A 144179-nucleotide genomic window follows, 5' to 3' on the forward strand; every position below is an offset into this window, starting at 1 on the left:
TAAATTGTGGTGCAACTTTCAGAGCCATGTAAACCACAATATTATTCAGACACTCTATAAAAAAATTATACCGAATGACTCAGCTTGCCTTGTAGCCTGCTACTGGGGCATTGGAATATTATCCAGTCCTTTGCATGGGTTTCACAGAAAACCCACAGTTTGACCTCAAAATAATAAATCTTCATGCTTGTATGATGCCTAAATTTTCAGCATTGTCACTGCAGCTTTAACATACCAATGGTTACTTTTGGAAGTTGCATGGTGCTGCTGATTATTACAATGGACAAGTATATGTAAAGTGGGAATTCTGAATATTGCAGCAGAATATTTATAATTTAAGTTTTTCAAGGCAATATTCCGTATTACTATTGGTTTCCGAATGGTGGCACAGTCTGTCTCAGGGCTGTGGGGAGGAAGTGAAAAACAGAAAAGTGAGGTTTAAGAGGGCAAAAATTTCCATGAAGGAAGCTTAAGAAAAAGGGTAAAAAGACGGTAAGAAAGAAAAAGCAGCAGAAGGCTATAGGTGGAGGTGCTTTCCTTTCTTGATGCTTCAGAGGTGGGAACAGAGGCAGCAACTTCATGTGGGTGGGAGCAGTGCATGCCGTCCAGTAGTAACTGCCGTACGCTCCTGTGGAGGCTGGAGCTGGGGAGTGTACCAGGTGGAATATTCTGTCTCAGGGCAGCTGCCTGAGGCGCTCTGACCCCTCTGACCCCACCTTGAGCAATTAGCAGATGCCATGCCTGGCATCCCGTCCCCCACGGGCAGCCGGAGCCCCACGGCCTTTGCAGGGCCTTCGCCTTTCCGGCGGCCGCGCCGGCGGCCAGGCGGGGCAGAGGGCGCCCCGCACGGGGCACGGTGCCCGCGGCAGCGGCCCCTTGGGAGCTTTCCAACCACACCTTCCCTGCAAAACTCACACCTTGTGCCCCCCACGCTTGCTGTGCACGCCAGCCTGGGAGGCTGGGCGGCGTGGCAGGGCTGAGTCCGGCCGGAGCCTGTGCCCAGCTGCGCGCCCAGGCCGAGCCCTGTTGCCCCGGTGCCCGGCAGCGCTCATTTTCCGCTGCACCCAGCACAGCCGTGTACATGCACGGGAACACACACACACACACACACACACACACACACACACACACACACACACACACACACACACACACACACACACACACACACACACACACACACACACACACACACACACACACACACACACACACACACACGAGTGCCCCACTGAGAAGGTTACAGTAACCAGCGGTTATAGTTTTACTTAATCCTTTATGACGTTTTTAATTAAAAAGGCCTTAGTGCTTTTCTAGCGTGACATTTGATTGCACTCTAGATAATGCACCCTTGCCGATTCTGGCAGCCGTAAAGCTTTCAGAAAATATATGAAATATTTTTGCAAGGAATTCTGTCTGATCTGTCTTCAATGGGAAACACAGTGATTTCAAACCATGTGTATTCTTTTCAATAAAATAACAATATATGCCAGAACAAGATAACTGAAGAAAATCACCCTGTCCAAATTCCTATCTATTCTAAACTGTTTTCCTTCTTGCTGCTTAGATTCACTTTTTTTTCATAGAAGAATTAACTGAAATTTGTTGCACCATTTTTGAAGTACTGACTGAAATGAAACCTACTGCAAGCTGTTTCTAGCCTGCCTGAAAAAAACCTGGGTCTGATTCTCTTGTCATCCATACCATTTTAATTTACTTGACTTAATCCTTATTTTCATCTAAAGCAGAATCATAGATCCTCATTCCTCAGAAACTGTCAGAATTATGCTGTATTTTTACTTTTATCACTATTACATATACCCCTTTGATTTATTTGCATGTATTCCTTTATCCACTTTGGTCAGCAATAATCACACTTCGCTTAAACATGGTACCTTGTTAATCTCTGACACTGAGCTGTAATGCTATGCTCTTTCTTGGATTTATGCAAATCTGAAAGCAGAAATGCTGCTACTAAGGTCTTCACATACTTAGATGACAGGGATGCATTTACAAGATCAAAGAACAAAATTCTAGTCCTGCTGTAGTCATCTGAAGCAATTGACAAAAAGAGCTCCTAGATTTTTCTCAAAATAACAGATCTCTGAGAGAATTATTTGGCTGGTTGTTTTGGTGGGGTTTTTTTTTTTTCCAATTAAAAACGGCTTTTGACATTTCAAATTGTTTCTACTCAAATAGAAGGAAAAATATTTTTTATTAATTCTGAGGGGGAAAAATGCTGTATAGAGCAAAGTTGCCTTTTTTAAAAAATAAAAACCTTTTTTTTTTCTTTTTATAGTTAGTTGCAAAAAATGTGTATGTTTTGTGCTGAAAATAAAAATTCAGTGGAATGTTCCTGAAGAAAGCTTCAGTCATGGGAGACCAATTAGTCATTTCATGATAAATTTGTCTGTAGGCCCATCACAGCAGTATATAAATGCTTTCCAAATGGATTTGTCCTCATAACATCCTTATGACATTAATAGCTCTTCCCTTTTTCTGCTACAGATGATGCAAAATGCACATCAAAACCTCCTCCTCATTTGTGAAATCCCGATCTTAAATGCCAACCCCCAGATTTTTCAAACTGTGTTGTTAAAATGTGCTTTATTTATGGTAGAGTGTTTCATTTACCCTGAGTATAATTCCCACTGATTCGGGCTCTCCCTGAAAGCTCAGCCTTGCTGCCAGCCAGGCACCAGATAGACACTGCAACAAGGAACACACACACACTTAGTCATCACCTGTGTAAAAAAAGTGACCTGTGCCACTTGTTCAGGGGCACGGGGTGACCTGACCCTGCAAGAACACTGGTGCTCGAGTGGACCTGCCCCAGCCTTGGCCCATCTGCCTGTACAAAGAGAAGGATGGAGGTGACTGGCAGGGGACAAGGTGTGTGTTTTGCAGGAAGGAGGTGGCTCCTCATAGGACAGCTCTGGGATTGTGTGTTATCTAGGCAGATTGCTTTGAATTTGATATGTACTTGAAAAAATCAGTCCCATGCTGGTTTTGCTGTTACACTGTTTTCTTAGAGGGGCTGATGAGGAAATTGTCATGCCCCCACCAAGGATGGCAAAGGGCTTCCCAGTCAGAGGACACACTACTTCAGTGATCCATCCGACCTTCCTACAGCTGCAAGACCTTCACTGCTTTCCATTTTTAAGGCGAGATGAAAGTCCTTTTTAACAAGGCATTGCTAAAACCCTATCTTGAGCCATTTCCTGAGTCTCATCCACCTCCTGTAGTGTGTGAAGTGGAGATAGAGAAGAAAACATTTCATCATACTGAATCTGGTGAATCCTTTCTCATTCACCAGCACATGAGCCTCAAACAGTGTGATCTGCCCTTTGACTACATATAGAGAGTGGTCCTCTGTTGTGCACATTCAAGTGCTCTTTGCTTTTGGGTCATCTCAAAACTTTTTGATCCTTAGGCTGATATAAAGGAGCTCTTCTTCCCAGTGAGCTGGGAGAGCTGGTGGAAGCAGCCCTGTGCCATGGTGCCTGATGCCCAGTGCTGGATGTGGGTGGTGAGGCTGCAGGGAGAGCTCTGCTCAGCTCTGCCAGACTGTGGTCACCAACAGGAACATCTGGTTTCTTTAACAGCCCTGATGTCACTGCAGTGCAGAGACTTACGACTTGCCCAGAGCTGCTGGTAGCTTTGGTTGGGGTTTTTTTTGTGAGTGCTGCCCCCATATTTCTGACACCTAGTCAAAAGTCACTCATAACCCAGGTTTCTGGTGCAGTGCAAACCACAGAGATGAGAGTCCTTCAATCAAAAGGCCAAAACTTTCTAACATGGGTGAAGCAGCTTGTCTTTTCCCACATGCCATTCTAGGAAGTCAGTGTAATGGTTTACAATGTTTCTCGTGAATGTTTTGATAACACTTTTCCAAAAAGCATTAACTTTGAGGCAAGCACGATGCAGGCAATATTTCAACTCAGAAAAACTGGCCAAGTTATGAGAAACTAAAAAGGGTGTCTTAAAAGAACACATTTCAAACAACATTCACCATAAATACCTATTTATATCATTTAGAAAAGGCACAGACTTACACAGTACCTGTAATTTTTGAGGCACTGAAACTAATTTTTCAACAGTAAATCTTTCCCTTGCTTTGAAATCAAAATTCAATACAGCCTTACCTATGGAGCTTACATTTTATGTCTACAATGAAATAGAACTGGCTGGATGTCCAGGCTCAGAGAGTGGTGGTGCATAGTTACATCCAGGTGGTAGCCAGTCACTCACTAGTGGTGTTTCCCAGGGCTCAATTTTGGGGACAGTCCTGTTTAATATCTTTGTCAGTGACCTGACATGGCAATCGAGGGCACACTCAGCCAGTTAACAGATGACACCAAGTTGTGCAGGTGTGTTGATCTGCTGGAGAGTAGGAAAGCTGCACAGCAGTGATGGGCCAAGGCCAGTGGTAAGAAATTCAACAGGGCCAAGTGCTGGGTCCTCTCCTTGGATCACAAGAACTGCAGGCTTGGGGCAGAGCAGCTGGATAGCTGGCTGGTGGCAAAGGATCTGGGGGGACTGAGAACTGGCTTGAACACAAACCGGCCAGATGGCCAAGAAGGTCAATCCTGGATTGTATCAGAAACAGTGTGGCCAGCAGGACCAGGGCAGTGATTGTCCTGCTGCACTCAGCACTGATGAGACTGCGCCTCAAGTCCTGTGTTCAGCTCTGGGGCCCTCACTACAAGAAAGATGTTGAGAGGCTGGAGAAATTCCAGAGAAGGGCAACAGAGCTGGTGAAGGGCCTGGAGGGAGAGTAAGTCATATGAGGCACAGCTAAGGAAGCAGGGTGTGTTCAGCCTGGACTAAAAGGAAGTTCTGGGGTGACCTCATTGCTCTCTTCGACTACCTGAAAGGAGGTTGTAGCCAGGTGGGGGTTGGCCTTTTCTGACAGTTAACAAGTGATAGACAAGAGGAAAAGGCTTCAAGTTGTGCCAGAAAAGGTTTAGACTGGATATTAGGAAAAATTTCTTCACAGAAAGGGATTTTTCCAGCATTGGAACATGACATGGAATTTGAGTCACCACCCCTGGAGATATTTAAAAGATGTGTAGATGTGACACTTGGGGACATGGTCTAGTGGTGGACTTGTATGTTTTAGATTAAAGGTTGGGCTCAATGGTCTTGGAGGTCTTTTCCAACCTAAGTGATGCTATGATATTTAACATGAGTAATGCATATTACTCCTACCATTATGAGTGGCCTTAGAGATATCAGGGGAAGGATGGCGATGAATTCATATTTCAGAACCAATTTTCTATGGAGTGCAGTTCCTTTTTCCTTAATAGCCTGATTTGGTTCAAAGAATGCTTCAGGGCATGCTTTAAAATTCTCAACTACATATGTCAGGTTTCAGCCAATTAGAAAATTTTATAACTTGTTGAAAAATAAGATCTGCAATGGGAAAATTTGACACACCCTTAATTATTGCATCCTGAATGAACCCAGTACAATAAAGGAAACTGATAAAACTCGGGAGACACAAAAGTTACATCTGTAACAGCAAGACAGACCGATGCTGTGTGTGCTACGCAGCAGAGTTCTGGAGATCTTGATTTTTTAATCAGAATGCCTGGCTTGTAGCCTCAGCAGCATGCCTTCTGCATGGCTGCATGGAAAACCAGCCCAGAATGTCCTTGAACAAAAAATAACATTGTTAAAAGTACCAGTTATCTTATGCTAGTTGTAACAATCAAAGCTCATGAGCCCCCAGTCCCTAAAACATAATCTTACACTCTTTAGTGCACTCTTTAGAGCATGGTCTGTTTCTGTGAGGGAAAGAAGCTGCAGTTCAGACACATAGAGCAAACGGGGCATAGGGAAATAGAACTACAATATTATTTAGGTACTTGAGTTCTGCTGTTTTTCAGACTGTTAAGTTTTCTTATTATCAATGAGGACCTGGGTTTGAGTGATTTGCACACAGTCACACAAGGGAGAAGCAACAGAAAAGCAAACCTTGCTTTAGCAGTGCTGTTGTAAAGATACAGTATTGTGTTTAAATTCCATGCAACTGAGGGTCATTTTAATCACTTTATTTGATATTCTACTTTCTCTTAGAGGAATGGTATAAAATACTTGTAGTAGCTACATCTTTATGCCATTTGGCAGCTTATACAGTTTAGCCAGTGTTGATTATATAAGAAAATAAAGAACTAGGAAAAACAAACAAACAAACAAACAAAAAAGCCAAACAGTGTTGACTATAAAAAGAAATCAAGAATCAGAAAAACAAGCAAACCAACAAACAAACAAAAACCAAAACGACCAAAAAATCAACACCTACCACATGCATCAAAATGGGCTTTAAAATTTCTTTGGGGTTTCTACATCTAAATGCAACCACATACCTTCTGAGCCACCCCTCCTCTCCTTTTGGCTCTTTCTGATTTCTGTGTTTCTAGCACTCTCAAGCTCAAGTCCCGAACAGCCTTATTCAGTACTCTCGCTCCCTCTGGTGGCTCCGTGTTCTCCACACACCGACTCTAAAAGATGGCTCCCGCACAAACACTGAGGAGGAGACTGCATTAATCCGATGTGCTGCAGATTTCCCTTTATGCACAGGCGTACTTGATAACACTGGATTAAAGAAGGAGTTAAAGAAAAGAAACTGAAAGAAAGGGGACGGGCATCCCAACTGGTTTAGGCACACAAATGGAGTGGGTTGCAGCCCACCATCTGATCCGCATTTCCCCTTTTGATGGAATTCGTGGCACGGTGCATTTGGAAATCAAACTGCTCACATAGCTCGTGCCAGATCTGCTCCCTGTGTGGGGAAACCTGGGCAAGCATCAGGAAAGTCTGCAAGGTTCCCTCCACGAGCCTTCCAGCAGATTGTTTTGTCAGATGTTGGCCACCCTGCAGATAAAGCCTCAGGCTCTGTAGATCTCTGAGGGCGCCTGCCAAAACCCGGTCACCTCCTGCACGTCGCCGGGGCTCTGCCCTCCCTCTCCACCTCCTCACAGACTCTGTGGAGCAGAATCCAGTTCCCTGCATCTCCCTTTGGGCCCACATGGTCCTGCAAGGAGAGGATTTCATAGTACAGAGCCTGCCTCATGCAAAATTCACTCTAAAATATCTATTCCCAGAGGTCAAAACAAGGGATCCTAACGTCAAGAGGCACTGTTCCTTTCTGTGCAAGTCTCTGCACAGATCACCATGGACATCAATAGGTTAGGCATGCAGGCAGAGAGCCAGTGATGGAAAAAGCATGCAATCTGAGATCTCTGCTTCTAGGGCAGACTGCCCTTACAAAGGACAATGTTTGACAAAAAAAAAATAAGCTATTTGTCTAAACAAAATGCTGTTCCTTCCATGCCCTTTTATGCTATAGAACAGATAGTTTATGAGGAGGGGAAGTCCTCTGAAATTCTTTTAAGTATTTCCCGAATGGCTATGTTGCTTTATGTATTTGATTCTTCTTATTGAAGTGTTTGAAAATGAATCTATCTTAAGGCTCTACACCTCTTCCACTGTCTGAAGCAGAGTGGGACACTTTCTCACCGCTGACCAGCATACAGGACCTGCTAGCCCAGGTCTCAGCATGTGCACAGCTCCTGTTAAAGATCGGGGCTTAGTGTCCAGGCCTCTCTACATCTGAATATTAGATTCCAAATCCACCATGTGGATCCTGTTAACTCCACACTGAGAAAGAATACCAGAGCTCAGAGTGATAATCTGTAATGAGCCTAACCCAAATTCCCCAGCCAAAGCAGCTGTGACCTCTGAAGGAGCCCAGACCCAGATCCAGACTTCTGTGACTTACCCCTGCTCCACAGGCTGTGCATGGAACATTAACACAACTCCAGTCCCAGGGGACAAAAGCAAACCATAGACTTGCTGATGCCCCAGCTGTGCTTGATTTACTGAAACTGGATTACAGGCTTTCCCTATCACAACTGCCTGTACCACTGGCATGGCTGGAAGCAAAGGACATGATTGTTTTCTCCTGCAGTGTGCTAGTATGTTCCTGCTTATTTTTGATACTGCAAACAAAAGTGAAACAAGGTTTGATATTTACGCAAAAGCTGTTTCTCTGCAGAGTGGCAATGGGAACAAAGAGCTTGATTACAGAAATCTTTCAACTCCTCCTTCACAGAATCACTGCGTGACTAGGTTGGAAGAGACCTTCAAGACCACAGAGTCCAACCCATGCCCTAACACCTCAATTAAACCATGGCACCAAGTGTCACATCCAATCTTTCCTTAAATACATCCAGGGATGGTGACTCCACCACCTCCTCAGGCAGACTATTCTATTACTTTTATCACTCTCTCCATAGAAAACTTTTTTCTAATATCCAACCTATATTTCCCTTGGTGCAGCTTGAGACTGTGTCCTCTCATTCTGTCAGTTGCCACCTGGAGAAATAGACCAACCCCCACCTGACTACAACCACCTTTCAGGAAGTTATAGAGAGTGATAAGGTCATCTCTGAGTCTCCTTTTCTCCAGGCTAAACAACCCCAGCTCCCTCAGCTGTTACTCATTTGGCTTGTTTTCCAAGCCCTTCACCAGCTTTGTTGCCCTCCTCTGGACACACTTAAGAGTCTCAATGTCCTTCCTGAACTGAAGGGCCCAGAACCGGACACAGCACTCAAGGTGTGGCCTCACCAGTGCCCAGTACAGGGGAAGAATGACCTCCCTGCTCCTGCTGGCCACACTATTCCTGATCCAGGACAGGATGCCATTGACTCTCTTGACCACTGGGGCACACTGCTGGCTCTAGTTCAGCTGCTGTCACCAGTACCCCCAGGTCCCTTTCCTCCTGGGCATTGTCCAGCCACACCATCCCCAGCCTGCAAGGTTGCAGGGGAGTTTTGTGGTCAAAGTGCAGGACTCGGCACTTGGACTTGTTAAACTTCATCCAATTGGACTCTGCCCATCCATCCAACCATTCCATGTGTCTCTGCAGAGCTCTCCTACCTTCCAACAGATCGACACACGCTCCCATCTTAGTGTTGTCTGCAAATTTACTAATGAAAGACTCAATACGCTCATCCATGTCATCAATGAAAATATTGAACAGAACTGGCCCCAGCAAAGATCCCCGAGGGGCACCACTGGTGACTGGCTGCCAGCTGGATGCGGCATCATTCACCACCACTCTGGGCCCAGCCATCCAGCCAGTTCCTAACCCATTAAAGAGTGCTCCTGTCCAAGCCATGGGCTGCCAGATTTTCCAGCTTCCCACTGGTCATCTCCTCACCCCTTCTTATGTCAATACCTCCAATTCTGCGGCTATTTTCTGCTCCTTAACCTGACAATGAGAAATGCTAAAATCACTTATGTCTTCAATTTTTCCTGCAGGATATGAATCAACACTATCTACAATATATTCATGTCTCTCTCAGTAAGTACAGCTGTGAGGAAGAGAACAAAACAAAAACAAACCCTCAAACAGAGAGGTGAAACAATGGTGAGAACAAGCCTCCTGCAAAGCTTTCAAGCCTGCTGTGTTTTTATTGTTTTTTTTGATACATACCCCTCTTATATCCCTGAGCAGGATATCTTACTGCTTCAACATTTATAGTCTTGGGTTAAGGTGAGGAGAGACATGAGAGAAGTTTAACTCCAGAAGCGTCTTGATCAGTTTCTTGGACTACAGTTTTGGTTTAATTTTGTCCAGAATACATCTCCCATGACTATTGCTGATGTTCTCTAAAATCTAATAAATCTAATCAACACTTTTTTTTGTTTGTTTTTTCTTCTTTTTTTTTTTTGGGTTTTTTTTTTTTTTGTGTTTTTTTTTGTTTTTGTTTTTGGTTTTGGTTTTGGTTTTGTCTTCCAAAGATGAAGTCAGAAACTGGAATAGGCATCTGCATTTTACATGCAGAGTGTAGACTTTGATCAAGGAAGTCGTTACAGGAGTTATGCGCAGCTTAAAGATCTCCAAAAATATCACAGTGGAAAGACTGAGAGGAAGACCCATATTAGATCCTCCTTGCCATCAGATGCACCACTCACATCTGCCCAGGAGCACAACCTTACTTTGGTAAGGTTCACTCTTCCAGTGAAAAGCCTGTCCAGGGCTCACCCGCCTATCTTGAAGGAACTGGGACAGAAATGCTTTCCCTATATACAACAGATTTACACAATACACTCCAAGAAGACATAAACCACAGGTTATGTGCCTTCAAAGGTTCAATCCCTCGTCTCTTTTCTCTGGTAAGAGTCAGGCTGAAATTGCTTTGGGAATAAGAGAGTTTTTGCTCTTGTAACCCTGTGGGGAAAAGATTAGGAAATCACAAGCCTCGTCTTTCATAAGTGAAAGAACTCATGCCTTACTAACTGATCACAGTGCTTTCTGAGGAACATTTGCAGTGGTCTTAGAAGTGTGCTTGATGGCATTGAGGGCTAGAGAGCCAAATCTATGTATGCAGATCATTGCACCGACTGCAGCATCCCTTGCACGGATCAGGTTATGCATGGGTCATCTCTCCCCACTGGTGAGCTATGCAGGGAGAGGCAGCCCAGGGAAACTTCTGGGATCCACTGACCTACAGTTGTCATTTCTTTGGGTTGTAAATTGAACTTCCAGGCAGGAGACACTTGAAACAAAATACCCATCATATAACAAAGCCATGTATTAGAGACAGATGTAATTCCCTATGCCTTCCCACAGCACATGTATGTGCACACATACCTACACACAGGTACACGTGCACAGTTCAGGATGGTGTGCATTCAGTTCAGCCTTGCATCTTTGCATCCTTTCAATTTTGCATCAGTGTGATTCTATCCTAAATGATGACTTTTTGAAACAAAAATGCCTCTACTTTTGCAATCTCTAATTTTTTTTTTCCCATTACTGATTTTATATGGGATATTTAATGTGTTTTGTTTGTCATGGCCTTTCAGGAGGGATATGTATGTTCCTTTGAGCCTGCCTTTTGTTAGAATACTACTTATTTTTCCTGTCCCATTCTTTGTCCTCTTTCATTCTTTACAATGGCATGGGCTGAGCGCAGTGCTTGCTGGTTCCCTTGTAACTCAGATCTCCCCTCTGCCTAGTGGGCTGCAAACTTGGAGCAGGTCCCAGGTTGTGTTGTTTCTGTTGGGAGACTTTTCCTGTTTGCCTTTGTCATCCTCAAGGGGCTTTCTGCAGCCTCCTGCAATCTTGTTTGATTTGGTTTCTAAGGCAGTGCCTCAGGGTTCTGTGGGCAAGCTGGTGAATTTATGTGTATAACTGGATGCAGACCATTCTGCTCCATTCTCTGGGACAGCTACGTTCTACAGTTGCTCTTTTGTTTTGCCCTGAAAAAATGAGGGTAACAACATCTGTCTCTTCTGATAATTGTGAAATTGCCCTGAAAATCCACCCTGTAGATCCAGTGTTTCTGGAGACTTACATGAACAGCATATTTTCTCCCCACAGAATTAGATTTATAGGAAAACCTTTGTAAAAGCCAAGAAATTTCCTCCTAAGGTCAAACACATTGAGAAAGTGAATCTATTTTGGGGGATTGCTGGCAAAGCTACAGATAGGTGATTCCTTTGTATTGCAGCTGCAGATAACTGAGTCCTAATTTCCTACAAAGAGCCCACATTCAGATAATTTCTGAGCTGTCTGCTCAGTGAAACTCCCACACAGAAAAAGTAGAGGCTTTTCATGGTACCTTGAGAGCAGTTGTTGCACAGATGATGCATCCTCCAAGGAGGCAGCTGTAATTGTAAAATAGATGAACTCTAGAGCTGAACTCTTTGCTGTGTTATCAGAGTCATATGGGAATGATGCTTGGAGCTGAGCAGTGCTGCCACGGAAAAGCAGAGTCACACCCACTTCAAGGCTTCTGTTCTTAAATATCACAGTTAAACCTAACAGCAGTTCAGAAGTTGTGAACTGCTAAATAAAAGCTAACTGTAAGTACTCTCCCTTTACTAAAATAACCTATGTTCCATTTACCAAATAAATCTCATGTGGAAATTGGAAAAGCAGAGCAAAACCTGTATTGTTTGGGCAATACACATATGTAGTGCACAAACATGATACACAAACTACATTACCAAGGAATGTCTATATGGCTCATTTGACACTTAGATAATCAACTCTAGTAAAATATTGTTGTAGAGTGGATTAATTTTTCAAATTAAAATATGAGCGCAGATATTTTTGTCAACCTGATGCAGAAGCATTGCATCCCATTTTGGAAGAAAACAATAAATAGTCTTAAGATGTTTGAGGATTTCTGTTTTGGAGGGACAAGATTGGTATCAGACATGTCTGAAGCTTGGCACCACTTTGGAATACAGGAGAGAAAGGCAAGTTTCTGAGGCTGCAGTCATGAACTGGAGTATTCACCCCAGAAGTGTGCTGGCTGGGAACAAGGAATACATGGAGCTGGATAAAGACCAAACTTCAGAGACAGCAGGAGCACGATATTGTCTGTGCATCAATATTATGAAATCTGCTTCCATCAGCTGATGAGACTCCTTAGCCTGGTGCATTGTTACCACTCCAAACTTTTCCAAGTCTGACCAACACCAGAGTCAAGGAAGACTTACTTAGAAATGGTTGAAGTATGACAAAATCATAGGATTGTTTAGGTTGGAAAAGACCTCTAAGATCATCAAGTTCAACTGTTAACCCAGTACTGCCAAGCCCACCACCAAATGCCACATCACATTATACTGCTATTTCCCGCCGGGAAGACTGCACATAATCAATATGATTGATAAGCAAGCTTCACTTTATTGATCAAAAGGCCCACATGATATTGAGGCTACTTATTATTATGCATACTTGTTAATATTTGATTGGTTACAGTAAAAGAAAACTATATACTTGTTAATATTTGATTTGTAACAGTAAAAGAAAACTATATACTTGTTGATATGTGATTGGTTACAGTAAAAGAAAATTATATTTGGATCTGTTCCTGTTTTCACCAAGCTTCTCCCTCAGACTTCTCAACCTCAATGCTTTGTTATGGTAACACAGCTGCATTCAAGGTCATGCTGACCTCCGCCTGGTTCCTGTGTGAATGCAAGCGATCTTCAGCAAAGCTCTCTCCTGTCTACATGGCCTTGGTCACGTAGCCATTCCTCAACATCACATTTTTTAAATACCCCCAGGGCTGTTCACCACTTCCCTGAGCAGCCTGTTACAATTCTGGATGAACTTTTCCATTACTAATTTTTTTCTAACATCAAATCTAAACCTTTCCTGGCACAACTTGAGACCATTTTCTCTTGTCTTTTTTCTTTATTATCTGGAAGAAAAGACCAACCCCCACCTCACTACAACCTCCTCTCAGGCAGTTGTAGAGAGTGATAAGATCTCCACCAAGCCTCCTTTTCTTCAGGCTAAACACCCCTAGCTCCCTCAGCCACTCCTCGTAGGATTTGTGGTCTAGACTTTTCACCAGATTTGTTGCTCTTCTTTGGACACATTCTGGCACCTCTATGCCTTTCTTGTAGCGAGGGTCTCTCGAGCCACAGTACCCGAGGTGTGGCATTTGTATCACCAGCAAAAGCCTCAGCACCAGCTCAGGAGACTTACAGACATGGGATGTGGTCTGAAATATCTGCAAAATTAGTGTCTTCTGTCTTCTCAAGAAGAGCTGTGCCTACTTGGTTACAACATCTTTCCTGAAATAAAACCAAAAGCCCAAGCAATTCTGAAGCCTGCACTAAGCTTTCACCAGTGTAGCTGGCTTCAGGGAGGAGAGAGCAGCAGAAAAATAAATTACCCTACTGGAATTCATTCAGTACTTGCCACATGCTTAAAGTGCAGCTTTTCTGTCTGGGTATTTTCATAAGCAATAAGGTTGCAGACATAGCATTTTTCATCCTATTTCCCCTGCTTTGGATTACATGACATGTACTGTCTTTATGGCTGAATAAAAGGTCATGACTGGCCAGCTGGTAACACAAAGTGCATTTTTACACTAATGGCAAGGTATTCTAGCTTTTATTTCATATTGCACTGACTATATATTTACATAAACCTTACATCTGTTTGGTTACGTTAAGCCAGAGGGTGATGATCTTTGTCTTTACAAAAGAGCTTATTTAATTCTATTGAACAATGCTTTCTATTTAAAAGATCAAAGTCAGTGCAGCCCCCTGCAGAAACAACTTAAAAGTTTCTTCAACTGTTCAAATTAATAAAATATGATAACTGGGACTAAATAAGCAGGAAAAAGAAAAAAGAAAAAAGAAAAATAAAAACTCCTTGGGGGCTTTGTTGATCCTGAACTTTGAAACATTTTTTCCTGTCATCAAAGTTGCATTGAGTGTCCTGACTCTCCTGCCTCTGAAAAGGCAGGAATTGATAGCAGATGCAGTATGCACAGTTTTCAACAAATTTCTAGAAGCTGTTAATGCTGTGGGGAAAAGATACAATGCAGTGAAGAAAACCTAATGAAGAACTGGCCTCTCTAGATTCCATGTGCTAGTTCCAGGTACTAGTGAACTCATACTTGATAAAAATATCAGTTTGTATGTGATGGTGTGGTGCTTCTCTTGGGACTTCCGCCTGCGCTTCCTGGCCAGCTCTGGCACCAGCGTCACAATAAGGTATGGTCCTGTGTTCTGGAATACAGTTCCGACCTTGTAGGTGCTTTCCTCAGCAGAAGCATGAACAATGCGAGAAATAAAGCGATGGAACTCCGGTGGGGAACTTCAACTGGGCTTTATTAAATCCATGTAACTTCTTTTCACCCAGCTGTCAGCCCACCAAAGCCCACTGAACTCACGGGTTTTCACCTTAAATATGGGGGTGGGGGAGTGGGGAGGATACAACTTGGAACCAATCCAGAATGGGGAGTGACTCCAAACATAAATCACAACTTATAGGACAAATTAAGGGACAAAGGGGGAATGGGGACTTGGACCCCACCAACCACTCAACGTCCTCACCAGAACTTTCTAGAGTTCAGGGTGAGGCTTTGAAGTGACAGACAGGACCCAGGTGTCACATAAATGATGGTTGATTAATAACAATAACTGGGGTAAACCATAATAGGGTAAAATATGGGGTACATGTACCATTATAAAACAAAGAACAAAAGCATGCAGAAACTTGGTAAAACCCACAATGCACCACAACATTTGTATATTAGATTTCTTGGTAACTCTACAGAAAATATTGGTAAAAAATCATGAGTTGGAAACTGTTGCTGTAGTGGAGATAGACATTTCATGTCTTCTGAGAGAGCCTGCATGCCACCTCCTAGCATCTGATTTTGGGGAAATTGTCTTGCAAATCCATTTTTGGGAGGCGAATGGCTAAACACCTGCCTTACATGTCAGTGCTGAAGTTTGGTATTTGCTTGCAAGTATCTTCCTCACCTCCCAGACTGACAGCAGCACTCACTACTGCCTACACTGGGTGAGCCCCATGGCTACAGCTCATGCTATGGCAGAATGGGGTCAAACACACACCAAAATTCACCCTTTGCACCTGTCCAGGGGTTATATCTGTCAGGCAGCCCAGGAACATGGACCAAAAGGAGCTGTAGCATGTTCCCACTTCACCCTCAATTAAGACACTGATGAAACTGGCCCCAAAGTCTGTTTTGACTCCAAGGAAACATTTCCAAGAGATCTATATTGCTTCTACATCTCTTCAACACAATACATCCACATTAGCGCTGCAACTTGGATCAGGAGAGTGCTGTGGCAGCTTTCCTCCTGATCACCCATCCTTGCCATGCTTTGCTTCATGTGCTGAAACATTTGTGGCATCTATCAACTGGATTCCATCCAGACAAAGCTAAACAAAAAAAAGATCTGGTGTACTTACTTACTTAAGGAGTGCACTTACTGCACTACAGCTGCTAACTTGAAGCCAGTCAATGTGACCAGATTAGAGCTGCTCTAAAATAAATCTCTGAAATACATGGAGAGCACACACTGGGTCCCCTGTGCCAGCTCCTCTGTGCTACAGATCATCCCTACTTGTTCCAGGCCACCTGCTAATGTAGACACAACCCAAAGAGGCTGCACTGCTGCTCTGTAAGCCTCTCACTGTTTAAATGGGTGAATAGTGCCATTTTAGGCACCATATGGTATCCCTGCAGGCCTCCAGCTGCCACTCTGCAGATCAACAGCTCAACCAAATGTCTCGTGTCATATCTGGCAGCCCCATGCAGACATCTCAGATACCTCAGGGAGACTAACTGCTGTGGATGTCTATGTTTAGACAACTGAATACCATTTTATTTAGCATCTATTCCCCTCTAGACCAGAAAAAAATGCAGCAAATGAGATTAAAAATGAGAAAGGAGGTGCTTGAAATACTATGGTGTGTTCTGTGAAATAAAATACACAATAAAGAATAAATAAAATAATAAAAATAGAATTTCTTGAAAACTTCATGTAAAACTCTTTTTTGAAATAAACTAAAAGGTATACAAAGCTTAATCTGACAACAACAGAAGTATTGTTTTGTCCTTCAAGAAACAGCTGAATTTTACAAATTACATTTACTATTCAGTAAGGGTTTTAACAGAATAATTGCAAAGCTTTAGATTCAGTTTCTGTTTGTGTAATTTATTGGTCTAATGCCCCACATGCTCTGAGGACTGCGTCATCAGAGTGTTTGCAGGACCATATCCTAAAGCTAGTAAATCAATAAATTATCAAATTACTAATTTTGCTGGGATAGTAATAAATGAATCAGGCTTTGGCATGTTTTCTGTCCTGGGGGTGACTGACAGAGAGCAGCCCCTCTCTGTTACTAGCAGACTCCTGGTGTCCAGCATGGGCTGGCTGTAGGTGAGCATGGATGCTCTCTGGGCTGGCCACACTCAGGACTGCTTGGCAGAGGCTGATGGCCTCCCTCACACAGGAGGTCTTAACACTGTGAGCATCCTCCAAAGCTGTAGAAAAAAACCCCATTTTTTCAGCCAAAGAACAGCCTAAGTTTCTGAATCTGCATGGAAATTCTTGGAGATTACAGGCCTTCCAAACACTTAAAAATCCTGACCTCTTGTGGCCAGCAAACCGTCCAGCCAAATTTCTGTCAGTTTGTAACCCAGATGGTGCTCTCGCTGGGTGCAGTATGGCCATTTGTGTATTCTTGCTGCCCCTCTCCCAGACCTGCCTGTGTACCAGGAGTCATTGACAAACTCCACATCTGTACATCTCTGAGGGTCCAGAGGAGGCCACAAATGTGACATAAGGCTGGAGCACCTCTCCTATAAAGGCAGGCTGACAGAACTGGTGCTGTTCAGCCTGGAGAAGAGAATGCTTTGGGGAGACCTTAAAACAGCCTTCCAATACCTAAAAGGGTCTTTTAAACAAGAGGGAGAGTGACTTTTCACATGGGCAGATAGTGACAGGACAAGGTGAGATAGTTTTGAACTAAAATAAGAAAGATTTAGATTTAGATCAGATTAGATTAGATTAGTGGAAGAAATTCTTTACTATGAGGCTGTTGAGGCATTGAAACAGGTTGCTCAGAGAAGCTGAGAATGCCTCATCCCTGGTTGTGTTCAAGTCCACATTTAATGGGCCTCTGAGAAACCTGATTTAGTGGGTGGTATCCCAGCTCACAGCAGGGGGCTTGGAACTAGATGATCCTAAAAGTCCCTTCTAACCTAACGATTTTCTCAATTCTGTGATTTGTCCTAAATGTGAGTGCAGTCTTCTTAGGCACTGTGGACAAAAATCTGGCAGAAATGCCACAGAAATGGGAAGTATGGGAGTGGTTCTGCACATTAACATCCTTCATGTGGCATACATCTTCTTGCAGACCTTTAATTCTAACAAAGATATGAGAAAGGGAGTATTTGTTTTGTCTACCTTGCTTTGCTGTTCTCCTAGTCTGCATCAGTAGCTTTGGGTTATAGAAAAATTTAGACCATGAATATATTCTGTATGTGTGTAATTAATAATGTCTGACATCAATTTTTGCAGATATATATTATCAGCAGCATTTCAAATACAAACCTACACTTCTAAGAACCCAGCATCAAAACTCAGAAAGTCTGGCTTCATGGGCAAGTTTGAGTAAGGAGAAAGGGCACGTGGAGTTTCTCAGGCCAAGTGATCTTTTACCTGGACAAACTAAGGCTACACAATATTTAGGACAAGCACATATTTGCACCCTGATCATTCATATGAAGTAATGTCTTTTATACAAGAATTTCCTCTATCCAGGACTGAATACCTGAATGCTTTATAACTTCTAAAATAATTGATGGATGTACAAGTATGCCTTTTCAGTCTGCATGTATGACAAATCCAAAGGCTGCTGAAACACAAATACTATACCAAACAAAACAGCATCTATTTCTTGAATTTATAAATTTATAGAATGTATAAATGATGTAATATATTAATAACATACTCAAAACCATTAAACAGTGCATGAATAAAATTTATTTTTAGAAGTTTTTCTTTCTATTACCTTGTAGATACAGACTGGATATATGAACTACAGTATATTTTTATTTAGAGGACAGATTCATTGATAATTGCACTTGCTTAAAACAGAAAAGTGTTTTGAATCAAATTTACATTTCAAGTTTGTTTTTTTTTTTTTTCTGGAACTGCGGCGCTATTTCTGACCTCACAAAGGCTTATCCATATGTTTAGTTTTACACTTAGGAGTAACAATAGTTAAACTGATGTACATAAAAATAAGCCTTTGCAGACCTGAAGTCTTGATGTAGCTTGCTTTTACATTCAACCTGTTCAAACACCCACACAAGAAAGAAAAGATGAACTGAAAAGGTGCAATCATTCCCATTGCTCAGAATCTCTGCAGTTTTTCATTTTGCATTCTCTCAAAAGAATACTAGTTCTCATTAACAAATATTAATAGGATAGAGAAAAAGTTTTGTAAAAAATATTTTAGTGATCATTTATAAGTTTTTTTTTAATTTCGGGTTCTCCTCAGGTCTCTGTTTCTCATTTGCTGGCATTCTCTGGTTTCCCTCCGGAAATAATTGGTATTTCAGTTGCATATATAAACAGGCTTGGATTTTATTACTTAGAGCCCTTGGTTTTTACTGGCACTCACAAAATCTTTTTTTCCAGGATGCCCATCACAGCAACAGCTGCTCTTCCTCTATTGAAAATAAAAACAACACTGGGCACTGGATTTTCTGTTCCTAAATGTTGTGATAATTTTATTGTTTTAGTGCTCATGATATTTCAGCCTCTCCTTGGGCATCTAATGCTCCTGATGCAGTGCAGCAAATTTTGGTACACAATGGATTGGGGAACAGGTTCTCCTGGTGATGAAGACGCAACATGATAGCATCTCAAAATGTCCTGGTGTCAGAGAGCACTCTGAGGTACTTCATGTATGACTGTAGTGTGTTTACTTCTTTACTAGAATGCTGAATGATGTGAGTAGCATTTTGCCTTATGCAGAAAAATCAAGTAGCAAGCACAAAACAGATAACCTGTACAGATTACTGTTGACAGAATAAAAACATATTCAGTATTTCTGTGAGACAAAACACATCACTGTGCATTTTCAGGGCAATAAAAATTAATAAAAAGTATTGGGGCAATAAAAAGTATCTTTTAAGTGCAACTTAAAAAACTTTTGTGTAGTAGCACAAAAGTTGCTTTCAAAAACCACAGTGTTTCTTAATTAGTTGTAGAACAGTCTTGAGAACCTCTTCCTTGGAGGGGCTGGCATCAACCTCTTGGCATGCAGGATTCACCATCCTTCTGTATGACTCTTCAACTCTAAAAACAAAACAAGAGAAATTAAACTTCAAAATGCAGGGATATGAAATGAAATTAGTCATCAGTCTCAGAAGACAGTGCTTGCACTGCAGAGGCAGAGGATGGAAAATCTAATATGAAGCTAAGAATGAAATCTTCTGCAAAGAGTAATACACGATTAGTAACTATTACAATGTAAATCTCAAAGCACATAGTTTCCTTGACATTGATTCCCAGAGCTCCAGCCATATTAACACGGCATGGCATAAAGTATTTCTTTCTTTATGACTTATCACCGGATACAGCCTGGTATAGCAGTAGAGTGGGCAGTCTGCCTCTAGCACCTGAATTAATTTTTTTTCAGTTTCTGCTAAGGTATCTCTGAACTATATGGCATTGCATTGCGTAGTTGTGCTCATTGACTGACTTCAGCCTTGATTCACTGGATTACAGAGTTGACATATCATTCAATGCCTTCCTCTGATCAACTAACAAGATGAATAACAGGATAAAATACAGGATGAAAACCTCTTCACTTAGACTATAAGCATAATGCAGAACTCTCCCACATTTAGTCTTTGAGGGTGTGAATGAGGATGTGAATATTATTTTCTATGTTCTCATAATGCCACTCAGGATGAAAGTCACAAGACAAATCAAGGAAGATTCTGGATGTTCTCATATTCAAATTGACATAATTAACAGGTGGAAATAACTAAAGGCTTTCTGACACAAATATGAAGTAACAGAATTAAAATGTGAAAGATTCTTAAATGGCAGTATGTTCCCTAGCTAACTCTTCCCTCTGCAGGTCCCACTACACAAATTGTGTGTCCACACAATTTCTGTAAAAATTAAGCAACCAGAGAATCACAGAATCATAGGATGTTAAGGGTCTGGAATGAACTTTAAAGATCATCTAGTTCCAATCCCGCTACCATGGGCTGGGACACCTCCCACCAGACCAGGTTGCATAAGGCCTTATCCAGCCTGACATTGAACACTGCAAGAGCTGGGGCATCCACAGCATCTCTGGGCAGCCAGTGTTTCAGTATCTCACCACCCTCACTGTTAAAAATTTCTTCCTAATAGCTAAGCAGAATTTCCCCTCTTTCTATCTGTAGCCATATATCCTTGTTCTACCTCTACAATTCCTGCTGAAGAGTCCCTCTCTGACTTCCTTGAAGGCTCCTTCAAATACTGGAAGGCTGCTATGAGGTGTCCACTCAACGTTTTCTTTTCCAGGCTGAACAGCCCCCATTTCTCGGTCTGTCTTCGTAGAGGACGTGCTCCAGTTCTCTTATCAACTCCAACAGTTCCATGTCCTTCATATGTTAGGGACACCAAAACTGGACTCAGATCTCCAGGTGGGGTGTCACCAGAGCAATGTATAGGAGGAGAATCCCCTCCTTCAACCTGCTGGCCATGGTGCTTTTGATGCAGCCCAGGGCACAGTTGGCATTCTGGGCTGTGACTGCACATTGCCAACTCATGATGACTTTTTCATCAACCATAAAGTTTCTCTTCAGGGCACTCTCAATCACATCTCCATCCAACCTGTAGATGTGCTTGGGATTGCCAAGATCCAGGTATAGGACACTGTACTTCCCTTTGTTGAATTCCATGAGGTTTGCCCAGGCCCACCTCTCAAGCCTGTCCAGGTTCCTCTGAATGGTGTCCCTTCCCTCCAGTATGGCCACTGTACCACACAGCTTGGTCTCGTCAGCAAATCTGCTGAGGTTGCACTCGCTTCCACTGTCCATGTCACCAAAAAGATGCCGAAGAGTATCAGCCCCAGCAGCGATCCCAGGAGACACCAAACTTGTCACTGGTTCCCATGTGGACAATAAGCTGCTGAGCACAACCCTTTGTGTCCTGCCATTTAGCCAATTCTTCATTCACTGAATGGTCCATCGATCAAATCCATGTCTCTCCAGTCTGAAGATGAGGATGTCATGTGGGCCATTGTCAAACACTTTGCAGAAGCCCAGCCAGATATCATCAGTTGCTCTGCCCCATCCACCAATGTTGAATTTGTCTGGCAAAATCTCCCCATTGTAAAGCCACTTTGGCTGTTGCCAGTGACTATTTATAAGATATCACCAGAAATTTAAAAGCCCAAAGATAGATTTCAGCTTTCCTTGTAGGTATGGAAACCAATATTCAGGTGTCTCTGCTGAGGTATCTACACAAACACTAGGTATTTGAGTTTCCACCTTAGACAAAGATGAGCTAATCAATACATTTGTCAGAGCCTACACAACAATTCAGCCCACGCTGAAGCAAGATACCTAGGGAGCCATTCAGTTGCTTAAGTTAATGTAGCTAGTACTGCTTGAGATGCTCTGGCTATCTCATTTAGCTTCCAGTTCCTAGCCCAGAAAGTGTCCGCAGGTTCTGAAAAACCTATCGAAAGGCTTTAGATACTTAAGTTTACATCACTGAGCTCCAAAGCAGTGGTGAGATAAATCACTTTAAAGTCTCCATTGAATGTATTGACTATACTGGTACCTGAGACACTTTGCACAACTAAAGACATCTACAAGAGGATGTTTAAATTTTATTCTCTTAATCTGGAGCTCAAGTCCAGAATTTCCTGGGGAAATCCTGTGTGTTTCAACTTCTTGACTCCCAGTCCTGTAACTCTTAAGTCTATCTCCTTCACGACCTCACTACGAAAGATGCTAAAATAAAATCAGCAAAGCAAAATAGGAGTATTTTAACTCAAACCTCTTTTACAAGACAATTAAATTATACATCTGCATCTTTCCAACACTTTCAGTTAGAAGTGACAGAATTTACCCTCCCTGACAGTCATGCATTCTTTCCAAAAACAAACAAACAAACAAACCCAAAAAAAAAAAAAAAAAAAAAAAAAAAAAAAAAAAAAGCTTATACAAAGGAAATTCTTGTCCCAGTAATGTGAGAGGCAAATTTGTTACTGATCCCACAGGAGCCAAGATTGCCTCCAGCCTCTTATTCCCCATTAAAGGGTACCTTTGGCGAAACAAGCTGTTAGCTTCCAACTCAGCTTCCTCCTTTGTTTTCTCCAGCCCCCGATGCTGAAGTCTCCGGACTCGTTCTTCAGGGTCAACAGTCAGGAGAAGAACAAGATCAGGTTTAAGCAGGTCTTCAGGCCACTGGTACACCTCATCTTGAGCTGGTGGAAGATCCTGGACTTTCCCACTTGTTTCAGTGGCAATTGTGTAGGCAGCTGTGCTGTGCCAGTATCTGTCAGGAAAATTCAAAATGGAGGGACAGAAAATTTAAAGAGAACATTAAATCTTCAGTAATATAGGAGACAGCTGGCATTATAACAACAGGTCAGTAATGATGAGATAGGTGACACCATGGCTTTGAAGGGAAATCCAAATAACAGTTCTGTGCTATCCATTATTTCTTAATGATAATAGTGCACTATTCAGAGTTGATGTGAACTATTAATTAAAACATTATGTAAAGACTTTCAGATACTCCTATCAAAAGAAAGTCTCTTCATATATTGAGACAGGTCAATGAAGAGTTACAATATATCTCAAAATCCTTTGAGCCCCCTTTTTCGCAGTTCCCATTCTACTTAATGCAATAGATTTAGTAGAGAACATGGAGTTTTCATAAACATGTGAATGAACACAGGCATTACTGATGTTAGTAATTTCACTTGTATTTAACATTCTCCCCACTACAAGGCACTGTGTTTGATAGATCTCAGTGGATTTGAGGCTGGTTGAAAATAACACTCACAAGCACACAACATATGTGTGTGTGTGTGTGTGTTGTAGCAGGAGGTTACAGTACAATACTGAAATAAGCCAGAGGGTTCAAAGTACATCTAGACGTTTTTATTAACAGTAATAGTGTAAGCTGCCTACACAGTTAGTGAAAACCACAAATAACACAAAAAAAAAAAAAAAAAAAGGGAAGCATATCTCTGGCTTTAAATTCACAAGGAGTAAGTCTACCTAAAACTCCATCATTCAAATCCACCCATATCTCAGGCACATCTTAGAGACAGCCATGACCAGCAGCCCACAGTCTCTTCTGGTTTGTCATAAAACACTGATTTAGCTCAGGATGCACAATCTGTGCCTCTACTTTCCTGACTGAAAATGTAATAATTTTCATGTCTTCTAAGCTCCCTATTTTACTCTTATCATGTGTTACTCTTTAGAAGATATAATATTTATCTGACTCCCTGCAGAGTGCTTCCAAAAAACCCCTAAACAAACTACAAAAAAACCCCAAAACCCCTTAAGAAACCCAGAGACAATCACTGACTGCTTATAACACTGAGCAACTGTATGATGGCACTGATATAAGAGGGCTTCTTAAATACACAAACCTGTCTATGATCACAGGTGCCTGAGTGGATGCTTTTGCTATCTCTGAAGCCAGAATGTAGTTGCCCGCAGCATAAAATGCTCTTTTAATGGGTGTTGGCTCATCATCAAATACAGTCCTCCACTGGCTGATGCAAGCTGGTGGGGACCGCAGCAGAACGCCATTCAGGGTGTCCTTAACAGCCTGGGTCACTGTGGTTTTGCCTACATTTCATTTACAGAAGGAAACATTCATTATATTATTTACCAGATACACCTGAGTTTTAAAAACTGAAAAATGCTCCTGTCTTGTTCATGTGGAGCACAGGTTCTGACATCTGAATATGTAACCCAAGCATCTTGTCATAAGGCTTCCAGCAGAAAATGATTCTGAGTCTGGTTACAGGAATTTTTACTCCACTTCCTGCTCTCTGGGCCTTCCAGCACTTCCTTTAATCACCTTTCAATTCTTCACTCCCTTAAATGTATTAGGTGCATGCCAATTTCCCTATATATTCATTTATAATATTTTTTCTAGGTTGTAATTTATGTGAATGTTGCCATGCGGGTCATCCAGTTCCTTCTTTTTATGGCGATTTTCAGTTCTCTTTAACTGACAAGTCAGAAAACAAAGCTAGTCAGAGGCAAGTAAGATTTCTCTCTTAGACAAACTGCTGGCAGTTTCCCAGACTACCACTATTTTGGTTCATTTATTTGAAAACTCTCCAGTAAAAGTATGTTTCATCATCTGCACAAGAAATTTCATTTTCAGTACTCCACTCTGTATTCTTTCATTTGCATTGGTAAGGAATTAAACCACTGAATGTAAATTAGCATACACTAATCTTTTACAAGAGAAGACAGATTGGCATTTGTAATTAATAATTCCTTATCTGTCACATGTTTCCAAGATTTTTATTTATTTATTTTATTTTATTTTATTTTAAAGCCTTTTATTTTATTTTAAAGCCTAATAAAAAACATAGCAGTTGCTCCTTTCAACAATTTCTCATCTGTGGTTCTTCAACCACACGTTGCTCTTACCCGTGGCGTCCAGCCCCTCAAAAACTATGACGGGATAACCTCCTTTTTTTTGATGCTCTGGACATTTCTCCAGCAGGTCGAGTACTGCTTCAGCCTCTGGGATCCGTTCTGCACACTGCAAGGAGAGATCATAGAATCACGGAGTGCGTTGGGTCGGAAAGGACTTTTAAAGACCGTCTAGTCCAACCCCCATGCAGTGCACTGGACCATCCTAAACTAGATCAGGTCTCTTAGAGCCCTGTCCAACCTGACCTGGAATGCTTCAAGAGATGGGACATCCATCACCTCAGGGCAACCTGTGCCAGCGTTTCACCACCCTCATCGTAAAAAACTTCTTCCTTACATCTGGTCAGAATCTGCCCTCCTTTCGTTTAAAACGATTACCCCGCGTCCCCTTGGCACCCGCCCGCCCCACGGCGCCGAAGAGCCGCACGCCGGCTCCGCGCCCGCGGTGCTGACCTGGCGCAGGCGCTGGCGGAGGACGCCGGCCGAGGGCGGCAGGGCGCGGACGGCGGCCCGGTGGCGCGGGGACCCCGGGGCGCAGCGCCTCAGCATCGCCGGGCCCGGAGCCGGGAGCAGAGAGCAGGGAGAGCCGGGAGAGCCTGGAGCGGAGAGCCGGGAGAGCCTGGAGCAGAGAGCCGCGAGCACAGAGCCGAGCCAGCAGCAGAGCGGAGGGGGGCGGGCGGAGGAGGAGCCAGCGGGAAACGAAACTTGCCCGGCCGGCCGGGAAAGCGCCAGCGGAACTAGCCCGAAGCGATGGGCAGCTCCTCCGAGCTTCTGCCTTCCCCGCCCCGCGTCGGTGGCAGCGGGGTGAACGGGTTCGGTCTCTCGGGGAATGGCTCTGTGCGCGGATGGGCGCCAGCAATCACGGGATGTAAAGTCCCAACCTCGGGATCCGGTCTGCCCGCCCGCCAGCGACAAAGGGTCACATTCCCACGGGCTCTCGTGGCTGAATACTGATGGCCTTCTAAAAAGAAAAAAGAAAGAAAAAAAAAGAAAAATAGAAGTGCAAATATGCTCCGCTGCTTAGGAATGGCCCAAAATGACAAGTCCTAACCCAAACTACTTTGAACTACTTTGTTGAGCTGCAGTGCCCAAGCAGGACTGGGCTGTCAGGCATATCAGTAATTTGACCCCATTATTTGGTTATTCAGTGCCTTGGTAACAAGACCAACAGACACAAGTAATTTGGGGAGTAAAGTGGACTTTTACAAGCCTGTTTTCATAATTTTACAATGGCCTGGCCAATTTCAGCTTTCATCAGCTCAGAAGTAGGAACTAGAAGCACTGCAAATAGCAATAGCACTGACTTAGTCTCATGACAGCTGCTATGACTAATTTTGCCCAAAATGTAATTTTTGAGTTTTCAGAAGATGTAACCTGAAAACATTAGAGAACCTGCATGTCTATAGAAAACTTATTCTCTTTTTCAATAGTTGGAGAATTGCCACTTAGAGATATCAAAAGTTAAACTTCTGATATGTTTTCTGAACTAATATACTCTGTGAGAAATTCTTTAGAAACTTGTCTTCCTCTGGTCATCTCAAACACCTGCACAAATACCTTTTACTTAGTGTAACTGCAGGGAGAGGGAAGCAACTGGTAGGCAGTACCAGCTGCAAATCATCTGTACTAGTTGGAAACTGCCCATCCTGAAGAAGCTGACAGAAGGCTAGGCCAGAGCCAAAACTGGAAACATAGCCTTGGAAGCTCTTCAACACAGCCCCAGCATTAAGAATAAAAAGATTTTTTTTTTTTAAAGGCTGTTTCATACCTGAAAACACCAGCATCATTCCACATATTCCACATCACTCAAACACATGGCTATGGCATCTGGGTATGGATGTCAGAAGACACAGGGTAAAACAGGGTTCATTATGCAGGAAGCCAATAGATAGTTTTAAGACCATAACAATATGCACTGATTAAGAGTAGGGGCTCTTCTCAGCCAATATTTTGTCTGGCAGAAAGACATGCTGTACATATGCCTGGCTTATCCATGGTCCATTCTCCCAGTCCTTGTGCTCTTCCATCTTCCACAGTCACTGAATTAGGAATGTTAAAACAGTACGTCCTCATCTTTCTTTTTCAGCACATATTGTGGACCCGTGCTCATGGAGTTGCCTAAATCTCTTTTTGACTGTGATACAATCTACCTCCACAAACCCCTGTGGTCTCAAATTTCAGCAATGCTACTGTTGCATAAAAATTTTATAAATTTTAAACTCACATCCTACTTATTTCAACAAGTGCCCCTTCTAATAGTGTTCCTGATTTTGGTGAATAACAGTTCAACATTCAGTTTAATTATTGCCTAGAGGTCACTCAGGTTTCCCCTTCAGCTTTTTCATGTCAGATATGACAGCCTCCATCCCTTGGTGGAGGTAGCCCTTAATCATCTAGAAACAAGGATAACTTCTTTAACTGTAAGGTCCTGCCAAGATGTGGAGACTTGAACTGGACCACTAGCCAGGGCTCGGTTACACTTATCAAAGTTTCATGGACCAGTCGAGTAATGCAATCTACCTTGTTTTTGGGTGATACTGTTTTAAGCTGACATTTTTCTCTGCTGCCTCCCATAGAGCCATTGATTTCAGAGGAGAAGCAACAGTGACTAAGATCTCCTCTTTCCTGAGCACAAGTGCTGCTGCTGAGCTCAGCATCAGGTACACAATGTTTCAATGACTTTTGGATCTGCACTGCGTCACTTTTATCTAGACTGAAACTTACTTGCCACTTTACTGTTCACTTGTTTGCTTGAAGTCCAACTGACATGCAGCCAAGTTTCATTTCAGAAGCACTTGTAAAGCTGGCCATTTCCCTCACTGACGTCTCGGCTTCTTTCTCTTCTGAGTGTTGTTGTTGTTGTGTTTTTTTGATTTTTTTCACAATGCTACTCCTGCCTTTCCCCTCTCTGCTGAACAAATGGAAAGCAGTTACTTTCATTTTCCCTTTCCCCATCTCGCTGCCTTGATATATAACCTTGTTACAACCATTCCTGAGCCAAGCCAGTGGTGATTCTTTTCATTTATAATAAGCTTATGAGATCATTCATAACAGGCATGTGATGCCTGTTCTCCTGCCGAATTACCTAAAAGTACCCTCTTGCAGGATTCAAGTAAAAGTATTGATTGTCTTTTTTGCCCAAGTTGTCTTTTATGTCCAAGATGTTTTGTTGTATTTAAAATCAATGGAGATAGTATGACTCAGTTTTGAAATTAACCTATGTTAAGTCTTTTTCAGCCTCTTTACAAGTCTCTTTATAATTTTGTCCACGGTATAATATGAAGTAATGTTGAAGAACAAATGTGCTAATTATGTACAAAACATTCTTCAGGAGCATTTTCACATCTTTGAGTGTCCACTGTGCTTACACAGAGCTGTAGGGGTGAGATACAGAGACAACAAGAATGAATATTCAAAAAATTTTGACCCACACAAAGTGGGAAAAAACCCCAAAAAACCTAAACAAACAAACAAACAAAAAAGCAAAACAAAAACAAAAACAAACAAAAAAAACCCCCCACCATCTTGGAAATTTATTAGCCTGTAACTTGAAAATATATCTAAGTGTACAGTCCTGTAAACAGCTGTCAAATATGCAGGCAGGAAAAAATAAGTCGAAGGCCCATAAAATGTATTGGTACATAGAATACATGCAAATAAAACTGCTCTTTTAATGTAGAATAAACTTCAAAGAATATCAGTAAAGGGACCTCCAGTAAAGAAAAAGATTTGTGGATAAGGCCATAAGAACACAGAAGTCAGTATAGTTTCAGGCCAAGAGAGATTCCTCTTCTGCCCATAATGGTGGCCACTCCCAGATATTTGGGGAAGGCTACAGAAAAGATTCAAAAGGATTCTTCTCTTAACGTATTTTTGTCAAGAAAGGATCTGATGATCCTTGAGATGCCTCCCAACCTGGTATTCTAGCATTCTTCGATTCTATTATCTTTTTCTAGATCACAGAAACCATCTTTTAAATACTTCCTGAATGGGAAATCACATATACACTACAAAAGGCCCATGGTGGACTTCTTTCAAATGTGCCTAATCTGTATCTATATTTATATTGCATGTTTCATATGTCTTTCATAACTTAATTGCATGTGGGTGTAAGCTTTCTGTTTGGTAATTTCCCCGCGGATTTTTGCATCCGAAGGAGAGCTGAATCACTCAAAGTACAAGGTCCTTGACAGATTTGCATTTATAGTGGCACAGATGCAATGAGAAAGAGAGAATTTCCAGGTGAGACTACAGCAAGAAGTAATACATTTATCAAATGCTAAAATTGCATCTGCCATTGCATGATTTGCATGATTTACCTGGTTTTCCTTGGACCATTTCTGGTCCTCCCAGGTGATGTGATAAGACCCCTCCTTTAACTTTTTTTTATGTTACTGCTTTGTATCAGTTGTTTGGTTTGCCTAGCAAGATACTGTTTGACCGGAACTGCCAAATAGCTGCTCTGGAGAAAGCAATATATTTAGTTAAAATATAAAATTACATTAATTATATAAATACAATGTAGATGTTTTAAAAATTTTGCTTTCCTAGCATCTAGGCACAAGAGGATGATCTATGTTTATCTATTTGAATTCTTCCATGATAGTTGTGTACTTATTTATTATTTAGTGCACCATTAATAACATTATTCAACAATTTTTGAAAAATTATGATAACCTTTAAACGTTTTTTAGATACGGATTTGGAGAACAGAAATTTTTGTATTATTGGGATTTCATCGTGCCACTGTAAGATGGCTTCTGTAGGAAGATAGAGGAAGGAGTCCTACTTCCTACTATTTTCAAAGAACATTTATGCTTGCTTGTCTGAGATTCTTCCAGAAAGCATCAGGACAGAAAATTTCATTACAGTTTTTGCTTGCAATATTTCTTATAGATTCAACACTTGTATATGAAAATGCACAATTGTGTTTTCTTGAAGGTCTCACAATAGAGACTGTGAGCTAAGACTGTTTGGGATGTAAAATGTGAATGTCTTCGTTGATGCTGCTGGGACTTGTACATATGTAGGGGGCACATCCTGGTCTGGGTTTACTTTGTGAGGCTTTACAGTCATGCAGAGAGTGTCATCTGAGAACATACTTAGTTGAGGCAAAAAGTAAAAAGAACTATAATTGCCATTTTTCTAAGAAAGCACTGATAGAATTACAAAGAACAGGAAGCCTTGGGTGCAAAGTTCTCTGCATGTTTTGTTCCTCAAAATAGAGATCTGTGTTTTCAAAGAAAAACAGCCCAAAAAATGCTAATGTTTTCATTTTCTGATTCATTGAGCAGTATTCTTCTGACATGTTTTTGGAGTGTTTGGGTATCAGATGTAAGTCTTATGTGGAGAGAAATTTATAATCATCAAGGATTCTTTATCAACTTTGGAAATTAAGTATTTGGAACCTAATATTTCTAGGCAGCTGAGGTACTAGGCAACAAGCTCAGGGCTAGTAATGAGCTTCATTCTCGAAGAGAGAAAGGCTGAAGCCCTACACCTACACTGGCTTGACTTGACATGAACAAGGGATATGAATGAGGACAGAAAGGAATTTGAATTGGGGCCAGAGAAGATAAGAAATGCAATAGGGTTCCTACCATACAACAGAAGGGATCTATGGAGTGAGGAGATAACAGGGCATATCAGAATTCTCAAATTAATTGAAACATTAAAGCTACCACTTAGCAATCCCAATGTCAGATTTCAGTTTAAATTTGCATTGTCATGTCCACCTCCCTTTCCAATTGTATTTCCAAGTCTGTGATCAACAAATTCGTTTTTTATTAGAATATCCAGCTTTTATCCTTAAGTTTGTATCTTACATAAACCTCAAGGAACTGGAAGAACACATGGTTAACTCCTGCTGGAATAATCTCTGCTGACAGCCTCTGAGACCATTTTGGAAAGCCTCAGAAGTGAGACGTTTCCCATCATGCCGCAGCAATACCTTTGTGAGGGGGCATTACTGGAGGCAGACACAAGAAGTCTCCCATCCTGCCCTTCTAGCATGAACCTGCTCCAGCAGGAAACAGCTGATAGAAACAACAGTAAAAACTGTTCAAACAATAAAAACTGTTCAAACTGTTTTTGCTGATCCAGACATTATTCAGCCAGCAGATCACCTCCAGGAAAGCGAAGGAAGGATGACAGGAATTTGACGATAGCCAATTAACACCTCTTATTCACAAGCAGGTTTTGTTTCCCATGAAAATTGCACAGGATGAAGATAGTTCTACCCCATTTTTTGAAAGAAAAAAAAAAGGGGAAATAAAAAGAAGGGAACATGAGGGCAAGACTGCTTGGCTACATCAGCAGTTCTGACTGGTCATGGAAGTGCGGGAAGCTCCATTTTAGGCCATTGACAACATGCGGTTGGAAGATGTTAAGATTTGAGTATGACCCTATAGCTTGGCAATAATGGCAACATTAAACGGCCCATGCAAGAATGAGGACAGGTGGACTGAAGGCACAGTGAGACTGAAAATTCATGACAAACCTGCTGGTGTGTCTGGACACACTGGAAGACTGAAGATAGCAACCGGTTATAATGGAGGGCTTCCTTCTCCAGCAGTACCTATTGTACCGCCAAGCAATCGAGGAATATGGAAACTGGCAGCTTGGTCCTGGTCTCTCCTGCTGTTACCATGAATGGCCAGTGACCAGTCTCTCACCTCAGGCTGCCAACTGTTCCTGCTGTTAAGGCTAACCATGTGCTCAGCTTGGTGCAGTAGCTTTGCTACTGCTGATCAAGAATTGGTCTCCATTATTGGAGACCAAGAATTAAAGAGCCTGCAATTATTTTCTTTTCATGTATCTGAAGTCATCAGGCTCCCTAACCTGGGTTGCTCTTCCATGCAAAACTGCTTAAGCTTACAGGAGTTCTTGAATGCCTGACAAAGGTGCAGTGCAGTTACACAAGCTCAGTTTCCCCCCTGCTTCACGAGTTTAACGACAAGAGCCAAAGTCAGTGAGATCTCACATACCAAAAGGAGTCCTTGGCTCTAGACCCGCTCAAACCCAGAGGTGCTCAAAGCAGCTACCAGCCCCGGGCAGCCGGCGGGTTCTGCGGTGGCCGTGGCCGAGAAGCGGCTCCGGGGCGTGGGGACACTGTGGAGGGCAGGGCGAGACACCCGTGGGGACATGGGTGGGACAGGGTGAGAGAAGGAAAACACCGCGTCCGCGTCTCCGTGCCAAGTTTCGCTTCTGGAAAGAAGGGAAAACGAAACCGAGCGGTTCCCCGCGGTCAGGCGCGGCGGGGTGGGACGGGCGGGGAGGGGAGGCGGTCACCCCGTATTTAAGTGTGGAGCGCCGGACACCTCTCTGCAGCCTGCGAGCCGAGCCGAGCCGAGTCAGTTCGTATTGAACTGAATCGAGACCAGCCGAACCGACCCCAGTCGAACCAAGTCCAGGCAAACCGCGCCCAGTCGGGTCCAAAACCGCAGCGCATCCCGCCAGGTCCCAGCCGAGCCGACCCGAGCCGAGCCGAGCCGAGCCGAGCCGAGCCGAGCCGAGCCGAGCCATGCAACTGGCCCTGCTAGCCCGGCTGCTGTCCGTCGGGCGGGCGGTGCTGGCGGCGCTGCGAGGGCGCCTGGGTGCGCTGTGCTGGAGCCTGGCTCCCCTGCCCCTGCCCGGCTGGCGGGACTCGCCCCCCCGGCCACAGCGGGAGCAGGAATGGGACGACACGCCTCCGACACCCACCAGCGTCAATTACCACTTCACCCGCCAGTGCAACTACAAGTGCGGCTTCTGCTTCCACACGGCCAAAACCTCCTTCGTGCTGCCCCTGGAGGAGGCCAAGCGGGGTCTGGCGATGCTCAAGGAAGCAGGTTAGTCCAGGGAAGGTGGGGCCAGGGAGGGAACCGGGGAGGGGGCACCCCGCAGGACCAAGTGTCGTGGAAAGTTATCCCGGTGATATCCCTTGTCCCGCTGCCGTGGGGCATTGATAGCATTGAGCAGGAGGAGCAGGCGATGGGGAGCAGAGATTCATCAAGCATCTTTCTTTGGTCCTTCTCTAGGAATGGAGAAAATAAATTTCTCGGGAGGAGAACCGTTTATTCAGGACAGAGGCGAATTTGTAGGCGAACTGGTCCAGTTTTGCAAGCAGGAGCTGGAGCTCCCGAGCGTCAGCATCGTTAGCAATGGCAGCCTGATCAGAAAGCAGTGGTTCCAGAAGTACGGTAAGGAGGGGCCACTGGGCACAGCTGCACTGGCAGGGCTGGGGAGCCCCCGTGGGGCGGCCTCGCCCATAGATGAGCTTGGGGGCAACTGGGAGAGGGTTTCATAGTGTTTCACTTATAGTAACTGCAAATGGAAATACCAGGGAAACAGTGTTATCACCTGTTGTAAACATAGGCATTATACCACAAAAATATTTTGGTATAATGGTGTAATAAAACAATAGTTTTGCCTGTCTCCATAATGCTGGGGACACACACACACACACACTACGTATTTTGATGCTGTGGTTCATGTGGCTTTTGTGGTTGATGGGATGACTTCACAGAACTACATTTACATGGCATTTTGTGACGGATGACAAGGAAGTGAAAGTGAGCAGAGTTCTGACAGCTTTTAGCTGATGGACTGGATATTAATCAAATTTTAAAACTTGTTTTCAGGTGAATATTTAGATATTCTGGCAATTTCATGTGATAGTTTTGATGAGGATGTCAACGTTTTAATTGGCCGTCGTCAAGGAAAGAAGAACCATGTGGAAAATCTGCATAAACTGAGACAGTGGTGCCGAGAGTATGCTGTTGCATTTAAAATAAATTCAGTAATCAACAGATTTAATGTTGAGGAAGATATGAATGAGCAGATTAAGGCACTCAACCCTGTGCGCTGGAAGGTAAGAAAGTAGTATATACCACGTGTTTCCTGTTCAAAGAAAAGCAAAAAAAAAATGAAGTTCTGGAGTTGTCTGAACCTCTATTGACCTGAGTCTTACCTCCATATCCAGCTTGGACTGGTGTTAGGAGCCTTCTTGTCAATGTTGCATGGTGTTGGGATAGGTTCTAACCCATTCTGCACTTAAATGGAGCCCAGTAGGTCAAGAATCTTTGTCTGGTTGTGCTACTTACAGAAAATACTATTTCAGATCTAGGTTGTTTTAGCATACTAAAATTAACACAGAAAGCCTGTAACATTTGAAAATATGGTGTAGAGAAAATTAGGAAAAATTACTGAAGAATGATACATTGAATTCAATATATTGTTAGCAAGATATAAGTGTATATTAATTTTCTCTCATAGAGCATTAGAATTAGTATACCCATATTATGATTTTCTTTACTAGAAATAAGTTTGAAAATGGGTAGAGATAATGTGACATAAATATGGGAGAACCTGTGGAGTAATTTCTCATTATTTGCCTCATGGATATTGTTATACACGTGGAATTACTCAGAAAGAAAAACCAAACCCCCAAAAATACTGTAAGTGAAATCTCAGATGATAAGGAAAATCATCATTTATAACATTTAGAACACTGTAATGTTAATTTACAAATTATAAATCTGCAGCATGGCTTTTGTGGAGTATTCAGTTATCACAAGTTGTGTCATTTTGGCTTCACTGACTGAAAAATTAAAGACATTGCTACTGAGACTGAACTCTCTTATCCTCAAGGCAAGTGAAAACATAAAGTCTTAATCAGGTGCTTTCTTTGTTCAGGTATTCCAGTGCCTGCTTATTGAAGGGGAGAACAGTGGTGAGGATGCTCTAAGAGAGGCAGAAAAATTTGTTATCAGTGATGAAGACTTTGATCGATTCCTGGATCGCCACAGAGATGTCTCCTGTTTGGTGCCTGAATCTAATCAGAAGGTAAAAATTGAACTGTCCCTTTGTAACTTTATTTTTAAATAATGCTAGAATATTTAAAAGGAACAAGAAACTTTCATGGCAATTAATACTTTCCCTATTAATAGTGGCATAGAAGAGGTGCAGTACAACTTTATCAGCAACTGGTTTTGTTATGGTGGAATCCAAGATTTTTAATTTTCTTTAAGCCTTTTCATTGACAACAAAGTTATTAGCAGAAGAGTAAAAACTCATTGTTCCCTATCTTGTGGACACCAGTGGGACTACTCTTCCTGTGTTGGGCACAAGATGCTGAAAAGGTTCAGAGTTAATGTAAACACATTTTATAAATAGAGATTGACTGTGATGTCACATTATACCAGTGTCATCAACCTACATGAATAAGACAATATCCCAACCAGCATTGTATTGGGTACTGAAGAACAGTACATTTTCTCTCTGAGCTCTTTTGGATTTTGGATTGGTACTCAGGCTCTTTGTTCAGGAGAAGACTCCTTGTGCTCCTGCAGAGCCTGCCAGTTAACTTGATTAGCTGCCATCAGCTTACATTAACCACACTAAAGGACTTTAGTGCCCAAGGGTGGAGCTCAGGCCATTTTGTAAATGCATACAAAACCCTAAAAAAGGGATGGAGAGAGTTAGAAGATTCACTGTTAGGAAAGTTTATTAACTAAATGAAGAAATAGCAAGTTGAACCAAGTTCAAGAATGCCTTAAATCTCTCATCTTGTGTGCATTTTCCACTCCACAGATTAAGACTCCATTTACAGTTCACTTCTTAATTATGTAGAAGTGAAGTGAGCAGACTGGGTTTCCTTTGCTATGTAAGACATAAAAGTGGGGCTGTGCAGTTAGCATTAAAGGCATTTGGTGGGAGGGAGCACTCATCAGAGAAAGGGTTAAGATGAGAACCCAGAACTGTTTCTTTTTTTTTTTTTCTTTTATTTTCTTTTTTTTTTTTTTTTCTTTTTTTTTTTTTTTTTTCCCCCATATACAAGTCCTACAAAAAAGACTCCCATGGTAGGTTTGGTTCCAGATGACTATTTCTGACTTCTGGTAAACCTGTTTAAAGGCAGACACCAATTTATCAGATTTCCTGTTCTACATGGCAGCAAGCTCCACATAGCCAGAGAATTTTAAGGAGGGTTTAGGACATGACCATCTAGCTAAGCAAACCTGTCTTATTTCAGCTGTTGACATATTTCTTTGTGTAGACCTGAGAGCTTTTTTACCTAGGAGCGAGAACACATTTTTTTGGTGGGGCAATAATTGAACACCCCAGTTTAAATGGTCATGTCATTTGTTTGGAAATGGCATGATCATTCCAGCATGCAAAACTCTTAAGTTCTTCTGGTGTAGAAGTTAATAGAAAGCATGGATATTATTTGAAACACCTTTATCCAGTTGAAGACCCACATTTCATTTAGACACTGGAAAGGTCATATTCCAGGAATTCCTAGCTTATTCATACATAAAGTTATTCTAGTAATTCTGTCATTTGTTTCTATAAATTTCATCCAAGATCCCTGGAACAGTGTTGATACAGCAACTGTTTCAAAGATTTGTATCAGACTTTGTATGAATAATTGCTTGTTTTGTCCCTTATTTTTCCATAGAATGGATATTTGATTTGAATATGAATTCTTTTTTTTTTTTATCTATTACAGATGAGGGACTCATACCTCATTCTGGATGAATATGTAAGTCTTTTTTTGATACGTGGTATTTGTATGCTAATTTATGTCTGTATATAACAGCGATAACCAGTTAAATTTACTCTGCATCTTATAAAACAATTTTACCATGTAGTACAAGGAACAGATATGATTTATTCCCATGAGACATATTGTGAACTAAAATCTAGTTTGACCTAAGGAGAAGTTGCCATCAGCCTGCATGCATAATCTTTGCATCACAAATCTTAAAGTGTAGATGTATATTTTTGCAGGACGTCTTCGCTTCTTTTTCTTTAATATAAAAATACAGAACTTGCCCTGAAAGTTAGTTTTCAAAGTGCCCACGTAGTTTACATGTAACTGAAGAGCCAATGTTTAATCTTCAAGAATTATGATATTGCTTTGTTCCTGCTAAGATATATCACAAGTCTAACCATGAGTTTCTGAGCCATCTAAGGACTAGAGTGAACCTCTTCATGCATTTACATAGGCTTTTGTGGAATTGCAGTGCAACTTGCTTAGGTCTGTAGAAAAATTAAGCTTTTGCAAACTGACTTTCTAACATCTTATTGTCTTATCTATCTTGCATTCCAGATGCGTTTTCTAAACTGTAGAAATGGACGGAAAGAACCTTCCAAGTCTATCCTGGATGTTGGTGTAGAAGCAGCTATAAAATTTAGTGGATTTGATGAGAAGATGTTCCTAAAAAGAGGAGGAAAGTATGTGTGGAGTAAAGCTGATATGAAACTGGACTGGTGACTCAATATACTGAGTTAGAGCAGTGCATTCTGTAAAAACAGGTGTATATTTATAGATGAGCATATACTTGTATCTAATGCTTTTAACCACACTTGGTTTTTTACACAGACTGCTATTCAGTATAACTATATGTGAACATTTTACATGTTTTTAAAATGCAGATTACATTGTCTATTCTTTTTCTAGAGCATGACCAAATACTTTCAGAGCTTTAACATGAACAGGTCTCTGAAATAAACTTTCTAGCCCATTGCACCAAGGACTTAAAGGAAAAATGTTTTTATGAAATACTACATGAGTGTGCCAGATAACAAAGTGAAAAACCACACCAATCTCTAATTCATTCTAAACAGCTGTAATGACGGAGAAGTCAAAATTCTTATCAGGGAATGCATTCTGCCTGTTACTCAGGGAAAGAGAGATTGCAGTTCCTGAGTAGATCACTGGAGGGCCAGCTGGCAGGCCTCTGGAAGCACCCTCTGCTTTTTTCGGGGGTAATAGAGGGTCAAAATCTAGGTATCATTAAGTAATAATGTATTTAAAAGGAAATCAAGGTGAAAAAATTGGCAATTTTTATTCTTTCAGACTTAATCGTAACAGCATGTTCTCTCTCTCCTTTGTATACACACATGATATTTGCAAAAATGTTGGGGGCTGTAATTTTCTGTGAAAACATATTTTTAGTCATGAAAATATATTGTATTCATCCACCCTAAAACCTAGAGATACGTTTTACCTAATGATAAACAACATCATATTCACATTGGCAATGTCCTTAGTTCTAACAAATATCTACAGTGAAACATTGTTGACATTGAAATGTTTCAATGTAACATGACCTATTACATTGAATTTTTTTAATACCTCAATTTTCCTTTAATCTGCAAATATTGATTTATTATTTTAAACTATTTTTTTAACTTTGGGCTTACAGTTCTGATGAGGGTTCCTTCTCAAATCAACTAATACCATGTAGAACAACCTAACATATGTCTTCTGTTGCATACTACCTTTTTTTTATTTTGCTAAGCCATGGAACTACAGAGAACAAAGTTCATATATCAAGCAACCTTGTTTTAAACCTTGTTTTAAAATGCAGATATTAAATGAAACTAGTTTGCTTTTGTGCGAGCTGCCTTTAAGAGCAGGTAGCATCAATATAAAATACAAAAAAAAAAATCCTCAAAACCTGAAAAATAATCTAATATACTGCCCTTGTTCTTGATTTTCTGCCAATTGTTATGGCTTTATAATTGCATGTTTTCAAATTTAACTAACCGTATGCTCCCTCTGTCTGAAGGGCACAGGGATAGGCATTGCACACAGCAGAAGTGAGACAGCACTACTCATTCATCCTGTCCACTGAACTCAATGTCTGCACTGTCTCACACATTTAAATATATGCAGCAGTTGGGAGCCAGCATGCATTAAATGTACCACACAGAGGAAACAACACTTTCTTTCATTTTTTTTGGAAATGCTAGTTGATTTTTTAAGAAGTTTTTGAAAGAAATGTTTCGCATTCACCTAATGCATCTTCAAAGTTGAAGGGAGAAAATGGTTAAGTAGGAGCTGTTACTTCTGTGTAAAGGAAAGTGCTCCTCTGAATACACTGTGAAAATATTTCTATTTATAATTCCTTCAGTTTCTATTTTTACTGTCCTAACTGTAAATATACTCACTGGTGCTCTTTTGTCCCTTTGTATTTTGCATTTTGCAATCACAACACTTCCTAGACACAGACATTTCAGTTTGTTTTTTTTCTTGTATTAACGCTAAGTGACATTTAAAATGTGGCCCACACACAGTAACCCCACAGTCCTTTGGCAGCTATTTCACTGGCCTTGGCTGGAGTTCTCCCTGGCTCTATGGGCAGTTCAAATTTGTGTAACTGGGGTTTGACTTCCCCTGCTCAAATATTAAATCTAGTCTCTTCCTCAGTACCTACACCACAAAGATAGAAAAGAAGCATTTTCCTTTGCTGCTGGCTCAGTCCTAGAATGGGAAAAGTTTAGTGCATCAGCGTACCAAAAAATTTACCACCCTGCAGCTTCTGCAGAAGATGCCAGCTGTAGCACAGCACACAGATATGACGTACACAAACTCCTGTTCAGATCCAGAAATCCTGCCATTATTGCTTTGCATTTTACCCTGTAAATGGCTATTCTTTTGCTTCCTCTGTGCCTACAGAGGAAGCTGCAGGAGAAACAAGGAGCTGAAAATGTCAAAATCCAGTAAATAATGCACAGACATTTAAGATTGCTTTTGTTAAAAAGCTCTGTGTTCTTACCTTCTTAAAATGTTGGGGATTTCACATCCCCTCTTGTTACCATACATAATTAGTAAAAAGTTTCTGCTCTGGTTAATACCCTTTTTCAAAGGAAATATGAGTTGTGTACATTGGAAATGAAGAATCTCACATTACAGTTTGACAGTCATTTAAGTTAATGAACAGCTTTTGGCATTTTTATATGCAAAATTTATTTTTGTGTAAAACAACAAAAAATTGGCTACAGTTGAATAATCTAGTTTATTTTAAAAAAAATTATAAATATAGTTCATATTGGACCAAAAGTGGACTTTAGGCTTTCATTATATAGTAGGGGCTACCTTTCAGTATGGGACTAGAAAAACAAAATTGAATTCAACAGGGTTGCTCCCAGGCTTAGTGATTACAGGTATGTGTGATCCTGAGAAGTCAGGATTAAATTAAAGTCTTATAAGCACAGATATGCTTAATTGTATGTTTGTGTATAGCATCATATTACTGCAGCTATGCACTTGCTAAAAATGCTGTATTGAGAAGGAACTGACACTGCATTTTAGTAACATTATACAATTCTTTCTATATGTAAAATATTTAGAGAATGAGTGTTTGGGAGGATGACTTCTGATAAAGTTGTGGCTATACCTTGGGTAATGAGCAAAATGTCACTTAAGATGCACTTTAGGATGCCCTCTTTTTCAGTCTGAAGGATGCTGAGGTATTTGAATGTTACAAATTATTAATTTTGGAGTAATAGTTTCAAATAATCAGTGCTAAGTATTTCATGAGTGTGTTGCACCTTTCAATAAATGTTTCTATTTTCCTAAGTTTGTCTGTAATTCTTTTTTTTTTTCTGTAATACAAGCCATATTAGCAGAATGTGTGTCTGCATTCACAAAAGATCTGTAATTCTGGATGCACTTTGTCTGTATTTAGCGGGGGGGGGGGGGGGGGGGGGTTGGGTGGGTTGGGAAGGGGGGTCCTTGCACGGTGCCAGGGGCAGCATCTAGGCCGAAATGGAGAACAATGCTGGTGATTCTCCTCCTCATGAAAGGCACTTGTTACAAGCCTGAGTGGACTGGTCTGTGCTGGGAGAAGACAGTTCAAATACCGTGTGCTGTTCAGATGGCAGCTGACACGAAAGGCGCAGCTATCCATAAATATCCGAGGACAAAAATAAGATTATCTTCTGTTATGGTAAATAAGAGAGAAAAGCCAGTCTATTTAAAAGACTGAAGACAAGCAGCTTCTCAAGCTCATTTTCCATCTTCAGGCTCGGTGTAAACTCTTGTACTAGACAACCTCAAATTGAGCTTTTCACAGTATTTGACTGTGTGTGAGAGGATGCTTAGCTTTTTTACCCCCCTTTGCCTTCCCTCCCGCACATTGCGGTGGTGTGAGGGTGCCTAGCAGCAGTGCCGCAGTGAGATGCTGTGTGTGCCCCGTGCCCGGGGCTGCTGTGCTCTGTGTGTGTGGGGGTGTGTGTGTGTGTGTGTGTGTGTGTGTGCGTGTGTGTGTGTCACCCCGGGCTCGCTGCTGTGCTCTGTGTGTGGGTGTCTGTCACCCCGGGCTGGCTGCTGGGCCGTGTCACGCCCGCAGCGGCGCGGGTGAGGGCTGAGCTGCGCCGAATGGATCCGCCAGGCAGCTCCCATCGCCTCCCCGCTCGCTGCGGTTCCTGCCGTGCCTCCTGCCCGCCGCAGGAGGACCGGCCGTGCTCCGCACAGACGCCAACAGCAGGGAAGCTCGAAGAGCTCCCGCAGAACAGCCGCGCCCGTCATGGTTGTCGTGCCTTTCCCTCCTTCCCTCCCTGGCAGGCGGGACAAAGCCCCCTCCTCCTCTGCACAACCAGCCCTGTTGTTCTCTCTGCCGCTGACGGACCTGCTAGGCCCGGCCCATCACGCTCAGGCAACCTGAGGTGCTATTGCTTCAAGCAGATGAAAAGCCCCACGGTAAAACCGGCGGCTCCGCTCGGCACGCCCGGGCCGGTGGCGCTGCCAAGCGGGAAATCCCGGGATCCCCGCGCCCGGGGCCGGGCGGCGCCTCCCGCCGCCACCAGGGGGCGCCGCTGCGCTTGGCGCGGCGCGGCCGCTTTAAAGTGGGCGGCGGCGCGAGCGCGGCCGTTAATGGCGCCCGCCCGCCGCGGGCGCGCCCGCCCCCGCCCGCCCTCACCCCACCCTCACCCCACCCTCCTCCTCCTCCCCCTCCCCCGCCCGAGAAAAGACCGGGAGCGGCGCCCGCCGCGCACACTCCGGCTCCGCGGGGGGTGGAGACCATGGCTGGGGCGGCGGCGTCCTGCCGCGGCTCCGCGGGATAGCGTGGGACAGCGCCGCGCACCGCCCGCGGGCCGCCCGCGCCGGCAGGGGCTGCAGCGGCACGGTAAGGCGGCGGGAGCCGGCGAACCTCCGCGGCGGTGGGAAGGCGTCGCTCCCCGCGGTGGGGCAGCGGGAGGGGGCGCGGGGGCATCCACGACCCCTTTACGTGTAGGGCTGTGCCGGGCGTTCCCCGCCGCGGTGGTGTCCCTGTCGCTGCTGCCCGCCGGGAGCCCCTGGCCGGCAGGGCGCTGTGTCGGGAGGGGTGCCCGGCTGCCGGTGGGCACGGCGGGGCGCAGGCTTCCGGCGGGAAGCGCTGCCGCCGGCGAAGCGCCGCGCTGGGGGCGTAATGACAGCGGCTCCCCAGCCCCCGTGTGCTCTGTCCTGGGGTTTCCATAAACGAGCGAAAACGTCTCGAAGAGCCCTGTGCCCTGGAGTGCAGTAGCCATTCTTCTGAGAGGGCGGAATAATGAGTATAGGGGTCTGTGGAGTGCCACCCCCAGCCAGTGTTCTCAGTACAAGCGGAGCTTGCAGCCTGGGGAGAAACCAGATCGTTTGGGTTGCAGGGGTGGAAGTAAGACTCGCGTTTTCCTTCCCTGAGCTGAAGTGATGTTACCGTTGACTTTTTTTGAGCTCTTGGAAGAACCCATGGGTATGATAATGAGGTTGTCTCCCTACCCGCTGAATCAAGGTTATCTTGTTCCTAAACAGATCAGGCCCTGCATCATGTGTTTATTGCTTCTATAGAACTGGAACAGAGTGTGTCAGCGGGCAGACTGATGGAAGAAGATACCAGCTGTTTGAATTTTTGCTATATTCTTGGAAATACTGTCACTTCTGCCCTGGAACATAACATTCCTGTTCTACAACAAGCATAAATGATGATTTATAAATAGATCCATTTGTTTATATTGCTCCGTGCGTAGCCAAACAGCTGTTTACTTTGGGAAATTGATTGCTTAATTTTACATTAGCTTATCAGTGCTGGCCCAGCAGTGGCTAAACTGAAGTTACATGTTCTTGGGCAGAGTGCTACTGGAGAGATTATATCAGTAGTTTAAACTTCTGGTGGCTGACCTGTCTGCTTGTGTGTGCTTCTCTCACAGGCTTCGGAGGCTAGCGAACGGGTGACTGGGGGGTAAAAGTGTGTGTAGGGTTTTTAGTATGGTAAGGGGAAGATTCATGCCTTTAATGAAAATGCTTAGTTTATACTTTAATGGGACTTTACAGTGTGGGGAAATCTTAGATTATTTTTTTCCTGGCAGTGAGGTATGTGAGTGAAAAAATATGATTATTTTTTCCTGGCTGTGAGCGTGTCAAGGTGTCCTGACATGAAGTTTGTTAAATACCCAAGAGAGGCAAGATCAAGTGAGAAGGGTGGTGGTAGGAGGGGAAAAATAGTTCCTTTTGTTTCAGAGTGTCTTAAAAAAGACAGGATTTCCCCCACCACCATCCTTGCCCCTTGGGATGAAGTGTTATTTCTTTACTGCCCACCTTCCCTGGCCATCATGTCTCATTGTCATTATCCTCTTGTGCAATCTGTGTGTTATGAGGGGGAGAAACCATCTGTGATTGAAATAATACTACAATGATGGGTGTTTTAGTTTGATATAACTAGTTGCAATAAGCCATCCTTTATGTAAAATAGAGGCTTGATTTCATCTTATATCTAAATCACCATGATTCATATCCTAGGAGCTGCTAGATCAAATGTTTGTTGTCTGTAGTTATTGTAGATATTTTTCCCTTGAAACACAGTAGTAAAAGTTACACTTTTACACTATTAAAAGTAACACTTACAGACTGTTGGGATTTTTCCCCATATTTAGTCTTTTAAAGTGATAATTTGTAGGGGGGAAAAGACTATATGGTTGCTTAACTTTTTTGGTTTTAAGCGTGGGGTTTTTTTTTTTCCACCCAGCCCTACATTTCAAGTATTTGTCAGATTTCATGTGGGTTTTTTTATAACTTCTGACAACTTTTCTTTCAGTTAAGCCAAAGGACAAAGCTGCTGTCTTAAACATGAGTTTTGGCTGCAATGTCATACAGTGGGTATGAATGGCTTCAGTGTATCTGCTGTATTTTCAAGAATGCTCTCATAGGCTGGCAGAAAACTCTTATTTGCCCTCCCAGTGCTGAATCAGGGAAAAATAATGGCTCTGATCATCCTGCAGCCTGGTCGGCAAGCACAGACCTTTTCTCTCCTAGAGACCTGGTGCAGCAGGGGAACTGGAACCTGTTATACTTGCCACCATATATTCTGTGGATTAGTATCAGTAGTTATGCAGTTGAGTTGTTGTCTGTGGTTTGATTAGAAGACTTGCTTTTTATTGTGTTCCTTTTTACATCTTTAGTTACAAAAAGGAAATGGGACACGATTACAAACTAACCCACCACTCATTTTGAATGTTATAGTGATTCTGCTGTGTCTAACTTAGGCTGTGATCAGCTGTTCTTTTTATAAGGCAATATCCTTTTCTGTATTGCTTTGCAGAAACAAACTCATAAAATTCATCTCTCCCTGACCTTTTGAAGGAGTTCAGACAAAAAGATCATAATGATAATGTCTGTTTTTCAGTTCTGGTGGCTGGAAGGAATTGTTGAAAATATACTTGCTCTTTTGGCTGCTTGCTGCAAAGTGATAGGAATGTTTTTTGTATTTCCTAATCAGCTGGGATCAGAAATGCTTGCAGTTTCTTTGCATATGCAGTCAGCAAATTCTGGAGCTGGCAGTGATAGCATAATATGGATTTTCAAATAGCTTGGATGTTTGCTGATGGTTCCATTTATAGTGGTAACACCATTAAGTGTCTTTTCTCAAAAAGGCTGCAGAAAATGAGGAACAGAGAAAGTGAATCAGTATGTCTGGTAACTTTTTATTTCCTGTGAGGACAGAACAACTTGTCAGATGGTTCCAGACTTGGCATGACTGTGTTATTTCTTTATTACAGCAGCATTTTCACCTTTTTACTTGAAGAATATCAAGTGAGTCGTAGCTTTTTGCCTTGAAACACCTTGCTGTTATCCTCCAGGTACCAGTATGACAGTTTAATACTACTTCATCCTGTTTATATTGAATGGAAATGATTTGTGATTGAAAAAATGCACTAAAACTTATTAAATACAAACTTTTTCTTCTTCATGATGTCCAATAAATCATCTGAAACACTTCACTTCAGAATGTGCATGGGTCTTGCAGGTTGTCTGGAAAATAAAGTTCTATCTTACCAGGTTCAGGCAAAATTTTTTTCATTATATAAAAATGTTCGGCTTTGCTTGCACTGATCACTGCTTTGCTTGTGACCAGCCAGGCTCCATAGTTTTGGAGTCTTTATTTTTGAATTTCACTTGGAAATTTTACTGGCTTTTCTGTTTCCAGAGTATTTGGGTTATTTCCGATAGCCATAAAACTCCAGTATGAACTGCAAGCTATGAAAGCTATCACTATGGTCCTTGGAGATAGTTTCAGCCGACCAGCCTTTGTCTCAACTCCACTCTCTTATAAATAGATCATATCTAGGATAAGAATTGTATACTGTTCTACACATCCAGTCCTTGCAGAGGACTCATATTTAACCAGGAATATGAAACACGAGGAATATGAAAATGAATTAGGAAAATATATTGAGGCCAAAATCCATTATTAGCCCTTGATAATCTGGTACATGATCATCTTCTTCCTATGCTTATAATTTCTGTCATTGCTGTTCAGCAGTTGATTTGTTTCATGTCTGATTGCTGATGAGGATCTGTGTGTGGATTTTATAATTCCACAGATATTCTTTTCCTTCTATATATACATTTTTGTGTATGTACACAAAACATATGCTATATACAACATTTTGTGCAGTATATGTATATAAATATTTTTTACTTTTCATTACTCTAAATGGCATCTGATGGGGCCAGGTCTGACAGAAGCATCAGAAGTTGTTGCATTCTGTCCTCCTATACAATGCTTTCAGTCAGGGCTGCCTCCCTGCAGTGAGCACACAGGATGGTTGTGGTGATATGGGTGAGCGGAGTCTGTTCCTTGCCCAAATGCCCCGTCCCTGGGGTGGCAAGAGGGGTGTTGCTGCATTCTGTAAAGCAACTGTATTTTTCTGGGCCTGATGCTTCAAACAGTGTTTGTCCTCTTAGGAGGAAAATGAATGGCTTTTTAAGTCTGGGTTTCCTTCTATTACTACTTAAGGGAAACCATTTTCCCTTCATCTCTCTGTTCCCGTATTAAGAAATACATCCATCCAGACAGAATGAGAGCAATGCTCTGTGACTTGTGTGGTCAGGCTCATGTCTCCAGTGCAGTCTTGTAGCAGAAATTGCAAGTTCAAGACAAAGCTATGTGCAGTCAATGTATATATATATTTTAGCCTGGTTTTCTGACAAAATAGAGATTGCATGCAACTCTGTGAATGTCTGACTTTCATTCTTGCTTTTTATTTCTAAACCTTTTGAGCCATTCCAATTGCATTTGTGTGACAGTGGTATCTTATCTCCAATAAACCTACACCTTTTCTGGCAGTAGGCAGCCTTGGCAGATGGGAAGATGCCTGCTGAAGGGCATATTGAAGTCTGAACTTTTCCAGAAACTTTGATACGCATTTCTAAGAAACTGGGTTTTACTGGCTCAGTTGGTTACAAATCTACTTACATTGTGCTTCTATTTTTGATACTGTTTCAAATGGCACTTTTCCTTAATTTTTGAATATTTTTACAACAGTTTTGAATATGAAGAAGAGCAAGTGTTTAATTTTTAGCCCCAAGCAGCTTTATAATGTGGTAAAGCATGCATGATGAGAAAAAGATTAATTGTTTTTATAAAAGATTTTTTTTTTATTATTGCTCTTCATGCGTCCTGCTTATGTGAATTCCTGTTTGTTTAAATAATTATTTTAACTCTTGTCTTTTAATAATTTTGCTTTATAACAGCAATTCTTTTGACACCCAGGAACTTTTTTTTGTAGTTGTATAAAGATTGTCCCCCAACTGGAACAAGACTAAATGAGCTGCAAACTGAAGCACTTCAGTCTTATTTCTGTATTTCTCCTCAGTATTTGTTTTCTGTAAATAGACTGTGTGAACCTTTCAGTTAGCTGATCACTTTTGCACACTGCTATCTGTTGAATACATCTTGTGGTCTTTGTTTGTCTTGTCATGCTGGCTTGATTAATGTTGTACCATCATCTTCCTTCATGAATAATGTATTTCCTGTCATGCAGTTGGAGCCTAGAGGAGAAAACACCTACACACACCTACTTTCTTAGATTAATTATGCATTACTTTTACCTTTGATGTGTACTGTCTGTTCTTACTTTTGTGGAAAAAATGCTGACCAAAAGATACATGTTGAGGGTGTATAAGGTGTGTTAGATTTGTGGAAAGGCAGACCATATTTTAAAAAAAAACCAAAAAACCCCAACAAAACAGCCAAACCAAGCTCCAATTTTTATTAGAGTTTTCAGGTTTGGGTTTGTTATTTTGTTTGGTTTTGTTTGTTTGTTTGTTTTGTACTTCTGATATTTGACCTCTTGTATTTTGAAAGGCTTGCTGGTAATTTCTCTCTACTTTAAATCACCTGGTTTTACTGTTGTCAATTACTGTTTCTTAGGTGTATGTGTGTGTTTCTAACTTTCTAGCAAAGTTGCAACAGTATTCATTAGGTCTCAGTGTTGCTGGAAAGCTGTGAGAGGTCAGACAACCACATCCACAGCTGTAGGATGCATTTGCCAGCTCAAGTGGGCTGTCGATGGTTGTTCCATGTTGTTTGGTCTCATTGATCCTCAGGACCACTTGGAGCCTGCTGGCTTCTGCCTTGCTCCAAGGACTGAGCTGAGGGCGTAAGCTTTGTGCCTCAGGCAGAACAGAGCAGTTGTCTCTTCCTGTTGATCACTGAGAAGTGAAACGGATGCAGGTTAAGTACAACATGGTGGTGAACTTTGTAGGTGCTACAGGAGCTGAAGCCAGCTGCTTCCTAAGGGTGCAGTATGTATTATCTGTAGTTCTGATGGTAAGCACTTAAAAACCTTGGAAGCTTTTGGATGCTCATCCATTCATACCCATCTGCAGGGTGTAAGTTTATCTCAAGGGTACAAGCTTGTTTGTTTCTCTTTACAATGTGATTGTGACAGTCCCTGGCCTTGGGGAAGGTTGTGCTGGAAGAATTGGTGCTGTGTGAAGCTTGCTCAAAGCAGTGCTGCTGACCCTGGCACTTCTCCATGCTGTTGTTGGCTCTGCTCTGTGTATTTAGTTGTGCCCTGTACTTTGGATCCTTGTGGCTCTGAGGGAGCCATTCTCTGCCATGTGAGTTCATCCTTCTCTGCACTGTAGTTTTTCTCCTCTGCTGCTTGTTGAAGCAAACAGCTTGGCTCCCTCAAACTGCTGTCACTGGGCATCAGCTGTGGTGGTGTTCAGAATATGCAACCTCATGTCACCCATCTCCTTTCTTGCATGATGTGATGTCCCACTGGAGCAGCAGTACTGGCTGTTTGCATGGATTTATGTCCGAAAGATCCTTTCTTAAAGGTTTTACCCGGCTTTTATTGAGGGTGGAACATAATAGTTAGTGGTTTTACTGTCTTAACCCCTTTGCATCTGTAGAGTCACTAGGAGTGTGATAAGCCACTTGTCTGTCTTCTCTTTTGTTCTAGCTTGTCATAGTCTCAAAAATAAAATCTCACTTCAGAGGGAGCAACAGGGTAGTTCTAACTTCAGTTCATGTTACATATTTAGTCAAAAATCAAGGTATGTCAAATTCATAGACAACTCATGAATCCAAAGAATGTGATAGTCTTTTTAGCAAACTGTCAGTTAGTGCTAAATATTTGCATCAGTCACTTCACATTTCCATTAGCTCCTTAGAAAGCTGAAATTCACAGATTTGAATGAAATATAACGTTTGACAGTGTTCCCTGCTTTTCAATTTAGACTACTGCTGTGAAGCGTTCTTATAGTTACAGATAAATGTGTTTTCAGGGGCTGCTCTTTTTTGGAAAGTTTGCTGTTTTGCTCTGTCTTCTCTGAAAGGTCTGCATGGGTTTTTTGGGGGGTTTCTTTGGTTTGATTTTGTTTCCTGTCCTCCATGATTCTACTGTATTGGACTTCAGACCAACACAGGCATGTCCTTGCAACTTTTATTAATAGGAATAGTTGCTTTTGGATGGGATGATTCACCACAGCTGCCAATATAAGGAAAAGTCAAACCATCGTGCCCCTTCATTGTGCTAATAATAGTGATGTACCATTTTATTGGCTGGCAACAGTGCTGTTAGTGGCAGCTTCAGGAGGGATTGCAGCAAGGGCAGTGAGGAGCTCTGCTTTTTGCCTTTTGCCTTAGTATCTTTTCTCATGCAGCTTCATTTCTCACCCCATGAGACTGAATCCATCCTTTTCATTGAAATAGCAGTGTATTTTCACTGTGCTATCATTCAGTTCTGATCTTGAGCTGTGGAAGGGCAAAGATAGTGCTATTTTTGGAGGGAAAAAAGACCCATTAAAAAAACCTGCAAAAAAAGAGAGAAAACAACAGTTTTTGTGTTGCGCTGGACAGGATGTTACTAAAACTATAACCTGGAGAGTTCCAGGGTAAAACAATATGTGCACGTAAAGATGTCCTATCAAAATCACCTCAACTAATGTGAAAATGCACTTGCTTTCTCAATAACAAGGGAGTTTCTATGTGATTGCCTTAATGTGGGACTTATCCAGCCCTGCTGGTTATGAAGAATTCACAGTATCTGGAGCTTTACAGGAAAGAGAGGAAATCATTCTCTTAAAAAAATTCTTTACAGTCAAAGAAACTTAAAACAAGCAGGCTTAAATGAAAGACAGTATGTGTCTGAGCTCTTGGAAATTACTGAAAGGCTGCAAAAAGTTAATATCTGGCCATAAGCAAGTAGGTGTTCCTAGGAATGGTGTGGAAAATGCTCTTTGTGGGGGATGTAGACCTGAGCTTAGGTATTTCATATTAGCTGAAGTCTTTGTGTTTGCTGTCAAACTGTTTCAGTGCTTGAGTGGGAGAAAATTGGAGGTTACTCAAGGAGATTGTTCCCAGACATTCATCGGACTTTGTTTTTTTTTAATTCAGTGAAAATATGTACAACTCCACTACCTGAAAACAGTAAATACTGTAACGAGAAAATAAAGAATAGTTTTGAAGGCTTGTGTTCCTATTTTATATGGGCACTTAATTTTTGAGTATGTGCATCAGATAAAGCACATCATGTTTTAATGCATTTATTGAATGCTCAAAAGAGCTTTGTAACAAAATCTTCTGTGATTGCATCATTATGTTCTTAGGGAGTCTAAGTGCCAAATTGACTTTGTTTAATTGAGGTGGCTCCTGACATTTAAGACTATTACATACCAACAGTGATGGAAAGTCTGCAGGGATCAGAAAAGATTCCTTCGTTTAGCAGAGAACTTTTTTCCCTGAACATACTGTTTTCATATTTCTTTAAAACAAGTTACTTTTTCATAATAATAATAATACAGAAAGCCTCCTCCAGTCCCTTCTCCTCCATATTCTTCCTACTTGGCATCCATTCAGTACATGGAAATAAGGAAATGAGGATATTTTGAAATAGAGATAGTTTGCATAAATTATTTCCAAAAATATTTGCTGGATTTGAATGTTGATGTTTTCTGTGAATGTTAACAGTTAATGAGTATAATGAAACTGTCAAAGAAAAAAAGATATGAACTCCTTAGAAAACAATAATGTAAATACAGTTTTCCTCTCAATGCAGTATACTTCTGTAGATGTCATCTATTCCAGGGAAGTACCACATATGCAAAGTGTGCAGATGCAGAGAGTGGCTTTGGGGCAGTCTGTCCCAAAATAAACAAATGTTGGGCATCTGATGGTAGGTCTTAAACTGTATGAACTCTTATTGTGTGAAGGCTTGTTGTGCCCACTAATGGATGAGCAGTGCTATGTGATGGGAAAGATAGGAACCACTTGAGAACCCTCTCAGAGGATTGGCTGGTGTTAGCCATGAAGGCAGCCAGGTTGAAAGGGCCTTTGGCTACTGTGGTGCTATGAATTGCAGTATTGCATGCCTTGTCACAAATGAGCACACAGGGAAAGGGCTGTGTGCTCTGTACCTGGAGCTGTATTTTCCTTCATGACAATTCCTATTTGGATCTTTTCCCTCTTTTCACGGGCTGACCCTGTGTTCTCCTGTGTGTGTTAGGAGGGGTGTGTTGGTTAGTTGACTTAGTTTTGGGACCCTGTGGGAAACTTGAGGCAGAAAACTGAAGATAATTTGAATGTAATTCCCTTTTCCATCTAAGAACCATAGTCTGCTCTTAACTGATAGTGTCCTTGGGAAATGTCTGATACGGCACAAGATGTAGAAGAGTACTAGCTGTCACCTTGAGACAGCTCTCATCCAACAGGCATAGGGGGACTCTCCCCAAAAGTTCCAGGGCTACAGGGAGCATATGCTTTGGTATAATGCCATTATATCAATTTCTTTTTGCCTTCTATTTTGTCTTTATTTTGGCTGTGCAGCTCACTGCCAGTGGCGGTGATGGAGCCATTGCCAAGTCAGTCCATCTGGCTTAGCCTATGCAAAATTCAGTTGTACCTCAGTGCACATCTGTGCCTCTTGGTGCGTTGTGTGTCCACTTTGTAGCCTGAAAGGGGTTGCCCAGTGTGTTTCTCTTCATCCAGTCCATCTCCTGTGTGATCAAGTTTCAAGAGGGAAAGAATGTGAAACTAGGGTCTTCAACATGGAAGAGAATGTTTCCTTTTATTTCTTTCAGTCAAATACTTTGTGTGTTTCAATGTATCTGAGGTTAAAGACAACTAGTTTGGTCCATTTCTGATTGACTGACAAAAGGAGGTCAGGTTAAGTCTGTGTTGATTTCTAGGTCAGATTGAACCTTAGACCCTTTTTTAGTTTAATTTCTCCCTAGAGCTTGTAAGTGAACAATAACTTCAAACATTTGCAGATGAAATTAAAAATGGATTTATGTTCTTATACAATTATGAGAAAGTTGCAAAATCTAGACTGTTTTTACACCACACTCAGAACCCAATTATGGTCAAATTATTTTAATATTTTTCCCTTGGAAATTAGACTAGCCATGTGGGAAAAGCATTTTTTTTTCCCTACACAATTATATTATTTTTTTAAATGGTGTGATATGCCTACCTCTACATTTCTACAGGAAAACATACGATATTTAGTTGACTTTACTGCATTTGGGGATCTTCTGGAAGGCTTAGAAAAGCTCATCCGGTGAAATGAATGTGAAATCATGTTTTCATTCTTTTAACTTAAGGTTTTGTTTGTTTATTATTCATTGCAGGAGAAAACTAAATACAGGGAAGACATTTTCTGTTCTGGGTTTTTAATAAGCAGGTGTGTATGAGGTAGGGAATTGTCCTCTCACAAAGGTTTAATTCTGTGTGCTTTTCTATTGTATATATTATAATAAACCTGATACTTAAATCCAACCATCTCCTCTTAGAAATCTAAAATGACAAAACTTCTTTAGAAGTGCATCCAAGAGTCAGTAGAGTACTAGTAGCTGTCAGGTTCAAAGCAAAGCTAGCAATTAAATCTTCTGGCCTATCATGCTAGAAACGTATTATATTTCCCTGTTTTCAGCACACAGTATCTCCTGTATTAGTATGAATGGATCTATTAAAATGCCTTTTATCACTGTGCTTTGAGCTTTTCTGTCTTTATGAAATCATGTAGCTGCTTTCTCTAAAAAGCCTTTAAAGAGCTTCCCACATCTGATCTGATGAAAAGCACCTCAGCTGGGAACCAGCCAGTCAAATAGCTGTTCAGCCATGGTAACCTGAATAGCACTTGTCAAGAGAAAATGGTGTGGGATATGGAAACCAGAGGGAAGGAGGGGAAGGACTGTGGCAAGTCAGCGGCTTCCTACTCTGTTTCAGGGAATCCATGGGAATTTCATCTCCTGGCTTGAGCAACAGCATACTTAAGTTGGCACTGTGCAGCAAGGAGCTTTACCCAGAGTACCTAAGTGCTTCTCTCTGCTCTAAGCTGTACACTTATATTTTGTTTCCAGGATGTAATTCTGTGTCTCCTTGGCAGAGGGCATCAATATGTTTGTGGCCTGTTAGTACCTGGCACAGCAGAATTTCCCTCTGACCAATGTGTTGTGCCCCTGGCTGCTGCGGGAGCTGGCACTGCTGAGGGATCTCATCTTTCACCCCGTGTTCCTTGCCCCTGTGAGTAGGGCTGACAGTGTAGGACTGTGTGAAATGCTGTCTCCTGACAAAGCTAAGGAGGCTGGTTTTGGACATGTTTTGCATAATCACAAGTTGTCACCACTATAAGTAAAGTGAGAATCCAAAGCTGAAATTCCTTCTTGTGCATATAACCTGTCAAATCTCATCCTCTTTCCTATGTGCCCTTTAGCGTTTGTCCTTGGACCCTGTGGCTGCTGGGCTGTGAGCTGCATCATAAGCTCTGACAGGATGAAGTGCAGAGAGATGAGTTCACGGCCATTTGTGCCTCCTGGCTACTCTGGGCTGACACAAAAAATGGATGATAGGCTGTCACACAAATATAGAGTAGATCCCACAGCATTTCTTTCCACATCTGCCACTGGTCCTGTGCTGAGACTGACACAGGTTTCTTAATTCTTCTGCTTGTCAGCTTGTGGCTCTGTACAATACAGCTTTCTGGTTGGGAAAACCATTACAGCACATCAGCAAAAGCCTGCTAGGTGAATGGAGCAGCAGCCAACTGTAAAATATAAACAAGTAAATAGGTATCTGTGGGAAATAAACTGAGAATCAAGATATTCCAGGACTAAGCCTAGGCAAGACATGTTTGACATTTTCATTTCTAAGACAGAAGCATAAAAACAAAACCTCATCCAATTATGCTGTTTACCAGATTGTAATAATAACTAAGTAGCCACAAAGAATGATTTATTTCTTTTTGATGAGTAAAACCAAAGGTATGTATACAGGATGTAGCTGTTCGGGATTCTTGGTGAAAAGTTTTCCAGACATGAAGCATGAGGGACTGCATCCTGGAAAACAGCAACTCTGCAAAAGTGTAGGGATCAAGCTGGATACAGAACTCTTAAGGTATCAGTGCACTGTTACTGGAAGAGAAGAGAGGGCTAATTTAATCCTTGGTTGATGGGATTTATAAAATAAGCACTTTTCTCCTGGCATGTTAGAGGTATTATTAATGACAATAACACTCAAATTCTGTATCTGATCCTAGTTTTTACGTCTTTAAAAGGTCTTTTGAAAACCTTTGTGTTGTATAGAAAGAGTCGCAATAATGGTTAGTGGTGAAAAAATTCCTGGAAGTGATGTAATGTGGAAAGGGTGGAGTGTGAGCAGCTGCTTTTTTTTTACCTGCATTTTTATTAGTAGTTACTAGATTCCTGTCCAGATAATTTTAATACAGACTTGAAGATGTCCAAAGATAAATGTCTAAAATATGCTGAATGGATTGATTAGTCAGATCATCTTTGTGCGATAAATTTCTTTGTTCCTGATGGATGATAAAACTAGTAAAAAATGATCAAGAGAAAAGGATGAGAAGACTGAGAAGGTTATTAAAATTATGGGAAAAGCATTTGGGAGGGGTTACATGAATTAAATAGCAATAAATAATTGAAATAGCCCAGTGGCATGTGCAGGAAATGACCATTGTTTATGTCCTTTCAGAAATTCTTGAAGTTGGGTTCACTTGGTTGAAGTCTGAGAAAAGGAGGAAGATCTTTCAGGATAAAAGGATACCATTTTATAAACCAGGATAACCATTTTAGTTGTTTAAGAGACCAGAGAAAAAGACTGAATTTTATGTACATTATGCATGTTCTTTCTACAGGATTTAGACATACAACTTCCTGTTGAATACAATAATCAGTGTGCAGGCTGTGGGACTGGCAGAATGCTGGCTGTTCAATAAGATCCTCTTGGGAAAGTTTGTATGGGAAGGGAGATGGGCGGTTTGTCCATCTGTATAGAGCTTAACCTAATAGCTGGATAACTCCAAGGAAACATCAGAGAGAAGGATTGAAATTTCCAGTCTGAATAAGGGGAGAGAGAAAGAGAGACTTGGAGTAGGTGGTAAATCTGTGAGGTCCTTCTGTAGAGAGGATAAACGGAATTTTTGTGGTTGAAAGAGATTGCCCAGGAGCAAACAGGAGGAGTGACAAACCCTGCTGATAAAGAGCTATTTGTTTCCTCAGGATCCTTCTCACCTTTCCAAGATAGAAGTGGGAGAGAGCCCCAGGAAGGCAGCCCTGGTGGGGTGGTTAGTGAAGTGCTGAGCAAGGTGCTGGCAAGGTTTTAAGAGGAAGAAAGAGATTAGGAGATGCGTGTCAGATGAAGCTGACGTAATTACTTAGAGTGCTGGCCCAGACAAATTGTGTGCTAAAAAGAAGGAGAGCTGGCAGAAGAGATGAAAAACCTCTAGATCTTTAGGCAATGAGTATGAAAGCAGCTTAAACACTACCCATACCCTAACTGTACAAGAGACTGAACATCTTAGCTGCCTTGACAAGAAAGTGTGTTGTATTCAATTCTTTTACTTTCCTTTTTAAATTTATTTTCCTCCTCCCATTTAGAGAGTGATAAGCATAATTAGAAACACTGTCTGAAGACTTAAATCAAAATGTGAACAGCTCTTCAAACCAGTAAATTGCCCTTCCTGCCATTAAAGAAAGTGATGAATCTCTCGAGGTTTCCAGCCCAAGGCACATTGTATGCCCAGGCAGTACTTGTTGTCCATGTAAAAGCTACTTATCTTGCTGTCAGGGTGCTTGGAAAATGTGTAATAATTTGTGGTGTTCAGGTTAACAATCTGATACATCCCATGGACCTTCTGACCCCAAGGTACAGGAAACAGCTTTCTTATTTTACAAGCAGATAAACCATAATGAAAACAGATTTTGATTTTCCTCCTGAAAGGTCAAGGTAATTTAGGAAGAGTGCAATAACAATTTTTGTCAGTTTTCCTAATTTTCAGGCAAGGTTGAAGTGAGGAGGATGTGGAAGAAGTGAGGGGGGGAACCTTGTTTTGGTGACACAGCTGTTGGCTGAATAACTGATCAGTAACCTAGAATTTTGGAGCACATATATCTGAGCTTTTTTTGAGCATTGGTTGCCTGAGTAACAGTAATTACTGGGTTTTTTTCTAGGAGTATGGTAGATATTTTTCCCATATCACATCTCCCTCTAAATGGGAATCAGTGGAGGATAAGAATGTTGCAGGAATTAAATGCTTACTTCTAGGAATTTTTAATGTTAAGGAATACTTCAATAATTATAAATACTTTTAAATAGCATGTTGTTTAAAACTTAAGATGAATAAGGAAAATGAGAATGTTGTGTGCTTGGCTACCAACTTATTCCTAGCTGCATTTTTCTATATATATTTGGTAACAAAAGTCAGGTTTTATGTTTAAAATCTACTACCCAGTTTGAGTAAAGATGTTTTATGAGTATTTGTTGGAAAGGAACTCAGCTGATGGTTTATTTCTGAGAAAAAAACAGTATTGGATAAATCTGGAAAATGGGAAATAGCTTGCAGTGAAAGTAGGACTCTGCCAATTGCTGTTTTCTGAATTCATAGAATGATAAAGTTGTTTAGTTGAAAAAGACCTCTAAGATCATCAAGTCCAACTGTTAACGCTGCACTGCCAAGTCCACCATGAAATTTTGTCTGCTAAGACTATGCTATCACACAGTTTTAAAAGCTGCTTGGCAAAATGGAACTCTTAGTTCTGGTTTTATATGGTCAGTTGAAATAAAGTGTGACCTTTATCTTTTGTCTTTCAGACTTGTCTAACACTACCAAAATCATAGACTGGTTGGTGCTTTCTCATGGGATCCTTGTGACTGACACAGGAGAGATTGTTGTGGTAGGTGTTTGCCTTGATAACACTTGGCTGGGGCACAGACAGATGCAATTCTCAGTGCAGCCCCGCTTTTGTAAGACTGATGCCAACAGAAGCCGTGGGAGGGGAAAAATACGCCTGAGAGATGGGTTTTACAATCTTTGGAATTGCTCTTGTGGTTCCCCATAAAAGTGGAAGCCACATAGCCTGGGGTAGTATAAGAGGAGGGAATTTGTCAAAGTTTGCTTTTAATTATGGAGTTCTAACATGAAAAGGGTTGGTTCATTTACCAAAGAAATGTAGGAAAACAACCAAATCTGTGTTCTAATTAGCTTCCTAGAAAAATCCAAGTCACAGAGACTTGTTTGATAGCAATCCTCAAAGCACAGTTTAATGGTAACACCTAAAATGGGCTCATTAGGCTTTCATTTTTAAATCTCTACATAACATATATATGTGTGTGTATATATACACATGTATAAAACACATATATATCTTCATCCCTGTAACAGAGCCTGTTGTGCTTTCATATATGGTTTTTGATTTAATAGTTCTATTTCTGTGTACTCCATATATTCCCACTCCAAATAAGGGAGTGAGATAATAAAGTGATTTCCTTTTTGAGATAGCTACAGTTCTGTATGTAGTCCATAGCAAATTATTGATCTAATTGGTAAATGTATCTCCAGTCAAATAAAAAACATAGAACATATTTATCTTCAGATCTTTTAGAAGGCAGCAGAACTTGTGTTTAAATAGTGAAAACCTGTCTATTTCTCTGTGGTTTGGAAAAGGTCATCCTGTGAATATCACTAGAGCTGCAAGTTCTGCATTATGCTTGCTCTGATATATGGCTACATGCAGATATAATGACATTTTTAGATTTTTTATTTGCCTGAACTTGTGACTTGCTGTTGGTAGCTTTTCAGTTTTCCAAGTAATTCCGCTTTTGCACGCATTCATTTTCTGAAAATTGTACTAAGAAGTCATATACTTATTCACTAGACTACAATTTTTTTTCCCTCCTTTTCTTTGAAGGTCGTGTTCTTGGCTTAGTTATTGAAATGTAGTGGTGTTCTTACTTGACTGGTTTTGATTACAGGAAAAATCTCTCATGAAAACATAGCCATACCCTCATTGGCTTATATTTAAGTATTGGAGATTTAATGTAACAATATGTATGCGCTGCTGGAGTAACATATCTTGATATAAAGAAGTACTTCTTAATTGTATAGCTAGTTGAATTATTTTTCATCTTTTTTTTTTCTGCTCCATTTTTTAGTACTAAGTGGAAAAGTCTATATTTTCACATATTTTTTACAAGCAGAAAATCTAAATGGGAGGGGGGAAGAAGAGAGAACATTTATTTTAAAGCCAAAATGTCTGATACTGTCTTTCATATCCCTTACATTAAAAAAAAAAGTTGTAGTTAAAAGAAATAAATCTACAGTTTTGTTTTCTTTTTTAATTTAACTGGTTGATTTAAAATTTAAATACAAAGAAGCAGAAAGTTTTTTAGGGTTTTTTTCTTTTCTCTCTCACAGTGCTATGGTTAATTCCTTTTATAAACTTTCAGCCTAAAATCAGCATTTTTCCTACTTTTAGAAAGCTATGCTAGAAACAAATCATTCATTTCTGATACTTAGAAACTTGAAGAAAATCCTTATAAGAAGTGGGAAATTTCAAGTTTATACATGTCTGTCCATGGGGATCAATGATTTCTTGAAATAGTTCCTTTCCCATTTAGTGATGTACTTCACCCTGCATCATGGGTATTCAAGGAGTGACCATATCTCTTCATTTCCCTGCGGGAAACTAAATGAGCCAAGGTCCCTCAGCCTCTCTCTCCCTTCTTTCAGCTTTCCTGGAGTCCCATGCCTTCAGACATAGTCCTCTTGGTCTGTTCTCACCTTCCTGTTTTAGTTTTCTGCTGAGGTGCCTCTAAAGATCCTCAAACTTCTCCAGGCACCGTATATACCGTTTTCTGAAATATGCGGGGGAAAATGTGTGTAATGTACTCTCAGGAGCTGTGTCCATTGTTTTGGAAAAGCATGCATAACTGGTCAGTCTTTTTTTTTTTTTCCACTTTTTCTGACAAGTGGAAACCCAAGCTGAGTGTGATATGTTCTGGCAAAAGTCAAACAACTGTGAATTTCTATGCTCTTTCCTGGCCATTGATCAGTGTGAGGGCAGCTCTGATGTCTTGTGAACTTAACATAGTTAAAATGTGCCTTGAAGTCTTGAGTCTTTCTGCTGCCTTCCAACCCTGTTTCACTGAAATGGCTCTAAGGGATTGCTGAAATGGAGCATGTCCTGGCAGAGATCTGTATTGAAAAATATTTGTGGCATACAGATGATCATGAGGTATTTGTGTAAAGAACAAGAACATACCATACATAGCTCAGATGATTAATACAAAGTGGAGAAGCATTGCCCTCTTATTTTCCTTGTCTGGCAGGCAAGACCCTGCCACTCCTGTCTGTGTGGTAGTGAACATAGGGGGCAGCTCATTGATCTTTCCTAAGCATCTAGAGAGGCTTGTGCTCTTGTCATCTTTAGACATGCTTTCATAGCTTGCTCCTGCTCATTAGTAGGGAGGGAAGGGAGCAGATGGGGAAAGTCAGAGTTTGCCAGTAAAATGCAAAATTCTTCTCTAATGGTCTAGTGTTGGCTTGAAATTGTCAGATTTTTTTTATTAGAGTTGATAATTTCTGTCTCATTGTTTATTACCTAAAAATAGTTTTAATACTTCATTTCACTGTGGAAGGAAACAATCACAATATTTTGGCTTTACTTCAGATAAAGATATTTTCTAAGGAGCTGTCTGCAACCTTAATGGCAGTTGAGACCTGTATAAACTGAATCATACCATAATTTAGTGACAAGTGGGTGATCAAGATCTAGTGATACAGTAATAATTTGAATTATTATCATAATCATCATTATCATGTTATGTCTTATAGCAGTAACCAAAGGCACAACTTGGCTCAGTCCAACATAGGAAACTGGTGACTGAAATAAAACTTAATAGAGATGTAAATATCTGTCCACAAAAGTTGAAGTAACAAACTCATTCTGTGATGTCAGCCACAAAGTAAAAAATATTTTAATTATAGTTCATGAAACAAGATGAAAAACTGAATGTGTTTATTTGCTTTAGTCACAAAAAATCTTCCCCACCAATAAAGAAGGGTTTGAAGATGGGAAATATTTATCAGTACACAAAATTTTTGAGAGTAAATTATCTCTGCTCATTCTAGAACCATCTGCATTTCTTTATTTACCTGGTTGTTTATCTGTTTGGGTCTGGGGCTGGCTCAGATCAACATGGAAGGAGCTCTGACCAGGCACAGCCTTCTCAGCCTTCATGGTTTTTAATTCTTAGTTTTCAGTGCTCTCTGGTGCTGCAGAAGAACTTAGCATCCTATTGAAATGAAGCTGTAGATTGCATTTCTGAGGCTTTGTTTCAAATATTGAAGGTTTTTTGGTTATTCTTTTTGTTGTTTTGCTGTCACAGGCTGTTTTTTTTTTTTTTTTTTTTTTTAATCCAGTATTAGCTTCTAACATAGGAACGTTTTGGGGTTGCATCATGTACCAAAACCTGATTAGGAGTTATTCCTCAGCTCTTTTGAAGTTTGTAGAACTAAGTCTGGCTCTGAATGTTTACCTTCTATATGGATGCAATATATATGTAGCATTGGCTTTTTATAGTCTGTTCCAAGTTCTGTAAAATCAGTCACCTTTCTGTTAAGAGAGGATTGCAAGAGTTAGTGGAGTTGGGGATGGTTCATTTTCTCCTGCTCAGTGTGTGAGAAAGGAAATAGAGGACACTGACTACAGTGAATTTACAAAGTATTAAATGTACTGGAATGTACTGGCAATATATGAAGCAGGGAAAGAGGCACAAGTCAACACTTGCCTGCTCTTGTGTATTTTGACCTTTATAAAGTTAAGCAACCACTGCACACCATGCAGCATTTTTTTTGTCTTGTCCAAAAGAGTCTCATTCCTGCATAAGTCAGTTTATAAGCTTTCACAAGCTTTCTTCCACTTTTTCTATTTTTTGTAATGCAATGTACAGAACTCCATTACAGCAGTACTTGAGAAATTTTCTTGTCCCTAGATTCAGATGTTAAAAGACAGATTTTCTCTGATCAGTTTTCCATTCTCTTTTTCATTATTGATCCTAACAAGGATTGATAGCTCTTTCTGTGTTTCCTGTCATGTCAGTATTACTAAATCTTCCTCCTATCCCCAGCAGTTACAAATTCAGCTCTTCCTGCTTTCTTCTGGCTTGCATTTTGCATGTCTCAATCTGGTTTCACTTTTCTATAAAATTTGCAGTTTGGCTTGAAGTGATGCTGCAGAATTAGAACTGCCAATGGGAATGAAGCTGCTAGAGAGATCTGGATCCTAGAGAGAGAAACTGCCCACTTCATCTCTTTCCTTTACAGCTTGCCATATTATTCAGCAGTCCTTTTAATGTCTCTGTTATAAATGGAGGTGCTGGTTCCCATTTGTGTCAAGCCTTGAGTTCGGGACTGGGAAGGAAGCTAGTTGGTGGCTGGTCTGTCAGGCATAAGCTGAGCTGCACAAGCAAGCTGGGTTTCTCAGGGCCTGTGGAAGGAACTTCTCCAAGCACTTGGGAGTCCTCTCAAACCTCAGTGCTTGCTGTTCCAAGCCCAACAGCTACTTTGCAACACTGCTTTCTTTAACCAAACAGCAAAACCAGTCTCCACAGAAGAAAGTGTTCCATTTTAAGTGTTAGTTGGGAAGGCAGGAGAGAGCACAAACTGTCTGTGTCACAGGATAATTATATTGTCTTATGCACTACATACCACTTTGCCTGCTTTTTCCATCTGCTAACTCTGACCACTGCTGTCTTTGCAAGAACCCAGACCTGCTGGTTATTTCAGGTCACTTGCAGGTATTGTGCATCCTCTTCAAGCCAGCTCAGGTGATTCAGATCTTTGGTTAGAAGTTAAGCTCAGTTTGTTGCTCAGTATTAAAGAGTTGTACCCAAGTGTGAGAACCTGTATTGCTGTTCAGCAGCTGTGTGAAGAGGTATATGCTCAGCACTCTGAATTCTTAGTCTAGTGCTATTTTTCTGTGTCCATAATTTGTTCATTTTATAGTGCTTCAATTATTTTTAATACTTTTAAAATCTTTATTAGCTATTTTCACAAATGGTTGGTTACTTCTATTAATTTCTAACAACCACATGGTTAGAAGCCCCATGTGGTCAGCTTTTGCTTTATATGTTTTTAAATATAATATTTGGATGATTCCTGGTCTACATATCCTTCTCATTTTTGCTGTTTCCCATGGGCCATCTTTAGTGGGATTTGGGGTTTTTTTGTTCTTTTCAAGTACAGACAGATTATGAACATACTGGTAGTTACTGGCCTAGTTTTTTTGTCAGTCATATTCCCAAACTCCTCATTAACTCAACTGCATGACTTCAGCTATTAGACTTCACAGGTTTAGAGTTTATATAGCACTGCCTTGGTTTTCAGCTGGTCCACTGTCTGATGCTAAATCCTCCCTATTCTCCATCTAGAACAGAGTTTGGTGTGGCTGAAAAACCCCTGAATTTATTGTGTTGCTTTGTGGGGTCTTCCTACACTGCTTTGCTCTAGCCTTTCCCAGCTAAGTGAGTTCTGAAGCCCACCAAGCACCTTGGTTCAAGTTGTGATGCTCTTGCTCCCATCTGTGCTCACCAGTGTAAAGGAGATGCACTGCTTTGTGTCTCCACTTTTTAAAGGAATGGCTTGTTCCAACTCTTTTGGAGAAGCAGCCAGCTCCTGTGCTCCTCCCTCTTGTTTGTTTTTTTAAAGTAGCGTTGCTTTGCTCTTGAATCTATTTAATTGGTTTCCTGCTGGAAAGAAACTCAAGGGCTGCCTTTGCCAATTAACTAGGACAAAATACTCTGTTAGTAGACAATGTAGATTACCCAAGGATTTCAGAAAGGAAATGTGGAATGCCTTTGGGTTAAATGGCTGTTCTTTGGTGGTGGGTTCTTGTCATTAAATATGCAATAGGAATTTAAAGATGTTCCAGGTTTAGTTCCTTCCCGAAAGCTTTTTTTCTGCCTAGTTTTAATATTGAGAAACTATTTAATCCCAGTAACATGTCAAACTTCTAAGCCCTAGTCAAGCATTTACTGTCCTTTGATTAAAAAAAAACCGATAACAAAACCTGGAGAAAGACTTAAGGCCTGTGACTCAGCTCAGTCATATAGTAGACTATATTTAAGAACATTAATAGCTATATTTAAAATGAAATTTCTATTATTTGCCTTCTTGATTACTAGGTGCAATAACTTCAGCCAAGAAAGAGCAATCAGATTGAGTTTTTTACTAGGAATATCTAAAAACTGACCACAAAACCCAATTTTAAACAGTGGGATGTAATCCATGCTGTTTGGTTTAGAACCCCTGCAGCAATTCCTTTTCAAATGTGTATTTTAAGATGGTATTTTAGGCCTCTGGCTTTTTTTTTTTTTTTTTTTTCCACAATGTCCCAAACATAAAACACTATGATGACCATTAAAGCAAATAGGAAAAAGTAACAACTACAGAACTTAGAAAAAAATTGTACAGTGAATTTCCTTTAAATAAAGAGGTATGTTTGAAGAGGGGGGTGGTGGTGTGTGTACCATGGTACTTGGTTGGGACCATAATGAGCAACCTCATCTATGATCTTCCCAGGAGCTGGAAAGAGGGCAGGCTTCTGTGGTTTGTGTCTTGTTTGGTTTGGGAAAGCATGAGTTGAACTTGGAAAGTTTCCTACTATCTGAAATGTACACTTGACCTCTGGGAAGTGTAGAGTATCTTTGCCTACCATTTTTTTGATTCAGCCTTTTAGTCATAGCTTTTTCAAGAAGAAAGGCTTTTTCTTTTCTTTATTACTAATTTCAGTGTTGACTTGTCTGCTTTTTTTGGGCTGCGTGCAAAGGAATCAGAACTGCTCAGACAAATACTGTATCAGGATACTTCCTGACACCCAGACAGCTCTGCAGAAAATGGTTGCTCACTAAATTCAGCTACTCATGTTTTCTGAAGCAGAGAATTTAGCACCAAGGCTATTGATATTAGTTAATTGTCTTACAGCTTGTTTGTATTGATGCAAACTTCTGTAACCTCTGGCCCACTGCAGTGTGCACCATGCAAACATAAAAGAATCTTTTTCCCACAGAGGAATTTGCAGTTGATTTCTGTTAATAAACTGTTTGGGACTATTTTGAGTACCCATATGAGTATGTCAAGCTCTAGAAAAGGTTTTTTTCAGATGTAACTGATGTCCAAGGTAAAAGGCTTGACACAGATATTTTACGTAGGGAGAAGTATGTTTTCGAAGAACTATTAGCCTTTTCCTGGATCTTGTTTTTGTGGGACAAGCTTTAGTTACACTTTGTTACCTTTTAGGTAATGGGCATAGGCTGATCATTTGTACCTGTGGAAGGAGCTCATTTTATGAGGTGGCTTAGAGAATATATTATATATGTAAATCCTTTAAATATAAGTATCATTGCTTTATTTTATTTCCTTCTTTAAGAAATAAAATTACTTAATTCTGATATTTTTCTCTTCTTCTAAAAGCCATCAGGACTCACTGAAAAAGCTCTTTGTTTGATTTTTTGTTTTTAAAGCTTTTCTTTATAAACCCCTAGAGTAATAGCCACAAGCTTAAGCTGCCCTAAAAATGCTTTTCTCCTTGCCAGAATAAGTCTATGCAAATTTCAGTCGCTTTATGCAGCAAACCAGATCTCTCTGCTGGGAAATTGAAGAGTAAGTAGGTGTTTTCTATCCTTGTGCCCAGCGTGCTTTCTGCTGGTAAGCAGGTCAGCACTATGAACCACAAGATGTGCAGTGAAGGCTGTGTTTCAGCATCCTTCCTGCCCATGTGCACGAGCACGTGAAACTTACAGATTGAGCAGGATGCAGGTGGTTTGTGCAGGTACAAAACCCGGAAGTGCTCCAATGGATGTTCAGCATGGGGTGTATCCTGAACATCAGGACCAGTTGCAACATCTGCGTTAATTTGGGGAAGGGGTTAATATAGTCTAGGAGTGCTAGGAGATGGTGCAAAATGGTAGCAGGCAATTCCTCTCGTGAGTGGGCTGTCATATTCACTGCATGCCAAATCTACAACGCTTATTTTTAAAGCATTTATATACACAATGTGTTTCCTAAACCATTTCATAAAATGAGCTCCTTCCACAGGTACAAATGACCAGCCTATGTCCATTACCTAAAAAGTTAACCAAAGCTTGTCCCACAAAAATAAGATTGAGGAAAAAGCTAATAGTTCTTTGAAAGCATGCTCTCCCTATGTAAAATATCCATGTCAAGCCTTTTACCTTGGACATCAGTTATGTCTGAAAAAAGCAGCTACTGAATTTCTTCAGTGAGGGAGATTCCACAACCTCTCTGGGAAACCTATTTCTGTGCAGTTACCTCCACAGTAAAGAAGTTCTTCCTCGTATTCAGGTGGAACCTTCTGTGCATCGGTTCCTGTCTTCTGGCTCTTGTCCTTACTAAATTAATTAATTGGTAGGGAAATTGATTTGCCACTGTAGAGCTTCCAGTAGCTTGTTCTTAACATTTTGTTGTAAGTGAGGAAGGAAACTATAGGTCAAGTGCCAAAATTTATTTTTTAATCCTAATTTACTACAATTATTCATGAGTAAAAGGAGAAAACTAAATGTAAACTAGAAGTAATAAACAAGAGACCAACACCTACTGATTTTTGAGCTGTCCTCAAGTGTACAAGGTGGTACAGAGGAAATCCCAATAGCATTTCTCTGCATGTGTTCCCAAAATGAAGAGGTCTGTAACTTACTGTATTTGTTACCTAGCCAAGGGGAGCCCTGAAAGGGGCTTTTCCATCACTGTGGTGATTCTGTGCTATTTGTTCCTTCCCTGGTATGCTTTCAGTTATCTCTACATGCCCTCAGTATTTCAGTTTTGGTATCTCTGCCTGTGTGATTGTGTTAGGCACAGTCTCTGTCATGTGCTGCTGCTTTCTGCAGTAAACAAGGGTTACATATGTGTGTTGTACTGCAAATCTTGTTTTAAGATTGGGGGGAGGGGAAGCAACAAAGCTGGAAGCATTACTGTGCAACATTAATATTACTGGGAAGGATGTAAGAGCTGGGGCTGGTGTTGAGGCTAATATATTATACCTTGGAGAATACTGTTACATGCTGATTCTCTGCAGAGGGAGAAGTGCAGGAAAAAATGTACTCAGGCAGCTAATACACTACTCATCCCTCCCTCCTCTCCTCAGCCATGTGGTGTGGTAGGTACCAGCTGATGTCTGTCTGACTAAGCTGTGTGAGCTGTTCAGTTATGCAGTAAGTTTGGGACAGAAGAGGTTATCAGTTGTTCCTTATAACTCAGGTGATGTTCTAATTATCTTTTTTTTTTGTGCATGCAATCTTAGTTCACACTAGCATAAGAACTTTCCCTTGATTGTGTTCATTGAAGGTCTTGCAAGCCCTGTGCTGAATGACTTGACCAGACCATCATGTAGAAGAGGGAGAGAAAATAAGCATATTTCCCTAATCCAAGCACTGCTGGATTACTATTAAACATCTGTTCCTTGGCCCATGTGAGTGACCTACCCATGCACATGCATGTGCTGTCTGTCACATAAAGACATGGAGATACATGATGGGAACATGGAATTTTGGATTTGTGAGATGAAACTTGGAAACAACCACCTTTATTCATCAAGCTAGCATGGCTGAGATATTATCATAGACCAAAATATAATTAAGTTTTGTACTGCTGTGGTTAGAGGCAAAATGCCCCTTTTCCAGAGAGGAAAGGAGCAGACAGGTGCCTAGTAGGACAGTGAGAGCAAAGAACTGGATTATGCTATAGATGATATGATGGGAAGAGGGCAGGCTGCTTCAAGCAGGAGGAAATTAGAACAACAGGAGATAAAAAGACAAAACTTCTAGGGGTATGATGGGGAATAATCAATTGGATTTGAAACGTGCAGAAAGAGATTTGAATCCAGAGTCATCAACTTTGTCAGGCCAGAGATTTGTTGTAAAATGTCCTAGCTGATAGTTGTAATTTTTGTCATGTAAAGCTTCAGATGATATGAATAATGATAAAAATATTTTGCTCTCTTATCTATTTTTAAATTTAGGACTACTAGTAAGAAAAACAGTGAGTAGCAGCTCGTGTTGATCAGACTAGATCCTATCTGCAGGATGTACTGAGCAGGCTGTATCAGTTTTTTCAGTGTTTGAGATGAGGGGAAATGTACTGATATATAATTCAGCCCACTGCATAGCTCAAGCCATTTGGTTTATTATTAGGGGACAGAATTCTTACAGCGTGTGTGGTGGCTTTGGGTTTTTTTCCTGTTTGGGTGGGTTTTTTCCCTTTGACTGAGGTGCCTGGTATTAGAAGCACTGTCTTCCTCTGAAGGTCTTCAGAATCACTTTCCTTCCTCTCTCTGAATAAGCAGTATAGGCAGTTTTATGAAAATTTTCTTCTTTAGGCACCAGCAGTAGCCTAACTATCTTGGGCAATCTAAATCCCGTCCTAAGTTTTTCCTTATGTTTAGTCCTGTGTGTCACACCAGCATGGTGAATGAGTGTGTATACCATGTCATTTAATTCACAGGGTGAAATGGTATAACAGAAGCTGGTGGTTTGGGAGAGAAGTTGTCTGACTTTTTGCTAGAGTTGCTTGTTTTAGGCATCGTTTTGGAAAAAGTAAAAGTAACTTTCCATGAGATTGTAATGAGTATGCAAAACATATCTAATAAAGGTTTACTCCATGAAGAATCTTTCTCTTTTCCTGTGTTTTGGCAGTACGTTCTTTCTACTCCTATTGATAAAATGTGCTCTCTTGGTTCTTCTTGCTCTTAGTACTGTTTGTGGAAGATAACTCTTCAGAACAAGGGAAACTTTCACTCTAATCTCTGAGGGGTAAATCTGGGACATGAGACCTGGAATTTGGCCACACTGAGAGATGTGAAAGATGCTGGCTCTTACCAATATCTACCTGGAATTTTGTGATTGTTACTGAGTCAAAGGAACAAAGAGCTACAGGGAAGTTAACTGGACTTCACCCCACTCTGAATGCTGCTTTCAGCCAGCAGCATATTTGCTTTGCATTTCAGATCTAGCGTAGGAATGGATGGTGCTGTTGTCTTACAACTAACCTGGGAGCTGTTGTTCAAACCTGAGCTCCACTGTTAGTATGCAAGTGACACCTTGAGAGGCTTTGTGGTGGGTTTTTCAATCCCGTGTACTCTGTTCCTTCATCTGAGACTTGAAAAGCACAACGGAAACACAGCATACCCTGAGCATGCACTTTGTCATAGTTGCAAGTAAATGAACAGGTTTGATTTCCTTTTGAGATGCGGTCCAGGTGTCTCAGAACTAAGGCTCCATTCCCCTTGCTCATATTTTCAGTTTCACAATAACTTTGCATAGCTTTAAATAAGGTTTCTAGCTTTAAGTTTCTAAGACTTTTCTCTTCCCCTCAGAAAGAAAGGTCTTACAGAGCTCAGACTTGGTGTTATTTAGACTTAGTGTAAACATAGCTCTTACTTTTCTGAGAGAGTCACCTGTGGAGAAGGAAAAAGTTTGTGGTATGTCAAAGCTTCAAAATGCTCCTTACTGATTTATTGCTAGTATGGAGACAGTGCAGAGTGCATTAATTTATCAATTCTTGTAAGCAGAGAGGAGGGAAAGAATAGGAGGAAACAAGAAAGGGGTGGAGAGGAAAAGAGATGGAGAAGAGAAAATAAAAATATGGAGCAATATAAGGGATGGGAGGAAGGACTATTTTTTTCCAGAAATTCCTAGACCACCCACTCAAAAGCAACTGCTTTATTGTCTAGGAATTTCTGGAAAAAATATAAGTGTTTCCCTGGAGAGCAATGGAATTGTCTGTGACCTTATTACTGTGGTCTTTACAATCTAGGACACTTTAGTTTTGAGTCACTTCTGACTGCCAGATAGTGTTGAGGCATTTTTGCACTTGTACTTAGGTTACAACTGACTTTAAGATCAGTCTCTTTTAGGTTGGCTTCATCTTGCCTCACTTTAGGACCTCTTCTATGTGCATCTGATATTCCCTTCTCTAAAATATTCAACACTTAAACATTTTGACTGTTAGCAATTCAACCTGTGGCCTCCCACACTTTTGTATAAGTTTAGTTGTTGCTGCAGTAATTTGCAGATGGTGCCTTGGTGTTGGCCCCCGTATTCAAAGGCAGTGGTTGATTGCAGGTAAAATTTATGAAAGTTTCTAGTAAGGATCTAATAGGTTCATGACTCTTAAAGCAAGAAAATGAGACAGGCAGGCTCATTCTCTCCAGACCAAAATGTGTTGCACTCCTGCCAGTTTCAGGTCCAGTTGATAAACCAGATCTACAGTGTCCTGGCTTTTCTCCCATATTATGTGAGATGGAGTTTTCCCATCCAGCAGAGATGAGGATGCTTTTAAAATGCATATCATCTTGACCTTGCTGTTTCAAATTATCTTAAGCCTTGTGCCTCTGGCTGCTGAGAGTGCTCTGAGGTGTGCAGAGGATCTGAGACTCCAGTACTAGGAAATGGCATGGTGCAAGGACTTCCCAGCTTTTGCCTGAGGTCATCTGCTGCTCTAATGCTTTTATAATCTCTTGGATCGCAAACACTGATTAGACACATGAATTCTGAGCAATGTTCTTTAATAGTTATGCACCTGTTATTTTGTTCATGTTGTCTTTTGGGATTATTGAATGTTTGGGTCATACTGCAATGGGATTCCGCTTCAATTGTTATTTTACTCTGTATAACAAAGTACACTACTTCTGGGAAGAGCCAGGAAGTTGATCTATTTCAGCTATTTTCCCCAAATTTCTCCTATCTTTCCTATGGTTTTTATTGTCTTACTTATTACACCATTTCTCTTTTTATTAAATTTCTTTTTTCCTACCTTTGACTCTTCCAGTTCTTTCCCTTCTGCCTGTTTACCTTTCCCATCTGCAGTTTCTTTCAGATGAAATTAAGTGATTTTCTTTCTTTCTTTGAAATGTTTTCACCCTTGCCTACAGGATCTGAATAACAGCCTCACCCAGTTTATTTCAGGTTGCTGCTGTTTGGCAGTGCTACAAGAAGCCACAGTGGCACCAGTGCTGGTGACAAACATAGGAAAATGCAAGGTCAGGAAAGTCTTTGGCTCCGTCACATTCAGTGGCTGTATTTTTTGGACTATGTGCAAGGATCTAGCTCTCTGGGGCACTTCTGCATGGACAGTTTATGGCATGTCTATTTGTAGTATTCTTTTGAAGGAGGAGTTTTAACAACCTCTTGTTCTGTGTTTCTTGCCATCATATCTTTACCTCTCTACCCACCCATGTATTTGATAGGCAGTATTCTCATATCCATAGATCTAGAAACTGTCAATTCCTTTTCTGTCTTCAAAATCTTTCATGGTCTGTGCAGTAATCAAACTTCATTGTCTAAGGTTTTGGCAGGGGTGGTTGCTGTATATAATAATACACTGATTTCTCTAGAAAAGAAACAAGAATAAAATTACCCAGGTGTTTAGCAAAGAAATTGGTGTGGGTTGGTTTTTTTGTTTGGTTTTTTTTTTCTTCTTTTAATATGCCCCAATGGAGATATGTCCCTGGAGCAATCCACTTGATTTATTTCGTTTTGCATTCAATGTTACTGTTTAGATACCTTTTTTCAGTGAAAAGACACATTCTTTTTTTTTTTTCCTTGGCATTTGAATGTTTCAATGTAATCTTTATACATGCATATATTTATACAGTTTTATCTATACACATATATACATATACATGTGTGTATGTTTTATATATATATTTAAAATATAGGATTTTATCAGTCAGGGAGGTAAAGCAAAGAAACATAGTGGCTATTCATGAGTGGACTGAAGTCCCTGGAATAATTGTTTCAACTCAAAGATCTTGTTTCCCATGTGCCAGGAGACTGAAGTTGCTTGTCGTGGTCTTTTTTCTCTTCTGGGCTTGTGCCCTGGAATAGCTTGAAGATAAGAACCTGGAGAGGTTGAAGTTGGTGATTAGTGTGTGAAGGGACTTAAAGGCTAGGTCTGAAGAGTTCATAATAGGTAATGTGTTGACATGACTTTCTTCACTGCTCTAAGTGTAAGTTGAAGTTTCCTACATGTTGAAAAGAGTTATGCCTATAAACAGCAGCCTGTTATACTGCTGGAATAAAGAATGTGGCTTTAGTGGCTGGGATTGTCTGGAATTCAAAGGATGATACCTATCTGCTAGACTTGTGCAGTTGATTGTGGATCAGATTTATGAGAGCCTGGAGACTTGGTAGGCGTTTGACAGGTTGACAGGATTTAAGAACCTGAGAAAGGCAGGCATCAAAACTCTGAATTTAGTCATCTCTAAACATCCATGTAAATCAGTCTTGTGTTAGTGTGACTGACACCTATCAGAGGGAGAGATGCTGCTTTACCAGGCAGTTAGTTCTGTGAAGATGAAGACTTGGAGACACAGTTCCTGCACTGATAGATGCCAGTAACAAACTGTGCCTGATAAGTGAGAGATACTAAGTCTGCCTGCCAGCTTGTGTTATTGTAAAATCTACCTGGTGGGTGGATGTAGTAATTAATTTGTTCTATAAAGTGACTTTAAAATGACTTTATCTGTGATATAGTTGCATAATAAAAACTGGTGCCACAAACAAAGAACAGTTGCAAAGTGGTCAATTATGTCATGTAGGCTTCTTTCATATGATCCTTCAGAGGATCTTTGGAAAAGCCTAGGAACAATGGAAAATGTTCCAGCTCTGACAGAGGGGTGGCAAACAATGCAAGCTCCAGGACTGTTGCTGAATGCCCTTAGCCCCCAGCCTGGATCATGGAGGGTAGTCCCTGCTGCCATGAGGGTACGGTCCATAGCTGTGGGATCACATGCCATGAGCCACAGCTGCAGCTGCAGAGGAAGGCTCAAAGTCAAAAATATTGACTTAAAAGATGTAGTAGGCAGTGCTAGTTTCAGGGTGCAGTGTGTAGTAGCCTTTCTACAGATGTCTGCACTTAAGACATCTGTGGGCTTCTTCCATGTAAGTAAAAATCTGTAGGTTTTTGTAGAGATTTATATTTTTATAACTATTAATTGTAAAAATATCTAGTATAGAAACATACTTCATATATTAAATAAATACAAACAATTGTACAGACAGATGTTTGACTTTATACAGGTGGAAATGTAGTCTGTATTATATACTTTTTTTAACCTATAAATACATATACACAATACTAAAACTGTACTATAGCAGATGTCTGATTTCATCTACTAGCCTGTATTACTTTAATTAGAGTTATTTTGATAAAGAAGGACAAGAAGACTGAGAGAATTTTAAATCCCACTTAAGTCCCTTCCTTTGATTTCTAAAAGAGCTGCTTTTCATCAGGTCAATAAATTCTGATTAAGTGAACTCATTAAGCCAGATGACTTAAGTGTACCTGATTAACTATCTCTCTGGTACGAGAGGGGACTGAATCCCTTAATTTATAAATTAAACTCATCGCTGACCTAAAGCTGAAATTGGGATTCTGCTGAAAGCTCTATTTTGGGTCTTCCTTGGTGGAGAAGAGTCACCAGCTGGTGTGCTGCATATGACTTCTATTCAACCCTATTTTCTAGTCACTCTTCTCACATAGGCAGTCATGTATCCTAAGTGTTGGTGATGCAATTGCTGTTTAAATGTACAATGCTGTGAAATAGTTGACTAGTGTGCAATAGGAAAAATCATATTGTTTTATGATTTCTTGAATGACTTGTATGTAAGAAGGTTACATTATTTCCTGCATCCATAGAAGTTTTCACAGTATTTCTGCTTCACTGTTTTCTGCAACTCTTTGGGGCCTAAAAAGAATTGTTCTATTCTTGACTTAATAGAGGTCATCAGCCACTTGTTCTCACTAGAAAATGTAGTCTGTGTAGGTGGACCAAAAACTGAGGGATTACTGTTCAGAAATACAGTTCATGTTCACTTAATTCATTAGTTGTTCTTCAGAAATAATGAAAGTTTCCTTTTCATTCCATGCACATCTCTGGGAATGCCTAAGAGTCACGTTCATATATATTATGTTATTACAGTAAGAAGACTTCAGTTACTTCTATCTCTTTATGGGAAGATTTTCTTTCTGTGTGGACATGCACATGATTGAAAAATTAAACAGTCATTAGTCAGGTTAATTATTTATGACAAGACTGCTCTGAACAAACTCTTACTAGAGTTATTTCCTATGCTTCTGACTTCCAGTTTGCTTTGGGATGCTGTCCCAGAAAATCATGTGCTGTCTTACCATATATCTTACAAATTCAATATCACCAGATATGGACCACAGTCAGCAAAGATACGTAAGTGAGACTGACCTTGACTGCAGTAGAATTGGGAGTCTGAACTGATAACCAACTTCTCTTCTGATTTTCTGTGCCTCAGATCTGGTGTATCTGCTGTCAATATTGATGTTTGGACTGAGTTTGGCCAACAACACAATCTCCAGTGAACTGTATATTTGGTGTGCTAAGGTCTATTGAACTGTAGTTCTGTACTTTCACTAGCTGTATTTCTTGGGACCTCATAGTAAATAGCCAAACCATTGGGCAAAATTTTCTACTGGCTGTTTGTGCAACTAGTGCTATCATTCAACACAACGACACACCAAGATGTTTTTCAATCTCTTGTTCTATATTGTATCTAGAAATCCTTTTAGTTACCTTGTCTTTCTTGCAATTACTTACCATTCTCCCTGAAGTATTGTACATAGAAAGCATGAGAATACAATCTGAAGCCATAAGAGGCCACAGTTGTGGAACAGTTGGAGTTTTAATCTGGTTTTCACAGAAGGTGTTTGGTTTTTTGCTTTTCTCTTACAAGTTTGTTGTTTGGTCTTATGCTTTTTTTAAAAAGCCTTTTTAAGCATTGAGATGTAAACATAGAAGTTTATTATTTAGTTGCAGCAGTGTGCTAGATGATCATGAAGCAAGACCTAGTTCATGCTTTGAAAAGATTCATTCTCTGTTCCTTTACAGGGGTACCCAGGAGAGATGATCCAGTGGGGTGTGGAGACTTTTTGTACAAGCTTTTTTAGGCTCAGTGGCAAATTTCTTGGTCCTTGCATTAATGGTATAGTGACATTGTGTCCTCCCCTCTCCCCATATGAATGTAAGAATTCTTTATTAAAAGGTGTTTGACAAGGGAGGGAGAACAGGAATGGCTCTGCTACCATTTGAGGCTGAATTCAGCTGTTGCTCAGTTATCACAATGGCTGAATTCAGCATGGATTACATGCCAGCTGTATGGGGCAGCTAATTCCTGCTGGTCTGAAAGCCAACTTGAAAGGCATTATAATTTGATTCATTCTTGCTTTGCAGAAGAAAAAGAGGAGAAATATTTCCCAGTGAGGTGTTATTGCAGTATAGTAGTTCTGCAAAAGTGGAATTACCACAGTGATACAAGTAAGCCTCTATTGAATATCCTAGAAAACAAGGCTAAGCCTTGGGGCTGAAAGCTTGATATTTTCCCTTTGTTGTCACTTATTGACCCATACTGAATATATATATATATTTTTTTTTTTTTTTCTGAATTAACCCATGTCATATATTTGGTGAGCTTTAGTCTGAATTGTGTCAGATTCTACATCTTAACCATAAAGTTTGCTAAGATTTTGGTCTGCCTGATGTACGCAAGTGCATTCTTAACATAAATATGTCCTTCATCGTTCATTCCTCAGTTTCATCTACTTGCAACCGTAAGTATCAGATATGCAATAAACTAGGTAGGACAAGCAAATAACTAGTAGCAGACAGTTCAGATGTGTTTGGTCACTACTTCTCAAATACCTCATTAATCTCTCTGTAAACATCAGATAAACCAAAGTTTGGAAGAAGAAAATTGATTTTGCTAGTAATTTGTGTGAAATGAAAGAGTAGTGGTGAAGTAAAGAAGCAGTCTAGTAGCCTTAGAAATCATGGGTTTCATTCATATCACCATGTCGGACCTTCATGTTGAGGTCTCTGAGAAGACTGCACAGCACAAGTCGTATTTGGTGAGGTGGAGCCATTATTCTTGTGCTGCTCTGTGGGGCTGTTCCATCTGTTTCCTTTGAAACAGTGTGAAGTTTGTGTGTGGGCTTTCAGAGGATGTGCTCTAGAGCAGCCCTGGAAATGGGGTTGCTTAACCTTAATTCTCTCCCCTCTTTTCCCTGTTGACTGCACTAAAAAAAAATCTCTTGGTGGTACTTATGTACATCATAAAAAGCATCTTCTAATGAGTTGGACTGAATGGGAGGGCTGACAAAATCTTCACTTTCTTTCCAAAATGTTCGGGACCTTGGTGGAGTTATGCCCACAATTAATTGAATATCAAAGACTTGGGACTTCAAAGAAATGTTTGTGAAGTCTGCATGTGATTTCTTGGGGGACAAAAAGCACATTTTTCTTGAACATATGCCTAAATCTAGTCTAGTAAGCATTAGTTTGTTGCAGCTCTGGAGGTCACAGATATGACTTCAAATTAGCAGTTTCTGCATAGGGTAGTGGATGGAGGCAGAGGGGGGAAAAAAAAACCCAGAACCTGAAAAAACTGTAACCATTATTTGAATTAATGTAACTGCTGGTGAGATGATGGTAAGGAACCACCTAATTTTGGGAAGGAGGAAGGCATGATAATATGAACTTCTCAGCACCTTGGGATGTGAATTTTCTAAGCTTGGAAAGTCAATGTGCCAGTGATAAAACATTACTAGTAAATATGTTAAGATTTGATGCATTCTATAAGTTACCCTAGATGTTTTGGGGGAGTGTATGGGTTTTTGTTTTGTTTTTCTTCATGTTAAATTCATAAATTAACTTTCCTCTTTGTGAGAATTCATTTCTTATGTGCAAGGTTTTCTTTCTGCTTAGTCAGTTGACAGCACACCATCTGGGCCCTGAAGCCTAGGATAAAGATGCTCTGCATGATCCTATCCTATCACTGTCTTGAGGGTGATATATAGGTTATTACAGCCTCTTCTTATATAGCTCACTTTGTGCTCTTATTTGCCCCAGCTGGTTGTTGCTGCAACAAAGCTGTGCTCTCAGCATATTGAGAGGGTTGTAGGAAAATGCAGGCTAAAACTTGCAGTGTACTCAAAATATTTATTGTTCTTGCTAAAATTAACAGCAAACTGATTGATCTGTCATGCTCCTGGGAACAAAAATATCTGGCTCTGTGAGTTGAAATATCATACTGGAAAAGGGCATAATAAATGCCTGGCTTATGAAAGACCTTTTGAGTCTTTCCTGGGTAGCTGAGGTCATGAGTAAAATTTAATGTTAGTGAAAGAACTTGTAACTAGTGATGAAAATCACAGGAACTGGAAGCGAGATTTTTGCATTTGTAATGTGCAACAAAAGCCTGTGACCTAAGGGTATTCCTGCTTGCCTTCATATGTTTAGTTTATTATATGTGGGGTCATTTTTCCTTCTGCTTTCTTACATGCAAGTTCTATCAGGCAGGGGATATAAAAGGGAATGCAAGTGCTGGCACTGTCACGTTTACTATTGTTGGTTAGTTAGGTGTTTGGAAAAAAAACCCCAACAGGCAATAGCTGACAATGTGATTTCCAATGGCAGAAACATACTGAGTATCAATATAAGGAAATAATGAAGTGTCTTTACTTTTTGTAATGTTCTTCAGACTGCTCTGCAATGACTACAGCAAGATACAGGCCTACCTGGGACTTGGTACTTGACCCGTTAGTGTCCTGTAAGCTCTGCCTTGGTGAATATCCTGTGGAGCAGATGACAACAATAGCACAATGCCAATGCATCTTTTGTACCCTGGTGAGTTTGTGTTCTTTATTAGACATAAAAATACAAGACATAGGTATAACTGCAGAAATAGTGTGTTTCTGCTGGGTGTGACTCACCCTGAAGTATTGACCTTGCAGTGGAAATAAACACTGTTGCTGTGTACTTGACACAAGACCTAGGAAGTAAACCTTTGTTTTCCTGTAATAAAAAGAAAATAAATTATCCAGCACTTCAATATACTGTATAGTTATCCCCTTACCAAGGTTATTCACACTTTCCCTTTTATCTGTCAGTGACTTGGATCTGGGGTAGTTTTGGTGCCCCTTATGCACCTTATAAAAAATATCTTCTAATAAATTGGGCTGAGTGGGAGGGGTGACAAAATCATCACTTTCTTTCCGAAATGTTAGGGACCTTGGTGGAGTCATACCCACAATTGATTGAATATCAAAGACTATTGGGGTTGGTTTTATGAATGATCGGGTTTTTGTTGCGTGCTGAGGTGTTTGTGATTTGATTGGTTTTTTTCCTGTTGGGTTTTTGATTTTTTTTTTTTTAACTTAAGAAGAGAATAGAGTCTTTCAGTTGAAAGGGATCACTTCAACTGTGATCTGGTCCAGCTGCCTGGTCGCTTCATGGCTCATCAAAAGCTAAGGCATTGTCCAAATACCTCATAAACACTGCTCTAGGAAGCTGCTTCAAATGTTTGGTTGCTCTCCCTGTAAAGAAATACTTCCTTATGTCCAGTCTGAACCTCTCCTGGTGCAGCTTTAACCATTCCCACGTGTCCTGTCACTGGATACTAGGGAGAAGACCTCAGCAGCTCCCCTTCTACTTTCCTTCCTCAAGAATCTTTACAGAGCAGTGAGGTCACCCCTCAGTCTCATTCTCTCCAAACTAGACAAACTTAAGGTTCTCAGCCACTCCTCACAGGACATTCCTTCCAGCCCTTTCACCAGCTTTGTTGTCCTCTGGAGATGCAGCCAAGGACCTTCACATCCTTCCTAAATGATGAGGCCCAGAGCTCCACCCGGTGCTGAGGGTGAGGCTGCACCAACTCTGAACACAGCAGGACAATCCCCTCTTTTGACCAGCTGGTGATGCTGGGTTTGGTGATCCCAGGATGGGCTTTGCCCTCCTGGCTGCTGGATGCTGCTGACTCACATGGATCCGGCTGTCACCCAGCATCCCAGATCCCTTTCTGCAGAGCTGCTTTCCAGCCCCTCCCCTCCTAATTCATACTTGTGCCTGGTGTTACTCCATACCAGGTGCAGAATATGGCAATTCAGCTTGTTAAATTTCATGCCATTAATCATTTCACTGCTCCAATTTATCTAGATCCCTCTGCAAGGCATGTTGCCCCTCAACAGAATCTGCAGCAGTTCCCAATTTTGTATCATCATCACACATGCTAATGGTACCTTTGATTCTTGGATCCAAACAGTTGATAAACATATTGAACACAACTGACACTAGAGCTGAGCTCTGAAGAACAGTGCTGGTGACTGACTGGTTGTCAAGTAAATGTAGTCCCAGTCACTATAACCCTTGGAGCCCAATTTTTCACTCAGAGCACATCTCACAGCTGGACAGCTTGTACAGAAGGGTGCTGAGACGGACAGTATCAAAAGCCTTATTAAAATCCAGAGCAACTACATCCACTGCCTAATCCTTAATTCCAGGTGGGTGACCTTGTCATAGAAGGTTATCAAATTAGTCAAACAGTCTTTCTCTTTTTGATCCCATGTTGATGGTGCCTGATGATTGCGTTGTTCTTTAAATGCCTTTCAATAGTACCCAGCATAGCTTGGGTATAACACACACTTGTTACTAGAAAAGTATTTAATGTATTGCAGATTCTAATTTCATGGATTCATAACAGGCTTCTATTACCATATTGAACAAATGCTTACCTGGAATAACAAGAATCTTGTCAGTTAAATACAATACACTGGGGAACATGTGTAGTATTTAACAAAGAACATCATCATCACAGTTAATAGATATTGCTAGTTTAGAAACAGAGGAAGCTACTAGTCAGTTTTCATCCCTAATACTGAATTTAAATTAAAATTTTAGTTTATTAAATTTTGCAGTGTGTACAATTACACCAAAAAGCTTGTAATGATGGTTCAGCAGAGGAAAAGTTGGAGTATTATCAGTAAGAATATAACTTGTGGGATACACAATGCTCAGAATTTAGTTTCCCAAGACTTTATGATATGGTATTATAGACTCAGTCATGGGATTGGGTGACTTTTTTTTTTTTTTTTTAAAGTCTTTTCCAGCAAAGTTTTTTTGGTGTGTGCTTTTAGTATTTAAAATCAAGGATTTTAGTTAGTTAATTATATTTTTCTTCATGGAAATACTACCTTTTTTTAACAGTAGATTTCCTTTTTCCTGGTGATTATTGAAGATATTGGAGGCAGCCAATGGAACAGGTACATGTACTGTGAAAGAAATGTTTGCTCAAGAGTGCAAAAGCACATAAAATAATAGGTTTCATAAAAAAAGAGAGTAATAGGCTTCATGAAAACTGTTCTGTTCTGGTACTTGCAGCTCAGTGGTGTGTTTCTCCCTGGTGCTTGAATGCAGAGAATATTTAAATGTCAGTTTTCAGTTACATTTCCATGGCAGCAGAAATACTGGGTTACCAAATACATTTTTTCATCTTCACCTTGTTCCTTCTGACGTTTACTGCCATCCCTGATCTTCTGGTTTTTGATTAGAATGTGATTGCTGACTCTTACTGCTGTTTTGAAAGATATAACTAGTTAGAGACATCAGATATATAACCTTTATCAATAACCTATTCTTAGCAGCTGATACAGTAATCTCACCAGTGATATGGAATTTGTATTTTGAACTCTGTTCAGGTGGAATCATCAGCCAGTTTTTACTACTTGCATTTGATTGTCTTGAATAGTTCATTCAGCTTTCTCCTGTTTAAAGAAATTTTTTGTAGTTTGTCTACCTCTCGTTTGCCACTTATAAGCTTTGTACAGTGACATTTGAGTGCCCTGAAAAAAATTATTTATCCTAAAGCTTTCCCATGAATTAACAGGTAGTAGCCCAGGTCTTCATCTGAAACCCAAGGCCTTCGTCTCTACCTTTGGGCCAGCCTGAAGGCTGATACATTGCTAAAGAAAATACTCCCATGAGTCTGGCAAGATTGTTTGGCCTATTGACTGTCATTAGGGAAGAGTGTGATAGATGTATGCAGAGTCCTCCCCTGGTGTTCCTTCAGCAGTGACTTCCAGAAACATCAGGGAAACTGCATATGAATTGTGCTTTGTAAATGGCCAAACAGTCAAAAAGAGCAGCCTTTTTTACTCAAGATTTTGCATGGAGTCTATGGAGTCTAGATGCAGTTCATCTCTGCTTTGTTCTTTTTTGATCAATATGTAGTTTTGTTCAGGCTTCTTTTTTGTAAATGAACAGAGATAACTGATGGTCTTTCCAGGAATATGAGCAAAAAAGGAAAAGGGAAGTCCATGTAAGTGTGAGGACTACTTTTGCTACAGCTTTTACCGCAAGCTCTAGCCCTTCTGTCTAAATCACAGCAAGCTGAAACAACATGAGTATATATTACAAAGAGATCTTTCAAGTGCAGTACTACTGGTATGTTGGCAGCATTTGGAACAGTGTACAGGTCTCTGAATCCTGTATTTCTGTCTGCAAGTCTTGACTCTTTATAATCATAGAAGTGCTATAGTAAAGATACCATGAAGGATTGTCTCTTCCTGACACTTGTACAGTAGCACAGCATTTCTATTCAGAAAGATAGAATGGGGACACTGTTTCCATTTGCTTTCTGGCAGAGCTGTGTGTGGATTAAATGGAGCAGACTGCCACTCCTCTGCTGATAAGGCACAGGCACTACAATTTCCCATAGTATTATTTTGCCAGTTAGTACAATACTCCATTATTGTTTTTATCACTGTGATCATTAATGCCCAGACAATCGTGTGAGCTCTCAAGTTTTGTATATCTCATCCATTAGGAATGTTATAAGAGTGTATTTTCTCTGGTACCTCAAGCAAATCCGTTGTTGGATTGCTTGAGGTACCAGAGGGACAAAAGTCTGAAGAATTGAGAGGAAAACAAGATACCTGCTGTAAGCTTTTTGTTTCTTATTCTCTGTATTATCAAGGGGCAAACCAGCATCTCTCTTCCTAGAATCATGTTAACAATAGGACTAATCTTAAGTGTGCTTGTGTAATTTTGGACCAAAACACATAAATATCTTTTTATTAAAAATTTCCCCATTCAATAGCACACAGTACATAGCTAGCAATCTTAAATTTTAAGATAGTCACTTAACAGTTGCTTGTCTCAGAAGAAGTAATTGATTTTGCATGTTTTTTACAGAAAGCTTTACACTTAAAGAAGGAAAAAGAGAGTAAAGCAGAGAACACCACTTCTTTTTCCTTTCATTTTTTTGGTATCATTTGCTGCACTAAATTTTTTCACTTACTACTTAGCCTCTGCTTTTTTAAGAAGATTATGCAAGATAAGCAGGAAGCAATTTTATCCAATTTGTGTCTGAAATTGATTTTTTTTGTAATCTGTGATGAAATTCACACGTGTCTTAATGTAAAGGATGTTTCTTTGATGTGTTTTCACTTGTATATGAATTGAAGTTACAACAGGGTTTTTACAGTTCATATTCTTGCATGGAATTCAAGCAGTTAGTTGCTTGAATGTTTTCTAGTTCAGGCTTTACATGTAGATCTGTGTAGATAAATACTGTATAAATTATATATATATAAACACACGCCTAGATGTGTCAATGTGTTCCAGGTGCAGTGATGCCTGTATTACTCCAGACAGGCTAAGCTCCTTTTGACCTCGCATTAGATTATTCAGTTCCCTTCAAGATGTTAGGCACTACTGATTGTTCTGGTACCAGTGGATTCATTGCTTACTTTTCTCAAATTTAAAACAAAAGTCTGTCACATAGGCAGTCCAAGCAAGCAAATGTGTACAAGAAATATGAAACATGACAGAAAACTTGTCTTTGATGAAAAAATTTGATTACTCCTCTGTACTGATAGAAGGGGAAACTCTAGTCAGGTACATGAGAGGGCCACCAACAGTTAGAAAATAACAAAACTAAGGTTAAGACCTGTCTTCTGCTTCATGTTTGTACTTTCTTTTTGGTCAGATATGCACATGTGGATCAACTTTGGTGTTTGAAACTAACACTGCTTTGTAGATAGTCATACTCTGATTTTTGCCCCTAAGCTCTACCTTAAGTACTTGAGCCAGCTGATTAATCTTACACCTTTAGGTGTCCCTCTAGGTTTGTTATATTTTATCCCAAGTAGCTTGACAGTAGGATAGTGACAGACTTCTGTTATCACTAGCCCTTTTTAAACAGGCTTACTGGATTTGCCTAATCATGACTAGTTATATAGATAGCTCTGCTTAATTCAAATCATTCTGCTAATTGAGCTGCCTTATAGGCTGATGATCAGCAAGGCAAATGTTATGCTGCCTATAAATGGTATCTGGCACCCCTTTTTTTTTCCTTGTTGTCATGCTTGACAACACATGGAGCACATGGAGCTTTTCTGAGTTGAAGGACAGAAAAACAAGTGATTTGCTTAGTGTTAACCCTCACTCCAAAAGAATCAGAGGCAGCATCAGCCTCTCCTTCCCCCAGGGCAAGGCAGACACCAAGAGCAGTGTGGATGGGAACAGGTGGGCTTGGCTGCTTTCCTGATCCTGTGTAATTTGTCTTTGCTTGCCAAAAGAAGCCTACCTTAGCCAGGCAGCAATGTGCTGACACCAGGCTGTTCCCCATCTCTACCAAAGGAGATGCCCTACTTGCTTGGAGACAGGAGGGAAGGGGAAACCTAGTGGCCTGTGAGGTTTTATAGAGTTCAAGGTTCTTCTTAGCAGCTGTAATGTTTCCCTGGTTCTCACCACCAAAGCTTAGAACTTGCTGCTTGAGCTCACATACTCAAGCCTTAGCAGAGAACTGATGCTAATCTTGACACGTGATGTGTCAATAGAGGCTTCAGGGTGAGAGGTCACTGTATATTTGCATAGCAGTTCACATGGCTGGCTGCAAGCTTTGACCTTATAGGTGGTGGGATGACAGAACTCCCTGCTTTAATAAGCAGGAACCGTGGAACCCTGGGTGAAAACTTAACTTGATCCAGAGCCTGCAGGTCTCCTCTCCTGTGTGATGTCACTAAATGAAGTTAATGTTATCTGTCTTCATCAGGGTGTTGGGAAAACTACCTCATTTTGATTTGCGTAGGGTTTTGCATGTGAAAAGGGAAGGCCCTTTGTTTGCTGCAGGTGTATTTTCCTCCCACTCAGAATTGCTATTTCTGTTCTGTAATAGAATAAACTTCTCTCAAACTGAATTTTTTGTGGTGGTTTTGCCTTCTGAATATTTGATTTTCATCCCACATATGTTGGCATTTGAAAATAAATTTATTTTTGTCAAGGTTACTCTGTGTCTTTTTACCAATTGTAGCCCTAAATAGGTGAGAACAAAAAGTTTATGCAATGTAATGGAGGGATAAAAATCCATAATGAAAAAAGCTTGCATGTACATCCACTTGAAATACCTATTCAAAGATGAAGAGGTATCACAAGGTACTACTCTTGTCTCATTTGGCCATTTTCTGCTGTCTGCTGCTGTGATTGATACCTCTGAAGAAAAAATGCTCAACTTCCATAAATTTTATAGTACACAGCCATAAATTAGTGTGTGTATAAAAAAACAAGCCCATCACTTCAAAGGCTAGGCAGCTGTAAGTCTGTGTTGCCTTCTTTTTTTTTTTTTTTCAATATACTCAGCTGGAAAAAGGCACTTGTTTTTTGCACTGCTTTTATTTCTGGATGCTTGGTCTTGCTTGTGGTTTCTACTGCCATTGATTGCTGTGTCTCAAAGGCTGTTTCCCATGACCTGGCATTTCTCAAGCTGAAGTAGTCATCAGGGCTCCTCTTTCTGCATTCTTGATAATACATTTCTTCTTGCCTGCCTTCATCATTTGTGGACTGATGGCCTGATGGCCTGATGGTGCTGTTCCCTGTACTCAAACTAGCACAGTCTCATGTGGAGGATTTGGAGGCTGGGACTCAGAGGAGTGATGCTTCTCATCCCTGATATGAACATCTTGTCTGCAAGTTGTTGTTTGCATTCATTAAGAAGCATGTACCAGGGACTGCTGTGATATTTGGGTGTACTGTCAGAAGGGATTTGGACAGTGGTAGAACCAACACAACAAATTCTGCCCTGCTGTCCACAGGATGAATCAACAGCCATCACTGTACTTACAGCAGCATTTGCAATGGATGAGTGCCTGCTGCTGCCAGGATGAGGCCAGTCCCCATAGTAAGATTACCTCAGCTGCTGAGGGCACAAGGACTCTTGGACAATAATTTTTACAGCTCAGGAAGAAAATGCTCCAATAGTTTGTCCTCAAACATGGAAACACATGGGTTGTGTTTATCTTTCCCAGCCCTCATCCTGTTTGGCCGTCATCCACAGGGAAGATGATGGGATTGTATTTAGACTGACAATATAGTCTATAACAGGGTTACCAAACAGCTGATGAAGTCTTTAAACATTAACAGCATAGTGGGTAAAAAGACGTTTACCCTTGGCAATTTTCAACAAAAAAGTATCTTAATAATAGGCCAAGTTTTGGGAAGATAGAGGCAGAAAACCTGTCAAACAGAGGTCTTCCAAATTGCTTGCCACTTTGGGTAAAACATGTATCAGCTGTGATGTTATCTATCTCTGGTCCTGGCCAAAATCTCTCTCTCTGTGTATCTTCTTGTTCTTAGTGTAAGGCTTTAGATATTTCCCTGTTGTGGAGCTCTGGAGTGCCTTGCAGGTGCTTGTCTTGGAGTCAAGGGTTGGGATGCTTGTGTAGCAGAATTTTTGTCCCTGTAACAAAACAAAGGATATAAAGGATAAACATGCAAGACAGTTTTCCGTTGCTGCTTTCAGATTTGAAATACTGCATGTCAAGATAAGTGAATTTTTTCTTCCTGTGATTTATTCTTAAGATGATAAATTAGGGTTACTAAAAATTTCAGTTCAAACAGTGAAGATTTCTTTGCAAGTAGATAATTGTTTCTGAAAAGATGTCTATAGAAGTGGAAATGATTTAATTTCAGAGTATTACCACAAACATTAAACACTTCTGATGTATGTCTGTCTCAGATCTAGGTGGTTTGTGAAGTTGAATATAGCTCATGCTTCTTGTGGATTTGGTCAGTATAGTTGACAGTTCATATAGTAAAGAAAAATCACTCCCACAGTCATGCATATGCCTCAAACAGATCTCTCTGATTATGTGTTGATGTTTTCTAGTAGGTCGCTCATCAGCTAAGTAGGATTAGGGTGATATTAAAAAGCTAGATTGTAGGTCTACTGTAGTGAATTGGGCACACTGGAACAGCAGTGCAAGAGTGGTTCCAAGTTGAGTCTGTTATTAAACAGCAATAGATTTAAGGCAGGATTATAACTACTTTACACAAAAAGCCATGTAGTAAATTTGAAAGAAGCTTAAAACCTCTCTGACTAACGTACCATTGCTTTTCTTTTCTTGCACATGTTTTGTGCGCTGTAAATGCACCATGGAAATTGTTCAGAAAGTAATTTTCTTTTTCCATAAAACACTAAGTTTGAAATAATATTACTCTTGTGACTGGAGGGTTGGAATGGAAGGATACAGGCTATGTGGGAAGGACAGGCAGAAGAAATGAAGTGGAGGTGTCACCCTGTATATCAGTAACCAGCTGGAGGATGTGGAGCTACACTGGGGGATGGATAAGGAGATGATCAAAAGCTTATGGGTCAGGATGAAAGGGAGGGCAGGGACATGTAACTTTATGATGAGGTTTGTTGCTACAGGGAGTCCAACCAGGAGGCCATACAAAAAAATTGGAGGAACTTTATAAATAAAGTCATGTAATGATTGAGCAAGTGGGAATGGCTTCAAACTGAAAAAGAGCTGGTTTCAATACTAGGATGGAATTCTTTACTGTGTTGGTGGTGAGGCACTGGGCAGGTTACCCAGAGAAGTTGTGAATGCTCCATCCCTGGAAGTGTTCAAGGCCAGTTTGGGTAAAGCTCTGAGCAACCTGGTCTAGTAGAAAGTGTCCCTGCCTATGGCAAAAGGGCTAGAACTAGATGGTCTTTGAAATCTGTTCTAACCTAGGCCATGCTATGATTCTGTGACTTGTCCAATTGCCAGATGAGCATTCCTGTTTCTTTAGGAAGTATGTACCAAAATATTTTAAAAGGGTAGCATATGATAGTTATATATGGCTACAAGAACCTCTCTTTCAGGAATAGGGAAGGCTCTAACCTTGTTGTGTCATTCTTTTTTCTTCTTCAGAGAACACCCCAGATGCAGGCTGCTTTTTTTAGGGGAGTTTTTCTTCTCAAAATTGTTCAGGTTTGTCTAAATGGAAAATATTTCTAGAAAATGACATTCAGGTAAAAGCTCTCTACCAGAGTGAATTTGCTATTTGGTCGAAAGAAAGGGGAGCTATTATTCCAAGAGTATTAGTCTTCAGCTGAGACATGGATACTCAGATTTTTTTTGTAGGAAAGAAATTTACTCAGTCTCGCACATTGTCTCCCCCTGCCCCAGTGAGTGTTGCACACTGCATCACTGTACTGTTCTAATCTGAAGCTAAAATGGGACATTACATCATGTTACCTGAGATTTACAGGCAGTTTGTCTATGAGTATAAATTCTACATAGTCACCAGACTGACTGCAGAATTGCCTTAGGGGAATTAGCACAGAGCACTAGAATAATCTTGGTATTGCACTGTCTTATGGAAGGAAAATATATTACCTTATTAGAATTCATTTTAAACAATGTAAAGAAAAATTCCCGATATGCAGAGCATAAAAATACTACAAAATACTACCAGATGTAGCTGATGCTGTAGTAGTTTTGGACATCTGTGTAGTCCCATCACATGAATTTTGAGCTTTGGCTTAGTATCCTGTTAGCATAAAAGCAACCCATAGACCAAACTGTAAATTTTTAGCTACAAGACGTGAAATAAGTGCTTCTCACTCAATATCCTTTCATATTCTTCATCCAGAAGAATCTTCTTATCCCAGAATGTAATGCCCAAAGGGATCTCTGCATGTACCTACCCTGATGTCACTTGTAACACGGATTACGAAATACCAACAAGCTTTTTCTGAGTCTTCATTTGCTTGAATGCAAGTTTATGTAATTATATATGTGTGTGTATTTATGTATGTATATTTTTAGATGTTCATCTAATCCTGGTTTGCAGATGATATGTAATTTGAGGCTGGCAATTTAGTCTACATGTTAATAATTATCCTATTTGGAAACATTTTCATCTTGAGCTTTAAAAAATCTCCCTCGTTGAAAAGCATGTCAGCCCTTCCTTGTGTTTCTGAAGTGCAGTGTAAACTCCTAGTGATTGTCTGCCCAAAGTGCAGGGTATCTCCAAGGTTAATATTTGTGCACAATAGCAACTGCCTTTGCCTACCTTTAATATTTATTACTACTAAATGCATTGTAAAGAACTAATACCCTTTCTTTCTTAGAATTTGGAAAATGCTAGATTTCTTCTTTGTATTTCCACCCCCTTTCAATTTTATCTGTGCATGGGTTTTGGTTTTTTAAAAATTGTTTTCCAATACCAGCATGTGATGATTCTGCATGTAGTGCACACTTCATTTGGTGATGGCTCTGGCCTAGTGCCAGCACTAAAATACATTTGAAGTTCTAAGAAATAAATCAAGTGATGTAGTGATGATATATGTGGCTCTTGTCATGTGTTTTGGGCCTTTCCAAATCCATGGACTTATTTAAAAATTTCCCATATGATTTGGCACTTGTATCTGCAGCATTAGTGTAGTCAGAAATCTACATTTTAACAAATTCCACTTATCAGCTGTTAAGAAAATAATGCAGGATAATCTTTTTGTCTGCCTAATTCAAATAAAAGGTGACATCTTGAAAAACCATTCCTGGTTTGCTGCAATAGTAGCAATAACATGTTCTTAAAAATAAATTATTTATACCTTTCTCAAACCATCCCCAAGTGCTTTTAATTACATGCATTTTGTATTGTAAAATGACCTCAGGCACCAAGTGAACACATTTTTTTTCTGTCAAAGTAGATGGTAGATAAATGTTGCCCCCCATGTAAACAGTGGAAGTCAAGATTCCTTTTTTGGAATTATGATGGGGTTTATTTGGAGTTTGATGTCAGGAGAAATAAATTAAAGCACCAACATCAGAAGTAAGCATGATTACTCCTGGAATTCTTTTAAAAGAAAAGGGCAAGCCGTAAATTTTGCTGTGGCCTGTGCAGGTTTGTTTGAGCTAAATGCAGCAGAGCAAGATTACGTATTATGGTTTTGAAATTAGGCAAAAAAATAAGCATTTTGATTCCTGTATAGAGTATGCTGATCTTTATAACATTAAACACAAAGATATGCAGCTCTAAAGCCATGGCACATCAGTGGTCACTGTACATACCTTGCTGAGTGGCACAATCCTTGATGTATTGAGGTTAGAAGTATGACACATCTTGCCGAGCTTTAAATACTGCACTGTGCTTGGCAGCTTCAGAAAGGAAGTCATCCCTTTATTAGTCATCTATCTCTGAGGCAACAGAAAAAAAAGCTTTCCCAATTTATATAGGCTTATAGTAAAACTGCTGCTGAATTGGGATCTCAGTTGATCTTTGTGAGGGAATGGATCTGGGCCAAAACTCCTCAAAATGGATGTGCTCTGTCTTTTGTCATGGGGACAGCAAATGCCTGTAGGATTTGTGGATTACCAGGTGACAGATGAAGTTATGTACACATCAGAAAGGACAACAGTGATGGAAAGAGGACAGAGCAGGGATGCACAAGGAGAATGCATGCAGAGGGAACAATGCAGGAGTAGTGCTCAGGGGAGCTAACTGGTCTCTTTTGACATGAATCCATTAGAGGAATAATAAAGATGTTCCTCAGCATATTCATTTTATACGAGTCAGTGTACTCTTGTGACCTTACTAAAATCTCAGGCCTTAGGTATCTAATTTCAGCTCCTGTTTTCTCTGAGAAAAGTTATGTAATACACTTCATTTTGAATGTTCTTTGGGGTGACCTACACTCCCACAGTTTCTGTTCATGCTATAGAGTACTCTATTGCCTTCATGGAAGGACTATGATGATACTTTCTTCCAGCATTGAATCAAGTGGCGTAGAAAATTTGCAAAAATTTGTCATCTTTTTGTAATTGTTTTACAATGAATTTTTCATAGTATATGATTGAATACCTAATCCTGCTTTGTTTTGTTGGTTGCATGCTGCTGCATTTCTGGTATTGTAGCCAGTTTTATACAAGTTACACGTCTTGTGTCTGCTCTCAGGAGAAGCCACAGGTACCCTGTGCATCAAATTCTCTTGCAACTGCTTTGGGTTCCTCTTTCTCCACCTGAGCAGTCTTGGGAGTCTTGAGTGGATAGCGTGTTTTATTGTCTGCCTATTTTCCAGCAATATTTTGTAGCTTTGAGGCATTTCTCAGAGGTGAAGCATGATAAATGCACTTGGCTGTTGTGATTTTGAGAAGGCAGCAGCCAGTGCCCCATCAGAGGAAGGGAAAGGCCATGGACACTGCTCATGACAGGAATGAACTGTGTCATTTCTTGGAAAATGAGAGGAAAGGGAAGCAAATCGAATAGGCTTTGGCACTAGTCCTAAACAGGTTGAGGAGGAGAATTAGCCACATTAATGATTAATGATAGCAAAGCTCATTCTGCTTGAAAAGTACTTTCTATGAGTGCTAAGTGCCGGCATTAAAAATGTATGCATTTTCATTTTAATCCACACTTGGCGTCTGCAAATGGAGAGGAAAGGGAAGAACCAGCAGTGTCATTATAGTAGCACTAATACCTCACTACAGCTGAAATCACAGCTTGCCAAGGCACACAGCCTAGGGTCTGGGTCTTGCAGAGCTCAGCCTGTCGTGGTTAGGGATACGGGTTCTCTTGAAGTATTCCACCACCTGCTCTGTAGAGCTCCAAGGGAAGGCCTGGAAACCTTCTGCAAGTCAAACATGCACTACATGAACAGTTCGCCTCATTAAATCCTTGCTGAGGAAGACAAAGACTGTGTGTATTTGCACTGTTAAAGATTTTATAAATATCAATTATCTGTTCTCTAGGGTTTTTTTCCAAAGAATTGACCTGCTTTCTCTAATGCTTAGGAGACACTGAGAAAGGGAGCTCTAACAGAAATGATTTGTTGTGCAATCAAGGTGGTGGCAATGTGCCACCAGAAATGTGGTGGACCAGAGCAGCAGAGATTTTGTGGGCAGGAAGTACAGTCTTTGCTGCAATCAAGCTATGAGAGGTAAAATCTAGAATAATTTGTTAATAGAGGTGTCTGAAAGGAACTGAATGGACAAATTGGGAGGCAGAAGAGAAAGAGAAGAGGTTTGAAATGTGAACTTTAATAGCTACAAGCCACATGCCTGAGGGTTAGGCTGGAAGATGCTTGTTGATGGGCTATTTGATTTCACAGGGTGAAGGGAGAAGCAGTTTGGGGAAGCAGTTTTGTGCTCTGACCTGAAGTTAGGCACTCCAGCCTTGGCACAGTCGAAGGCACACACCCTTTGCCTTCCCAGGTTGGTGGTTAGTCAGCAGCTGCATACCTTTTGCAAATGTCTGGAAATGGTAACTGAAATCCTTGTTTTGCCAGTTGGCTGCAGAGTGTATAATCCTTCTTGCCTCCCACACAGCTGTGTGCTGAGCTGGTTTCGTATCTTCATTTCACTCTGCTGTTGGTCTAACCTCACTCTTTATTCACTCATCTGCAAACAGAGGGTTGGGGACCTCGTTCTGTACTTGTCTCCAGTTTGCTTATGCCAGCTGAACACACAGGCAGGGTGAGAACATCACAGGATGCCCCATCCACTGGGAAGCAGACTCTCATCTGCTCTTTCTGTTTAGTGTTGAGCTGGTAGAAGCTGCATGGTAGCAGCAGAGAGCAGGGTCTCTTCATCACTCCCTTGTCTTCCCAACAGACACCTATGCATTAGCTCTTAGCTTGATGTAGGAAGGATGGAGGTGGAGGGGAGTTGTTGCTCATCAAGAATAACAAGGTTTAATCTCAGTTTGCCCTGGGTCAAAAATATCCACTTTTCTTCTCTGCCTTGTTAAATAGCTGTGCTGTGCACTGTTGTGTTAGAGGCTACATGTGCAGTTATGAGTTGGGTAAAATGCTGTGGTTGCTAGGGAAGAAAAGTATTAGTATTACCAATATTTATTATTTGGTCCCCATGGAAATTATAGTTGTTCAGGGAGTCCTAATTGTCACATCTTTTCTTTTTATGGAAAAGTTACTTCTTTAACCATGAAGTTCAGGTAGTTATTTTCCAAGAATAGATGGCAAGATACACAATTCCCTTTGTACTCTAGTATGCTTGACAGATGTCTGTCTATGGAGAATTACTGCTTACTAAGCTATGTTGTGGCTTCCAGTCATACAAAGATCTTTATAGCGTGGTTAATCTAATTGTATCATGGAGGTGTTTTATTATTTTTTCTGCCTCTGCTTCCTCTTTGATTTGTTCTTTCCACCATTGTTATTTTTTAATTTGCTGCATATTTTAAATTGATAAACAGCTATTTGGTTAATTTTGGTTTAAGTGATCTTAGAGGTTTTTTTCAACCTAAATGGTCCTATGATTTGATGGGGAAATGATCTTGCTGTTTTCTACTTAGAGGTATAACTATGGCAAAAGCTATGAATGTGGCTCATGGCAGTAAAAGGGACACAGTAGTGCCTGTTCTTTCAAAGTTTGAGTTCTTCAGATTTTCAGATGAAAGCTGTTAAAATACTGAGTGATTTATCCTTGGCGGAATAGTTAACTCAGTGTTGGGCTCTCTTTCAGTGCCTAAAACAGTATGTGGAACTTCTGATCAAAGAAGGTCTAGAAACAGCAATCAGCTGCCCTGATGCTGCCTGCCCAAAGAGAGGTCATCTGCAAGAAAATGAGGTACACTCTTCCTGCAAAGAGGGCATTTTCTTTTTCTTAAATGTGTCTTGTTTTTTATGTTACAGCTTCCATTTTTGACACCATATGTTTTTATTAATTCTTCAGAGGTCAAATACTCTGTCTCTGTTTAAAATTACTTAGATTATTACTGTTCATAACTGGAATTTGTTCTTCTTTTCCTTCTTTCAACAGATTGAGTGCATGGTTGCATCAGAAATCATGCAAAGGTATAAGAAGCTACAGTTTGAAAGAGGTAACACATGGCATACTACCCATTGAAGGCCGTGAGAATGGGTTTGTTCCAGAGCAATCCTATAAATCGGAATCTCTACATATGTTCTTGCTGTAGCATTGTGTGTTAATTGCTTGGTCATCAGATAGGAAAACCCCAAAACCTAAAAAATAATTGCTTCTGTTCTCGCCTGCATGATTCCCAGAACTGCAACACTCTGGGAATAAACTAAGGAAAGAAAATTGCTATGTGTTATATTCCTAAATAACTAACAGAGGGAGTGACTTCTATTTTGAGCTTTGCTGTTTAAATTGACTACTACTATTGTAGGGGCTGGAGGGGAATACTGACGTCTTTCACAGAGCCAAGATTATCTCCTGGGTTAGCATTTGGTACAGAATTAATGAGGGGTTCTGTGTGTGATGATACAAACACATTAGGAATATAAGCTGACTGTGTTCCTATGGAGATGTGGAATGGCATGGCCAGAGAGAACTTAAAGTTTTGCAGAGGGCAGGACCCAGCCTAGAAACAACTGCAGTCATTGGTGATTCAATGGGCTTTGAAGCATGAAATGACTTATCTGTAAGGAGTCTCCAAGAAAGGGATGAAACTGTATTTCATGCTGTTGTTAATCGTGTTGTTACATTAGGGTGGAGGTCAACTTGAAATAGGTTGTTACTGGGCAAGGCATTGTAAGAACACTTTCTGGTGGGTTTTAGTGCATAGTATATGCTGTATTTAACTTCAAGTACGACTGAAAAAAATACATCTCATTCTCAGAACAAGTTTAATTCAGTGAATGAAAGGGGGCAATCAGTTGAGACTCATGAAACTCACTTTGGTTTGGTGCCTGTTTGCAAAGCAGGCCAGATTTATGTCAATGTAGGTCGCATAAATTAAAAAGCTCCTTTTTAAAATGTGTCTTCAAATGCCCTGCCAGTCAACCTCAGCTGAAATGCATTGTTATGGAAGGCTGATCTTGTACCCGCCTTTGAGTTTGATTCTTTTATGTCCCTTTGCAGAAGTGCTTTTGGATCCTTGCCGGACTTGGTGTCCATCCTCCACTTGCCAAGCAGTTTGCCAGCTCCAGGAACCAAGCCCACAGGACCCTCAGCTGGTCCAGTGCAAAGTGTGCGACATTGAGTTCTGCTCTGCTTGCAAATCTAATTGGCATCCAGGTCAAGGCTGTCAAGAGAACATGCCAATCTCTTTTCTTCCAGGAGAAACAAGGTAAGATATTGCAAAAGATTAAGTATTTAGAAGCTAAATACTCAAAGAGGCATTTTCCTCATGTTTTGTTCTAAAGCTGTTTCCTTCACTTAGTCATTCCTGTTCTTTTAATGCTGTATTCTAAAACTGAACAGCTCTTGGCAGCCTCACTCTTTGCCAGCATTCCGAGCAAAGCACAAAGGAGCTGCTTGAGCCTTTGGCCTTTTGCCCCAGTGGGAAAACTATGACATCCAGGCAGCTCATCAGCTTCCCTTGAGAGATGATCTTGTTACTGCTGCTCTCCTGGACAATGTGAGAGTTGGTAACATCATGCCAGACAGTGATTTTTAGGATACCCTGTCAATCATCCCCTCTGCTGCACACTTGGCCTATGATCTTAAGTTCTGTTTCAAGTGGTCTCTGGTGGCAAACTGCAGCCATTGAATAAGAAAGGCCATTGTGCATGTGTTCCACTTCATGTCTGGGCTTTTTCAAAGATTGTGTTACACTCCAAGGCATCATTAAAGCCCTGCCCAGCCTTGGGCTTAGTTACTCATACCTTGTTTTCTTTCAAGCTTTGCTGTAACAGATGACTAGCTAGGAAGCTGTCATGATGAGTTCCTGATCAAATACACTGACTTTTGCACATGCTTTTGTGTGTGCTTGACAAGAACTGAAGGTTACTTGGCAAAAATTTCATGGTAAGGTAACAAACTTTATCTATTTTTACTTAGTGTTTTGGTTGCTTCTGGGTTTTTTTGCCATGCTTAATTTTTTTTACTCCACTGAGTAAAAGTAAAAATCTTTTTTTGTTATTCTGAAGCATAATGTGCCTGTTAGCAGCATGTGGAGTTTCATATACATTTTATGTATAGAAAGCATTTTTTTCTAGTACAGTCACCCCTAGTGTTAGTAGTTAGTGTGTGTCCTTTTATCCTGCTATTTGGCAAATCAGTCAATCGATCATGAGTCCTGTTTTCCAGCAAATTGTTGATTCCCCATCAGTCATTCTTGTATCACACACTGGCAGTAGCTGCAGGAATCCTCATTTAAGGTACATTTTAGTTGTTAGTGAGCATAAAACCTGTGTACAGTAGAAAGTTATACAAGGGAAATAAAAATTGTTCCACTGTTTCAACATTCCACTTGTGTTGTGCCCATTATATGAGGGGGCACGTGTGATTTTGCACGCTTGTGCAAGAACAGTCAGTGCTGACCCTAATTCATGAAGAGTGACTTGTTAGGACTCTGTCAAAAAAGACAAAGTTTAACTGAAAGAATGACATGCACCAAAACCTCATTGTTCTTGATTTTGAGGTAAACTCGTAGGGAGGATCCTCGAGGAGGGCACAGACAAGTAATCTATCCCTGATGCCCCAGTCCAGAGGAATGTGGTCTGGGGTTATTGTGGAATCAAGAGATTGTTTCTTCATCTGAGAAAAAAAGCAAAGAAAAGGAAAATAATCTAGATGTACAAAATATTTAGGTGTGAGCTACCTACTTCTCAGCTGGTATATTATAGGAGAAAACCATCTAATATCTATTAGTATCACTAGATAACAGAAACGGCTAGTTTTTAACATGGTAAAGAAAATATCCTATTTTTTATGTACACATTGTGGTCATTAAACATGTTTTTGTAGAGATATGTTTGTAAAAAAGTGTACAGGCATAATATCTGAATAATAAAATCACTTGAATGCCTGAATCTCTAGTAAATTCTCTTTTTTTAAGCAAAAAAGCAGGCTTGCCTTCACAGCCCAGTTCTTAGACATTCTTCTCTAAAGTAAACATTTTACTAATTTCTCACTCTGTCCCACAGTTCAGTTTTCAAAATGGAAGATGATGATGCTCCGATCAAACGCTGTCCAAAGTGTAAAGTTTACATTGAACGAGATGAAGGCTGTGCCCAAATGATGTGTAAGAATTGCAAACATGCCTTTTGCTGGTACTGTCTGGAATCTCTTGATGTGAGTACATGCCATGCAGTCTGGCTCTCAGAAGGCTAGAAATTCATTGCTTTGCCATCCAGCTGTCTCTCTAATCAATTAAATAAATAGCTCACTAGCTTCTGGCTACAAGTCACCAGAGGTGGTGCTGGGAATTTGATAGGATTTGTATCTTCTGTTTTACTTGTCTGACCTGTGTGAATTTAGTATTTGGTCTGAGTCAGTAAATAATTACTAAAAAGTAAAATTTTATGATAATAATCTGTTTACAATCTTTACATGGCACCTAACATGGGGAAGGGTGTTGCTTTTTTTTTTTTTCTAGTGCTGGCTTTTCAATATTGCCTTTCTTGAAGGCATTACAGTATGAGACTAGCAATGCTCTCAGTCTGAGGATGTTTAACAAACTAGATGTGGTATGTCACTAGTGGTCAAATTTTTTTACCATTCATTGTATTCTGTGGGACAATAAATAGATCTGACATAGGAGAAAGAATGCAATGTTCTCCCAACAGCAGAAATTTATTGGTCTATAAGCTGCTGCTGTCATATGTTTATATTTTTTTTAAATCAGCTTGTTATCATGCCCACGGATCAGAGTATATACAATACACAACATCTGTTTCCTTATCATCAGTTTTACTTTATAACATTGTTAACAATAGCAAAGGAAATTAGGTTCCTGAAAGCTACTCCAGCTATTCAAATCCTGTGGTGGTCCCATTTGAATACTTTACTAACAGTCTTGAAGTTACAGGCTTCTCAAATGCTCACATGCTCTCACAGATAAAAAAGCAGTGTTGCCTTAGAACTAGGCCTGCTATCTTGTCTGGTTTGTGGGAGGCTGACAGGATTGATAAGGACATAATATCTCAAAAACCTGTTTTGTCTTTCTGTTCTTCAGCTAGATAAAGGAACCAACTTTGGGAAGTCTGCAGCACAAGTACTGATTTTCCTTTGCTCTTTTTGTGTGTGTTTAAAACACAGACACAGTTGTCAGCTTATCCTTGGATTCTCTTGCTAAACTTCATGCTAGCATTTAAATACATGGCTTGAGACCCTTTGGGAGAAGAATTTGTTATGTATCTATAACACACACCAAACCAACCTGTTTGGGAAGACACCTAACTGTAAACAAAGCACTTTGGAAAGGTTGGGCATGGCCATATCCGCTTGCTTTTATCTTTCTGTGTGATTTCTGGGTTTAAGTTGTCAGAATACAGTGTTTTGTAACTTGAAGAACTTCTGTTTATTACCTACGTTCTCATTTCATATTTGTAGGATGATTTTCTCCTTATACATTATGACAAAGGACCTTGTCGGAACAAGCTGGGGCACTCCAGGGCATCTGTTATCTGGCACAGGACACAGGTAAAGCTCAGATCTTTGAAAGCTCTCTACAGGTCTATTACTGTCATAGTGCCTCATTTTAACACCTTAGGGTAAAATTCTGTGCCAAATGGTAACTGATTTTTGTAGCAGATAAAAAGAGGGCAGTTAGCTTGGAGTGGAACAATTACCTCTCCTAGAGAAGACCCTCCTTGGCAAAATGCCACTGAGAACTGAAAAGGTATGTTTGCAGAGCCAGTTCAGTGCTAGTCCAGATATGTTCTCACTGAACTTGGAGGATGAGCTAGGTTTCCACCCTCAGTATTATTTACAAGGAAGCTCTTCCCTGCAAGGCATTTTTCGCTCTGGATCCAGAACTGGAAAGGAATTAACCTGAATACGGACATTATCTTGCTATGGACTCTATCTGACTCCTTCCTGTTGTTTGGATAGAAAGTAACCCTGACGGTTTATCAGTAGTTTCAAACAAAGATTCAAATTGACAGCTGCAGAGAGTGTGGGAATACCTCTTGTGGTCTGGATTCAGTGTTGCTAGACTCAGCAAGAATACTGGTAATAAAAGAGCTCTCTGCAGCACTGATGCAGTATAAATGCTAATGTGTGACTTGGTCCAATCTACCGCCTTTACAGTCACTTCAAAGATGTGGGGACATCTCCATATCTGAGTCATCTCTTCCTAAATAACCCCTGTGCCTGGAAAAAAACTACCTTAACTTGACATGAGACACTTTTCTTGAAGTACAGATTTCTTTCCATGTGAACATAAACCCCAAGTCTATAGAATAATCATCAAGTCTGGATAAACAGTGGAACTGAAATAAAAGGAGAAGGATGTATCCTTTTTTTTATGTGAGAACAATCTCACCCCTCTCCTTCCACCCATACCACTGGGTGTCTGAGCTGTGGACTGGGTTTTGCTTGGATTAGCCAGTGGCATCTCAGGAAGTGTGTGAATACATGCAGTTTACTTGATAAACTGTAGTATGAGGTGATTAATCTGATATTTGGAATCTGTTCTAAATCACTGCAGTTTATGGAAATATGTTTGATATATGGGATGTTTGATGATCTGGTCATTGTTGAGAAAGAAGGTGTTAATTCACTACTAGTCAGGATATAATTCTGCTAAACCCACTGAAGCCAAATCAACACTCCAATTGTTTCCTTATGTTAACTTTGAGTAAGTTGTTAAGGTTCTTAGATTTATCCCAAGTAAATTGAGGTGAGTCTTTGGTTTGTTTTTTGTGGGTTTAAAAAAATATTTGTTTTGGCCAGAGAAAATGGCTTGATGCCTAGTAGGGCAGCAATTTCTTCAGAAGAAAAAGAACCAAGGAAAAAGTAAATAAGTAATACTCAGCGGGAAGTTTCACTTAAAAATAAACAACACTCCCTCCCGCCCCAACACACACTAAAAACCACACTAAAAAACAAAATCAACAAGAACAAAAAACCTGAAACTTGGTGATTTCTTTGATGGCATATTGAGGTTGAAAGGAAGGTGTAAATAGATGTTTTATATTAATTGCCAGTAGTCAGTCTGGTCCACTAAATTGCCAGCTTTTAGCTTGGTTCTATCTGACCAGTGCATCCAGCCTGGGCTGCAAAGAGCAGCATGGCAATCGTTGCAGCTCATGTGTTTTAAAAATGAGAATTTAACTTTGGTTTCTGGGAAATAAATGCAAAGACTAGTAGAAGTTGCCCCAGACTGTGAGCAGCACAAAAGAAAAAGAAAAAGAAAAAAAAAAAAAAAAAAAAAAAAAAAAAAAAAAAAAAAAAGAGAATAAGTTATGAAACTCTGCAGCTGAAAAGAAATCGCTGCTGATAAGAAATGCAGCGTGTGGGGCGAGGCAGGTGCGGCTGCCGCGGCCGTGTCCCGCAGGGCGGGTGGCTCTGTGTGTGTGCGCGCCCGCAGCGCTGTCCCACAGCGCCACCGCCCGCCCTGCCGGAGGCTCACACCGCCTGCGCAGCCCTGGGCCCCTCTGCCGCATCAGCAGCGCCAAATTACCCTGGCCACCAAAAGTGCTGCTGCATCGCCCCATCTATACCATGGACAATTTAATATCTGCCAGCTAATTGAAGTGGCATATCTAGCCCTGACTAGAAAAATCCTTAATGAGTGCTGCACTCTTAATTTCATTTTGCCTTCTGCTGTGAGGTTTTGCTATTGCATTAGCATTCCACTTTAGCCATTGTTATTCAAAATTATTCACAGACACTCTCATGTGAATAAATCTAAATTATTCTCTCAAATAATTTGTGGGCATATTGTTGCAGCATCACTCTTACGGTTGCCTATGGCAAGTGGGAAACTTTCTCAGGCAGTGAAGCTCAACTTGAATGTTTTTAAAATAATTTTCCAAATTTAAGCTCTGTAGAAGTTGCTACTTTTTCACACTGACCAGGTAGGGAAGTCTATGGGCCTCTGCTCATGCCGGGAAGGAGGTGATCAATTAATGTCAATGAATAAGATGCATTTAGAGTTAGATCTTGTCCCCTGAAGCAGCAGCATGAGCTCAGGTCTGACGGCAAAAAGCCACTGCATATACAAAGAACTCCTGTAGTCCATGGTGTTAGCAATCTGTGATTGAAATTCCCAAGCTTGAGTGCATGCTGGTGGGACACTGTGGGATTCTTCCCTGATTCTCTGAACACCACCAACACCTTAACTAATTCTTCTTGAAGCTTTCTTCAGTAAAAAAAGAGAGCACCTGAAAGTGGAAGTCTTTCTTGTAGCCTTGATTTCAATCTTTAGCATTTAGCTTTGATCAAGAAAAAAAGTAGTGATTTGCTTCATTAGTTGTTTGAGATACAAGAAAACTCAAAAAGGTAAATAGCCATCTGCATCACTTCATGTGATAAAACAGAGATCTGTGACACAGTTCTGACTGGAGCCATAAAATATGAACATACACATTACTTTCACTTACATTTGCTGCACCCAGGAGCTGACTGTAGTATACACATGGGGGAGTCCTGGCTCTGATAAGGTCAGTGGCATTTGCTGAGGTCTTTTTGATGGACACAGATGATGCAATGTGTAGCAGACACAGAATCTAGGCAATGCTATCCCTGACACAATGCTATCCTTTTCTCTTACAGGTGGTAGGCATTTTTGCAGGATTTGGTCTTCTACTTTTGGTGGCCTCCCCTTTCCTTCTACTTGCTACACCATTTGTTCTGTGCTGCAAGTGCAAATGTAATAAAGGAGATGATGACCCTCTGCCTACCTAGACTGAGAGAAGATTGGACTCCTCACAACATGTTTTGATTTTACTGTTGCTGTTATGTTTCCCTGTTGCACTTACATTGCTGTAGCCTTACTTGCCCCATTCTGCTTTTTGTTGACACAGTCTTGATTCCAGGAACTGTTGTTACTACTGTTGTACAGATCACTTGATAACAGACAAGGAGGGTAATAGAAGGCAAGTTTGGTGCTAAAGGGAGACCACAGACCTGGGTAGCTATCTGAAATTAAGAGCTGATACTGCTAAAAATAATGCAAAAGGTTGGTGCTGCCCTGCTGGTGGACTGGGAGCTATACTGAATGACATCAGCAAACCAAGCTGAAAAAGCCTACAAACTTTTGCATATCTGTTTGCTTCCAAATTTGGTGTCTTATTCCTGCATATGTTTAAGTTGCCTATCATTTAAATCAGATAGTCAGCTTTGTGTGACTTTATTACACATCTGTTTTTGTTAAAGCCATCACAATGTCCTTTTTAGTACCAGTTTTTTCCCAAGTGTAACAAAATTAGTAAGGTGCATATAGGCCATCCTATGCCTTTCTTGAAATTTGGAGAGGATCAGAGGGACAAAGTTGATCCTGCTGCCTTCCATTAATTTTATAAAGTCTTATAAGAAATCTGTTTGATTAAAAGCTACATTTTAAAATTAATTGATGAAAGTGTAAAATTGAGTGGTGACAGAAACCTGCTATTTAATCAAGTTTCTTTTAAAAGATCATTGATGGTATTGATTACCCCTGGACCACTAGTGCTTCTCTGAATTGTTATTTTTTGCTATTGTTTAGAGTTCTTCTACACTTACAGGGCTATGTAACTTCTAATCCAGGTATCTTAATCTTTTTATAGATACGTATATATATATATATATAAAAATAATCCTATTTAAACCAAATGTGTAAATAGCTGTACTATTGAAATATTTTGGAAATTCAGGATAGCTTGCTTCTTTCTCTCTTTAGGACAATTATTAAGAAAATACAGGACTAACTTTACTGTTTAGCAGACTCTTGGGTTATCAATGAGTCTTTCCTTTTAAATACAAAAATACATCATGGTTATCCCTATAGTTAATATGAAAATGCCTGGGATATTTGTGGAAGTTGTGCTTTGCATTTTAGCTACTTAGCCCATTTTCAGAGATAGTATTGTATGATATGTGGTGTATTGTGTTAATAACAATACTGTGACAAGGTAAGTTTTTATTTGAAAATTAATCACTTGATAGTTTTGCAGAATTCAGTGCTGTGTTTTCAGGGCAGTAAAGTGTGCTATTCAACATACTACATAATTGAGGTTTCTCTTTAGAAATATTTCTTTGAAAACCATTTTGCTCTGATTTTAAAGCCAACAAGAATTTGACTAATAACTTCTTGCCATGACATATTAAGCACCTGAAACAATATGTATGTATGTAATATGAAGGAAAACATTCTTTTGAATGGTTTGTGGACTGAAGTTTTACTGCATTTTTTCTTCATCACTTATTTCTGTCATCAGCAATGTACTGAGATGGATTAATATCTTGAAAACAGGATAACTTTACACTGAAAATGTCTTAAGATCCTTAAATGCATCTGCTTCTGGCTGCTGTCACAGGCTGGGAATATGTTTTCATAGCTCAACCATAAAAAAATTACTCTTTGTTGGCTTTTGGTTGGTTTACACAGCCTGTCTGTTAAATAAAAATACTGTAGGGCACAGTTTTGAAAAGGGCCAATTTCTTTTTAAAAAACTATCCTTCTCCCTTATCTTCCAAGCTTAGTGCTATCCAAATTCAAACTGTATTTAACCAGAGATTTTAGCTCTGGGAGTTGGAGATTATCTGCAATTCACTTTCTTGGATTGATTTTAATGAGTTCAGCCTTTGTAATGTGAATAAAAAGAATAGTTGGTTTCCAGCAAATCTGAACCCATGATATCTTCAGATTGTTTATGGCAATGCACAATTCAAATCGTTTCTTATCTGAGTATCTTCAGTATTTTAGCTATCTTTGTTATTAAAAATTGCTTAGTTGTTCAAAAGCATCCGTAGGGAAGTGTGGGTAGTGCATTTGATCCCTGTTTGCCAGTTCCCAGGGATGTGTGAGGCCCTGCTGAGTTCAGTGGGCAGGGAAGTGCTTCTCTCCCTCTATCTCTGGCATCAGCTCAGTCCATCTCCCAGAGGGATCCCAAGCCACATACCTGAGTTGTCCTGAGTCATAGCTTCATGGTCCGGAGTTAGTGGAAACCCTTCTGCAAAGGACAGCTTCCTGAAGGTTAGCTTGAACTATGGCCTTTCCTCCTTGGCCCTGTAATTCTGTTTAACTGGGGAAAAAAACCCTGGACAATAGGATGTAAAGACTTCACGGGTTATTAATTTTCTAGCTGTGGCACTCAGGAGTTTTGCGGTATCATGGCTGTGACTGATGACCAGTTTTCCTACTGGGATCATAGTAAACAGGAGAGATTCACTGGCCTGTGAACAGCATTGAGTGTCCTGGTATGAGAAGGTTTATTTTCTCTGTGCCTTTCTTAGAGAATTTATGCCAAAATACAGCAAAGCTTGACTTTTCCAAAGTGCTGTGCAGCCAGTTAGTAATCAAAGTCAGAATTAATGCATTTCCAGATTAAAAAAAAAAAAATAGAAATAAGTTCTTTGCAAATACAGAAATTTTAAAATTATAATTTATAATTGATACTCACAAGTAACATTATATATAATCAGAAAACTGTGTCATTTTATCTCTGAGCTCAACATACTTGAATTGCTACTGGTGATTTTTTTGACACAGCTCTAGTTTCACATCCCGGCTGTTGGAACAGACTATATGCCTACATATGTTTACCAAATACCTACTCAGTCTTTTCAGGTTTGCTAAATGTCATTCCATCTGTATTCTCGGGGAATTTTTTGTTTGTTTTTATTGTTGTTAATATTATTATTACTATTATTGTTTTTAATGCTGATTTGGTTCCAAAGTAGCAACTTTTGGTGGTGATGTATTAAGTTCAGGGTGCTTTTATGTTACAGCTTATGTTGATACTGTGACATTTAATACCCCAAAACTGAATTGTAAATACATTATTTTAAACTGACATTTAAACCCCCTGCCATGGGAAAGAGAACGTTTATTTCTTCATCTTTTCAAATGAAAATCTGTTACAACAGCTATGGCTTTTTGGATTTGCACCAGAGAAATACTTCACGGCGTGATTTCTGCTGCATTTTTATGGTTATGCTATTATTTAGGGGGTTTATACTCACACAGAATCATAGAATATTCTGATTTGAAAGGACCCACAAGGATCAAGTCCAGCGCTTGAGTGAATGGTCTGTTTGTAAATGCTGTTTAATGGAATTGGTGACAGTACATCATCCGCATGTTCTTCTGGGGTGTCATGTCTAGCGAGTGTGGAGTCCCAGCTCCAGAGACTGTGCATCTCCCTAGGCTTGCCATTAGCTGGGCTGAAGCCAGTCCTGAGAGAGATCAAGAGCTCAGCCCACTTCATCTTCAGTGGTGGCAGCATTGGGTTTTCCCCTGTGACATTGGACAAGTTACTTGCCACCTTTTATCTCAATTTAGCCATCTTTTAAGTGAATGGAGCAGTGTTTACCTCAGGAGGGCTGTGAGGGCAAATTCATTGGTATGAGGCTCTTCAGAATTTGTGATGAATAATTATATATAAAAGATTAGTGTAGTTTTATGTTAACATTTCAGTTTTATTCATGTCGGCATTCATCCTGAAGCCTGCTACTACTGACTTTAGCAAGTCAAGTATTTAGGATACCTTCCCCCACGTACTAAGAAGCATGATCCTCAGATACTCTGGTGCATAAATTAGGTAAAATCCCAAATAACAGCAGACTGGATCAACTCTCAGTTTTACAGCTGAGCTCCTGACATGCAGAAAACAATCAAAATTAGTGAATAGCTCTCATTCATGGAGCTGACAGGATAAAATATCCATAGGTGAGAAAAATATGGAGTGGGTTTTTTTAAAAGATTGTTATGGGCAGGAAGATTAGAATGAAGTTCTGTGCATTTCATCTGTAGGCCTTTTACTGTGGAGTAATAAATATTTTTAATGCAGGCCATTAATCATTCCAGTGAGGTGCAGCATGCATAAACCTTTGTGCAGGTTTGCTTTTTTAAAACCAAAGTTTGTACATTTCATGTACATAATCTAAAAGCGTGAGGAAAATGAGTGAATTACTGTTGTTGATGACAGTGATACTAAGAACATCAAAAAAGCCTGCATCAGCCCTTAATTGCTAATGCACTTGTACTAAGTAAGGCATGCTGTTTGTGTTTAGAGCCCTGTGGTCTTCATTATTGCTTTGATTTGTGTATATCTTATAAGAATTCCAGGAACGTTAGGTACAGGTACATGGTACATGACTGAACCTTTCTTGATGATTTTATTATTATGTATTTTAAACTTGTATAGGGATAAGCATGAAGGAGTCATGCATATGTATAAATAATGTATTTGACCAGTGTAAAAATAGTTCTGTTGATGTATTTGAAATGTAAGTGCATTTTGTGCCACTAACACTGTGATGTATAAAGGAGCTGTTGAATGCCTTTTAATGTGGTGTTTTGTACTTTGAATCATATTGGAGAGTTTAATTTGTAATTTCAATAGATATTTTAAATGAATGTGTTTCCTGTGATTCTTCGTAGTGACTTTCCCCTGTGCTTCTCTGCCTCTCAGTCCTTTGGGGGAAACACAGCCTGCGGCCTGGAGACCTCCTGCCACAATTGTGGACATAATTGTGGTTTCTGACTCACCATCTCCCAGCTTAGCTAAAAGAGGGAATCTGGATATCTCTAGAACTAATTGGATGCACAGATGCTGGATACTTGATCCAGCTCCTGTTGTAGTCCATGGATGGATGCTCTAGGCAGGTAAATGTGCTGCCCCCAAGGATTACTCTGAGGTGTGTGTTTGTTCTTGCACCATGGGTTTAGGTGTGGTGCAGGTGGCTGCAAGCAGCTTATACTCCCCTCAGGTTGGTGTGGAAGACAAAAGCAAAGCCCAGTCTCCTGAATAACTCAACATATTTAACTCCCTGACAGTGGTAATGAGTTCTCATGTTCTTGACTCCATCAGCAAGCACTTTACATTTTGCCTAAACTGCAGTTGAGAATGTAGACTTTCCTTTAGTTCCCACAGTTTATTTCTCACTTTTTAGGATACAATTTGTCTATACCCATAAAAAAAGCACAGGCACAATTTCTTCAAAAAAACGGTGTGCATAAACTATGCATCCATGTGCTTTCTACCTATCTACTTTAGAAAAGGCCATATAATAGCTGCTACTAACTCATTTCTTCTTTCATTTTCATGGAGCATAATGATTTTTCTTCATAAGGGTAAGAGCGAGTTTGATATTTTTTTCAATTAATTGATCAGAAAATAGTCTCTAAAAGCCACAAGGGGTTTTGACATCTTCTAGGAGCAGATATTGTTAATAAAGTGGTTGTCCTGCTTGCTTCTGCTACTCCCACACTGTGTTGCTTCCAATTAATGGATGTTTGGTGTTGCAGTTTTCTTTTGGAAAGTAGGATTATTTCTCAGTCATGTACAATAACCATGTAGTTCAGTGACCTTTAGCTTCTGGGCAGTCCCTCTGTTTCTCTACCAGGTTCAGCTTCTCCTTGCTATAGAAGGATTTTCGAACCTGTGCCTTTCAGCTGTGTGACTGGGTTTGTGCATAACAAGTCTGTCGTTAGAGAATCAAGCACTGCAGAAATAAAGTGGAGTAACAGTCATATGTATAAAATTAGAAAATTTAAGTTGAATTCTTAAGTGGCAAACTTATAGCACGTGTATGTTCTAGTAAACAGTGTCCAGGATCATTCAGTTGCCAGAGTTGAACCACATCCATAGTGTTAAGTTCTGTTAGGAGGGACTGCAGCCCCAGAATAACTCCTGAAGTGTACCTGGGCATTGGATGGAAGAGTTCTGCTCAAAATGATGTCAGTAACTGTCCTCTAAGAACTGAAAAAAAAAAAAGACTGAGAGACAAGAGAATTGCACAGCACAAAATCCTTATGCTACTTTTAGCATTCTGCTAGTAAGAGTGGTACTAATGGAACTGGTGTTGTGTGTGCACAGAAGTATGGGGGATAGTGCTAGAAATTGTCGCTGCCAACTTGTGAGCACAGTGCTTCCACAGCATCCACAAAGCACCTTTCTTCCTTCTTTTTTTTAAATTGAGGATCAGCTTGGAAGTTCTTCATAGGAGATTTTGTGCCTTGGGTTGACCTGTCAGCACTGCATCTATACCAAGAGTTATTTTACACAGGATATATTGAAACCAATGAAACTTTCATTGATTTTGAGAATGACAGGTAAGGCTACAAGGAAGCTTTTGCTACCCAGATTCTGTGCTCTGGGGAACAAGATTCAGCCTAAGTAGTATCTGACATCGCTTAAGTATGAGGTGTCTTGACATATGTATGTCTGGCCTCAACTGGTGGTAGCTGATGCAAAGACACATCTCCTGAGTTTTTGGGACATCTCCCTTCCCATCCTATGCTGCTTTTACTAAGGTTGTTGTCTAGACAAATTAGCCTTTTTAGCCTCTCAAGCTGCTTCTGAGGTGTGGGGTTTTTTCCTCATATGCTTTGATGACAGAAGTCTAAACTCTGCTTGTCCAGGCATATAACTTCTGCATGGCTAAAACTGAGGACAGCAGTCATAGAGTGCCTTATCACATGGACTGCTTTCAGATGCCAGGGCAGAACTTGGTGGTGCAATAAGAACCAGGTTACTCTGTGTTTCCAGATGGCTCGGTGTGTGATGACTATAACACATGTGCCACATGTACAAAAATGTTTAGATGCTGTAAATCATACAAACCAACTCATGCATACAAGTAGTGGAAATGCATTTAAAAGACGAGTCCTGTTCTTTGGTGGTGTGTGACAGAGAGAACAATGTCAAGTTGTATTCAGCTTCTCTGAATTTATTCCCATGTTCCTTGGGTTTTTTTTGGTTTGTTTTTTTTTTTTTTTTTTTTTTTTTTTTTTTGTTTGGGTGTTAAAGCCAAAAATGAAATTAACACTGTCAGCCAAATAAAGAGAGTCTCTGGGAATAAATTTTAGGTGTCCTAACTCAGTGCAGTACTCTAAAATCTGGATCTATATATGTGTGTGTAGCTGACGTGTACTTTATTTTTATACGCTGCAACTTTTTAGATGTCAAATGTGTCTTCTAGTCTGTGTACTCTTATATGACTACAGGAAGAAGAAGTTCTGTTGCATAATTTTGTAGGAAATGCAATAATTCAGCAGGTTCTGTAGGCCTGACCTTCTCATATCAGTCTAAAGATGCTGACTCAGCCATTCCTCAGATCTCACTGCTGTATGTTTTTCTTGAGAACAATTGCAAACAAGCACACGTTTTATTTTTCCTCTTTGCTCCCCCAAAATGATGTTTTGGTGGGTGGCAGAAATATTTGGGCTGCTGCAAAATCCTGAGGTCTTACTGTATTTTGAGAATGCCACTGTCATTTTAGGGGTTACGAACAGGAGAAATGCATGACCTTGTGCAAAACTGCATTTAAGATTGTCTCGGCAGATGAACAGAGTGCAGCTTTGCTTTGTTTTCGTGCCTTAGTGATTATTGTGAACTCATATATATATTATATATTGTGAACTCATTTTGTTGAAGTCCCATGTAACTGCTACGAGGGGTACAGGTCAAGTGAGGGATTCCTGAGTTGGAATAGGGATGAACTCTTCCAGCTGCCTTGGCCAAGTCTGCGGGCAGGGTGTTCCGGGCAGTGAGCGGTGCTGCCGTGAGCCAGCAGGGAGCAGCCGCCGATCGCCGCGGCTCAGCGTGGGCTGCCTTGCTGGAGAAATCCCTGGGAACCAGATTCCTACCTCGAGCTCGTAAAGTCTGTGTTTCAAAGCCTCCGCAGAGCTAATTGTAAAGATAGGGCTAAAAATAACTGTGTTATGATGGGCCTGCTCGCACTGCTGGGGCTGCTCTAGTCTCTGATATTAGCATACATTATTGCTCCTGTTCTCAGAGGGTGTATAAAGCTTTTCTGACAGGGAAAAAGCCCAAGTGCTGAACTTCCAGAAGCTGATAAAGAGATGTTCCACTCTACAAATGTAAAATAAAAGGTGCAAACCAGGGGTCTCTTTCAAAAAGCCAAGTTCAAAAACCACTGATTTCACTGGGAGAAGAGGGGGGAGCACTAAAATCAGTTGGTTACAAACAGTAGAATTTGGCTCATAACTGCATCTTCTCTATGTTTTATGATGGACAGATATTGTAGCTCAGCCAAATTATTCTTTTCTCTCTTCCTACCCATGCCTGCTGTTGTATCTGTGTTCTTTAATACAGATGTTCAGCAGAAACAATGCAACTGTCCAAACAATAAATCCAGCCATCCATTCAGCAGTCAACATGTCTGGCAGGGGGAGGCAAGATGTAATGGGGAAGTTGCTGTGAGTCCTTCTGCCTTTACTTCTCTATTTATATCCATTTCAAAGTTTGTGTATCTTCCTGCCCAGCCACCAAGTACATCTGAGCAAAGCAAAGTGAAAAGCTGGTTTCTCATATTTTTTGTGGACTAGAGGTTTGTTTCAAGATCCTGCCAATACTAACACAAACTTTAACTTTTTTAGAAGAAGATAAAATGTGCAGTCCTGGCTGCCCCCATCTCCCTGACAAAATTCCAGGGACTCCTGGGAAACTTCTAGTTCATGCCAGTTACAGCCTGTTAGGAATGTGTTTGGAGCATGTTTTTGAGCTGAATCCATTTTTCCTTTTCAGAACCTTGAAATTTTCTCAGGTGAAATGGAGCAATTAGAGGATTAGGGTAGCACAGTGAACAGACCACTAACACTTTACTCCCACCATATCCATGCACTTTGCTCACCAAATTTTCCCAGCCTTCAACATCAATCAGGGAGCTACAGACTCAGAATCTACACAGTGCAGGATGCCTCCAACCTTCCAGTGTTCCTTGCAGCTTTTTTCTGGCTTCCCAAGAGCAGCGGAGTGTTTCTAGGTACAGAGTATTGAAGAACAGCCCTTGAAAGATACAAATCGGGGGGGGAGGGGGGGTGGTGGGGTGGTGTGCTATCTTGCTGTTTGCCACAACTGGAATCAGAAAGCAGAGACATCCAGAGCAGTAGGATGGAGAATCTCTGAGAAATTGCACCTTTCTCTCTGTCACCTCTACCTATTCTGTGACTAAAATGTATTTTGGTGCTCAGTGCCATCATCCATACCAGCAATTTTTATCCTTCCACTTGTGATCTCAGGATGTGTGCTGCATTGCAGGTTCTGCAGTCAATTACTAGCATTTCCTTACAACTAAGACTTGGTATAATGGAGGCAGAGCAAAGTTGTGACTGGGCTAAAATGTGAGTGCCTTTTGTGAGAGCTGACCCTCTGACTCAGCTTCTCCTGTGCCCTAAGACTGAGAGAATTAACCCAGATATTTTCTCTGCCATTGTGCTGTGGAAATAAACTGAATGTGAAAAGAAACAGCTCCTGCAAGCAACATCCTTTGTGCTTCTAGAGACATCCCAGGGCTCCTTAAACCTAGAGAATTCTCTGGGTGCAACCATCTCTCTTTCATAGCTTTAAACATTAAGCCTGAGAGAATGCCTTCTGAGCCACAGGGTCTGGCCAGAAGCTGCAGGGAAGAGCTGTGGCTGTGACAGAAAGGAAACTGAGAAATGCTTGAGGTTGCAGTAACCTTTGTTTTAAATCACAGGATACCTTAATGACCCTTCAGGACACACAGTAATTAAAGTCTTTAAGGTCTTTGATAGCAATCTCAGATGTGCAGCCTGACAGCACAGCTCAGGAACGTTATAATGCTGCTCTCAGCTGGATCCAGTATGACTTTCCTTACTCTAACTCAAATATGAAGCTTGCAGAGAAGCTCTAGCTGCTATCCAGTGCCAACAAAGCAACTGAGAGCTGCCTCCCTGCCCTTTTCATGCACCTCACAGCACCATGGAGCACTCCCTAGCAATGGCCATGATTGCTTCTGCTCAGAGATAGCCATCTCCCAACAGGTGTGGGCAACAGCCCCACAGAAACAATTGTGTTTCTTCAAGCAGCAGTTACTGGTCTTGCTCAGGAGGCTGCCAGGTGGGATTTGCCAATGAAACAACTAATGGAAGGGTTTTATAGAGCCTTATGTATCTGAGTGTTCAGCAACCACATGTGAAGCACTACAAACAAAGCTCCTGGATACAAGGAGCACTCAGCGTGTCAGTAGGGAGAAGAAAACCTTTTTCTACTAACAAGAAAGTATCATAATCTCTTTAAGAGCCATAGAAGTGGATAGAACATGAGGTTCAGAAAAAATTTCATTCCCCTCTAGAGTATCCTGTATGTCTTTTGTGTACAATAGGTTTTTACACCTGAAGAACACATTCTCTCCTGGCTTCTCCGAAGAGCTACTGAAGGCTCAGCGTAAGGTTTGTGTGAAGAATGTGTGGGTTGTGTGCAGTGTTCAGGCTAATTGCTGCCCCTGAAGCAGCTGGGAGGGGGTGGTCACAGAGGAATATTAAATTAAGGTAGTCCACAAAGATTAGAAAATGTGATAATCACTTGATTTGTCAGGAGTAGAATCAGGAAATTTAGGTAAATATATCCAATTCATTATTATTATTTCCTTCAGCAAAAGCAAAATTTCAAAAGATATCTAGCATGTACCCTCTCCCACCTCACAGAGAAGAAAACATCTCTTGTGTTACTGCTGGCTTTTGTTTCACTGTTTTCTTCCTATGTTAAACATAAGAAGAAACCCCAAAATTTCAACAAGCTCTTGAGTACTGCACAATGCCTGGTTTCTTTCTTTTCATGCATGGTGTCATGGCAACAGGAGGAACTCAAAATTAATTATAATCCAGGCAAGATGGGCTCTACTTAAATTATGTTTGATTTAGCCTGGCCTTCTGATTTAGTTTTGATAAAGCAATATTAGAGGTACTCTTTGCTACTAAGGATTTTTCTTTGTCTGGAGAAGATCTTGTGGTCAATAAATTGAATACATTGCAAGCGGCCAATGAAAACTGAATTAATACAGAAATATGAGACAAAAGAATATTCAAAGTGAAAAACAGGAAGAGGTAGTAAGTAAGTGAAACAGATCTTGTTACACTTAAGTAAACTCCATGAGTAGAAAAAGAATGCTCTTTTCAACAGGAACAGCTCAACAACTATTACTGTTAACAATTTCCTTAAAAAGATTTGATTTATGGCTTATTAAGCAGGTATGAGAATGTGTTTTATCTAAGAAATGCTCAGTACCTACTTTGATATGGTGATACCTCAGCCTGAAAATACCTTGATGGTACACAAAGAGAACTCAATTCAGTTAGACTTCCCAGGCTATCAGGGAAGTTTCACTTCTTTATTCAAAGTACTAAATTAATTTTTCTCTTCTGCTCTGCATTTCTAAAGAGTTGTATATTGTACAGTTTTTATGTAAAGAGGACCAAATTCAATTTTTAACCATTTGATAGAATTCTTATGCCTGGAAAGTCAGCTCTGGTTTGCCAGCTCTGGCACACCTGCAAATCTGTGCCAGCAAGTTTATTTTGCACTTCCACCTGCAGGCATACTGTGCATCCTGTGAAGGACCAAGTGCAGACTGAGAGACCCTGCAGCAGATTCCTTCAGCCCCTGCTCTGCATAATGCAGAAATAGTCCCCACGTGTTGTGTGAGTGACCATTTATGGGACAGCTCATGGGAAATCATGGGAGGTGTAAAGGCATGAATCATAAAGAAAAAGGATGTTCTAGATTATCTATGTCAATGTCCATCTTTTTGGCTTTTGACTCATAAACGTCCATGTCTGCAAGTTTTCATTCACTAGGATCACCAGAACCAGTATGTTTTAAAAATCCCAAAACAAATCAAATCTGAGATACAGCACAAGCTCCAAAAATGTTTGTGGTTTTTTTTTTTTAATAAATAATAGATACAACAAAGTGTTGCATTTTATTCTTTGTTTTGTGCAAAATATTTTGTATGCAGCTTAGTTCCTTTATGTCAAATCCATCTGAATTATATGTTCCAGGTATAAGGTACCCAGAAAAAACCTACCATTGACTAAACAGAATATTCTCCGGTTTTTGTGGGTTTTGTTTTTAATGAGAAAGAGATTTCTTCTTTTTTATTGGCATGAAAAACTATATCTATCTGAGGGGCAAAAACCCCCAACAGTATATATTCAGATGTCACAATGCATTTAATTCTTGACTTAGTGAAGAGTGAAAGAGATCTTTAACTAGGTCGGTCATCCCCCAGAAATTAGGCAATAGGCAGTCCTGCATCTTGTGAACATCACTGTTGTTCAAGCCTTTGCATGCAGTGAGAGATACTTGGAAGACACTTTGACCCAAAATTTCTCCACACTTATTTACCTCTGGGTCTCAACACAATTTCTAGAGCTATTGCACAATAGCTGATGACTAGAAATTCTGGAAGCTAATGCCCTCCCGGAGTTTCGCATCAGGGATCAGTGGTAATGCATAAATAAATAACCTCTGAATATTATGACTAATTTCTGCCAGAACAACAGCTAACTCATTGCAACAACGGAGAAAGAATATGTGGGAAAAGTAGTAACAAGCACTGAACAACATCCATGCAGAGTGTTGAGGAACTGATCCACTTACCAGATAGAAGATACAAATCCAAGCACCTTTCCTGATTCCTCAGGTCCACATATGGAGCGTCAGAGAGATGAACTCTGCTAGCCATATTTTTCAAAAACAGAAAGTTACTCAGTTCAACAGAAATATTTGGGGGTGTAAAGACTTCCCCAGGATGCAGGATGAAGATATTCTGGTATGTGATATCCCTTTGGTATCAGCTTTCTGAAGAAATTTGTGAGACTGAAGGAGAGTGGGTAAGAGACAAGGAGATAACCAGATTTACTAGTCCACAGTTACTTGGAGGAGTAGTGCTTTCCTTGTGGCTCTCTTACTGTGGCTCTCTTTCAGAGCTTTGAACCTGTACTGCCTGCAGCCAGCATAGGTTATAGGTCACACTGAAGGATTTCTAGTATCTGAATTGCTCTAGCATGTTTTCAAATAGTTCCACAAATTACTGTTGGCATTTATTTTGGATGTTGTTTTAAATTACTGTTTCTTTTATGCATGGTGACAATGAGACCCAGGTTTTGGTCCATATAGACCGGCAAGAAGGCAGCAATCAAGAGTCCTGATGCGTACCAGTAAATCCTTTCTCCCAAAATGCGCCCAAAACTGTCACTTCTGAAAAATGTGGTCCCAGCTAGAAAAACAGTGAAACCTTGCAGGCAGCTGAAGAGAGGTTTTCTGTTTAATCCATAGTTAAACAGAAGTGGGAAAGCAGTAGGAGCTCAGTAACTTCCTGGATATGAACAATGTTATGTCAGCTGAAAACTTGGCAAAGCAAATTCATGTGGGGGCAAGGACAAAAGCATAAAGAATGAGGGGAGAATTGTCCAGTAGAGGAAAAGAGGATGCTTTATGTAATTAAAAAAAAAAAAAAAAAAAAAAGGAAACACACAGCAGTGTAATTAAAAACCAAAACCAAACCACTGCACAAGCCCATCATGCAAATACAAGAGAAAGGAGAAAAAACCACCATATACAAATCAAGCAAGTGTAAAACATTTATGTGAAAAAACATGCATACTTTATTTCATAGAATACCTGTGTAAAAAAACCCTATTTCTACAGTATTTAATAAACTGTCTGTGTAGAATAGTGCATATCAGGGTTAGTTTACTCCTGCTATACAAATTGCTCAAGGCAGGACTGCTGGCAGGACACTTCCCTGATGGCAGCAGCATTCCCACCTGGCTGAGCACAAACTGCCTTGCCTTCACTCAGCACTCCAACCAGGGTCACTGAAGAGAGTTACTTTCCATCTTCATACCGGGCAAGTTCAAGGGCCAAACCTTGTAATACTGTAATTTTAGGATCTCATAGCATAGGATTTAATGAGAGATCAGTATAAAGAATGATGAAGCAGTCACAAAGGTGTCCATAGGAAATTCTTCTCAACCACAGGGAATAATACTAAATGAAAAGAGTTTGCAAATTGAGAGGAATTTGACCTTGGCAGAAGGTGGACTGAAATTAGGCACTGGCACCCTTTCAAGGGTATTTTTCCAGTCAGTATTTTTCCTGCCCAAATTAGAGATTAAGCATCATAGTAGGAGGTTGATGGGAGCCAGAGACACCATTCTTAACCAAACAATGTGTGCTGATGAAAGGTTCAAACCCCTCAGGAGACAGGGCTGGAAACTGCTGCCTTTTGTAGACTAGATGTTTAGGTGGCAACCTTTGCTGGCCTTGCTGATAGAACCTGACATCTTTCCAAAGAAATCCACATGTATTCAACCTTTGCAAAGATTCTGACCCTGATTTTCCCATCCTTTCTTTCTAAGAACATTTTGTTGTATTCAGTGTTACAAGCAAATGCTGTGACCAGTTGAGAAATCAACCCAAAAGGCAAGCATAGAATTTGTTTTATATTATTCAGCGTCTTCTCTTCCTTTTACTTTTTTCAATCAAACAACCAAATCATTAAGTATCTTAGAGAAACATCTGATTTTTAAAAACAGTAAAGGAACCTGCATCAAACAGCAGTGATAGCTCTAGTAGTGGTGGCAAAACACGCAACAAAACCTTGCAGTAACACAGCAAGTTTCCATCTCACTTTAGTCTGGGGACTAGGATATAAATAGCAAAGTGAAAATGTGTCCAAAAGAGAGATTTACAAGACAGCCTTATTTCTTCAAAATCTTTTACTCTCTTCCTTTTACAAGCATACTTACAAATTTCTAACACTTACATTTGGTGGGCTTAATTACTATAATCTGCAAAATTATTCATTCATTCCTTTCACAGAGCTGTAATGAGGAGCCCAAAACTGAGTTTCTCACACTGATTCTCACGTTTTTTATCTCACCCAAACTTGATGTCTATGAATTAGAACTACATGGCAAAGCCTTCCATTACATCCAACAGAAAGAAACAGTCCCCTCCAGAAGAGGCTTATCTCACAAGTTCTGCAAGTTTTAGACTTGTCTCTAGGTGGGTATTGTCTCTAGGTGGGTGAGATGAGTTTAAACACTCCTTCTACAGTCCACTGATTTTGAAGAACCATAGGATTGGTTTCCCATAGCCCAGGCAAGCCTGACAGTTTTTTTTCTCTTCCCAAGAACCAACAGTGGAGCTTGTGGGATACTTTTCCACATGTATATTTAGCAGTCCTTTGGAAGTATCATTGTAATAACTGTAAAATCGCAGTCTGAGATGAGTAAGTTTTAGCTGCTTAAACTTCTTGAGATAGATTTATTTCTGAGAAGTTCTGTATGTTTGTTTTTGTGGAACTGGTTAGAGGGTTATGTTCCTGACTGCCTGCTGCAGAGGTTGGTTCTCATTTTAGTTTCTGAGCTGACAGGATAGACCTGCTGTTTCCAAGTGTTATTTTTGTGGGGAAAAAAGTCTAGAAATCTTTTGGGGAAATGCAGCATGTTTGCAATGCATATGCATGTTGCATGTGAAAATGTCGCACACGGTCTGTATTTCAGCAGTTGAATTCCTGAGGGAAGTACCTGATAGTGGAGAAATTAAAATAGTCATCTTGATACAGACATACATGGGAAAATTAAGGTGAATTTGATTAAGAGTAAAAATGGCAAATAGTTAAGCTTTTGTGGCTGCTCTGGACTGTGATCAGAAACAGTCATCTGGGTTATCTGTGGGGGACATTCGCCTAAACTCGCCTAAAACACATGGGGCCATCTTGGTTACTCTTCTGTTTATAGTTGTTCAAATCCACCAGGGTTGCAGTTGTGCCTTTTCCAGATGGCAGTTCACAATTTCATGTATCCAGGTGTAGCCCATATATAAGAAGATCCATATCAGGACATTCACATTTTAAATCAATATAATTTTGGGTAATATTCCTTCTTTCCATTCTCTTCTCTCTTCCAGAATAACTGCAGAACACTGGTGCCAGGAGCCATATGTCTTCACTTTGAATATTTATATGTAGTCTATAGTCTCCTCTGGTTTATTGTTTCTGACTGATCTTTGTTTTTAGACCAATTCATCAGTTTAAAAATAGGTGGGTGTGTTACATTCAAAAATCCCAATGAAGGATGAATGCTTTGATGTTTCCTTATTGAAAAATGCTAAATAATAATTCTTTGTATGGTGTGACTCTATGAGACTTGCTTAACACAAGTATTTATGTGTTTCTGGGCAGTTTGATATTCCAAAATAATATTTTATGATGAAAATGAAGTTAAAAAATGCAGGTCAAACTAAATTCCCTTACTGTTGCCATTATTATATTTTTGGCATTACCTCTTAATGTGTTTTGGCTGAAATCCAGTCTTGCTTGTGTCTTATATTCACTTTTGTTTGAAGGCATAATCTCCTAAATCTGAAGGCCATGACCAATGATATTATTTCTGGAGTAGTAAGACTTAGGATGAAACATCTATTCTTTGGGGTTTTTTGTTTGTTTGTTTGTTTTGTTTTGTTTTTTTTTTTGTTTTTTTTTTTTTGTTTTTTTTTTTTTTGTTTTGTTTTTTTTTGTTTTTTTTTTAATCTTCTTTGTGCTCGAAGTCCCTTCCTTACTCAAAGTGACAAAGTTCTGGGGATCAGTATGAAAAATAAATTAGTTTATATTTTAGTCACTTGGTCTGGGGATTCTACAGTTAGTGGCCTATAAGGCTACTGAAGTGTATGTGGCATTTGAGAAAGGTTCTGCAATGTCCTCCACCAGAATCTGAGTTGAGCAAATGAGATGTATGGACAACACACCCCAGCTCCTGGCTGCATAGGGAAGATATGTGCCTGTATGAAAAATGGAAGGGATTTCTTCAGCTCTCTTCTGTTTGGGCATTTCATTTAAAATCCAGATGGATGTTGAGTTTCCACCTGAAGACTGGTCACCCCTCAGCCAATTATTTTCATTTGCAAGTATGCAACCGCTGAAAACCTAAACAGTAATCTTACAGGATCACAGAGTCATAGAGTGGTTTGGGTGGAAAGGACCTTAAAGATCATCCAGTCCCAACCCCCCTGCCATGGGCAGGAACATAATCCACTAGACCAGGTTGCTCAGAGCCCCATCCACCCTGGCCTGGAGCACTTTCCGGGATGGGGCATCCACAGCTTCTCTGGGCAACCTGTTCCAGTGTCTCACCACTCTTACAATAAGGAATTTCTTCCTAACACCTGATCTAAACCTACTCTTGGTTTGAAGCCATTACCCTTGTCCTGGCACTACATGCCCATGTAAAAAGTGCCTCTCCAGCTCCTTCCTAGGCCCTCTTCATGTACAGGAAGTCAACTATAACTTTTCCAAGTTACGAACCAATAGTTATGGAGTAATTTTAAAATAGGTACTTTCCATGGCTAAATCAAAGATTATCTCAAAGTTCTTCTGCCAGGGGTTTGTTATAATTTTCTATAACCTTTACCCAGTATGTCAGGCCATCCTGCAATACCTGAGCTGCTTTGCTCTCCTCAGAGCAAGATGTTGAATGGTTGAAGCATGTTCTATCTATAGTGGATGAGTAAACAGTGGCTTTAGCCTGCAAAAAAGGACAATGAAGTGAAATCAAGGTTTACTAATTGAAGAGCCAGTGAAGCCTGAGAACAGGCTAAAGATTTTCAGATTTCTCTGTGATAGATGTTTTAAAAAAAGATTGAACAGATATTTCATAGGAAGAAGGTTGTTCTGGTGTTGGGTTGAGATCTCACAAAACACCTGAACTCTGCTGTTCAATGATTTTAAATCCATAATGAGACCTTGTGTTATCTGTAACGATTCAAGGAGTACCTACTCCAATTTTTCAGGAAAGTGCAGACCTATGCTCAGACACTTTGGGCAAGTCACTCTGGCCACTAAGGTATTTTATAACATAGGAACGCTACTAAAATCTCACTCCCTGGAAGCAAATACCTAAGACAGCACATGGAGAAGGTGGTCTAAGTTTTTCCCAGCTGCTGCTTCACATGATTACCAGGTTGTAGGTATCCATGTAACCATTTAGACGCTGTTTGTCAACAAAGGAGAAGTCTTGCTTAACAAATGCAAGAGGCTTTTTCTTGCCCTTCCAACAGCCTAAAATGAAAGGACAGACTACCCTGCACAATTAGCTCAGTTTTAAAAAGGCTTTGAGAAAAGGTAGCAAGATGGAAAAATATCTGACTGAAATAGTTTCAACATAAGTGTGGGGGTGAAGAGAGCTCAAGAATCAAAAGACAGAAAAAAGGGTATTTAGGAAAGTATGGTGGTAAAGGAAAGCCTTGTTTCAAAGGCCTATCAACTTTGTCAAAGTCAAACCAACTTTGCTTATTCAGAAGGTAAGGGATGATGCAGACGCATTCAATAACCTTATTTTCTTTTTGATAATTACCCAGTGGGACAGTTTGGCACACCAGCTCTGCCAGGTTGACTAGATTTAAAATAGAATGAAATACTACTTTGATTGGAGACAAGACTCGCTGTTTTTGCAGGTATCAGCTGCAGTGCTTAAAGAAATCTTTTTATGAGGGGAAATAAATAGCAGGCAGCGTGTTTGCCAAGTCAGACTTATTTGGGAAGTCAATAGCCTAAATCTCTACTCTCTTTGTTTTCTTATTGCTTTACTGAAGTGAAGTCATCTTTAACAGCTGCCATATCACAATGTTTGTGGAATCTAGAGACCCTTTCTAGACCTACACATCCTCTATGCACAAACCCAAGTTGCTCCTGCTCCCAGTTTGTGTAGCTCAAAGTGGAGATAGCATCCCCACATGTTGACAGCATACTGTTTTCCAGGTGTGTATTGTATATTTATAAAGTATATATATGTAAAGTATAAATATACTTTCCTAGTCCCTTTGGGCTAGCTATGAGCTGGACAATTGTATTGCAGAACAATGCATGCACTGAGGTGCAGTAGTCCAGCTCAGTAGTACTCATACAAGCCTTAAACAAGTTGAACTCACACAATTTTGCACACATTTAGGAGACTTAAACTGGACCTAAACTCTGCCCTACGCCAAAGCAATGGAACAAAATCATATCAATGTGTTTTCCTATGAAATGGAAAGCAAGGAAATAACTGCACTTTCGTTTTTCCTGCGTATTTCTAGTGTAAGATGACATCAGAGCTTACATATGGAGAAGTGGCATGAAAACATGTACTGTAATTTCATCTCACATGGGAAAGGAGTGATAGTGTTATTCCTCAAATAGTCACAAATGCAAGACTGTATTTCATTTCCACACTTACCTGTATTGTATTGTATTTATGGAAGAAAAAAAAAGCAGAAAACAGATACTATAGAGTAAAACAGAAAGTATAGAGTGTGACTTGTTATATTTCAGAATGATGTTTTACATCTGTCTTGGTTTAGGAAGACAGGTATCTGCTAGGTAAAATTACAATCAGAGGCTCTTTGGCAAAGATTTGGGAAATAGGAATAGCAGTTCTTTACTAGTATGTAATACAAAGCAAACAAACACAAAAAAAACTCCCCCCCCACCAAACAACTACAGCATTAATGACAAACGACAACAGTACCAAGAACCTTGAGGGCTTTGTTTCACAAAACCCAGAGCAGTTTGGTTTCGGTGTCCCTGCAGGATCCTCAGAGCACCAAGCTGGAACAGTGGAAAAGTCCCGGGCTGGTAGCTGGGATGGCAGGGTGTCCCGGCAGGCAGGGGCAGGATGTCTCGGCAGCGCAGGGGGTGCAGGGTCACGCTGCAGCAAGAGGAGCAGCGCCGAAGAAACTCGAAGGCGAGGCAGAATAGCGGCGGCCCAGCTTCTGCTCGGCGTGCTTTGCGGCGGCTGAGATCCTCGAGGAGCGGCCGACACGCGTCTCCCGAACGCCGGAAGCAGAAAAAGCCCGCAGCTGCCTCAAGCTGTGTCTTTTACCTGCGTTATCTCCCCCTTCCACCTTTTTGTCCATCTCTTTGTTTCAGCCAAGCACTCTCAAGTATCCAACACCCGGTCCCCTTGGCAACCCGTGGGGAAAAAATTCCCCCAGAGAAAGAAGGAACAAACCCAACCCCCAACAACATCCCATTGTATATGTTATTACTTTACCTTGTGAAACACACACACACACAAAAAAAAAAAAACAAAACAACCAAAAAAATGGAGACAATTAAATCAAAGTAGGAAACAGAAAAAAGCCATGGGAAACAGATGAATGATGACATGCAAAGAATGGTATGAAAAACTGAAGAAATGCTACACAAAGCCAGGAAATTGTCATTTTGCAGCAATGGCATCTCTCTGTGACCATCTCCAGCACTGTTTCACCACATCCACCAATGAGGGACGCACAGATGTCACCATGAGAAATTCACAATGTGAATAAAGTTCCACAGCAAGCAATGGAGAGATTTTGATTAACCCCAGAGGGCTTTGGATGTGCCTCTTTCCATATCCTGGCTCATTTTGGCTCAGGACCTGAAATCACTGTTTTTCTTTTTAATAACAACACTTTCCATTTCTGTGGTGACTTACATCCACAAAGCTCAGTGAAAGCTTGCAATATTTCCTTTTATAAATTCTATTAATATCAAGCAAGATAAAAACCTTTTGTCTTGAAGCACAGGTCTTCTGACCTCACAATTCAGAGGCAGCTTAGAATCGTAATTAATTTTGATAAGAAATTGTAACATGTTGAATATTGTTCTTGTTCTGATTTAGAAAAATACAGTGTTATGAAGCCGAGTCAGGGGAAGTTTAGGCTGGATATTAGGAAAAGGTTCTTCCCCCAGAGGGTGTTTGGGCACTGAACAGGTTCCCCAGGGCAGTGGTCACAGCACCAGCCTGACAGAGCTCAAGAAGCATTTGGACAATGCTCTTGGGCACATGATGTGACTCTTGGGGATGGTGCTGTGCAGGCCATGAGTTGGACTTGATGATCCTTGTGGGTCCATTCCAACTCTGCATATTCTATAATTCTTTGACTTCTTATGACACAAATATAATAAAATAAAATAATCTTAGAAGTAATTCACATTTTGAAATATCAAGTCAGAGATCATTCTTCAGTTTTATGTTTTACTTATGAAAATAGATTTTCTTCTTTTATACATATGACTTCAACATCTATCATTACTTGCAGTCTGAAATATAAATTATCACTGCCTGTAATACAATATAATGTCATAGAAATATGGTTGTAAAATCCAGATTGATTTGGTTCTCTTTTTTAGACTGTAGAGGAGATGGCTCTCTAGTAGCATAGCAACAAGTGAAATCTCTCAATTTTTCCCTCTTTTATTCCTTTTTTTAATTAGTATCTCCTGTTCATGTTACTACAAAATCGTTTGATTATTTAAGGCAGGGCAACACACTATGAAAAATAATGGAAATAAAGTCAAAAAATTTCCTATGAGCACAAAAATTAGTACATAAGTTGTTCTGTTACATGTTTAAGAAATGGAAAAATGCTTGTGTATAGCAATATGATAGCGGATTCTTCTGGGAAATCTGTCCTGGATTATACATAAGTAAAAAAAAATAAATTTTGAATAGATAACCAGTGAACTGTATACCATGAAGTTAAAATACCTCTGCACAAATACAGGCAGCAATGAGCACACCTTACTGGTGTGTGCCTGTGTGGGTAGGGGGGTTGGGGGCGTGTGAGTGTGCGTGTGTGCAGGTTGCCTGCCCTAGAAGGGATTTGCAAATCCCCAAAGATGAGACCAATAAAGCAAACAATAGCACTGCTATTCTAGCAACAAAAAACAAGAAAAGAGCAGCTCCAGTAGGAGCAGCTTGATGCAAGAAAAGGGCTTTTATCTCTCCTTCCATCCTGATATCATAGCCAAGCATCATGATGAGCTCTTCAGTTCCAGGGCAACAGTACACTCAATTTTTAAAGGCCAAAACGGATTCCAGTGAGGCTGTCTTGATTAATTAAAAATAGCCTTGTGCTGAAGTGGAAGACGGTTTGTTCCAAAGCCTGCTGAAGTCAATAGAGTTGACTTCAATTGCCTTTGGATCTAGGCCAAGATAGAGGCACCATGAGGTCATAGTTTAACAACTTTGTTCTAAAGGACAAAGCCTAAAATGTTCCAACACTTGTGAGTTCCTTACTTGACTCCAGGAGGCTTCAGTAGACAGTTTGCATTATGAATTGAATTGACTTTCCTTTTACTTTAGAGGATATTACTGAGTGCTCAAGTCAGAAAAGCTTGTGGTTGCAGTGGTTGGGGTTGCCACTAGAACATGGAGGGGGCTCAGTGAGCTCTGAAGCTTTCTCCATAAATTCCAACTGTGTATCTCAACTCCCTGCTTCAGCTGCCACCACAGATGGCCTGGACCAGCTCAGTAACTGCGTGTCACCATAGCTGTGATTACAGGGGTTGTCCCGAGGGCTTAAGTCAGTAGTTCAGCATCCAGCCCTCTGCAGCAACTTGTTCACAGATTTTTTTTTTTTTTTAGATTTCCAATAAATTAGTAAAAAGACCAGTAAATCTGTTAAACACTATTTCCTGCACTCTCTCATTTGTAGAAGCTTTCCTCTTTTACCTCTCCTAACTCCCAGCACCATTTCAGTCCTTTGCTCCACAGGCAAGTCTAGCAGAGCACAGGTGTTCTACCTTCTTGTCTTTGCGCATCTCCTTTGGCTGTGTGAGGGGAGCTCATACTGGTTTTTTGGGTAATCCTGGGCCCATAAAATTTTGCTTTTGCATTTGTCCCACAGCCATGGTGTGGGTTGTGTGTACCCCAAGATTGCCTCCACAGGAGAGCTTTTTCCAGCTCAGGGACAGGGTTTGTCATTGCGCTCTGCAGTAGCACTGCTGAGCTGGTGTGGGGAAGTGAGGGGTAAAGTGTTCTCTGGGGAATATCCCAGAGGGGCAGATGTGTGGGAAGGTGGTGACAGCTTCAGGATGAAGCAGATGAAGCATATGAATGGGGTCTTGCTTGAAATTAAGTCTGATTTTGAACCAGTCTAGACCAACACACAGTCTTGCATGCAAAACACAAAATACTTGTATCTTGTCCCTGAACTTTTTTGTGAAAGTTTGCTTAAATAAAGTAAGAGTCCCAAAACATAAGCTCAAATATAAAAAACATATGAAAAATCTATTACAAATGAAACTGTGACAAGAGAATGGGTCCCACCTGTCTCTCTAAAAGTAATATTATGACAGACTCTTTTTCTTTTTCTTTTTCTTTTTCTTTTTCTTTTTCTTTTTCTTTTTCTTTTTCTTTTTCTTTTTCTTTTTCTTTTTCTTTTTCTTTTTCTTTTTCTTTTTCTTTTTCTTTTTCTTTTTCTTTTTCTTTTTCTTTTTCTTTTTCTTTTATTTTTTTCTTTTTTTTTCCTTTTTTTTTTTCTTTTTCTTTTTTCCTCCTGTAACAGTTGCAAAATCAAAAGAAACAAAACAGGACAGAAGAAAATGCTCTGACTTTGGGCTAGATTTGCCTGTGTAAAAGACCTTCATATGATTAACAGCCTAGTCCTGTGTAACTATCTCAGATGATTTGGCTGACATACCATCCTCATAAGAAATATCTTAAATAAATATTTCTGAAACCATCAGGTTTTGAGAAATATTTAGCATCATATAAAAAGAATTGTAAAATCAAGATAAGCTTACTCCCTAGAAGGGGTAACATGAGCCTTTGTTATGATTAGAGATTTTTTGAGTCAATATCCCAACAACAACACAACACCCACCCCACTCCCCACCCCTCATCTATCTTAGGTTTATGTATTTTCCAGCATAATTATTTGCTGTTATTTGTGATAGATACAGACCCCTGTCTCATTCCAGTAGTTTGCGCTCTAGTCTGATGAGTTCTGCCACTAAGGATGTTTGCTGGTTCTTATTCTTGATCAAAGCTTATGTCAGGAAGTATTTTGCACCAGTACTGTTAAAAAGATAGCTTAAATAAATAACACAATTTTTATTTTATGTACATGAAGTGATTCTTTCATGGACAGTAAAGTTTTTGTCCGTTCTTACTGAATAAACAGTATTTTTAGTCTATTATCTCCCATCATTATTGTAATGTTACTCAATAAACTAAATGCTTTATTTGTTCAGCAGGGTGACAGTGTATTTCCTTAACAACACAACATCATTGTGTGCTTTAGGAAACAGCTGCACAAACCAGTAAAGTGATGACACATACTTGGAATTTTCTCCATCTCTCAACCACATTTTGATGAATATCCCATGAAATGAATAAAAGCTATCTGCTGTAAATGTCAGGCAGGTGCTATGCAGCTGCACACCAAACACGGAAAGACTATTTCATGAGAATCTATCTGCTGTATCTATCTCTTCATCCCTCCATCTCTGCACTGTGTCTGCCCATCTACATCTTTTTCTGTCCACTCTGACTAAATCTCATCTCTAAATCTCTTTCAATCTAAACATCAGCTTGCTTCTCTCTAAATCCAGGTTTTACTTCCTGCTGTGGCTACGACATCCAAAGCCTCTTGTTAAAGGCATTAAATACAGCTTGTTTTCTAGATTTGGCTTTGGTTGGAATGTCCTATTAAAGGACATTGAAGAATTTCAGCTCTCTTTTAGGCACCATTTAATTAAGTTGTTTAAAATGCTCATTAAAATGCAACTAACTTCTGAATTTTCAATATGACAGTTTGCACAGTTCTTGCAGCACAGAGAATTTTTAAAAGGAGTTTTGCCTCCATATTGCACTGGATGGAGACAAAGAGGCATTTTCGTGCCATCTTCTTCATGATTTGCTGCCAAGGTAGGCATATTTTATTCAACTGGGTGACAGACAGTATATGTTTGCTTCAATGAACCCTGATATTATGTAGGTACAACAATCTCCACACTTCTGAAGAACTGACAGATCCAGGAGAGTGTTAGTATGTGCCATCCCTGTGCTGTGCTTGGCACATCCTGGTGATCAGATTTGGGGTGACCCACTGTCCACCATCATACTTCTCCATTTTTTGTGACTTATGGATGGGACTGACACATTCCAAAATGTGCTCTAAATGACAGAATTTTTCTACTATACATGATGTATACCTATCAGTGTGTGTATATTGTATATGTGTGTATATATATATATATATATATACACACACATCCTTACATACACACATTTATATATATAAAACTGAGTAATAGAACTTCCTTACAACTTCCTTCAGTTGTAAGGAAGCTACAACGTTCATCTAGTCCAATGCCTACACACTTGTTTATATACTCTAGTGCATCATATGTATATTTGTGTGTATGTATGTCTCTGTGTAAATAAGAACCATCAATGCTGTGCATAAATTCGTGATGTCAGCTTGTATCCACACCATTACAAATCTGTGAGGAGTAGGGTTAGGGTTAGGGTTAACACACTACCACACCAGGTGCTTGCCTTCCAGTGAGGGACCTCAGCTAGCTCGAAAAATTGTCCAGCAAGAATCTTATAAAGCTCAACAAAGGGAAACGCCAAGTCTTGCTACTGGGGAGGAGTGACCCTGTGCATCAGGACACACTAGGGGCCTGCCAGCATGAAAACAGCTCTACAGAGGCAGCCCTGGGGGTACCCTTGTACACCAAGCTGACCACAAGCCAGCAATGTGCCCTCACAGCAAAAATCAGCAATGTCCTGGCCTGAATCAGGGGCTGCATTGCCAGCAGGACAGGGGAAGTAACCCTTCCTCTCTATTCAGCTTTGAGTATCTGGAGTGCTTGGTTTAGTTCTAGACTATAAGTACACTCTGGACCCAGACCAAGACAGACATGTTTATACTGGAACAGATCCAGGGAAGGACCACAAAGATAATGGAGGAAGTGAAGCATCTGACATATGAGTAAAGTTTGATTCATACTGGAGAAATCTTGTCTGTGTATAAACACCTGATCAGAAGATACAGACAGACTCTTCTCAGTGGTATCTAGTGAGAATACAAGAGGCAATGCTGCAAGTTGAAATACTCATCATTGCATTTGAACATCAGGTTAAAGTTTTTTTTTTTTTTTTTTTTTTTTTTTTTTCATGTGAGGCTGTTTTAACACCACAATAGATTGCCCTGAGAGGTTGTGGCACCTCCAGCCTTAGTGATATCTAACACCTGGGAGGACACAGTCCTGGGAAACCTGCTCTTAGCTCACCCTGCTTTGAGCAGGGAGCTGTACTAGGGGAACTCCAGAGGTGCCTTCGAATTTCAACAGTTTTGTGATTCTGTGGGAATATGATTCTCTCGATGGGTTTGCCAAGAATTTCTTATTTGCTCACCATTTTACCTTAATTTTGGGTCAGTTACACAGGAAATCTGGAAGAAACCTACCCTAAGTGCATTGAACAAAGTTCTAGAGACACTGACACTGCTCATTGAGTGCCTGAGAGACACCAATGTATGGATTGACTTTCCTGTTATTCCACACACTCTCTCAAGTGGCCAAGTAACACTTATCTTCTTCTTTTTTTTTTTTTTTTTTTTTTTTTTTTTTTTTTTTTTTTTTTTTGGTTCAGAGTACTTTATCCAATAGATATATTATAGAGGTTATATCATCCTCATGTTTTCCTTTCATTTCCAGTCCCTTTGTATAGAAAACTGCACAAGTTTTTCTCAGTCACACTAATCCATGGTCTTTACCATTATGCTGGCCCCATGAGTAAGAAAACTTCAAAATCAATTTTCAGCTTAGCTAGTTCTGTTGCTTTGGTTTTACTGGCATTGATTATTTGCACTCAGAATCCTTACCAGTGTTCAGAAGAGTAGCTGAGGTCTCTTTTTTCAGCTCTCCAGAGGAAGAAACAACATTTAAATGAACCAGCATTCCTTATGTACCAGTCTCAAAAAGCAAGACATTCTCAGCTGCAATGAACAACAATGGTGTGGACCATTTTTTCTTATGACCTTGTAAAACCTGAATGAACACAATCATTTCCCAACTTACCCTAGACTAAGCTGTATATGTTTTCATAAGACAAATATATGAGAAACTTTTTCCCCTAAAAAGTTCTCTAAAATCAGTTTTTTAAACTTCCAAGACATAATGAAATATATATGTTTAAAAAATCCTCTGATTTAATTGATCAGATGTTCGTTTTCATTAGTTCCTGAATGTTAAATTTGCTTTAGGTAGAACCGATAATAAGCATTCAGGAAGTAGGTATATAAGGCTTATAACTCCCATGTTTTATGTGAAATCAGAAAAAAATTATCCACTACCTAACAGAGGTGCTGAAGGCTTATTTTTATTTTAGTTTTCCTCCTCAGATAGTAAACAAATACAAATGGAAGAGATCAGCTAGGTGTTAGGAAGAATTTAAAAAAATTATATATTCTCTATAAAAATAAAATGTCTCCCTTGTGGTTTTTTTTCTGTTACTTTTTTAAAAAATATCTTTTTCTTGGAGTACATATCCACAAAATACTAATTCTTCCCATACATGCATAAGAAATATTAAAATTTGCCTTAGTAAGGTTGAAGCTGTAGAATTAAAATATGCGTTAAGGACCAGAGAGATATAAGACAGTTCCACAGTAATTAGAGTGGAAATTCAAGTATGTTTTTCATAATAAAGAAGACCACCTGTGTTTATTTACTTCTCACATAGAACAAGATATCAGCCTTTATTAAATCAAGAAAGCAGCAAAAAATCTTTTTTTTTTTGTCTATAGCACAGAGCTGGAAGATAAATAATAATGCTCTACCTGAGTAATAAGGAATGGTTTGTGTCTTTTTCACTCCTCAAATGGACTAATTTTCTGCCATACTCCAGAATAAGAATCTGTCAGCAACACAACTTGTCTTCCAAGCTCCCAAGGCTTTGAGATTCTTTGCAGTGTAAACCCAGGTTATTTAAAAATAATTCCCTAAATCTAGGGCCATGGGTGGCTCAGTTCCTTTGCAAGAACTTTATGCTGTATAGTGAGTCTCATCTGCAAGTGAGATGAAGTTTCTCAAAGGAGTAGCAGTGATGTCCATTGCAGACCTTCCACCCTTCCAGAACAGTTAGTAATCCCAGTGTCAGGACTATTATATTCTCTTCTCCACATTTATCTTTCTCAAAATGGATACCATTTCCAGCAACTGGCAGCAGGGTTGGAGCACCAAAAAGAGGTTAATATTGCTATGAATAATTTTTTTTCTCTAAGATTATGGATTCAAAGAAAGTATGTAGGAAATAGCCTAAAAGAAGTAACCCAAAATGCCTAAACCTAATCCAAAATTCCTCCTCCTGTCCCTCCCTCATCACTGTGTATATTACCTGTTTGCTTAACTTTGCTCAACATTGTTGTTAACTTGATCAACAAACTTTGAGGATACTGTAATCATCTTTGACAAAACAATCTGTAATTTTGTTCCCCTTACAGTGAGAAAACTTTGTTTCTATTGCTGCAATTTAAATCACCAGTACTTGTTCTGTCTCCAGTGTGCATAAAAATAAAATTCAAAACTAATGCCAAAAGTTTCTTCCCCCTTGTTCAGTAAACTCTGATGTAGTTGAAATCTGCTTTTAAGTCTCTCCCTCACTTCTCTTCGCACTTAAAAAAAACCCCAAAAAATCCCAACACAATGAGTTCAAGTCTCCTTGCTAGGTCTTCTAGGTCTTCAGATTTTTTGATCAGAGTTGTCGGTGATCTCTGGACCCTCTCCAAAAGTGTCCTATTTTTCATAAATACATTTAGAATGGAGATCTGGCTGAAGTCACACTTTATTTGGACCATCAGTTTATGTGCTGTGTTATCCACCATAGCCTCAAGAACTTTACCTGTAGCCAGTTGATTTAGTGATGTATCTGTACTTCACTTTTGTTTATCTCTCACAGTGCCATGCTTTGCATGCAGTCTTGTTGAATTGTGTCCCATTTATTGCATGTCATTTATTCAATATCTCAATGTCATTCTTGACAGCAAGAATATATTCAGTTTATCGAAGTAATTTTGAGTTCTAATCTTGATGTCTACTATATTTACAATTAGAGGATTGTACAGCCTCAGATTTCAAAAACCTATTTCTGTTCTCCTGTCCAAATTATTTAATGTTTTAATAATTTAAATGTTAGGCTAGAGACTACCAGACCATCCACAGAACCTTGTAGATCCCATCTTTATGCATCTTCCCATCTTGACGTTGCATTTATTTTTTTTTACCATACATTCCCAACCTGCGTATAGAATTGGCATAGAAGACAGTCAAACCTTAAAGAAACACAACTCTGTCACATTTGGTTATTTCTCCTTTCCTATCTGCATATCCCTTTATTCTGCTATCAAAGGCCTTTCAGAGGAGTCAACAGTGTTTCTTTACTAATCTATGTGTCAAATACTTATAGCCCCTTTCTTTATATTTATTTATTGCAGGGTCATTGTACAGCAGAAGTGATGCTCCTCTGGTCTATAAATTACCAAGGACTCCTTTTCTCCATTTTATACACATTACACTGTGTTTTAGCTTTTCTGTCTTCTGGAGCCCAGCAATCCTCCATGACTACAGTTTCTGGCATTGCCCTAGACAGTACCCTAATTTCTCTGAGGAGAATTTAAAGAGAGTATCAAATTATTTGAAAGCAGTTAACTTACTTAGCCTCCAAGATGCTCTTTTATTTAATGCCAGCAGACTTCAAACTCCTTTGACATTGATGCTAATTGTGTTAGCTATCTAATCACAGTTGATCAAGACTAAAGCTAGAAACCCATGAAACTCTTTAGATCCACTGGCAACATCCGACAATAGCCCTCCCTTTCCACTAAGCAGAAGAGTAGATCTTACTACTTAAAAAAATTGTGGAATGCTTTAATGTTGCTGTTCTATCTTTTTTTGTGACAAGTGTACTGAAATTTTCTTGGTTTTTGTTCTTTCTGCCATTGGCTCTTTACATTTATGTCATTTTTCATGCTTGTCATTTAGAATTTGGCCAGTTTGTATTTTATATTATTTCTTTCTTGAGAGTGAAATACTGAAGAGGTAGCTAAAGCATCTTGCTATATGTTCATTCATTTTCTTTCAAGGAGAATCTGAGGTGGAACTTATATGGAATATTTTTCATTACAGCTAAGGAGAACTTAAGAGTCAAGGGAGAAAGGCACTTGTGAAGTAGTGAAAGATTTTACTTCTGTTCTGTTTCCAATGCTGCTGAAAGAAAAGTTTAATCAAGTTCTGCAGTCGTCACTTTTCCTTATACTTACTTTGCCACTCATCATTTCCGTGTCTTATTTAAGAAACTTCCAGCTGCAACTCCTTTGGACTCTTTTCTATAGTTGTGTTTCCTAATGGGTCTTATTGTTCAGTTCACTGAGTTACGACAGCCTCCTTTCTTGAAGCCCACTGTCCCATTTTTCCAGAGTTCTCTCCTCCTCCATTTCCAAGATGTATCAATTCTACCACTTCACTGCTCATTTTCCCTTAATTTACCTGCCCCTCCTTATTTTCAGTCATGTTTTCCTTTTTGATCTGACTCAAGTTAAGAAGGGATTTGATTTCCACTCACATCTGTGAAAGAGATAATATTTCATTCTGATTTTTTAGCTTTGTTAGGCACTCAGTTAGCTAGGTTTCCTTCAGAGTCCTTGTAGAGTAACAAACTTCTTCAGAGGTAGTTCTTCCCATCATAAAATAGCAGTCTAGGGCAGGTGAAAGGGTCTGATTGCAATATTAGCCTACATGACTATTCTAAATTTGATACCTAACTATGGAAACACTAAAATAAATTTAAACACATCCCGGTTTGCATTCTCTGCATCCTGTTTTATTTCTTTTCCAAAGATGTCCTTTCCTCCTTCTGTTATTACCCTGGGGAATTTCAACAGGTCTGTCTCCCTCCAGATTCCAGATCTCAGAGTGCACATGTGCATCCTGCATCACACAAGGCAAAATACTTTACACGTATCTACAACTGATTCAGTCATTTCCTTCTCATCCCTCTTATGACCCTATTATGAATACAACCTCCCCCTTCAGGAAACCCAAGTACTCTAAGCCTCACATCTGTACAGCCATATATTTATCTCCAGGATGTGTCTGTCCTTGCTTGGGCTTTTACCCCTTCTGATGGGATTGATAAGAACACCAGCTGAGGCTCCTATTCTCTCACCATCACTCCAGGATCCCTGCTGTTTTATATGGTTTTCTCTTGCTTGTTCCTAGAGTAGTGGCATTAGCTCTCAAGTGACTGAGCCTTGTGGAGGAGGTGTCAGAGGGCTGCATGAGCCTTGGCAAACTTGTGCAATAGCTCTGGTTTGGGCAAAGCCTCTCCATTAGGTCATACCAACATAGGAATGCCTCTATTACGCAGAGGAGTGAGTCACCAACCACTGCCACTGTGCAGCTGCTTTTGTGAGCAGGGATCATGAACCACTGAGCTGTCAGAGCATGCGGTTTTTCTTCCTTCAGCAATGCAGTTGGTTTCCCTCTCATTGCCAAGACAGTTTACTACTTTTTTTAAAGCCTAATAGATTGCCAGCTGAGGCTGAAGCTCCATCTGCCAGCAATAGTAGGTCACAGCCAACTTTCTCCCTGTGGAGAAATGTGTTCCTTTTCTTTTGCTGGGGCTTCTGCAGACCTCAGCTTTTTGTTCTTGCAGTCTCCATGTCTAGTACATCTAAGAAGTTTTTGCTTTCCCTCATACTTCTCACCCCACCCTCTCTTCCTGTAATTCTTCCATTTGATTTCTAGGAAATTGCACTTCCTCGCTTTCTGGATTCTGCAATAAACCACATTCCCTGAAAATCCAGACTGTGATGACCCAGATAAAAACATCTACAGTTGGGATCCTAGTCTGATCATAGCTCCCCTGAGGGCAGGTGGAGGAAGAATTGGCTGCTGAGACAGCTCTAGCAGGGAGAAATCACACAGTCTTATTACCTTCTTTTCCATAGCCTGTAAACTCTTGGTTTATTCCAATTTCCTTATGAAGTACTCTCTTGTTGCCATCTGTTGCAGTTTAAGTGATCCCAACCTTTCTATGGGAAAGGGGGCTTCTAATTAAGTCACTGATTTAATACTTCAAAGATGAAACTGAAATTGGAATCAAAATGTTGCACCCTGTCAGCTGATGTTCTGAAGAGGTTTTTAGTCACATTTCACTAATCAGCATTTCTCCATGGTAGCTAACCCTCACAGCTGCTGCCTCGGAGCCACAAGTTAAGACCAGAACAACAGGCTGGACGAAACCTCTTTGATAAGTACAACGGGTTGACCATGGCCCAATTTATTTCGGGGGCTGACTTCTCCACTAAGTTCAACAGCATTTCACCCTCCAGTACCTCCAGGGGAGCTCCAAAACTCCCATATGTTGACCCTTTTATGGCACAAGCTAAAGAAAACAAGGTCAATAGCTTCTGCCAGGGGACATGAAAAGGGATATAAAGGAAAGCTGCAACTGAGTCTGATATAAGCCATTGTGGTTAATAGGATACTTTATACTAATTTCAATTATATACAGAGCAAACTGATGAGACCACTTAATCAACTGCTATTTTATTTTCATATTATGTCACTATATAAAATATTTTAAAAGAAAAGTACTTTAAAGAAGGTCACCTGTGAGTCAGGTGTTACTTATTTGTTGATACAAAAAAAAAAAATAAATTGTACAGATCAATTCAAGAAAATCTGCTGAGAGAACCACTATTAAAAATGTGGCATAAAATTAGGACTATTATTATTTCAGTCATTAAACTCAGCAGAGTACTTTAAGACGTTCTTAAAATCTCAGTTTCTAAAAAATCCTCATGGGTCTTTCAGCCATCATCTAAATGCTGGAGATGTGATGATAGAGAAAGATGTGGAGAAATTGCACAAAAAAGGGTAGGAAAGTGGCAAAGCTTATTTTCCAGCTTGCTATGTGAATATTTTCTATAGAAACTCAGACTTATGCCCATGATAGATTTTCCAGAACAAGATGCAGTTCACTCTCTTGCTTTTTTTTTTATTGCTTTCATATTTTTCTCCATGATGAGAATTTGTATATTTTCTTGTGTTTAAATCTGACAGGGGTTTTAAAATCTTTGGTTATTGCAGAAATATCAGTGGTCTCAGAATAAAGTTGGTGGAAGGACCAGAATAGCTGTTGCTAAATGTTATTCATACGCAGCAGGGGAAAAAGTGGAATTTTAATTACAGAAATGATTGCTGTTTTGGTTTTTGTTAACTTTAGAGTGTTACCTCACCCTCAATCTAGTTCCTCCTCTCTCATATACATTTCCATTCTAAGTACAATTTCTCATACAACCTCACTTTTCTCGTGCCTGCCCTATCAGATTTCTGGCTTTCCACTCAAGACAAGAAAGGGAATAGGAGTTTCCCTGGATTTCTCCGAATCCGGCAGCATTATTTCAGCCTTTAAAAGCAACTGCTCCTGTACCCTCTGTCTGTCTTGTTTCAGCAGCTATATGTTTTCAAAATGCTGTTTTTCTTCTATGTTTAATGCGATTTTTAATATGTCTTTAATTTAACATAATATGTCGTCTTTGTGTCATTGACACACTTCACGTTCCCTGAAACTCTCACCAGTCCTAATGAAACACTGTTTTTAGCAGGGATGCATTGTCCTTTTTTTTTGAATTTTACAAATTTATCCTCTTTTGGTTTTTCTTCATTTACTTTGACCCTTAATTTGTAATTTCCTTAGGCAAGTTGTTTTTTTCCTCCACTTTTCCACTCATCTGGTTATGTGCAGTTTTCACCTTTACCTTTCCTTGTTTTACTTTTTCTCCCTAAGCGGTCAAGTCTGTTCCCTGCCCATACATTTGCAGGGCCAGTAACTCAAAGCTGACCTTCCTGTGAATGCAACCTGGATTTAGTGTCTATATAAATAGAAATTCCTGTTCCTTGCTGTCACCTTCAGCAGAAGGTGACTAACTCTCCTCTTCCTCCTCCTCAATCTAATTCTGCTGCTTAATTTTCCTAGAGACAGATCTCATCCATTTTCCAGGCACAGAGAGGCGTGGAGTTGTGGGTTACCAGGTTGGGAGGGGAGCGAGGTGGCATGAGCCAGCATGGAACAGCTGTTCCTAGAGGGTGTGTTTATCAAGGTTTTCCAACATCTCTGCTCCCTTTGGAGCCCTGTGGAGGCTGAGATATTTAGGCTCTCCAAACTTTAGCACTACCTCCTATATAATGTTTCCTTTCATTTCTCACAATGACTTTCATCACCTTTCCTCTCATTAACTGCTGTGCTCTTTTTCCAGCATCCTTTTTGCTTTTCTTCCATCTTCTGATCCCTTAGATCCATTAGAGACACAAGGCTGTTGAGAAGAAATACCTGTCCCTGCTGCTTGGCACAGCAACCTGCAGCTGCACAGAGACTAACGCAGGGCCAGCCTCTCCCACTCCCAATCAGATGACCCCTGTAGTGGTGGCCTTCATGTGGCACCTGGAGCTTTGGATCTGTTGGTGCTCTTGCATCTGTCCATGACCAGTAAGGCTCTCTGGTGTGGGAACAAATTCCCAGACTAAATTTCAAGGCAAAGAAGAAAGGGGAAATAAGTTACAAGCATAATGATACATAATTTTTATTTTAATATCGTTCCTCACTATGTGTCTAACTGATGATATTCTTCCTGGTGTCTTCTATTAGATAGACCAAAGCCATTTACCAGTCTGTTTCAGATTGCAAGATTTTTACAACATTTACAGTGTAATACCTATTCTGCTATTCCTGAAATAGGCAAATAGTGGGCTGTAAACTTCATAAAACTACTTGTTTAAGGGAAGACTTTAATCTTCACAATCTTGATTACATAGATGTGAAAATAAGAGCAATATGTTTCCATGTTTCTCATATATTTCTGACCTAGAAGCAATTTTCAAACTTTATCTTGAAGTAAGTCAATTTTAGAACTGTGAGAAAGTAGAGAATGAGAAGCAGTACAAGTAAAGTTGCTTAAAGATATTAAAATTGTCAGAGGTAACTGAGGTACAAATCAAGACCATCACCATGTCACTATGTACTTTCTCATTATTGTGAGTTTATTAAAAATGCTGTGGTTAAGTGCGATGCATGCCTACATCCAACGGAGGACCACTGTCTTTTCTATCTTACACTTTGGGGTTGTGAACGTTTAAAAATTATTGATGGCTTTCATGAAGGGTATTAGAGAGATTTATGCAATGCTATTTCAGTTGTCATGATATAATGTCAATAGTTGAAGAAACACATGTCCAGGTGTTTTTGATATGTAACATATGCGGTGTTTGAACATTCTTTCTCCTGGAATTCCACAAAAATAATTTTAAAAAATTTGATCCACAGCTGATGCCGGCATGACTCTTTATCTTAGAAGTCCTCTGAGCCAGGTGTGATAGATAGAAGCTCAGGCCAATTGTGTTTTGCCATTGTTCCAAATGGCACCAAATTCTCAGCCCATTTGGTTTCTGTCTTCTTGTTGGACCGTAACATTCATCGCAAAGTCAATCTTGAATACATTTGACATGACCCCAGTCTGTGTTCAAGGTTGAGAATGTTTTGACTTTGAAGAGCTCACATGCAAAAAAGACTGGATTTCCAAGTGGAGGGTGTGCTTTTTATCCATTTTGGAATTTTGAATAATATAATAAAATACAACGTACACTTGATGACAGAATACCACAAGAACATAAAAGAAAGGAGATATCTTTATTTCTAAAAGGAAAACCTAACTAAAACCAGAAAAAACAAGACAGAAGTACTGCTAACAAAAGTTTTCTGCTTGATGCTTAGTTGGACCACTACAGATACTCTTGAGTAGCACAGTGCTGTGAGAATTAAGTGGACCTTCTGGAGAGTCTGGAAGCTGAATTAGAGGTCTAAACAGCATGGGTAATGAGGAAATGCTGTCATATATAGATAAAGGGGTAGGGAGGGCAGGGCAACCTAAAGAGGAGAAACCTGAAAAAAGACAAAACAACAAAGGCTTCAAGAATATAAAGAAGTAATGCAGAGAGCAAAAGGATAATTTGTTTTTCACATCCAATAGGGATATAGTGAACAACAATGGAATTGAAGAAATACAGAAGATATCAGTTCAGACACTATGGAAGCTAGCTGAAATTAAAAAAAGTAAAAGTTAGTGAACCAGTGGAAGAGGTCACTTGATGATTAGGAGATTTAGCATATATATATTGTATATATATATATATATATATATATATATATATATATATATACACTTACAAGGCATAGTTAGGGTATAATTAGAAACTGATTGTATAACTGATCTCAGAGCAGTAGGGTTTTGAAGTTCCTTCAATTCCTATTTTCTTATGATCTGTTTTTTAATATTAAGCGGTTCAGTGTTTAGCCACGATTCACCCATGACTGGAATAATTTTGGAAAAGCCCTATGTTAAATGCTATCCTTAAATGTGGGGTTTTTTTCATGGTTTGTCTGTTCAGGAGTTTACTTTCCATGTTGAAAGCACTGTTGTATTAATCTTTTGTGTGCCCCGTACGAGTTCCTGTCTTAGTGAAAGTAGACGGGATCAGCGACGCTCAGAGTAGAATTTGAAGCCCTTCCTCCTGAGACACTCGGAGGGGTCTCTCTGATATCGTTCAGGGGACTGTCCCCTGCTGCCAAAGGGGTGCATCCAGGCTCTATTGCAATTTGGCACAAGGAAGCGAGCCAGAGCAGCAAGGAGGCACACGGAGAGGGAACGCGCCGCGTTCCCTCGCTCCGCAGCGGGAACATGCAGCGTTCCAGAGGAGCTGCCGATGCATTGAAGGAGCAGGCGGCGTTGTCCCCACGCCTGGCGGCCGGCGGAGCGGGTTTGGCAGCGGGCGCGGCCAGGGGCTCTGCCCGGAGCCGGGGCCGCCCCGGGGGCGCTGCGGGCGCCGGGCGGGAGCGGAGCCGCCGCGGGATGCAGGGAGCTGCCCCAGCTGCCAAACTCGGCTGAGACTTTTCACACTGTAAATTTAAATCAGAAATGTGAATACGGCAAAAACATAAGCTGTTTCTGGATGTGTCTCAACAAGATACAGCTTCTTGCAGAGAGCAGGCGGAAAAGAGGGAAGAATTCAGTATATAAAAAGCCAAAATGTGGCTCAACAGTGGTGCATGAGGGCAAATTGTCTTAAAGCCTGTTAAGCTCTGTTGTGTGCCTCTTATGTTTATCAATATTGCGGAACTGAGTTGTAGCAAAAGAAACCACTTTCCAGGGCTCTCTGAGTTATTATTGCTGGACAGCACTTTTAAAAAAGCGGAGTCTACCCCTCTGCACATAAAATGTATATAGAACAAAAAAAAGAGAAGATTTACTCCCGACACAAAACACCTGAACTGGAAAAGAGAGCTGGCCCGCCAAACCCTGTTTGTGAATTGCCTCAGTCAGGGCTCCCTTAAACTGCAACTTCTGCACTGCACCTTCCCATGTGCCCTGAGAGCCAAGAGGAGTTCTGGGAGATACTGCACCAAAAACTGGGAGAAGCTACGGGCCATTCGCCCTGGGGACAGGTTCCAAGCCGGCACAGGTGATGGGCAGGACGTTTGCTCAGGGAGTCATACACTCAGCAGGACTGCGAAATTGCTCGCTTAACATGGAGGAAAACCTCTGATTTTGAGGAAAAACTTGCCAGGACATACTATGATCAGCTAAAAAATTCAGTAGATATTTGGGAGGAAATCATCAAGAATCCTCATGGCAAAAGCATATAACGTTTGTGTTTGGTTTTTTTGTTTTGTTTTGTTTGCTTTCTTTTTTTAAAAAATACATATTTACACACTGACTATCACTTATTTTGAAGACTAATTTATGCTACTGGGTTATAAAGCTGATTCTAGGACAGCAGAAATTTGTAATTCTCAAAATTTTAAATACTATTTTAGTGCTTTCTTCCAGAATTTTAAAAATATTTTTATTATTTTTTTGCAGAATTAGTTTGATATTTTTATTATTATTTCACATGTAATTACTAAAAATTAACCAAGTAACTTTTAGTTGAAGGACAATCTCTAATCAAATTTACTGTCAAATTTTATTACTCCAATTTATCATGATTTAGCCTCAAATGCTTGAATTTAAAGATTAAGTACTGCCTGATGGCAGTAAATCCTATACAGAAAAATTTGCCCAAAAATATTATAGGTCATGGGAATTGTTTTTATTACCTCCATGTTTTGTTAAAACATTTTTGTGAAGAGAAATGCATTAAATTAACCCCAAGGTAAATTTCATCTCTCTGTGTGGCTGTGTATTAAATTGGGTCTTGAAATTCAGAAATGTCTGTCTTCCAGGAGATGGTGCTGTAGCACTTCAACTGCATTCCTACTGCATTCATGTTCAGGTTTCCAACTCTGATAAAAATTTCTTTTTCACTGTGATTCCTCAGAAAAGCAGGAGCCCCCTCCCTAACATGCGTGTATGTTTTTCTCCTCCCAAGACACCTTTTATTTTTTCCTACACAAGAAAAATTTAAAGTCAAGGAAAAAGAGCAGAAGTACTGTCTGGCCGTTAATATGGGGAAAAGAAAGAAAAGTATCAAGGGAGGAGATGTAAGATCAAGCTGCTTATTTTAGACCTGGCTCAAACCAGATTTTAATTCAGTTCTGCTATTTTGGTTGACCTGCTTCTGAAGGTTCTGTACCTCAAGTTTGTGCATGAGCTGGTCCCAGCTCAACAGTATTTAAATCCAGATTTTCATTTTAGCCTATTTTTGCTCCTATACTATCCTCAGCTATTAATTAAAAATGTCATCTCTGAAAGCACGCTTGTCTTTCTCCTATAGTCCCTGGTCCAGCAGCTCCCATGGAATGAGCCCACTGCTTGCTACAAAAAAGTAATAGGTGAAGGCAGAAAAAAGAATCCCAAACTAAAAAACAAAATAACAGAAAGATTAAAAAGTTAATTGGAGTTACTTTTTTTTTTTTTTTTTTTTTTTAAGGAATGGATTTTTTTTAAAAAAAATTATTTAAAAGCTCTTTCCTCTCCCAATTGCCAGACTATAGCCTTGATTTATGGCCCTGCAAACCCAGGCAGTACAGCCTGCAAGAGAGATAATTTGGGTCTGACAACTAATTCTATAGCTGTGGCATTGCAGATGTGGAAAGCCTATCAGTGCTGCAAAAGCGTGGTATCTTTTTGCAGCATGCTGCCCTAACTTTTGTCTTCTAAGTGTCGCAGGAAACCAGGAGTCCTGGACACAATCCAGCATCTACATTTCTGTTTGCTTTATGCAGATCACTTGGAGCTGTATTTTGGGAATTTTCTTTCTTTTCATTTCCCCTTTTTTCCCCTCTTTCTTTCTTTTTTTCTTTTCTTTTCTTTTTTTTTTTTTTTTTTTTTTTTTTTTACCATAGCGTTTCTGAAATACTAAAACATAAAATAAAATACTTAAGTACAAGGGTCTGGAAATCAGTACTTCCAGATTCCACAACTGGCACCAACTACAGCTAAGAGGGATGCAATATTGTCCACACAAAACACTGGAAAGACATGAAAAATGCAGGGTCTTAGAAAATCACAATTAAAAAATCAAACATTTGTTCATGACCTGTATGGAAAAAAACTGAACAAAAAAGAAAAACTTTCTCTGAGGAAATTTTCATTTTGAAAAGAGAAAAAGCTTTATTTTTCTGTATGAGGCTTTCAATATATTTTTTCACTGGGTTGAACAGTGACTTTCACAGACTCTGTTTGACCTTGAGCAAACCCTTCATCTGCTAGTTACCTAAGTGCCTCCCACCTGTGTTAGCAAGGTGTCTATAGAAAGATAATGAAGCTTATCTCAAGTGTTTTTCTGCAGACATGTTTAGTGGAAAGAGGATAGCGTTATCCCCTACAGCTATGTTTGCTGCATTTATTCCTTCTGCTTCTTTTGTGTCTCTTCGAATGCAGAAGTGCCTTAAATTTCATGTTTTACCTTCTTTTGCAAAGGCAATAGCCTTTGGATGTGCAATCAGGAGGCATCAGCGAGCTTTTCTGCAGAATAGGAAGAAAACTTTCGCCAGTCATGTTTCCTTTCCAAGGGGCCATCCAGAACCTTTATCAGAGACTGGTTGGTACCCGATTTAAGTGTGTGTAGGGACCTCATGAACACTCACAGAAAGATGTTATCTGAGAAGGAAAGCTGCCTAGTGTTCTCATGTTTTCTAGAGCGTTTGTAAATCTGCAAAATATGCATGAGAAAGCTGGGTGTGTGCATGTAAAACCTGCACGCAGCTCTTTTTGTGAGGGAGCTGGAGGGTGTGACTGACCACCACTGTAAATCTCTTCACAATTTTGTTTAAAGGAAGGGCAGCTCCACTTCAGAGAGAACCGCGGGAGTCACAGACATAAAATAATGCAAGACCTCTGCAAAGTCTGGGGCAGAGAGAGGGCTTGGGCCAGGACTTCCCTCCATCTGGCAGCTGCAGGAAGTGCTGGGGCTGCTGATCTCACCTGAAAAGGTGAGATTGTAGGAAAAAAACTGCAAAACAAAGCACAGAAAAATGCAACAAAATACTGAACATAAAAGTCAGTTTAAGCTAATTTTTATGTAGTAGATTGTTCACTTGCTTTGAGAAGATATCTGATTTTTGAGACAAATAAAATCTGGGAAATCTAATCTACCTGGCCTCCTGCAAAGCATCTAATTCTATGAAGCATCTGATTTCAGAATACAGATACAATTTTTTAATTAATCTGACAAACTTGAATTAAGACTGGAGTTATAAGTGTTTTATGTATTTCATAGTGAAAATCAGTTGTATTATCCTCAAAAACCCCCTTAAGTCTCTGAGTCTTGAAGAACCGGGTCTTTTTAGCAGGTTGAAGCAATATTTTTAGTGATATAAAAGCCTTTTGCAAAGTTCTGATAAAAAATCATTTTACATAGTTTTTTTTTTGTTTGTTTTTTTTTTTTTTTTTTTTTTTTTTTTTTTTTTTTTGCTTCCTTGTTCTCTTGTTTGCTTTCTGGAGGGGTTTAGAGTTTTTCAGCATATGTATCGTTAATTTTTATCTTTGACACTTCTTCAGGGTATATTTGCAATGTCCATAGTTCTGGGGCTTTCTTCCCTGACCCTGGATTTTTGTGAACCCATTGCAACATGCAAAATTATGGACACCAAAACATGGTGTAGATAAAATGAGAGTACAAACCATATTCCCCACTTTAGTCAACAATGCAGTACAGAACAGGAAACATTTTCCTCAAAGCATCACTACAAAATCAGTATTTTTGTCACTGGTTATACAGTATTCACTCTTAAACAAAACCTTATAGAAATGCTTCCTTATTCACAAAGAAAAACTTGTTCCTAGACACACCCTTTCAAAAATTTGACCTGGGTGGTTGTGTTTTGGCTTGGGTTTTGATGTGCTGGATAGTATGAAAACAATGAAGCTGGAAGTACTGTAGCTGTTAAGTGATTTAACCAGGAGATTAATCTTTTGGATCACAAAAATTGAAGAACAAAGGAGAAGCTGACATTGAATATGAATTTGTGAAATTTGTCATTTTTAGTTCAGCAGAGACAGCATACTTTAGCTGAGCTACTCTCCATATTGCAGTGCACAGGAGAGTAATTGTCAGAGAGATAATAAGCTCTCTTCCCAGCATGGATGCTGAATGGTAGGGAAAAGTGATAATTTAGCTCCTTTCTCATACAGCTATATCAACACAAGTAAGTCTATCTCTTCCACCTGTCAGCAGAGGTACATTTGTTCCAAGCTGTATTCATGGTGCTTAAATAGTAAAGAACACTGATTCTTCATTGATTTTTTTCCACTTTTGTTCAGCCTTGCTGAAAGCTCACTTCCTTTCTAGGAGTAGAATGGGAAAGAAAACAATTCCAATCTGAAAGAGAATTACATGGAGCCAAAAAAAGAAAAGAGACACTTTTTCAAAATATACTTGTTTTCCCCTATACCTTCAGGCTGGTAGGTTAGAGAAATTACCTATTGCTCTGGAGTTACCCACATCACATCCAGGGCTGAAAGAGATGTATCAGTCTGCCTTGCTGTGAGGAACTGCAACACTGTTAATATTGCTGTACAATTCCAGGTGGTATCTTGCATTGCTCTGGTTGGCAATATATGCACACAGCAGCTTAATGTGGAATTCAGCTGGTGCTGACAAAATTGAGCATTTGGAAGGATCAGCCCTACTTGTTACTTTTGAAATAATATCAGTATTAAACTTGGCAAAAGAAGAAAATCTGGAAACTTTTTAAAGTTAAGTAAAACATCTACTCAGGACTGAGTTCCATGCACAAATACTTCACTCGCTATTTTTCACAGGCAGCAGCATTTACTCTGTAACTGTTAACTGAGCCAAGAAATGAAATGTTGGCTATGACATTCTTGATACTCTCAAGCACTACAGCTGACTTCATACAAAACAAGCAGCAACATGCTGAGTATCTGAGAACTGTGGTACACAATCCAAAAACTGCCTTTTCACCAGAAATGTCCCTTAGATGCCTCCATCTTTCACTTCACAAATGAGAAATGGGGAATTCGTTCTTACCCCGCTCTCTTCCAAAGAGACCAAATTTCACCAAAGACAGACCCTGGCATCCAGATGCAGCCTAAGCCACTATTCAGTGACAAGGGCAAGTTCCACAGTTCTGGTGAATGATTTTCCTTTCTATTATAATTTCAAAGCAATTTTGTGTTTCTTGGGCAGCAACACACAGTTTGTGTAGAACTACATGAAAATGGATAATAATTTTTTTTTACTTAACAATTTGAGGGCTTTTTATGTTGCCAGTTTTGTTAAGAGCCCTAGGATGAAGGAGAATGAAGTGCATTGTGTCAGAGTGTTTAGAGTAATACCAGAAGTGTGCAAATTTGTGGGTTCACTATACCATTCCACTGGTTCCTTTTTTGACCTGGATTAATTGCAAACTACTTAATTCAGTGATCATTTCTTTAACTTGGTATAAGTGCTGTGGTTCTGAAGATAGGTTGAATGACATTTACTTTTCCATGTTGTTACATCCCAGCAGCTAATAGCTGTGCAGTGATTCCCTCATTTCTGCTTTCAGTTTGGCCAGAAAACCTACCCTGACTAGAGAAACCTTTTACTAAAGATTTTTCAAGACTGGAATGTTCCCAGAAAAGTACTAAGCTTCTACAAACTGACATTTTCCAAGAATGAGTACTTTGGTGAAGTGGTCTTGACTAGCTTGACAAAAAGTCTCAGCTTCTATACCAGTAAATCCTTCTTCTCTTTTCTGTTAGAGTTGAGGCTAGACCTGGACTCTTCATCCAGAGAAGTCCAATCAGAAGAAAATATGATAAGATAAAATATGATAAACCATGGATTTTTTGAATAATACATATGGGATAGGTGGCTCATTATAACTTAGAACTAGAAAGCAGCCAATGGCAGACCAAAGTTTGCAGGAAGAGACACTGTATCTTTAATTAGAGCAACTGGCATAGTTGGAACTTCTCTCACTTATGCCTGTGGACCATGGTAAGACAAAGAACAATGATGGAAAACGGTGAAATTGGCTGTCACCAGATTAAAAACAAGGAAACAAAGAAAAAGTTGAAAAAATCCTAACACTTTCATGGCAAAAGAAAGAAGTTATATATTTCATTCAAAAAAAGTGAGTGCATCTAGATTGTCAGAAACTAGAGGTGCATAGCAGGGCAGGGATCACTCTACATGTGACCTCCTTTTATTCTTTCCTGAACATCCGTGACTGCTCACTGTAGGTCAAGTTACTAAACTGGATGAACCTTTGATCTGACTCAATATAAGGAGGGTCAAAATCATGTAGCTAGACTTCCCTTGAGAGGAAAGGTGTTTCCTATAGGACAATAAGGAAGAGGGTGGAGTCATGGTTTTCAATACAGTTCTGATAGCAAAGGCACTAATTTTAGTATATCTGTATGACTTTGCACCTTAATACTGGAAATTATAGCAGTGTGAGGCACTGCCCTCCTGCACTAGAGTAAAGTTCTCAGCGCTGAAGTAAGGTTGTAGCAGCTGGTATTCCTGCTGCTATTCCTGCCTCTTTGGGGTAATACCTTCCTTCCAGTGGTGACTGGGTCGCACACAGAGAATAATGGCCCTGTTAAAGCCTTGATTACCATAAGAGAATTATTTCAATGATGCTATAAATCTGCCTTAAGAGGGAAATCGTCTGAGTTGCACCAGTAAAATGGGGTCAAATACCTTTAAAGATATCCTTGCATCTTGATTTATGGCTGTGCCAATGTTATCTCTAAGGTGATTTTCTCTCCGTAAAAAGCTTTAGCTTGTGGTCCCTGTTTATGCAGAAATCATCCCACCATTTCGCAAGAAAAGCTGCCATTCACTCTGGATGTGTCAGAAACTGTTTCTATCTGGAAAACTTTTAATGATGCATTTTTGTTCCTGCAGCAGAATGAAATAATTAAAGTGCACTGGTGATGGGGTGATATTTACTCCTCTTTGCCTAGTTGTGAAATTTTGAAGAAATTGAAATGTTCTGGCTTCTTGTTGAGTGTGGAAGTTTTCATATGCCTCCAGGGGATGACAGGGCATGTGAGCAGTTGCATTCTAGGACCTGCAGCTCTCAGGTGTCCTGCTTCCCTTTCCGCAAAGGTTATTCTCCTCGGCACATTTGCCAGGGTCTGCTGTTTTGCTTTTCCAGATGTATTCTGGGTAATCTGTAAACAGCATTCAAATACATGAATTATGTGGCAAATGCCTCTGTCTGGTACAAAAGGTCCAAATCTAAGTAAGGTCAGACAATACACCATGAAGATACATAAGCCTTTTTCATTAAACATG

At 40.1% G+C, this 144179-nt stretch overlaps 3 protein-coding genes across 9 annotated transcripts; 2 read left to right on the top strand and 1 right to left on the bottom strand.

The window, feature by feature from the left end:
* Nucleotides 1-18328: 18328 nt before the first annotated feature.
* Nucleotides 18329-32546, bottom strand: CMPK2 (cytidine/uridine monophosphate kinase 2). Its single transcript, XM_066180323.1, has 7 exons — nt 32066-32546; nt 30973-31057; nt 25476-25983; nt 25017-25131; nt 23996-24197; nt 22651-22884; nt 18329-19674 (listed from the first exon to the last, which is right to left on the bottom strand). Exons 1-7 carry the CDS (start codon nt 32544-32546, stop codon nt 19554-19556), a joined length of 1746 nt encoding a protein of 581 aa, XP_066036420.1. The 3' UTR covers nt 18329-19553.
* RSAD2 (radical S-adenosyl methionine domain containing 2) lies at nt 32545-38067 on the top strand. Its single transcript, XM_066180558.1, has 6 exons — nt 32545-32851; nt 33041-33202; nt 33644-33873; nt 34698-34847; nt 36511-36543; nt 37114-38067. The coding sequence occupies exons 1-6, from the start codon at nt 32545-32547 to the stop codon at nt 37276-37278; spliced, it is 1047 nt and encodes a 348-aa protein (XP_066036655.1). The 3' UTR covers nt 37279-38067.
* A 3718-nt stretch (nt 38068-41785) lies between these two features.
* RNF144A (ring finger protein 144A) lies at nt 41786-104190 on the top strand. Of its 7 annotated transcripts, none has more exons than XM_066179878.1 (9): nt 41786-41920; nt 56645-56727; nt 76415-76560; nt 91458-91562; nt 91755-91815; nt 92820-93027; nt 94829-94976; nt 96237-96326; nt 99405-104190. In XM_066179878.1, the coding sequence occupies exons 3-9, from the start codon at nt 76426-76428 to the stop codon at nt 99534-99536; spliced, it is 879 nt and encodes a 292-aa protein (XP_066035975.1). In that variant the 5' UTR covers nt 41786-41920; nt 56645-56727; nt 76415-76425; the 3' UTR covers nt 99537-104190. The 7 variants fall into 7 exon arrangements, with proteins under 7 accessions (XP_066035975.1, XP_066035979.1, XP_066035977.1 ...); XM_066179879.1 differs by lacking the exon at nt 41786-41920 and adding an exon at nt 44655-44885; XM_066179882.1 differs by lacking the exon at nt 76415-76560.
* The last annotated feature ends 39989 nt before the right edge of the window (nt 104191-144179 follow it).

Source organism: Chamaea fasciata, unplaced genomic scaffold (genome assembly GCF_029207755.1).
Source record: "Chamaea fasciata isolate MVZ Bird 193981 ecotype frontalis unplaced genomic scaffold, bChaFas1.0.hap1 SCAF_3, whole genome shotgun sequence".
NCBI classification, from domain to species: domain Eukaryota; kingdom Metazoa; phylum Chordata; class Aves; order Passeriformes; family Sylviidae; genus Chamaea; species Chamaea fasciata.

What these genes read in the sequence shown, in the direction of transcription:
- RSAD2 (XM_066180558.1), top strand. Translation starts at nt 32,545, where the DNA reads ATGCAACTGGCCCTGCTAGCCCGGCTGCTGTCCGTCGGGCGGGCGGTG. An exon ending in GGCGATGCTCAAGGAAGCAG is followed by an intron (nt 32,852 to 33,040) that starts GTTAGTCCAGGG and finishes GTCCTTCTCTAG; the next exon opens with GAATGGAGAAAATAAATTTC. An exon ending in GCAGTGGTTCCAGAAGTACG is followed by an intron (nt 33,203 to 33,643) that starts GTAAGGAGGGGC and finishes ACTTGTTTTCAG; the next exon opens with GTGAATATTTAGATATTCTG.
- CMPK2 (XM_066180323.1), bottom strand. Translation starts at nt 32,546, where the DNA reads ATGGCTCGGCTCGGCTCGGCTCGGCTCGGCTCGGCTCGGCTCGGCTCG. An exon ending in CCGCCGGCTGCCCGGGGCTG is followed by an intron (nt 31,058 to 32,065) that starts GTAGCTGCTTTG and finishes TGTTTCTATCAG; the next exon opens with CTGTTTCCTGCTGGAGCAGG. An exon ending in AGTAATGCCCCCTCACAAAG is followed by an intron (nt 25,984 to 30,972) that starts GTATTGCTGCGG and finishes TTTTCTTTTTAG; the next exon opens with AAGGCCATCAGTATTCAGCC.
- RNF144A (XM_066179878.1), top strand. Translation starts at nt 76,426, where the DNA reads ATGACTACAGCAAGATACAGGCCTACCTGGGACTTGGTACTTGACCCG. An exon ending in AATGCATCTTTTGTACCCTG is followed by an intron (nt 76,561 to 91,457) that starts GTGAGTTTGTGT and finishes GCTCTCTTTCAG; the next exon opens with TGCCTAAAACAGTATGTGGA. An exon ending in GTCATCTGCAAGAAAATGAG is followed by an intron (nt 91,563 to 91,754) that starts GTACACTCTTCC and finishes TTCTTTCAACAG; the next exon opens with ATTGAGTGCATGGTTGCATC.